This window comes from Psammomys obesus, unplaced genomic scaffold (assembly GCF_907164565.1).
Source record: "Psammomys obesus unplaced genomic scaffold, mPsaObe1.curated_primary_1811, whole genome shotgun sequence".
In the NCBI taxonomy this organism is placed as follows: Eukaryota; Metazoa; Chordata; class Mammalia; order Rodentia; family Muridae; genus Psammomys; species Psammomys obesus.
This window is the reverse complement of record NW_026596120.1, coordinates 7,059,179-7,200,222: the sequence shown is the minus strand read 5'-3', so window position 1 is coordinate 7,200,222 and position 141,044 is coordinate 7,059,179. Positions and strand designations below refer to the sequence as shown.

General features: G+C 46.0%; 2 protein-coding genes across 3 annotated transcripts in view; both read left to right on the top strand.

The window, feature by feature from the left end:
* Window positions 1-23,829, top strand: part of Slc25a36 (solute carrier family 25 member 36) — a 36,502-nt gene extending 12,673 nt beyond the window's left edge. For both annotated transcript variants that reach the window (XM_055629722.1, XM_055629723.1), the window contains exons 2-7: window positions 1,126-1,290; window positions 4,718-4,795; window positions 7,495-7,595; window positions 14,698-14,764; window positions 18,801-19,090; window positions 19,962-23,829. In XM_055629722.1, the coding sequence (XP_055485697.1) occupies window positions 1,126-1,290; window positions 4,718-4,795; window positions 7,495-7,595; window positions 14,698-14,764; window positions 18,801-19,090; window positions 19,962-20,155 (895 nt within the window). In that variant the 3' untranslated portion in view covers window positions 20,156-23,829. The remainder of the gene's footprint in view (window positions 1-1,125; window positions 1,291-4,717; window positions 4,796-7,494; window positions 7,596-14,697; window positions 14,765-18,800; window positions 19,091-19,961) is intronic.
* A 49,183-nt stretch (window positions 23,830-73,012) lies between these two features.
* On the top strand, window positions 73,013-136,322 carry Spsb4 (splA/ryanodine receptor domain and SOCS box containing 4). The gene is made up of 3 exons (XM_055629780.1): window positions 73,013-73,047; window positions 89,298-90,144; window positions 135,061-136,322. The coding sequence occupies exons 2-3, from the start codon at window positions 89,451-89,453 to the stop codon at window positions 135,186-135,188; spliced, it is 822 nt and encodes a 273-aa protein (XP_055485755.1). The 5' UTR covers window positions 73,013-73,047; window positions 89,298-89,450; the 3' UTR covers window positions 135,189-136,322.
* The last annotated feature ends 4,722 nt before the right edge of the window (window positions 136,323-141,044 follow it).

Here is a 141,044-nt window from a genome sequence, read left to right as displayed (position 1 = left end):
TGTGTGTGTGTGTGTGTGTGTGTGTGTGTGTGTGTGTGTGTGTGTGTGTGTTTGTGTTTGGGGGTTATCTCCCACTGTCTGAATCTGTAGGTAAGCTGGCTAGCTGGCAAGCTACCTGTTTCTGTCTCACAGTTACAGGGTTATAGGTATGCACTGTATGGCTGTGTCTGGGTTTGCATGTTGGGTCCTGGGGATCCCAGCTTATGTCCTCAGGTTTGTACAGCAGGTCCTCTTACTCACTGAGTCATCTCCCTAGCCTTCTCTCAGCCTCTTGAGAGTTGGGATTACAGATGTGAAGCACCGTGTCCTTCCTGTTTTTGTATTTTTGTACTATATATATATATAGTAATTAATACATAACACACACATACACACATATACATATATTTGCTAACTGGTTTAACTTAGCAAAATTTTGTTAACAATTTTTATGTTGTTATTCTGATGATCAGCATTTACATAAAAGGGTTTTGTTGTTTATTTTTTCACCAATTCTGCCTATTGTGTATATGTGGACCTAATAGATAGTAGCTGTGAAACTGTATGTTTTGTAGGTAAAGTTCTTCTGAGTGTTAGAGTACTTACAATTAGAAATAAGTATGGTTATTCATAAGCAAATTATCTCTGTCCTGTTGCTCAGAATTATTTCTAAGATCATAAAGGGTTAAAACTTTGAAAGATGGGATATATTTCAAACATTATAGATTTTAACAGAGCTACTGGTCATCCCTGGGTAACAAACACTAACCAACTCTTACAGCCTTTAGTTTGTCAGTCATTTTTAGTAACAGCCAGAATTGGAAATCTTCCTTTACCTAATTATACTTTTTGTGTAAATAACTACACTCAGTTTTTTTAATTTCATATTTTGTTCTGATATGTGGAAGACTGTTAGGGCCACCAGTGACAGCATGAGAGTGCTTTCCATAGTACCTCATTTCTTTTTAGTGACTGAAATGTTCATTTGGAGTCAAGTGAGTAAAAATTTCAGAAAAGTTGGTCTTCACACTTTTAAATTTTAGTAAGGTTGCAAAACCCCTTTGGGTTAGAGCACTGGGTAGGAGCATGTATTCTCATTGGTGGATCAGATGCCTAAATTCTGTTCTTTTGTTGTTGTTGTTGTAGATGTGGTGGTACAGTGGGAGCTATTCTGACATGTCCACTGGAAGTTGTCAAAACGCGGTTGCAGTCATCTTCTGTGACACTGTATATCTCTGAAGTTCAGCTGAACACGATGGCTGGAGCAAGTGTGAACCGAGTAGTGTCCCCTGGACCTCTGCATTGTCTAAAGTGAGAGCAAAGCATTCATGGATTTTGTTGTTGTTGCTGCACATCTTAGTGATTCCCACATGCTTAGGTGTTTTTCTTCCATATTTTAAAAGGTTCTTTAGAAAACTCAGTTATAGAAGTTAGTATGAATTATACTTGTTAGTGGTAATAGGCATAATGGAATAGAACAATTATAAAGATAATATAGTCTTTATATTTGTAATATTTCCAAATTATATTTAGAATGTTTTTTCTACATTTATTCAGTAGGTTTCTTTTCTAAAGCTATTACAGGTATTTTAGTTTGAATTAATTTTTTGTTTGTTTTCAGGCAAGATCTTACTATCTAGCACTAACTGGTCTAGAATTCAGATGTTGAATAGGTTTATCTCTGTGCCATGCTGAAGTGGCTGCTTTATTTATATTTTAAATGTAGCATTGGTACTACCTATTGTGTGTCTGATGTTCACATATCTGCACAAGTACCTGTATCTAGTTGCTTTTATAAAATATATAACATAATCTAAACAGCTTCAGCTTGAAACAGTTATCCTAGTTTTTAAAGTCTCTGTATGTTGATGATTTGGAGGAAAATGCCATGTTTATATTACTAGACTTTCAAGACTGGCCATAGTGACATACACCTTTAATCTCAGCACTTTGGAAGCACAGGTAGAGGTAGGCAGATCGCTGGGTGTGAGGCCAGCCTGGTCTACAGAGCAAGTTCCAGGACAGCCAGGGCTACACAGAGAAACCTGTCTCAAACAAAACAACAACAAAAACTTACTCAGATCAGTCTTTAGGTTTGTTTTAGAACTCAGTGCCTGTGGGTCTTTGTTATCAGCTCACATGGCTTAGGTCTGTTTGAACTTAGCTCAATAGTGTTTGTTTTGTTGGAGCAGATGAGCTCATACAGGGTATTTACATTCTCTACTAAAAGATTGCATCACACCTTTTCAACTTGATTACCCAAGTACATGAAAGGTAGAGTAAAACTGTCAGCAATTTTGAATTAAAATGTCATACTTACAAAAATTACTGATTGATGTGGAAAATGTGTCTTTTTTAATTTATGTATGTATTTGAGTGTTTTGTTTACATATATCCACACCAGAAGAAGACATTGGATCCCCTGGAAAATACAGTTATGAATGGTTGTGAGCCACCAAATGGGTTCTGGGAATTGAACTCAGAAATAAGGATCTCTAACTACTGAGCCATCCCTCCAGTCCCAGGAAATGTATCTTAACATCATAATTTTGACATTACCCTTGATCAGATCTTAAAATTTTTCTCTTCGGCCCCTGAGACATACTGTTCTGATTTTCAGTAATTTCGCTTTTACTTTATTATAAGAACTTTTAATATCTCTGTAGGTTTGGTTGTTAGTTTTGGTTTTTTGAGACAGGGTTTCTCTGTGTAGTCTTGGCTGTCCTGGACTCACTTTGTAGATCAGGCTGGCTTTGAACTCACAGTGACTGTCTTCCTCTGCCTCTCTGAGGGCTGGAATTAAAGGCATGGGCCACCATGTCTGGCTTGTTTGTTTGTTTTAAATTTCAGATTCTCAGGTTTTTGTTGTTTTGTTGTTTTGAGGCAATGTTTCATTAAGTAGCACTGGCTGACCTGGAACTCTGCGTAGACCAGGCTGGCCACAAACTCATAAAAGGTTCACCTGCTTTTGCCTACTCTGTAATGAGATTAAAGACATGTACCACCACCATTTCCTCAAGTTTTCCATGCCCTCCTGTAATCTCTCTATAAGTTAATTTATCTGATCACCTAAGTACCCAATAAGTGAATATTGCTTAGTTTCATAAAATTGGGATGGGTAAAAAATTACTTTTTTCTCAGTTTTCCACCCTTGTACCTCATAGAGAAAAGGTCTTGTCCCTAGCTCATACTGTTAATTAACTATTACCTTAATATCTGCCTTTTAAGAGATCTTAAGTGTGAATGCTTGGAGAAGCACTTCGTCTACCCATCTCTTAGCTCTAAAGTTTTCTTTGCTATTTATTTGTTTGTTTGCTTATTGTCCTAAGTCAGATCTAATTATACTGGCCTGAACTGCTTCAGCCTTGGCCTCCCAGATGTGGAATTGTAGACGTATGCTGCCACATCTGGATTCTGACATTAAAATATCCTTGCTCCTTCTTACCTCTGTAACTTTGTTGAACTACCTAATTTCAGAAAGTCTTATGTTTTAGACTCTCTGCCCCCCCCCCCTTTTTTTTCTGGGGATAAATGTCTTGTTACCTATTAAATTTTTTGCCTTAATATACTTTTTTCACAACTATTCAGCAAATTTTTGAGTATGAAAGGCCGTTTTTCTGTTTTTTTTTTTTTTATCTAGTCATAAGGTCTTTATTATAAAGTTCTCAATGTAGTAAATGCTATGATTGGAGGGGAACTCACCAAGCATCCTAGTAATCTGTAGGGTGTTAGGGTGATAGATTTTGCCAGAGCATCTCTTTGGAACGGATGACTGACATGATACTGCAGAGCTTGTAGGCTTGTATGAATTATACTTGTTAGTGGTAATAGGCCATAATGGAATAGAACAATTATAAAGATAATATAGTCTTTATATTTGTAATATTTCCAAATTATATTTAGAATGTTTGTAAATACATTGTAGGGTCTTTTCCAAGATGAAAAAACTTCAAGGACCAGGCTGTGGCTCAGTAGTGGAGGGTTTGCCTTCTGCGTGCATCTGAGTCTAATCCCCAGCACTAGACAGACCCTGAAAGTAGGAAGAAACTACATTTCTAATTGTAGAATTGAATTTGCTGATCCAGGTCAGGAGAGGGATCCCCACAAGTGAGAGGGCAAGTCAGTGTCACAATCTACATACACAGTCTTCTCTGTTATTTTGAGGTAGGGTCTCACTAAAGCTCATCCTGATTTGAAACTCACTCTAAAGCACAGGTTGGCCTCACGAGTAAGGATGATCCTCTTACCTCAGCCTCCCAGGTGTTGGAATTACAGGTATAAGCCCGCATACCTGGCTAAAACCATAATTTTTAAAAATTTTGTGCACGTACTATGGTACGTAAGTGCCATAGTATGTGTGTAGAAAACAGAGACCAACTGTGTGGAATCAGTTTTCCTTCCAACTTTAGTTGAGTTCCAGGGATCCAGATGAGCTCTTTAGGCTGCATGGCAAGTGCCTTTACCCACTGAGCCACCTTGCCAGCGGGTAAAAGAAATACGTACATAGAAAAGCATATGTACAGAATTGTAGTACCACTCGTAAGTAACTTTGGTTCTTCAGTACTTTCTCCTGTACCACCGCCCCCCTGCAAAAAGTTTTTATGAGTAATGAAGTGGACCAGGAAGACGAATTACAAACAGGAGGTGTGGAGATGTTGGCTGTGCGCTAGGATACTAGTAAAGGACAGGAGAAGAGCATTTCTTTCTAATAGTTTTCCTTTCTCTTTTCTCTTTTCAGGGTTATCCTGGAAAAAGAAGGCCCTCGCTCGTTGTTTAGAGGATTAGGCCCCAATTTGGTGGGGGTGGCCCCCTCCAGGTAAAAAGGGGGGCTGAATAAAATTGTGGTTATCTTTATTTCAAGGTATCTGGATATAATCATAGGGGAGAATATTCAAAACTATAAATAACATCTTTAAATAACATCTTTGAAATAACATCTTTAAATATGAACCAGAAATGCTTTCAAAATAAATCTGAATTACCTCCTATCTAATGACTGGCCTCTTGTGATACCTCCTGAGAGAACATTACATTCTCTTTTGGCCTTAGAAATTAGAGGACTTTTATACTTATGGGAATTGCTGAATATTGCACAAGGCAAAAACTATAAACTAATGTGGGGTGCATTTTTGGTTTATTTGTTTGTTTTGTTTTGTCTGCCTGTTTTGAGACTAGGTTTCACAATAGAGCCCTGGTTGATCTGACTTTGGCTTTCAACTCAAAGAGATTCACCTGCCTCTACCTCCCAGACTGATTAAGGCTGAACTGATTTTTATGATAAATTACTGGAAGTTTTGTTTTTAATTTAATTGTAGTAACTCTTAAAAAAAAAAAAGGTTTTTAGAAAAGTGGTGGGTATTGGGAGGGTTGTTGTTTTGAGAGTCTCACTGGATAGCCTCACTAGCCTCACATTTACTCTTCTCCTGCATAAAATACCCGAGTACTCGGATTACAGATGTTCACCTGATTATACCTAAGCATTTAAAAAAAAAATTTATTATGTGTGAATGTTCTTTCTGCATGAAAGAATGTACACCACGTGGGCCTAGTCAGAGGAGGATCAGATCCCCTGCAACTGGATTCTTTTCATGGTAAAAATGATGTTCAAAGTTCATATTTTTAGATTTATTTTCACAATTTATTCATTATATATCTCGATTGAATCCCCTCCCTCAACTCCTTTCTGTCCTACCCTCCCTCCCTCTTACCCCCCAATCCCCTTCCTCTCGTCCACTGAAAGGGGGAGTTCTCGTCCTTTGCCATCTGCCCATAGCTTGTCAAGTCTCATCAGGACTGCCTGCATCCTCTTTCTCTGTGGCCTGGTAAGGCCGCCTCACCAGGCAAGAGTGATCAAAAAGGAGGCAGTCAAGTTGATGATAGAGGCAGCCCCTGCCCCCCTTACTAGGGAATCCATGTGGAGACTGAGCTGCTAATCAGCTACATCAGAGCAGGCAGTCTAGGTCTTCTCCGTGCATGGTCCTTTGTTGATGCATCAGTCTCCACAGGATCCCCGGGCTCAGGTTTGTTGTTTTTTTTTTAGCTTTGTTGGTCTCCTTGTGGGGCTCCTTGTCCCCTCTTCTTCCACAAGAGTCCCAGTGCTCTGCCCAGAGTTTGGCCCTGAGTCTCAGCATCTGCTTTGATCCCCTGTTGAGCATCTTCAACAAATTGTGCTGTTCTAACTGGATGTGCACATGTAGAAAAATGCAAATAGACCCATGTCTATCACCCTGCACAAAATTAAAGTCTAAGTGGATCAAAGATCTCAACATAAAACCAGACACTACATCTCTTGGAAGAAAAGTGGGGAAGAGCCTTGGACTCATTGGCACAGGAGACAATTTCCTGAACAGAACACCCAACAGCTCAGACTCTTAAGAAATTACAATTAATAAATGGGACCTCATGAAACTAAAAATCTTCTCTAAAGCACAGGACACTGTCAGCAGAACAAAATGACAGCCTAGAGAGTGGTAAAAGATCTTAACCAATCCTACAGCCGATAAAAGGCTAACATCCAGAATATATAAAGAACTCAAGAAATTAGACATCAACAAATCAAATAATCCAATTAAAAATGGGGGACAGAGCTAAGCAGAGAATTCTCAACAGAAGAATATCAAATGGCAGAGAAACACTTAAAGAAATGTTCAACATCCTTGTTTCATTAGGGAAATGCAAATCAAAACAACTCTGAGATTCCATCTTATACCAATCAGAAGAGCTAAGATTAAAGACTCAAATGACAGCACATGCTGGAGAGGATGTGGAGAAAGGAGAACCCTACTCCACTGCTGGTGGAAGTGCAAACTTATACAAACTACTTTGGAAATCAATCTGGCGCTTTCTCAAAAAAATTGGGAATAGAAATTTGTATTTAGAACACCTAGTTCTATATGTAAAACTATACCTCATTCACATCTGGTTGTTTACTGGATTTCACTTCTTTCATTTTAAGAAAGTATTCAGAGTTGAGCTTTGTTGCCTACACCTGTAATTGGGAGGCTGAGCAGCATTAAAGTTGGGTGAGTTAGTTGTGATGGTAGTGAGATGACTCAGTGCTATATTTAAATACGTGTTTGTATATATATATATATTTATGAACCTATTTTGTGTATGTTTATAGTGTAGAACATACCACAGAATCTCAGAACTGTCTGGCACTGGACTGATTAGATCATCTCTACCTGTAAAATTATGTTCACCTAATTCAAGTTAAGTAAACGGACTTCTGAGTCAGCACTCACAGTGCGAATACCACAGCCTCACTGAAACATAGTGTCTCCAGTTATCGGAATATTACACAAATTCCTTTTGCTTGTAATAGCTGTGTGGTTGTCAGTATTGAGCACGGCTTGGAGATATAAAAATGGTTGGTAGGAAATATACATTTGAGTTTGGCTTTTCTAAAGTACAAAATGTGGTTTGTGGAGAAGTGGTTAAATCTGATGTTATGTTGAATATGACTGAAACTATTAAAATTACAGCGATTTATACCATAAATAAATTTATTTTTAGAGCAATATACTTTGCTGCTTATTCAAACTGCAAGGAAAAGTTGAATGGTGTTTTTGATCCTGATTCTACCCAAGTACACATGGTTTCAGCTGCAATGGCAGGTATGAATATTTAATAATAAAAACTCTTCTAGGCCTGGAGACGTTAATACTTTATGATGACTTGATATCAAATTAAAATGGTTAGTGTGCTTTTTAATAATTAAAATCTGCAAAGATATTTTTCATTTGAATAAAACATTTGCTATATGTAAAATCTGTTATCAGTTACATCTTTGTAATTAAGAGTTTAAGATTGACAGACTTCAGATAGTATATTTATTTTGCTGTGTGTTGCTTAATATTTAATGCATTAATGCATTAAGAGTCTAGCCATAACTGCACTGGAATCAGCTGTCACTTGCTCTCTTCGGTTTCCATTGGTGCCTTCCTGCTGCACGTTTCGGCTCCTGTCTGAAACACGCTGCCAGTACTTGTTGATGCATTCAGTGCATCCTGGGCTCAGGTGCTTCAGGCTTTGTGAGGTTTATTATGACCCAGTCATTGTAATGGTGCACAATTAAGAATGTGTTTATCATTCCTCATAGTCTAAACCTGAACTGTAGACACTGGCTTATGTGTGCATGCTTGTGTAAAAATGTTTCCAGGGACTTAGTGCCACAGGTTTCTGCACTAAGGATACATGGTAGAGATTAGTTTGCCGTTCTGGTTCTGGAATCATTTGCTGCCATGCATGTTAGACAAAGCCTTGACTTTCAGTTCTTAATAGAAATGCCTCTCAATTTTCTGAGAATTATTATTTAATCTACCTCATATTTCCAAATTGTCCTGTAACTTCTTAAAGAAAACTGTAGCTGCTTTTATCAGCTGATGATCAATAAATTGACTTCCTATTGAATACTTAACGAGTGCCTTAAACTGCTAATTTTCTACTTAGAATAGTTTAATTTGAACCACATATTTAACCAACTAAATGTAAGTTTGAAATACTGATTTGTGAAGTATTGATAGCCTTTGCCACCCCAATAAATCTACCATATACTTTATAAATTATTCTCAAGGCTCTTTATATTTTGCAATTGTTGGCTGATTGATTGACATTTTAAAGCTGGACTTTATAGTATATATTTTGATTTGCCAGTATGAGATCTTGAAAAAGTTAGCTAATTCCTGGGAGTTTTTGTTACTTTATCCATGGAATAACTGGATTGCTCAGGATAGATTGGGTAATTGTTTCTTAGTGTATTTACCTCATTACAAACTAGAATGTTTTTAAATTGTACTATTTATAGATGTTGATTATGGATGTTTTCCTCTTACAGATTTGACTGGGTATAGGTGAAAGTTGGGCCAATTAGTTATAAACTCAGTAACCATTACATTAGGTTAATAATATGTTTCTAGATTTCAGCATTTGTGGTTTTGGGGTGGTGGGGTTATTTGTCTTTAACTCCAGAAAATTAAAAAGAAATATTAATGTTACTTTTAAAAAGTGAAATCAAACTAGATAAACAGGCATTGTAAAGTTGACAGTGTTTATTATGGACTCAATATTGTAATTTTAGAGATTCAGTGTATCTAAATTCTTACTGGAAATCTTATTAAGATATCTCACCAAAATTTAGTAATATTTTTTAATCACATTGCAAAGTAACTTTAAATTTTTTTCTCAAATGTATAACATCATCTTTAATACTGTTTCCCAACTTGAATTCCCTGAATTTTGGTAAATCGATAAGCATGTATATTCAGACATTATTAAACTTACTATGTTGTAATGTGCACTTACTATGAAATTTGAAAATTTTTTTTTCACTTGTTTGCAGTTACATTGTCCTGAAAAACATGCCTTCAGATTTCCTTGCACTGTTGGTTAGCGTTAACATTTAGCTTTGTAGTTTCTTCTGTGTAGCTACATGGCTGGTGAAACAGAATGGTCCAGTACAGATTGATTAAGGTAGCTTTTGCCCCATTTATTCTTTAAAAAAAAAAACTGTACCAGATTTCTCTGGGTTTTCTTCGGGGTAACATTTTTAGACATCGAAGAATGATTTAGAGGTACAAAGTACTTAAAGATAAGTCATGTGGAAAAGATTTTAACTGGCTGAAAAAAAAAAATGCTAACCTTGTCACTTCAGTAGGAAAAATGCATTAAATGAGGCAGTTAGTCATGTTGCCTTGGGGATGTGCCACACCAGTCAATACAGACAGCCTCTTTCTTCTGTCTCATTTTGTCTCATGTTATCCAAATCAACGAAAGCGTGTGATTTAAACATTAAAACTTAGCTAAAAATGCAGGTAAAGAGAGTCTTCGTATTTTGCAGTGTTATGAGTGACCATACCTAAAATGTACTATATGTTTTTGTTTTACTGAAACATTTCCAATAACAAAGACATTTAATCCAAGCAATGCTGGTTGTGCCTATGTTTTACCCATCCTTTTCCTCTTACATACGACTTTTGACACTCTGTGTCTATGGTGTTGAAATAGTCTTGAGTAGCCTTCTGAGTACGCTATGGCACCAATTGGTATGCCAAAACTTATATTAAGTTTCTTTTTTCTTTGCAGTAATTCCCAATTTTTAGAAGTTTATCTGACAAACACATACAGTTTATATATAACATGAGTATAAAGGAAATGGGTTTCTATTTTCATTATTGTGTTTATTCATATAGTTTGAAATTTCAAATTCATCAATAAATATAATAATTTAGTGCTGTCAGTATATCTAGTGAGTAATATTTGCTTACAGAATACATTATTACTTTTTTGTTTGTTTTCAGGAACACATTTTTTTAAGGTATATTTTTCTGCGATTTTAACTTCATTATTTAAATGTAAAGTTAGGTGTTTTTTACTCCTTAAATAAATATAAAGTTTACCTTACAGTATTCAGCCAAATGCATGGTTGGGCAGCTGCTTTGTATGCTTATTTGTGAATATTTTTCCTGTTTTCTGTTTTGTAGAACACAAGAATTAATACAAAATAATCCAAAATATTCCTTAAGTATGGCTGTGCAGTGTTACTGCTAGAGTCAAGGTGACAGGTACTACTGTAGCAGTGTGTGCTTCACTAGATGCAACCTTCCAGGCTTTTATCCTGTTGGGGCACTGTTTGTTTCTGTTTGTTTAAACACTAGATAATCTGATATTAAAGAACAGAAAAAAGTGTTTGCAGCTTTTTCATTGTAGATAATAGTGGTAGGAAATAGGACGTAGAATCCCTTCTAATTTTTTTTTTAGATCTTCCCTTGACAAGGTTAGCATTTTTTCTTTAAGACAAAATTGATCATCTCTTAGGTAAGTATTTGGACTTGAATCTGCTGAAGATGTCGGGATTGTCAGTACTCTATGCACTTTTATAATAAAACACAAGGCACATTCTGATAAAAAAATTTTTAAAGGATCTCACAGTAAATATTTCTTAAATCCTTCGAGTGGGATTCAGTTTGTACACATGTGTCTGATGAGGTCGCTGCTTGTTGTTATGATACAGAAAAGCCTGTGTCTATTTTAGGCATTTACTGTACATTTCTCCCGAGAAAAGAGTGAGATCGTGTCATCTCATGCTCCCCATCCGCAGGTCACTTCCTGTAGAAATATGGACTAACTTAAACCTCGTGAGTACTGATCTGAGCATCTCTTGCAGCCTCTAGTATAAGAACCACACCCTGGGATTTTATAGTAGCTGTGGATGAGTAGGAGGCGGGACATGAATTTGTGTGCATTGTTGATTATTTCATAAAGATTTTACTCTGGTCCCTTTGTTATCCTTCTAGAAGGAAGAATGGTTTACTTTTCAGTTACCATTTAAACCTGAGGTCTTCAGCTTGGCTTTTATCAGCCTTGACCTCCACAGAATAACAATGGTATATTTTAATACATTAAAGAAGTTGTAGTTTTAATATGCTGTCCTACAGCTGTTAAATAATAGTTGCTGTCTTTTGTCTTTGCTTAGCTAATGTTTAGAAGTCTAACACAGTGCTTTCCACTCTAGTCCACTGATACTTGATTACTGCCTTTTTGAAAAGACTTTCTAAGACATACAGGCTATAGTGAATGAGGTCTTAGCTCTTTTAGTGTAGTTTTAAATTTTAAAATAGTTTCAATACTTTTTGGAAGTTGTATATGTTTTGTACTTTCAGAATTTAATTGAAATAAGTATTGAAATGCAAGACCGCAGGTATCACTCACTTAAACATTTTCAGTGAGTTTCTATAGGTGGGATTTGTTTTTAATTGACTTATATTTTCTAGTGGAGTTTTATTTGATTCACAACTTAAATTTGCATTTAAAGTTTTCTAAAGTTTTTCAGTAAACATTGACACTGCTGATTTAATGCCTGTATTGGCATTTTGCTTTAATTGATTCTGGAACAATACAGATTCTTAATTTACAAGTGGATTCATTATACTTTCCATTTTGTTTTAATGTTTTATTGGGTATTCTGAATACATTATGTAATGTAACAAAACTAAAGTGCAAAGTAAAATGATAGGCAGTTTCTAAACATCAGTATCACTATGCCCAGGATCTATGCTGTCATAAATGTAGAAAAAAAATATGTGTTTAGCTGTGGCTAACCACAAACTGCCTTGCCACATAATTTTGTTAATAGTAAAAATTTGTTTTATTCCATTTTTTTTATAACTTGGGTTAATAGGTTATATTTTTTCCAGATTTAATTAGCCCAATAATATTTGTTTGCTACTTAAACTATTTTTTGGCTAAGAAAAAGTAATACTATAAAACTTAAGAACCAGTTAGCATTTTATTTTTTCACTTTAAAGGACCAACAGCTAGTTGCTAAGTAATTTGCTGATTAGCCAGGCTTCTATAATCAGCTGGTGCCAATTACTAGACGAGGTAAGCCAGAACAGCCACAGTGAGCAGGGCTTACAGCAATGGTGTCACAAGGTACCGTTCTCTCACTTCTCCACATTTTCATGTTGTCTGTTACATACTGCATCTGGATAGAGATTTTAGTTAAGTGAGGAATACCTGTTGTTTGCTTTCTGATATTATTTATGGAGGAGTATCAAAGTTACCATTTTAGTGTTAAAAAATTTGTATCCTGAGTAATATTTTAAAATATTTTTTATATGTGGTGTTTCTAGCAAAGTTCTTACCCTAAAGTGAGGGATTTTGTGATGCGGAAAGTAATTAAAGGCAGAAACTTGAACTAAAAGTTTTATTTTAAGGTTGAAAGTGATGGTAATCATTTCAAAAAAGTAAACTGAATGAAAAATTTTAATTGGATAGCTTTATTTTTAGTTTAAGATAGAGATTTCCACTTTATGCTTCTTGAATTGAAGGTTTTCCTAGAAACAATTAAAATCATTGTAAATAATGAATAATAATGTTGTGGATTTATGCTGCTTCCCACATTTTTTCTTAGAAACTCTTCATCTTCCTGTTTAGACACGCAGCTAATATAAATATCTAGGAGTTGCAATTCTTGTTTAACAAATAAGAATTGGGGTTAGAGGGATGTGGCTTTGTAGTTAGACCACTTACCTAGCAGCTGTGAGGCCCTGGTTTCAGCCCCCAGCAACAAGAAGTCATTTAGTTGGTGGTTTGACCTGTATTGACACCTAATAATAGATAAAATATGTTGATTTTAACATTCTCATTTAAAAAAAATAAGGTTCAAAAGAAGAAAATAACAGTGTATGTTTAATCTCAGACTAATTTAAGACAACTATTTAAACTAGTCTGATAATCATGTTTTTTCTTTGAGCAAGAATTCATGTGAACCTCTTATTAAAACAAAAAGGATGTTCTTTAACAGTCTGCTCCATTTTTTAAATTGGTTATGTTCTTGCCAGCGAATGCTGCCAAAGTTATTGATCTCATTCCTTTTTATGTAGTATTAAAAGCACTTAAGAAAAGCAGAAACTAGTCACAGAATTACTTAAAAGTTAATAAACCAAACTTAAATCTTGCTAAATAGGTTAATTGGGACAACCCTTTGTGTGACTTGTGGTTATTTCTACAGTGTTACAACAGGGCATAAAAGAAGTAAAATTTGAGTAAATTAATTATCTGATATTACAAAAGGGGAAAGAGAATTATGGGGCTTTGTAAACAGTTGAGTAAAATCATTTCACTTATGTAGCAACTTTAAAAGCCACAGAAAGTTTATGATTGACTCAAATAACTTAAATGTAGTATTAAATACATTACAGCATTTTTGTTCATATTAAATGTGCTGAGTATAGTATGTCTTCCTAAAAATAACCTGTTTGACTCAGTAGTGTTTGATAGAAGGTATTAAAATAACTAAGTTCCTTATTTCTCTATGTGAGTTTTCAATGAATTTAAAGGCCAGTATGAATAAATGTAATTCTGTGTAGTTTGTATTACTGATCTTAAATGTAAAAGCAAAATAAATACCGTTTGTATAGAAGAAGCATCTTTATAAATTGCTCTCATTAAGATTTCATTTTCTATGCTGTTTTTCTAAAAGATGGTCCCAGAAACCATCTAGAAAGATGGTAGAAAGATGGTCCCAGAAACCCACTGCTCCATAAACCCTAGTTTACTGTCTGAAGCTGAGCCACCGCACCATGAGGTCTGCTGGTCTGCAGCAGCAGTGACTAGAGGACACTTGAACACTAGTGAAGGAGAGTTGCCTTCTCTCCTACTGAGTTTCTTCACTATCTGTAAAAGGGAGAGGGAAATTCTCATTTGTAACTTTTTGGACCTTAAGAGTTTGTTTAATTTGATGACAAATAAATCTCACCTGTTAACCCCAACAGAAACTCTGTGCTAATACTTGTTTAAAAACAAAAACCTTCTGGGCCACAGACCAAATTACCAGTATGTGGCACCATTTGTGTAGGAGATTCCTTTGACTGTGGTGTGACGGGTGACGTGACTCAGCACCAGACAGCTGTTTTAAAGTGCATGTTTTTTTAGCTCTTGAATGCACATCACAGAGTAGAGAGCACTCTCTTTTCATGCAGGTTAGGAGAATGCTTGAGGTGAGGGGAGACTCTGCCCCTGAAAGAATACCATCTAGGAAGGCCAGGCCAGGTGTTCATGGTCACCTGGACATAATTGAAAAGTGTAAAGCTTACTTCAGCTAGTAGTTTCAACATTTGTACATATTTCTGTACTGTCGATTTATGATGTAAAGATCCTTACTGTGAATGCTGTGGTTCCTGTCTACTGACATTCATTTTAAATATATTCGTTTAGGTTTTACTGCAATCACTGCAACAAACCCCATTTGGCTTATAAAGACTCGGTTACAGCTTGATGCAAGGTATGTTTTTATTTGGTTGGTTTGATTCTGAGACAGGGTCTTACTGTAGCCTGGGAGAAGCACAGGCTGCCCTCAAATGTGTGGTATGATCTTGCCTCAGCCTCCCAAGTATTGTTTTTACAGGTGAGTCACCATAGCCGGCTTAAGATCTATTTATCATCATCATCATTTTTAATGTGTGAATGCTTTGTCTCCATGTATACTTGCATGACAAGAGAGGACATCAGATCCCTTTATAGATGGTTTAAACTTAGGTCCTCTGGAACAGCAGCCAGTGCTCTGAACTGCTGAGCTACCTCACTAGCCTGGTATATTTATTTTTAAATTAGATAAGCTAACATGGATTTAGCTAACTTTTTAATGTAAATTTGTATCCATAATGCTTCAGTGTCAGGTTGTCTTGCCTTGTTTATCTTTCTTTGGCTGATAATTTTCTACACAAAAATGGGAATGCATTATGACATTTCCACACACAGACAGGATGTATTTCTTCCATATTCACACATTCACACACACACATTCTCAGTGATAGTAGCTCCATTTCTGCTTTTGTCTTTTGTGTGTGTGCAACTGTGAGTTTCTTCAGTTATTTTCAGGAGCAATAGGTAAGAGTTTATAATACCTTTTAAAATAGCTGCTGCCTATCACTGCACCTAAATCCTCAGGGGAAAGTGGCATCTTATGAAACCCCTTCCCCTCCCCTCACAATGTTGACCAGCCAATCTTGTGGAGATTCTGTAGAGGTCATCACAGCTGCCGTAAATTAGGCCACAGTCATGGGATGACTGGAAGTCTGTATTCCATGCCTTACTCTTGCTCTTAAATTCTTTCCACCCCTTCTTCCAACAGCCCCTTGGAGGGGCTTATGCAGATGTCCTATTTATAGCTAGCATTCAACATTTATTTATTCCTTGTACTTTGACCAACCAGGGTTTTTTGCAGTCACTGCTGCAAAAAGAAGCTGGCAGCAGCATTCTTCTATGGGCGTGAACATAGATATTTAGATGGCAGTTTGACAGGCATATCATATCCATTTAGCAGAACAGCAACAATAGCTTCCCAGCGTAGCCATGGGGTTTTGACTAGTTTTTAGAACCAAATGGGAATGCTTTCCTATGGAGCAAGCCTCACATCCAACCAGAAAGCAGATGGGTACCCCGAGTAGACTTGCCAGCACTGCATCAGGAGGTTCATCTTGCCTCGCCAGTCAGTGTTGTTGCACACAGGGTCCACAGCTGAGTAAATCTGTGGTTGTACTTCTTCCCCCAGCATTCTGTGTAACACTCTGTCACTGAGAGCTAGCTGTTGACTATTTGTTGCTTTTGTTTCATCTCCCACCAGAAGCAAAAAGTTACATAACAGTTGCTAATGAGACAGTCTAATAAGAAAACTACGTGTACGCTGGAGGAGTTTGATGTGTTTTTATTGGGAGATGATAGGTTAACCAAGCCAAAGAAGTGTCCACTACCCGTATGGGTACTTGTAAGGGCCTCCCAACAGCTAACTAAGTTACCTGGTAGCTAGCTAACATTGCTTAATCCAGTGACCTATGTACAAAAAGCCCTGAGCTGGAAGGTAACATTCCTGTGACAGTAGACTTCATTAGTTACCGCTGACCTCAGTTTTACCAAAACAGATTGATTCATTCAACAAAGCTATGCTGAGCAAATACTGTTTCATGTTAGAAGAGTCATCAGGAGTCGTTGAGGTCAACTTAAAATGGACAAACAATGAATGATTTATTTTTAAGCCAGTTTTAATCAGGGACCAGTGAGGGTAAATCTCAGGGAATCTAAAGTACAGGACTTGGACATGTCCTGGGAACTGAGAACAGACCAGAGGAAGCAATGTACCTGGAGTCTTGCCATCTTAGCTCAGCATAAAGAATGGAGAAAGGTCATACTTCCTTTTTTTTAAATAATTTATTTAATTTTATGTACATTGGTGTGAGGGTGTCAGAGCACCCAGAACTAGAGTTAAAGACAGTTGTGAGCTGCCATGTGGGTGTTGGGAGTTGAACTCGGGTCCTTTGGATGAGCAGACAGTGCCCCTAACTACTGAGCCATCTCTCCAGCCCCATGGTCATGCTTCTTAAATAGAAAGATGTAAAGTGAATAAAGACCCCTGAAACTGGGGCCTTTTTTTTTTAAGATTTATTTATTTATGTTTATGAGTACTCTGATTACATGTATACCTGCATGCCAGAAGTAGACCTGAGACCCCAGTATAGATAGTTGTGAGCCCCAATATGGTTGCTGGGAATTGAACCTCGGAAGAGCAGACAGTGCTCTTAACCACTGAGCCATCTCTCCAGCCCTCAAAATGGGGTCTTGCTTTCATTTTGAAGAGGGTTAGTCCATGATCATCGTGGCAGGAGGCAAACAGGCATGGCACTGTAAGTGAGAGCTTTACATACTATGACTGACAGTCAGACGGGACCTGGCATGGTCTTTTGAAGTCCCAAAACTTCCTCCTACATACCTCCTCTAACAAGGCCATAATAGTTCCATGAACTCAGGACCAAGCATTCAAACACCATGAGCCTGGCGGGGGAGAGGGGGCATTGTCATTCAGACTACCACAGAAGTCTGCTGCAGTGATAATAGAGCTAAGGTTCTCTGTACATTTTCCCACCGGTTTTGTATTTTAAAAAATACTGTTGTATCCTGTAGGCTGTTACCAGATCCTTAATAGCTAATTATGCCTGTTTAATTTTCTGCTGTTTTCCATATACATTCATGTTGAATTACATGCTATTTGTAAATTTTGAAAAGGAATGGCTTAGTTGTTTGAATTTTTGACTTGTTCTTTAAATGAAATCTTGAATGTTGTAGCTTTACAAAGTTTCTGAGAGCCAAAGAGCTGAAAGTAATGTAGGTAAGACTTAGCCAGTGGTTTTTAAAGTGTGACATTGTATTGTTGTAAAACTACCACAGTTAGACATTATAGTAGTATTTTTACAAAAAGTTATACATGTATGAAAGAGTAGATTTTAGATATATATTTATATGAAAGAGTAGTTTTTTGGTTTTTTTTTGTATCCTTTTGAAATAACTGCAGTACAGGTAAGATGGCATTAAAGGAGACTGTGTTAGGAAAGATACTGTAGGGACAAGTCATTATTTATCAGGCTACCTGAAGACTACTACATAGGGAGTCTGGCTTACATTTACCTGGTAACTTTTTGGGTGGACGTGTGTGAAATTGAAAGAAACCCAGTTAAATTCCTTGTTTTAAGGCGCAGTATCATAATTAACACTTTCTTGGGGGGGGGGGCATCGCTTAGTTTGTTTTTTTGTTTTGTATTTTGAGACAGAATCTCTATTATGTAGCTCTGACTGGCCTGGAACTTGCTATGTGGACCAGGCTGACCCCAAACTCACAAAGATCCACTGCCATCTGCTTCCCAGAGTGTTGGTATTAAAGATAATGCACCACCATGTTGGCTCTGTTTTCACATATGTGTATGTATATATAGTTATATATGTAGTTACATAGTTATAAATGCAAATGAAATTTAGCCTAGTTAGAACTGGAATGATTACAGTATAAAAGTTTGGGGTTTTGATACGTTTTGAGTCTTTCTTGGGTCAACACTTGGGCATGGCATGGAGTTCCCTATAAGAGTTAGCTGAGGATTTCCTCCCCCTGAATCCCTTAGAGGAGCGCAAGAAGCAGAAGAGTCAGTGTAGTATGATGTGTGTTTGGTAAGATGATAACATGCTACCCATCTAATAGGACAAATTTAAGAGAAAAGACAAGAATTTTCTTTTTCCGGGACAGGGTTTCTCAGTGTAGCCTTGGCTGTCCTGGAACTCGCTCTGTAGACTAGCCTGGCCTCAAACTCAGCGAGATTCTACTGCCTCTGCCTCCTGAGTGCTGGGATTAAAAGCGTGCACCATCACCACCTGGCTGTACTATGAAATTTTTAGTGAGTTGACAAAAGAGCATTGTTTTAAAAAAAGTGTTTCATTAACTTTGATAAAAATATTTCAGTACTTAATGTCAGTAATATTTTTCTCTTTTTACCTCACAGGAATCGTGGGGAAAAGCGAATGGGTGCTTTTGAATGTGTTCGTAAAGTATATCAGACAGATGGACTGAAAGGATTTTACAGAGGCATGTCTGCCTCATATGCCGGCATTTCAGAGACAGTTATCCACTTTGTTATTTATGAAAGCATTAAGCAAAAACTATTAGAATATAAGACTGCCTCTGTGATGGAAAGTGATGAAGAGTCTGTGAAGGAAGCATCAGATTTTGTGAGAATGATGCTAGCTGCTGCCACCTCCAAAACCTGTGCTACCACCATAGCGTATCCACATGGTAAGAGACTAGCTGGTGTGACAGGAGTGCATGTTCTTTGGGGACGTACAAAATTTGATTCAATTGCCGTATAGCAAGATGCAGGCTTCTTTGTTTTGTTTTGTTTAAGCAAAGTTTCTCTGTGTGTAGCCTTGACTGTCCAGGACTTGCTTTGTAGACCAGGCTGGCCTCGAACTCAGAGAGCAGCATGTCTCTGCCACTTGGAGTGCTGAGATTACAGGTGTGCACCACCACACCCAGCTTAGATGCTGTTCTTAATACTGTAAGTCTAGGTACGCTGTTGTTTTTAAATGGGAAACAAGAAGAAATATTAAAAATTGTAATTTGCAGCTGGACACAGTGGCACACACCTTTAATGCCAGCACTCGGGGCAGCAGAGGAAAGTAGATCTCTGAGTTCAAGGCCAACCCAATCTATAAATCGAGTCCAGGACACCCAACACTACACAGAGAAACCCTGTCTTCTAAAAACAAACAAACAAAAAATGGAATTTGCCCAAGGATCACAAATGGATCCCAAATTTAAAGTTCTTGAATTGCAAGGATCTAAGCAATTTTATGTATCATGTTGGCACATTAAGCATGCCCACCAAAAATTTATTTCTGATATATTGTTACCGTTTTATGAATATTATTTGTTCATCGTGCTGTGTTTATTTTATACCCTTAAATCTGTGCAATAGATTCTTTAGTATATATGACTTGGACTGTATTAGTTTAGTGTTTTTGTAATTTGGCTTCAGTAAACTATACATTGAATCAGTATCATGAGTTTATAGAGTGACAGATCAAGTATGTGCTCAGTATGAGGAGACTGGAAAAACAGCAGTAATGTTTCAGTAAAATGATTCTTCTATTTTTTTCCTGAACAGAAGTTGTAAGAACAAGACTACGTGAAGAAGGAACAAAATACAGATCTTTTTTTCAGACACTATCTTTGATTGTTCAAGAAGAAGGTTATGGGTCCCTTTACCGCGGTCTAACAACTCATCTGGTGAGACAGATTCCAAACACAGCCATTCTAATGGCCACTTATGAATTGGTTGTCTACCTCCTTAATGGATAGCAGCAGGGGCTGCCATGCTACAGAGCAGGGAGACCAAAAGATGCCAGTGGACCAGGGGATCTTGAAGCCAGCAAGGTGGACAGAAGACAGTAGATTGGAAACATGTTTTAACTACTATGGCTGAGTGGAAGTTTGGTTATAAAACATAAGATACCACACTACACTGGTCTTTCAGTAAAAAAAGCCTGTGCCGCCTCTTAAGAGAATGCTTTGAAAAGCATTCCATGCTCAAAATTGCCGTTTTCTCTGCCATTGATCAACAGCTATGGTTTCGTTGTATTGATTGACAACATTCAGAATATAGTGTTAATTCCATGAGCTTTTTTTTTTTTTTTTTTTTTTTTTTTGGCCTTTTAAACAAAGTCATCCCTAGGTATATACTGTGCTGTAGTTTTCCAAAGAGAGTAGTGACAATTACAGATGTCTAACTAGATTTCCCCTGGAATACTCTAAACAGTAGGTAGATCCTTAATACCATTTCCCCAAAAGATCTTACCTGCTACAATATTTTATTTGACATCAGTGATCACTGCACTTTAACATATTTTATGTATTTTCAGCATTAAAAATGTTTTGGTTATAGCTAAAAGATATCTATCATAATGTGGACTTTAAGTTTACATATCAAATGCACATGGTTAATCAAATGCACATGGTTTTTGGTTTGGGCTATAAAGAAAGCGAGTGGATGGGCTGGAGAGATAGCTCAGCCATTAAAGGCTAGGCTCACAACCAAAAATATAAGAGTTCGGTTCCCAGCACCCATGGTTGTCTCTCTAGCCCCCCCCCCAAAAAAAAAAGAAAAAGAAAAAGCAAGTGGATACTGACTCAGTGACTTAGAGAACATCCTCAAATTTTCTCCAATTATGAAATGCATGAATGGATGCAATTTTGATTCCATAATCTGTGAGCTGTAATGTGATTATCACAGTCTCAACCCTACTTTAAAAGTAGAAAAGCTAACACTTGAACTTTTTCTACTTACTTTCACATTAAGAATTTTAACCTTTGAGTTATTTCCACATCTGTATTGGTTGGTAGAGAAAATGGTATTTTTCAGTTTTGTCCTTTATAGGTTCCTTGAAGTATTTAGGACAATATAACTATTACAAAAAGAAGCCTTCAGCTATCAGATAGAGCAAATCTTAGTTGGCAAAGAGTCTGTAAATGAGTGTGCTGCATTGGACAATGTTATTCTGTCCTAGTTTCTGGAATGCTCTGTCATAGAGCTGGGCTAATTTTAGTTCAATGTGTTAACAAGATGTAGTTTTAAAATTTTGCTATTGAGTCAGCAACACCTTCTAATACTTTAATGTATGATATATGGCCATTATGAAGGTGTTTGCTGCAGTACTATAGATTTTCCTATGGGTGTTGCTATACTAGTATATTAAGCTTCTACAGTTAAACTCCACTGCGGTACTTAACTCATCAGTGTACCTTAACTTCACATTTTGCGCAATGGCTTTCTCTTCAGAGTGACTTTGTGAATGCGCTTTGTGGCCTTTTGAGGGGTTAAGAATTAGGAGAGAATTCATGTTAGTTTTTTTAACGTTGTTATGTATTGGGCAGAAGCAGTGTTCATAATATTTTTCTGGATTTTACATATGTTTTGGAGATCTTAACAGTGTTTTAAGTGTGCAGTGTACTGTGTAATGCCACAATATTATGGAAAAACCACATGCCATTGAAAGCTTTTTCTGCTCTCACCAATGAAGTGTAATTCCTTCTTAAATTTCTCACCTTGACTTCCTTGTAACAGTAACTGGATGTTTTTGAGGTGCTCAATTGGAATTACAAATATTCCAGTCAATGTATTTGGAGACCAAAGGAAGTTTAGATTGTTACCTTTGGAATTATTACAGCTTTGACATTTATTACATGGAACATACCAAAAAATAAATACCTGCTTGTGGGTTTAACTTAAATCTGTAGAGGAGGTCTCAGGCTATAGTGTTTCCTCTTCAGGTGCCATTGATACTGCCTAATACAGCACCATTTGCTCGTGGGAAGATCCATAACACTTAGTTGTGTTGAATGTAGGGCATGTTCTCCTGTGTTACACAAATCGCAAGGGATGAAGAATGACACACAAACCAGCAGCCAAGGAACACCTTATGTAGTCGTAGCAAATCCATAATAAGTGTCCTTCAAGAAAGAACATGTGATATTCTGTATTTTGCAAGGAAGACTTATTAACCTCTAGTACATTGTACTCAGCTTTTAAAGTATTAGTGTGTGTTCTGCAGAAAGGGGTTTTAGAGTCTCAGTATTTCCTTGTAAAGCAGCTGTTGGAAAGGAGCAATGAGGTCTTTTGTTTTCCCCTGAGCACTATCTGCCACAGTTTACTTTATGACAGAGATAATCCAAAAGAAAACTCATACGTGTGTTATATATAGTTTGTCTCTAAAGTATTTCTTTGAAAATTTTCTTAAATCAGTTGTAATGTTTAAAAAGATGTGCATACTCTATGCATTGGCCTTTTTACAACCTGTTTTCAGTCGGATAACCTTTTAAAACTTCTTAGAGACCTAGTGTGGACCTTGTTGTATACTTTTGTTGTAGTCTTCTCAGAATATTGAACTTAGGCTGGAACAGTAACTACTGGAAGCAAACCTCACACAGCAGCAGCTAGAACTCTGCTACTGTTGCTCAAAGGCTTGAAACTTGCATATTCCAGTTGGTGAATTGCCAAGCTGTAGTAGGATACCATACAGTGCTTTAAATTTCCAGGGACCTGCTACCAGACTTGTCTTTGGTTTGGTTTGATTTCTTCCTTCCTTTTATTTTATTTTTTTTTAATGATTTGCCTCTTACTGCCCAAGATGACCTTAAACTTCTGCCTTTGCTGTCATAAGAGACCCGCCCCTCCATACTCACTAAATCTGTCCAGTTCCCATTATGTAACTGTGTGGAACCAACCTGACTGACTAGAGGGGGCTCAAGCTAGATTGTAATTCTGAATTCTGTAATTCTGACAGCATTGTTAGGTCACATAGCCCAGCCTTTTGTCTCCTAAACCTGGATGTTTGCCCCATTAGGATGAGCACAGTTTGGGGTGTTTAAAAGAATAAATGTTCATTTACTAAAGTCTAAATATTTGGCTTTTTAAAATCAGAAAATAGTGATTTCAATTTGAAGACTGTAAGTGGAAGAAATCCCTGTTTTCTTCATGCCTTTTGGTTCACATGCTCTTCTGTCTGAACTGTTTTAGTGTGCTGGGGACCCCTGTGGGGTGTATACACAGCTCATTTATCATCGTTAATCACAACTTTCAACATTCCTTAGAAGATCGGTATGTCTGATTAAATAGGACAGAATGTAAAAGAAAGTGTGCTTTTCTGCCTCCTCACATACCTTCTCCACCATAACTTTATGTTTCTCAAGTGTACCTTGACTTTTATGCTATCCATTTTAGAAACTAAAAACTCTAGTTCTGATCAGTTTTGTTAAACTTTTTGAATGTACCCCAGTGGATGTGAATTAAATTATACCAATCATTCATAGTTTAGTCAGCTTTAAAAGAGCTGATGAGTTTTGCCCATTCATGTGAGTGTTACTGTTGTTGCATTTTTGTACATGGCTGCAAATTATGTGCATTTATTTTGTATTTATGTTAACTAGCTGACTTGTACTTGAATTAAAATTCAAAAATTAAAATACGCTTTTGAAAATGTGGGTTTTTTTTTAATATATCTTAATATTGTGTCATGGTGAAGATAAAATTGTACTGGCATTATACTGTGTGTGGAACAGACTGCATTCCTTGTCTCAGTGTTGGGCTCATTTACTCATGCCTCAGACTTTCTGCCCTTTAGACCTGATAGTGTCTGTGGGAATCAAAAAGTCAGGTAGTGTAATTCCTTCATAGCTTGGTAAGAAGTATCTGTTGTTGTGTGGCCTTACAAGTCCATTGATCTTTGCTTTTCATACATCAAACAAATCCAAATTATAGGTTTCAAGAAAGTTAAGGATATTTTTTAAAACAAAAGCTTGTAGAATGACCTGGTGAATCCATACCCAGTGCATGATGTGGATAAAATGATGCTAGTGGGCAGGCAAGATGGCTGCGCTGGAGGAGAAGGGGCACTTGCGGCCAAGCCTGGCCACCTGAGTGGGTCTTTGGGGTTCACATGATAGGAGCCAAAAACCACTTCCTGAAAGTTGTCCTCTGACTTAAGCATAAATCCAAAACTTTCTCCTTGTCATAGCTCTTGACATTCAGTAACACACACACACACACTCGCCCTGGCTTCCTAAGCCTGTAAGAATGTGTGTAATACTAACTCCCCTTCTTTCATGTGATTCCCTGCACTCTGCCGAAGGCTTGGCACCCTAGCTTGCTTGCTCTCTCCCTCTCCCCCTCCACACACACAGAACAGTTTTTAGTGGGATTGTGCTCCTAGTGTCTACCTTCTTTACAGTTGTCATATTTTAAGTCTCCATGAGTCGCCATCAGCAACAAACATAACACATTCATTTTTTTTAACATCCTTATTTTACTGGAGTTTATTTCCAAATAATTTTCTCATCAGGGCTGAAGGCAAAATAATCTCCTTGACTTCATAAATATGATATTTATTTACATTGTATTTCTATTTTGTTTTCTACTATCATTTAGGTAGTAATGAAGATGTTTTATTTTTTGTTCAGCTCAACAAATTGGAAACATTTATTTTTTTATTTTTATTAATTAGTTACATTTTATTAACGCTGTATCCCCCTTCCTCATTCCCTCCCAATCCTACCCTCCCTCCCTCATCTCCTCCCTGCCCCTTTCCAAGTCCACTGATAGGGAGGACCTCCTCCCCTTTCATCTGACCCTGTTTTATCAGGTATCTTCAGGACTGGCTGCAAAGTCGTCCTCTGACCCACATGGTATATACTCACTTATATAGACCTATAAGATATGATAAACATAATGAAATCTATACACCTAAAGAAGATAAGAAAGAAGACCCGGGGTAAGATGATCAACCTTCACTTAGAAAGACAAATGGGATGGACATTGAACGTAGGAGAAAACAAGTAACAGGCCAGGAGCCTACCACAGAGGGCCTCTGGGAGACTCTACCCTGCAGGGTATCAAAGCAGATGCTGAGACTCAACCAAACCTTCGGCAGAGTGCAGGGAATCATATGAAAGAATCGGGAGTTAGTATTACACACATTCTTACAGGCTTAGGAAGCCAGGTCAAGTGTGTGTGTGTGTGTGTGTGTGTGTGTGTGTGTGTGTGTGTGTGTGTTACTAAATATCAAGAGCTATGACAAGAAAGTTTTGGATTTATGCGTTCTCAGCCTTAGTGTCACATTTGTACAACTTGTAAAACTTAATGCGTTTTCATTTTGCAGACTTTCCTGACCACTCTTAGATTGTTTTCCAAGTTATTTTTTAGGCTATTTATGAATGGGTTTGTTTACTTTATTTCTTCAAGTATATATTTCTTATTGGTATATAGAAAGGCTGCTGAGTTTTATGTTAATTTTGTATCCCACCATTTTGCTGAAAGTGTTCATCAGTTCTAAGAGTTCTCTGGTAGAGTATTTATCTATCTATTTATTTATTTTATTAGTTACAGTTAGTCACTTTGTATCCCAGCCGTAGCCTCCTTGGTAGAATCTTGTAGAGTGTCCTGTCTGGAATTACACTATCTACAAGTAGAGGTGCTTGGAGTTTTTCCTGTTTTTCTTTTATTTACTCGTGTGTGTCTTGTGGCTTTAGTTTAAGAGTTCTAGTATGATTGAATGAGAATAGAAATTTTTATTTAAATTATTATATTAACAAAATACAGGTTTGTCACAGCGTTTGTCACACAGATGTGTTCCTCCTTAGTGTCTTTAAGACAACATGAAGGACATAACATTTATCTATTGCTATATGTATATTAAACCATCTCTATTTCTGGACTAAAACCAGCTTGATAATTGTGAATGACCATTTTTTCCATTAATTTATTTACTTTACATTCCAATCTCAGCTTCCCCTCCCTCATCTCCTCCTAGTACCTTCCTTCCCCTCCCCAATTCCTTTCTCCTCAGAAAAGGGGAGGCCTTCCATGGACATCAGTCTGCCTTGGCATCTCAAGTGGTAGAAGGACTAGGCACATACTCTCCTTTTGAGGTGAGACAAGGTAGCCCAGTTAGGGGAAAGGGATTCAAAGGCAAGCAGTAGAATCAGAGACCGCCCCTACTCCAGTTGTTGACGAGAACCAAGCTGCACATCTAGGATATACATACGTGTAGAGGTGAATAATCTTTTTTTTATTGTATTTTTGAACTCTAAGTAGTTTTTTGAGAGTCTTTATGTTCATAAGGGAAATTGATGTGGAATTTTCATGCATCTTTGTCTGGGTTTGGTATCAAGCTAATAGTAGCATCATAAAAGAGTTTTGTAATATTTCTACCTGCTTTATCTTCTTGAATATTTAAAGGAACAGTGGTTTTAGTTCTTGGAAGGTCTTCTAAAATTCACCACTAAATCCATCTGGACCTGGAATTTTTTTGTTTGAGATTTTTAAAGTACTACTGCAATCATAATTGCTGATCTTCATGTTATTTTTGTAGGCCACCCACATTATAAATTCATCCATTGCTTATAGTATTTCCAATTGAATGGAATGTTAGGGGGTTTTGTTTGTTGTTTTTTGTTGTTGTTTGGTTGGTTGTTTAGTTGGTTTTGTTTGTTCAAGACAAAGTTTCTCTGTAGACCAGGCTGGCCTTGAGATCCACCTGCCTCTGCCTCCTGAGTGCCAGGATTAAAGGTACCACGCCCAACCCAACTTTTTGTTTCATTGAATCCTAGTACTTTCTTGTTTCTATTTCAGTAATTTCTTCCCTGATCTCACTATTTTTATCCATGTACTGATTTGGGGGTTAGCTTTTTATTTGTCCAAGGCCCTAAGTTGTATCATTAAGTAATTCATTTGAGATGTCTCTTACTACTTATTTACTATAGGCACCAACAGCTGTAAACTGCCCTCTTAGGACCACCTGCATTATTTTCCAGGGGTTTTGGAATGCTATGTTTTCATACTCATTTTTCACTAGAAATGTTTTAAATTTTCCCTTCTTGATTTCAGTTACTCATCATCCATTGTGGTGGTGTTTAGTCGGCATAAGTTTGTACATGCCCTATCGCTTCTCTCTAAAAAAAAAAAAAATGCATTTATTTGCTTGGGTACACACAACAACCAAGGAGAAGAATAGAGTATAAATAAAAAATAATGGGAAAATAATCCCATTCTTGCCTGCATTCATTTGTTTGCTTTTGTAATGGTTAATATGATGTTTTTCAGAGTGGCACCTGCGTAAACTTCTGCACTACTGGTGATTAATGCTGGTTTGCAGGCCAAAGTAGAGTTCGTCCTGTGGATACCAAACTCCCCTTATGACCATGTGTGTTGTGCTGTGGGGGCATAGAACTCTGTCTAGGTCATTAAGGTGGATTAAGGTGGGACCTGATCTTCTGGATGTCAAGACAGCTCTATAAATATCATCAATAAAAATGTCTGCCTAGAGAGATGGCTCAGCAGTTAAGAGCACTGGCTGCCCTTATAGAGAACTGGGGTTTAATTCCCACCACCTACATGGTGTCTTAAAATAGTCTATGACTCCAGTTGCAGGGTTTCCAACATCCCCTTCTGGCCTCAACAGGTAGCAGACATAATGTATACATACATACATACATGCAAGCTAATATGCATGCGCATAAACAGCTTACCTAAGAAGAATAAAACCATCAGAAATTTAAAAGGTGGAATATATCAACACCATCTTCATTGATACAGCAACAAAAGATCACCAAGTGTATAGTTGTTACAGCACTCAACCAACTTGATCTAGTTGGCATTTATAAAACACTCTAGACAACAAATATCTTTTAAATGAATATGCTGTATACACCAAGGTAGACCCTGTGTTGGGTTACAGGGAGTCTGAACAAATTTTTAAAAAGGAATAAAGATGCCTGGAATAGCCTCCCCAATACTCTGAAGTTCAACAGCCTACTTCTAAGTAACACACTCATCAAAGAAGAAATCATGAGAGACAATTTGGAGGCAAACAACAGTTTTAGAAAGTATGAAAACTTTCAGAAAAGACTGCCTTCAAAGGGTAGAGAACAACTTAAGCCCTTACACTAAAGGAGAAACAAAAATCAATGATGTAAGCTGCTACCTTAAACTAGAGAAGGGCCAAATTCCTAAATAGAATGTTGTAGTAAATTAAAAATGAGCTGTTGGGGTATAGGTTTATTATTAGCCATATGATTATCACAGCGGTATTATTTATTATCACAAACAATAAGACACCTGTTAGATTTATAATTGCCTTATTTTCCTTGGGCTCACCTACACTGGCTGAATAACCTCACCATCCATCTCCCAGCCCCCATCCAATGCCATCCACTTTAATCCTCCTCATCTGATCTACCTTCCATACATAATCCTGAGGGACCACCTGGGAATGAGAAACAACAAGCTGTAAACTATCTACAACCAGCTGTAAACTATAGAGCAAACGTGACCTGATTTTCAGGTATAAAAACCCTGTGCTTTGCATGTTCGGGGTCATCTCCTGCTTTTGGAGGGGCGACCCTATCGAGATAGCAATAAAACCTCTTGCTTTTGCATGGAGCTGGGGTCTGTGAGAGTTCCTGGGAAGGGCACAATCCTGAGCAGTGAGACTCCAGGTCTTACAATCCCATGGTACTTGTTTGTATTGTTCATCTGGGCCCTTTCATGCCTTTATTGGAGTCTTTCCTCCCAGCCCACATAGTTTCTTATCCACACAAACCGGTCCTAGCATCCTCCTTCCTCTGTTCCTATCTATCGACAGTGGATTCTCTTAAACCCTTTCCACACCCGGAAACTGTAGCCACGCCTGCCCCATTCTGCCCTGCCCTGGTATAGGCCGCTTAATCAATGTCTTAGGCAGGTTTACAAAACAAGGATAGGTGTAAACAGATCTTGAGGGCCAGTAACATGGATCAGTCCAACCTCCAACAATAGAAGAAAACAAAAGTGGTAATAAAGAAAGCTGTCAGTCAAAAAGGAAATGAAAAACATCTGTAACATCAACAGCTACATTGAAGTAGATAAAAGATAAACAGAGAGTCCAATCAGTGTGACCAGAAGCAGAGACGGGCATCCGATAAATAGTACAGATGCTGAAGGGCAGTAAGCAACAGCTATAGCTCTTTGAAATGAGTCAATACAGTGTATCTCAGTGCCCATCAAAGGCTATCTTCATATCTGCTTCTGAGTATTTCAGAGGCAACACCAGACTACAGTGTGTGGCTTTTCTGCAGAGAAATTAGGACAGCTGGGATGAGTCCAGCCCCCAGTACTATGAATGGTCTCAGCTGTTTCACTTTCTCATTCTAGATAAGCCTCACTCTCAGCTCTTAGGTAAGTCTCAGTGATTTAACGATGAGTGAAACCCCAAACATCCATTTTTGAAAGGACTGGTATCCGGTCATCCATTATACCCCTTTTAGAACATGGGTCTTCTGTATCTGCCCAGTTACCATCAAAACTGGGCAAAAGAACTGTTGTTGAAATGGTCATTAGATTCTAGTGGGCTCCTATACCCCAGCTAGTTACCAAATAACTGAGACAGATCTCCTGGATTTATAAAAGCTTTAACACACTAACTGGGCAGACATCAGCCCTCTAAACTACTTTGCTATTTCCCAGCTACACACTTGGCTTAGTCGTTCCTTTCTGGGCTGCTTCTGTTCTATCAGGCTAGTCCTCTTGGCCACCAACTGGTCCTTCTCTTAGCTTTGTTTCCTCCTGCTATATCTTCTGCTTCCTCTCTCCCCTCTTCCCAGCCCTGGTGGTCCCCATCTAACCCCAACCCTCTAACCTAAACTCTGCCTACCTCTCCTGCCCAGTCACAGGCTTCAGCAACCCTATTAACCAATCAACTTTAAATTAGGTAGAGCAACGTTTACACAACAAAGACAGGTGTATGTGAGAATGTGCACATCTGGGTGGCAACCAGATCTTGGGAGCCAGTAATTAGCATTAGAATACATAACACCAGACCAAACCCCAACAGAGAACCACAACTGGGTCTTTTCGACACCATCATATCCTGCCTGTTCTTAGAAAACAAACACTCCCATCTTTCCTCTGGATGGTGACAATCAACTCCATTGACTAAAACAGTGACTCTTCTTGCCTCCAATGTGCCAAATGCATCTTATAATTTAAATGAGTTTTTTTTTTCTTTTTATTTTTATTTTTAGTTACATTTTGTTAACTCTGTGTCCCAGCTGTATCCCGCTCCCTCATTCCCTCCCCAACCCCACACTCCCTCCCTGGTCTCCTCCCTGCCCCTTTCCAAGTCCCCTGATAGGGGAGGACCTCCTCCCCTTTCATCTGACCCTGTTTTATCAGGTATCTTCAGGGCTGGCTGCAAAGTCCTCCTCTGTGGCCTAACAGTCTGCTCCTCCCCTGGGGGGGGTGTCAAACAGCCTGCCCTTGAGATCCTGTTAGAAATAGTCCGTGTTCCCCTTACTTTGGAAAACTACTTGGTTACTGAGCTACCACAGGCCACATCCGAGCAGAAGTACTAGGTTATATCCATAGATGGTCCTTGGTTGAGTGTCAGTCTCAGAAAAGACCCTGTGCCCAGATATATTTAAATGAGTTCTTAATGTGTGCTTGCAGAAGTGCTTCAATCTTTGGAGACCTGTGCCTCTAAATCTGCAGAGCCCAAAAGTTGCAAGTCCCTGAGAGTCATCGACTCAGCCACTTAGACTATGTGTCGCTGTAACCAGGCATGCAGAACCACATAATCTTTCAATATTAGTGTATATATGCTACTCTGGTGCCTGGTAGGTGAGTGACTCGTGGCCTGAAGCTTCAGATGTACCTTCATTAGACCACTGCAGTGACCTTTAAGGCCAGAAGCTTAAGTGTGATACATTGCATGATACAAGAGGCCTGTGGTCACAGGCCCAATCCCCACACTTCCTCGCCTGTAAAGTGGCCCCTGGTTTGACATGCAGACCACATTCTTAGTTCTCAAATGGTGCTGCTGGTGAGGCAAGCAGAAAAAAAAATCAAAGACTTGAAGATCAAGCCTAGTTCTGTTAGCACACATTCCTGAACCTTCTCAAAATGCAAGACCTTTTATATAGCCAACTTCTCAATGGTTTCCTGGTCTCAAGGAATGGTTCCATACTTGTCACTTAGCTTCAGCCGCCGTTAAAGGAAGACAGCCACTAGGTGGCAGCAATAGCTAGATCAGACCAGACAAGACAAATCCATGCCGTTGGACCCAGGAAAGGAAAGCCTCCATCTCCGGGAGTAGATTACTTTGCTACTGTACCTGTTTTGAACAGTAGGGTAGGAATTTAAGTTTTCCAGAGGCATTGCCCCCAGATGACCCCATCTAGGGTCCTGTTCTTTCCCAATCTGGCCTGAACATACCGACCTACCTTGGTTAGGTGCTATAGTCTTCGAAGCAGATTCTTTTCATGTTGCTGCTCATCTCTCTGGATTTCACTCTTGGTTTTCAGCTGTCTGTTAATCGTTGCAACCTTGGCTAGAATAGTCAGAGATGCATTTGCACTTTTCAAATGGGCACTTGTCTCTGCAGTTTTGGCAATGGACAAAGACCAGTGTATCTGTCTCAAAACTGTCCATGCCTTCTTCCCTTCCATATCTCATGTTGCCTGGAATGAGAACACCATGCCTGAAGTCAGCCAGCTGGTGGCAAGGCAGCCAGAAGCACACATGATGGGACTGAATGGAAGTACAAAGGGATCTGGGTGCCAGGTGGCACAGTGGAGCCTCCACAGCACTCTGGACAACCTACCTCTGATGGACAAGAAAAAAAAAAAAAAAAAAAAAACCTGCTTAAGTCACTAGATTTTGGATTTCTGTTACAAAGGAAAAAAAAAAAAAGAAATGAGCAAATTGCCCCCTCATCTTAATTGTATGATCATGGAAATGTTAATAAAAATTCAAATTATAAGGATCACCAAAAACTATCAATACCCATACCTACAAGTATCCTTGAAGGTTTTAATCATCTGTTTTTATTATCTGTTTTATCAGATCACTCCAAACTCACACGTTTTCCGCAGGCTAGGAATCAGGCCATCCAACACACACCCACTTTTTGGGTTAGTTATGCCTTGATATCAACGTGATAAAAAAAGCTGCAGGCTGATCCCGCTCATGGAGCAAACTGAAGTTATTTTGGGTTTTTTAAAGGCATTTTTGGTTTCTTTGGAGACAGGATTCCCTGTGCAACTCAGTTTGGACTGGAACTATTTATGTTACGTAGAGCCGCCTGCTTCTGTCTCCCGAATACTAGTACTACAAGTCTATCATGCTCCAGATTCCTGACATTAAAAAAAGTATCTGTTATTTTTGTACCTGTGTGTGCAGAGACCTGCAAAATTCAGAATCGGGTGTCAGATCCGCTAGGAGCTGGAGTTACTCTTTGACCTGGGTGCTGGGAACCAAATTTTGGACCTCTGCAAGAGCAGCAGCATTCCTAAGCACTGAGCCACCCCACCAGCTCTATTCGTGGCATTTTGTAAAAAGGCAGTAAGTCATGACACAACTGGATTAATCCCAAGAATTCCAGGTTCATTTATCATTGGTATTAGTGTAAATTTAGCACATCAAAAGTTTAATGAAGAAAAAAAAAACATAGGATTCTCATGGAAAGGAATTCAGCAAAACCTGGTGTTTGTTCATAATTACTTAGCAAACTAGAGACAGAAAGAGGAAATATTCTTTGATTTAAAGATATTTTCCCAGCCCTAGGGAGACAGATCTCTGAGCCTCACTAGCTAGCCAGTCTAGCCTAATCACCAGGTCCCAGTGAGAGACTGTCTCAAAAAGGTGTAAGTCTTTTGAAGAATATCTAAGGTTGACCTCTGACCTCTGTATGCACGCAGGCATATGAGTGTACATATACACCCATGCACACACATAGAAATCCAAAATATACAGTAGAACAAAAGGCCTGAGGAGCTTGGATGCTTCTCAAGAGGTGAGGAGAGGGGGACATTGGAGCTACAAAGTTTGGGATAATTAAAGACTATATGGCTTGAATACAGGGATACAGAGAAAACAATGGGGCTGAAGGCAGAGCCAAGAACAGACACATGCTTAAAGCAGAATCGTGGCTGGAAGATGGGTGTGGTGGTGAATGCCTGCAGCCCCAGCTCTTGGAAGGCTTGGACAGGAGATTGAGAGGCTGAAGGCAGCCTGGACTACAACAACAGAACCCTTGACAAAGCAAAAGAGCAGAAAAGAAAAACAAACAAACAAAAAAAAAAAACTTGATTGGGTCTGAAATAGCATGACAAAACTGGACAGACTATCCAAATGGTACTGGCTCTGTGGTTAGCCATATGGAAATATATGAGGCTGGATATTCATCTCCAGTTGGTGAATACCTCATGCCCTAGAATCCTTCCTTTTCAGGTAGATCAGACTTAAATGTGACAGGCCAACCTTTCATAATTGTAAGAAATCATAGGGGGAAAGTCCCTGTAAACTAGTTAAGGGGAAAGATTTTTTTCTGTGCTCAGTATTAAAATGCACACCAGACAGGAAATGACTGGTAAATTAGTCTACATTAAACTTTAGAGCTTCTTTTCCTCAAAATACTTCACAAAAAGGAAAATCTAATCCAAAGCCTGGAAATGTTTGTAATACATACAACTGTCAAGGGATAGAATCGGAATACAGAAAAACTTGTATGAATCAGTCAGTTAAAAGGCAACCCAATAAAAATCTGGACAAAGGTCATAAGTGGGCATTTTACAGGAGAATAAAACCGAATATACCATAATAAACATGGGGGGAAGTTCATCTTAGTAGCAATTAGGAAACAGCAAGTTAAGATTGCAATGAAATGTGATTTTAAATCTTTCAAAAATGCAAAAACTAGAAGTCAGACCTTTGGATGTGGGACAAAGAAATTCTTAGGCGCTGCAGTTGCCTAAAGTGAGACTGAATCAACACTGGAAAAAATATACGTTGTACAGTTGATGCTAATAGCATATAAGCTGGCCGGTTCGCTCCTAGACACAGACCCCAGAGAAAACATAGCTCAGATGTTCCAGGAGTCACACAAGAATGTTCATAGCGGCCTGGTTGCCATAGCAAAACACTGAAAACAGTCTCTGTGTCCAAGAATAGAAGAATGGAGAAATTCACATGAGGGAAAAATGAATGAACTCCAAGACTAGCCCGACTCGGTCCAGGAACCTGATTTTGAATAAGAAAAGTAAATCCTAAGGGTAAGAAAAGTAAGCCGCCACTGAAAGATCAAACCTGCAAAATGCAGCAGTGTATTTAGGCAAGCAGTTTCCCTGTCAGTACGGTAAAGTAAGCCAAGAGAAGGATAAACAGAAAATTCCTGAGGATAGCCATCTTGGGCAGGAGAAAATATTTTTCTTCGTTTCTGTTGCCGTATAACAAACCACCCCCAAACTTCACTCAGATACTAGATGATAAGATATGCACTTATTATCACTTAGTTTCTGGGGACCAGGAACCTCCATCTCAAAGACTCTCCCAAGAGGGGTGGCATCAATTGGGCTAGAGGCAGTTGAGGAAGGATCTGCTTCCACACCCTCCCATAAGAATTGTCAGGCCTCATCTGGCCATGGCTGAGCTGAGGGTTCTGGGTCCCCTGTAGTTTGTCCTTAATTTTTTTTTTTTATTTCTTTATTTTTTGAGCCCAGGAAAGCTCTAAACCCCTAAACACTTTACTGTGATGCCCATAAGAGCAGCCAGGTGTGTGGCACTTTGGAGGAGCCCTTCTCTCCAGCTCCTCATCTTTCCCCACCCACCAGTCACACCCTGCCTGTCTTCTGGGCAGGTTGGCTCAGCAAGGTCCTGGTGGACAGCGCTTTCTCCCTGTTGACATCTGAGCACCTGGCCCAGGATCCAACATCTGAGCAGGTGAAGCCATGTGGAGCCAGTGAAAGGACGCAGCTGACTGTGGTGAAATGTGGTTACCGTGACAGAAGAGTGAAGGACTGTAAAGTCTGCGATGGGACGGGGTTATAAAGAATGGTGGGGAGAGGGGAATTACTTTGAAGAGCTTTTGAATTTTAGATAATGGATTGTATATTCGTGGTTGCTTAATATATAGCCATCGTTACTGGGAGATGTTTCCTTTTTCCAAATGAGACTTTTCATCGTAAAAAAAGAATCAAACCTCAGAAGTTGCTTAATCAATGCCCTTCATTTATTAACTCACTTGTTAACATCTTGATACATTTACCCTCTGTGTGTGTACATGCACACAGCACACACTTGTGTTTTAGGCAGTAGAGTCCTTGAAGATGCCCACATCCTAACATTAGGGCATATTGTATACATGGCAAGGAGGGAGGGATTAAGGCTCCTAATCAGCAGCTAAGAGGCTATATTTTGGGTTGTTAAGGCAAACCCAGTTCAGTCACAAGTGTCTTTGTAATTGAGAAGAAAGAGGAAGAAGAGTCAGGACCAGAAAGATATTGTGAGACAGATTCAGCCAGTTCTCACTGGCTTTTAAGGTGAAGGAGGCTAGGAGCCAGAGAATTCAGGCAAATTCTAGAAGCTGAAAAAGGCAAAAGAAAAAAAAAAAAAAGCAGATTTTCTGCTAGAGTTTCAGAAAGGAATGCAGCCTAGAGCGGCCCATCTCAGACCTCTGGCTTTCATGACTGCAAGACAGTAAGTCTGGGTTCCAGAAAGCCAATAGGGTGGTGGTAGTTTATTCTGTTAGTTGGCTTCGTATTACAGTGACACAGTACCTGAGAAAAATCACTTCATATAGGGCCAGGTTTATTTTGGCTCATGGTTTCGGAGGCCTCAGTGAATGGTCGGTTGGTTCCATGGCTTTTGGGCCAATGGCAAGAGAGAACATCTGGGCAAGTGCACGTGGGTAAAAATAGGAAGCCGCATTTCATAGCAGCTAGAATCATGGGGGAAAGGGGGGCAGGATCCCAGCATCCCCCTACGAGGACACACCCTATGATAGCTAATCTTGATTGACAACTTGGCATACATTTGAAAAAAAAAAAAAAAGAACCTTTATTGAGGAATTGTTTCCATTATATTGGCCTGTGGGCATGTCTTTAGGGGCATCTTCTTGATTGCTAATTCACAGAGGGGGACTCAGGCCACTGGGCAGTCCCATCCTTAACCGCTAGTCCAGAATTCTGTAAGCCAGCTAGGTGAGCAAGCCCAGGGAAGTGAGGCATTACAGTGTCCCGCCATGCTCTCTGCTTCAGTTCCTGCTCTGACTTCCCCCGATGATGGGCTGTTCGCTGTAAACTAAATAAGCCCTTTCTGCCCCAAGGTGCCCCGAGCCAGAGTGCTGTATTACAGCCACAGACAAGCAACTAGGACAGACATTCCCCAATGACCTAACTTCCAGGGGCCTCAACCCTTAAAGCCTCACCACTCCCCCACCCCCTACTAGCATGAAGACTGGGAAAACAAATCCTTAACACATGGAAATTGGGCGTCACTCACGATCCAAACAATAGTAACTACACAGAGGGCAGGTCACTTATATATTTTTACTAAGGTTTTCCCTTCTAAGTTCCTTTCAATTTCACTGTTGAGCATTTAACAGGCATCGACATATTCTTTCATTCAATCACAATGCTGGGACCACACAGTACAGCTATCATGTTCTGTATATACTCAGCTGTGCCTGCTGCAAAAGGCCCAGTCCATAATCACAGTTCAGCTCACAGTTCCATATGGCTATCACATCTTTTCACCCTTCTCTAAGATTGCCTTGAGTCTTTCATTTTGAGACGTTGATAGTCTCTAGAGCACAGGCTAATTCTTGTACAGAATGACCCACACTTAACAGTCTATCTTATGTTGTTCTTATGCTTACACTGATGTTGTGCCAGAGGGAAGAGATACCATGTTATTGGAGGATATGCTAATGTTAAATTTTATTTATTACCATCATGTGTATGTCTGCACGCCTATGATGTGAGCCGCAGCACGCTTGTGTGAAGGTCAGACAAGTTTCATTTCTCTCTTTCCGGAATCAGGTTGTCAGGTTTTCATGGAAAGGGCTTTTGTCCTCTAAGCCATCTTGGTGGCCCTATTGTAAGGTACTCAAAGAGTCGGGAACTCCTGAAGGAATTAGAAAATGATTACCAGGGTATCTCCGTTTTCAAATTGGGTGAAAAATGATTTAGAGAAAGCCATCCAAGCCCAGTGCCTCACCATGTTCCTAGCTGAAAAGGCTTTAGGACCTGACCCAAGGAAGATACTATTTACTCTCAAAGTCTCTAGGGGCCACTCTCTGGTCTTCTGGTAGATTCTTCCTGCCCTCAGGATCAGACACCAGGATTCTGCAGAACCTGGGGACAGCAGCCCGCACATCAGAGTATCCCTAAAAAAATGCTGCAGATGCCCGGAGTCTGAAAGGTTAATAGCCACAAAGGAAATAAGGCATGATTTTATAGTCTTCTGCAGTAAAGGCCAATTAAGTACAGTTTGAATAACTACAGTTACCATTAGCCATTTACACCATAGTAGCATTCTGGGTAGGCCAGGTCAGGTGTGGTGGCTCATGCCTGTCACCCCAGCACTTGTGAAGGATTGCCACAAGTTTGAGGGGGGGGGGTACATAGTGAGTTTCAGGCCAACCCACACTGCAGTGTGAGATCCCCAAGTCACAAAACAAACCAATGAGCAAAAACCCCCACACGATTAGTACTGTTAAATGTATCCAAATATGTGTGGCATATTAATTAGTTTATGATTGAATGTTGTAATTTAGCTAGAATGAGATTATAGTGTTAGAAATAGCAGCCAAGTGTTCCTAGATTTCCCATCTCCCAGAAAAGGGGTTTACAAAACATGGACTTTGTATCCTTAAAAGCAATTTAATTCTTATCTAATTGCAGCTCAGACAAGTACCCTCGTCATCTCCCTTCCAATCCCTCTCTCTTTCCTAGGATGGCATTTTACACTGAGCTGGGTGGCGTTAGCACAATACTTTGCCATGTCACTCAGGAAACTAAGGATATAAAGTAATATCGTGTTTATTGGTGCAATCTCCTTTTCATACCCTGGGGTTTCAGCTTAAAGCAGGTTGGGATGGAGGAGAAGAGCCCAGGCCTTCATCCTAGTCCCCACCTCCCTATCCATCACTCGTTGAGACTGGATTCACAGCCTGGGGAAGAGTGGAAGGCAGTCACCTGCTTTCTTGTTTATTCCTTTATTGTCAGCAATCAGAGCCCTCTGATAAGAGGCAGCTAAGAGCCTTCGGGCAGAGCCGGATGGCATTTGGAACTTCGCTTCTCACCTCTGCAGGACATATGGTGAAAGACCACCAAACTATGCTCACACTGAACCCAGGAGAGAGCCTGCTCTAGCCAGTGAGCCATTCTGGAAAGGTCTTGAGGAAGAGTCCGGATTTCCCATGTGCTCCTGGAGTTCCATACCTGGGAAATGAGATAGATGCCACAGACAGGAAGTCTGGCCCATGGCACCCCACCAACTACTACTATACTCAACAAGGCAGTGCGCTCTGCGGCCCATGTGAAATGTGCAGGGAGACAAAGTCATTCAAGCAAGCAACAGGCCATTAATGTCTTGGACCATGTGATTTCCCAGTTCCAACAGGTCTCCTTCAAACAGTCTGTCACTCACTCTGGAAACTTGAGGAGGCTCTTTTCTGTCTTCCCGACTATAAAACTAGATGATGGGCTGTTCAGAGCGTAAAATTTGATACGCACTTGTGCAAAGGCCTGATGCCCAGAGGAAAGGCCTCAAGTACAGCATCCTGCACCGTCCGGGTGGAGCACAGCAAGGGATGTGGCTTCCTTCAAGCCCCAAATCATGTTTGGAGCTCGGAGAACCTTCTTCATTGGTCATTCTTGTTTCAAGAAACAAAACAAAACTGGCTTTGGAAAGGAAAGAACTGGGTAAAGAAGGCATTTTCCTTTACTCGCCGCTACAAGGGTAAACTGCTCTGCAGAGCGCCGGAGAAGATGAAGTCCTTTACACTAGGTGTGTTAAATGCATTTCCCACTTGCAGAATTTTCTGGGCATGATGGGTTTATCAGGATGTAACCCCATTTTAAGTTGAGGAGCATCTGCATGCAGATTTGGGTATACTGTGTGTGATTTTATTCCAACACGTTAAAGAGGACTCCACAATTTTTTTCCCCCACAAAAGGGAAGCTTTTATCCGGAAGGCCCAAAGCCTTCAAGGTTCTGGAGTCTCTCCCACTCCTGCTTTTTTTCTTTTCTCCTTCCCCAGCCCCAGACAAGACTTCGTGTGTCCCCAGGCTGGCATCAAACTCTCTATGTAGCTTAGGATGACCTTGAACTTCTGAGCTTCCTCTCTCCACGTCAAAAGCTCTGGGATTATAGGCAAGCATCATCACGCCTGCTTTACCAGGTGCTGGGGATCCAACCAGAGCTTCAGGCAAGCTAGCGAGCATGCTGAGGTCTGACGAGAAACATCGCCAGCCTGCTGCTTCTGCTCCTGATGTTTATCTCCCTGCAGCGAAGTGCCCTAATAAATGGTTTAAACGAGACAGAGGTCTGTTTCTCTTTCTCATAAATGAAATCCAAAGCAAAGCGATTGCAGCTGGCATGGCAATTCGGCCAGTCACCAGGGACCCGGCCTCCTTCTACGCCTCTGTTCCCTTATCTTTAATGTCAGGCTTTCATTTTCAAGGCTTGGGTCCAAGATGACACTGGAGAGCGGGTCGTCACAATCACCCACCGGCGGAGCAGGAAGCTAGGAATGGCAGGAAGGCTATGGGTACCTTGCAGCTGTCTGTCCCCTGCTTACCCAGAAGCCCCATCCAACAGCTGCTGTCCATCCCTTTGCCCCACCTACTGTAAGGGAGGCTGCGAAAAGCCAGCTCTCAGCCGAAGGGTATTGTTCTGTGGGATGCAATCGGGAGCGATCAAGACAGGAAGAAAGGACACTGGTGTGGCACCCGGTGACCTCGGTGACTTGGTCAGAATGTTCATCATGGAGAACATTCCAGACACGGAGAGCAGAACACCTTCCAAAGAGCAAAGCCCGTGCCGTTCAAGAGAGATCCCGTTCTGGCCCCTCCACCGACTGCCTGCAGACTCGAGCCAAGAGACGGCCTCTGAGCGTCCCCTCTCCTCGTCTGCACACGACGGACAGAAATAGAACCTACCTTCTGGGGTCGCCATGAACTTTAACGCAGAAGTCGCTCACAAAGGCACTGCCAAATCCCGGGTAGCCATTCTCCTCCTCCTGCCCGGTTACACGCTGACAGTAAGCCGTGGTAGGCCCTCCGTAAGGAGGAAACCGGGCCCACCCTTCCGCACAGTGCGGTGAGCGGAGGAAGCCGGTCTCTAGGAAAACCCCCGCCTCACACCTGTCAGCCCTTGGCCCCCGACTCTGCGGGAAGGATGCGGAGACAGCTGGGTTTGGTTTTTCTGGGCTCTTCTCCACGATCCTTTCCGGCAGGGCCAGCCAGAGGCCAAACCCTTGAGCATAGTCTCGTCCCTTGCAGCATCTGCCTCTCGTACACAAGAACAGCTCTGACTGGGGACTGTGTGAGCGTCTCGCCCCCTTCCTGTCCCCATTGCATGCTTTTAAGCTCCCCTCCCTTAAGTACCTTTTACCTCCAGAAGAGCCGGGGCTCCTGGGAAACACGGCTGATTCCAGCCAGGGCTAGTTCATATCCAGAGAGCATAGAAGCTACCAGAAAACCCAGGCCCTATGGAGATAGGACATACAGACCAACTGAAGGCCAACACTTGTGATACCCAAAGACAAGATTAACTTGTGCATAAAAAAACAACAACGATCAAAAACTACAGAAACACAGGTTTTTGTTCGGTTGGTTTTGGTTTTTTGAGACAGGGTTTCTCTGTTTAGCCTTGGCTGTCCCGGACTTGCTTCGTAAACCAGGTTAGCTTTGAACTTAACAGAGGTCCGCCTGCCTCTGCCTCCCGAGCGCTGGGATTACAGCCTTGCAACAACATGCCTGCCTGAAACAGATGGTTTTAATACAGTTTCTTTTCAGCCTGCCTTGTGTGCGGTGTGTGTGTGTATGAATGCATGTATGTATACATGTATGTGTACATACATGTATGCATACATGTGTGTACAGAGGTGTCTTCCTCCATTGCTTCCCACCTTAGTTTTTGAGGTAGGATCTTTCGCTAAAACCCGGAGCTCACCGATCCAGCCAGATTGGCTGGGTATGAGCTGAGAGATCCCCTTCTCTGCCACCTGGACACTGAGCAGTGACTTTTTAACACGGGGGCTGAAGATTTGAACTTGAGTCCTCATCCTTGCTCAGCAGGCCTCCAGTTTTACTACGCTGTACAAAGGCAGTGAACACTTACTCTGGTTTTCTTGTTTAATATTGAGAGGACAATGTTCGAAGGAAAGGTCAATGAAAGAAAGAATCAACTAGAAATATTTATTCTGACTTTATTGGGTAGGCTCTATTTCAAAGTCATCAAATAGTCATTATCTTATCTTTATAGAATAATAACAGCTAAGAGTTGGTTGAGTCAGAACTCCCTGACTCCCCACGTTTTGCAAGCCCTATTGGTGCCATGGACCTAAGCCACAGCCAATCATGTTAGGAGGCAATGATGTGAAAGGACATCCAATGATGGATAAACCCAGGTGGTCAAAGTTTGCATCTTTGATCAGTCTTAACGCTGACAAAAGTAACGTCCTGGTGTCACACGCTTCTAGGTAAGAGGCCATAGGAAGCACCCAGAGCCCTTGGGAAACAGTCCTCCAAAGAAAGTATTTTAACCTGATGGAAATGGAGTCTCCCAACCATCCCTCCACTTTCCAGGGATGAAAGAGCATGGCAGGGAACAGTGTGGAGACACAGTCCTTCGTGCCCTGGGGGCCAGAGCATCTGCAGGTGAAATGCCTGTTCCTTCAGTTTACAGTTGCTGTGGGGTGAGAGGCAGAAGAGGATGTTGACGGAGATGAAGATAATCGTGACAGGCATTTGAGACACATAAGCCATATGCAAGAGAAGGAGAGTAATTAGATTCTGATTCAGAAAAGCCAACAGCAGAAAGACACCCAAGACAGAGGGGGACATGAACTGGCGTAGACAGTAGATGGCCTTAATAGATTGCCATAATTTGGCTTACAGTAATGATATTTCCCCTTCATTTTTAAATGTAGATTTATCCAAGTTCTGTTATTTTATTGAGACCTTCACCTACGTGATGTAGCTACAGTATCCTCAGGCACTCCCCCCCCCCAATCCTTTGTGCGCCCCTCCCTTCAAGTTCCAAATTCATGTTCTCTTCCTTATTACTGTCATATGAATATACAGCCTACTGCGTCCATTGCGTGTTGCTCGTATGGACATGTGTCCAGGGCTGGAAACTTGGGATTGGACAACACCTGTGTGTGAGCTGCCCCCTGGAGGAACTTGATTCTCTCTCTCTCTCTCTCTCTCTCTCTCTCTCTCTCTCAGCAGGCACCGACCACCTGCAGCTCTTCATCTGGAGGTGAGACCATGTAGACTCTTCCCCTCTCACACTGGCATATCAACTGGTGTTATTAAGCCAATCTCGATAATTTTTTTTTTAAGTTTTTGTTGGAGGCGCAATGATGTGATATCTGGGTTCACTTTAAAATGCTCTAGCAGAAACAAAACTTGAGTGGAAAACAGAGGGAAGATGAAAGAGCATCCGGAAGTCAGGGGCACACCCTCTTGCCAGAGAGGTGGGAAGCAGCCTCTGCACCTGTGCCCACCGGCTCCCAGGCCTTTCTGGGCCTAACGATCAAGGAATACGATTAGCCCTCCCACCTGACTTGAGGTATTAAAAAAAAACAAAAACAAAAACAGAAAGTGGCTCTGGGAAATAAAGGAGAAATAGTGGAAAAAGAAAGCTTGCCCCGAATTAGGTTGCTGAAAAGCCCCTACTGGGCACACTCACTTCTCACCCCTACCCTCTGAGGTTATTTATCAGGAAGCCCCCACCTCTGGAGACTCACCACCCCTCTGTCATTTTTCCATTCCAGCCAAGACAGGGTTCCTCTTTCCCAATATGCAAGCATCAGTCCTAGAAACTCCTTTTCCTTGGCTGATTTAGGTCAAACCATACCTCTGAGCCTAGCCCTGTGATCCAGAGATTGAATACTGTGAGGGGGTAGGTAGCTTGGGCAGTCATACATTCCAGGGTAGGTAGCTTCCCCTGAACCACAGCAGGCTGAGTGGGGTAGGTGACCACTCCATATTACTACCTAAGAAGGCGGGGGCAACTTGATCCTTGACAAAGAAGGCACTCAATGCCCTCTATCGCCGTGACCTTCTACTTCCTTCTCTGTACATGAATATGCTTTGACTTACCTGAGGTCCCAGTGGGATCAAGCTCCCATCACTCAAGCCTCGGATGAAGGGAGCTGTTCTCCTCCATTCTCTCTGGTCGGCTTATGTCCATTTCTTTTTTGGGGGAACAGACCTTAGACTTCAGTGTCCCCTGAAGCCTGCACACAGGTACATTATAGCAGCCATGCTTTGTCACTGTCTTCTCCCCAAACTGGTGTCAGAGAGCCCTGGAATCGGCAGTAATAGTTACAACAATAAAATTAGGAAGCTGATATATTCTGTTACATGGAAATTGAGTAGGCCACCATAAGGCGTTTATAGAATTCACCCTGTGGGCCTGACATTAGCTGTGCTTCAGTTTAAGCTTAGTCAAAACTCTCAAAACAAACAATTTTGAGCATCTAAAAACATATTTCTATTACGATGTGACTGGGTTTAGTTAAGTAGTTGGCAGCTGGCTTCATTTGTCCCCACTTTTGATATAACAAGGTAAAGGCTTGGCATTTTGCCTTTCTTTATATTTAAATTGTAATCAAGAAGCCACGAGCTGAGCACTCACCATCTAGAACTAATCTGCCGAAGTAGATCGAGCATGTAGGGTTTGGGAAACAGACATCCTGGCTTAAATCCTGAGTGTGCCAAGCATTTCTGAGACCCAGTTTCCATAGCTATAAAAAGGGGAGAGAGTGGGGGTAGAATCTGGCTGTGGCATTTAAATGAAGAAATTAGATTTTTCCACACATGGCCGTTTCCCCTCCCTTCTGTGTGCCATTGCTTCCAGGGTACAGTGTGCCTCTGAGGACAGCAGGGCAGGGCTCCCTGTGGGGACTGAACTATGTGACTTGCCTCTTTTGTGTGTACCTTTTGTTCACCATCTGTCCAGCCAGCCAAGGCCAGCTGCCACATGGGTTTAGCCTGTTCCACCTCTGCCAGCCTGGGGGCTGTGCAGTACCTCCTTCCAAACCATGTGCAGGATGCTTGGGCTTTGTATGTGCCTGCGGGCCCCTTTCCCCCAGTGCCAAGCCCCAGATGGACCCCGCATGGAAAGGGATGTGGGAGACAGAAGGACAGGGTTTGCCACAGCGGCCTGAACTCTCCCTCCCTGGCTGCTGAGCTCAGGTCTTGGCAATGTTTGCTTCCAGGGTGGTTCTGACCACGTGTGGGAACTGGCCAGACAGACTCGTGTGTGAGTCTAGAGCCGCGCTTCACACACAGTTGGTTCTGTCTCCTTCCAGCTAGTGTGTGTCCTCCTTGCCAGGCATCAACTATACATCGGGATTAGGGCCACTCATGAAGGAAGTTACTTGACTCTTGCAGTAATAGGATCAGGATCTCTATACAGGGAGAACTCGCGGAATGGGCTATGTGACTACGTCTAGGGGCCAAGGAGGATGGGGGGGGGGGGGGAGGAAAGAAGGTAGAAACAATGAGGAAAAAGAATCAAAAATACTGCAAGTGGTAGTCTTCCATGCGTATTTACATGCACATATAAGACTTTGAACACACATGTTTTAATGCTTCAAGTCCAAATGAGTGAGGAAAGACACAAAAATCATTAAGCAAATTTGCCTCCACCGAGAAAGAAATCAGATGAGCTTTTTGTAGAAGATTGTTGCAGACTTTGTACATTTGATTGTCATTGACAGCCCTTTGAGACAGACAGCTTCATCCACAGCAAAACACAGGAAATAGAAACTCAGAGAAGGCGAGTGAATCGCCCACAATCACACAGGTGGTAGATGGGCCGACGCTGACTCAGGCTCAGGTTTGTCTGGCTCCGGAGCGTCTGCTCACCTCAGCAGGCACCAGTCCCCTGCCAGACATGACCATGATGGGGTGCAGGCGCTGTCATTGCTTTCGGCTAGATGGGCTGTGTGACTCAGCGCGGCAGGCACACTGGGCTTCAGTCTTCTCTCCTGGAAAGTGGGGTCACCACTCATTCTGTTGGTCAAGATGATTTTAAGCCTTAAGTGAGGTGTTTGGATGTTAACTATAGCCTGGTAGTTTGTTTTGTTTTGTTTTTGACACAGAGTTCCTCTATGTAGCCTTGACTGTTTTGGATTCACTTTTGTAGATGAGGCTCTACAATTCACCAGAATTCACAGAGATCTACCTGTCTCTGCCTTTAATCTGCTGGGATTACAAGCAGGCACGCCACCATGACCAGCTTAGTCTGGTATTCTTGTTTTGGTTTGGTTTTTTTTGTTGTTGTTGTTGTTGTTGGTTTTTTTTTTTTTTTTTCCATTCTGTGCTAAAGTGGCTCAGGGATCTCCTTGCTGGAAAAGGGAAGTATGGGACAGTCCAAGAAGAGGAAAATAAGCCACAGTAAAGAGGAGGAAATGAAGAGGAAGAGATGGTCACAGGCAAGAGAGAGGAATGACCTGAACCTTGGAGACAGAAAGAAGACAGAAAGAAAGAAGAAAGAAACACACACATATATATACACACACACACACACACACAATATACACAACATATACATATGTATATATATTTATACACACACATGTACATACATACAAACATACACACATATATACACATACACACAATCTGATTGCACTGAAAAGTATCTCTAGTGTGGTAATGAGTAGATATGCTCTTTTCATTATCTGGAAAGAGCCTTAGTTTCTCTTCAATGTTGTGAGCATATTTTTAATTTCTTACTAGGTGTCATTTATCAGGTAGGGAATTTTGCTTTTATTTACCTTTTGGTTTTCTGAGAGGTTTTTTAAAAATCATAAGTGGGAAATGAATTTTATTAAATATTTTTCCTTCATATTCAAGAAATATTTTTTAGTGTGTTGGAATTCTTAATTACACTAGTTGATTTCTGGATGTTGATGTTGACCCAATTTTGGATTTCTGGCATAATTTTTTTTGTTTGTTTTGTCTTGTTTTGTTTTCCAAGACACTGTCTCACTATGTAGCTCTGGTTGACCTTGAACTCAGAGATTCACCTGCTCCTGCCTTTAGAGTGCTGGGATTAAAGGCGTGCACCACTATACCCAGCACTTTGGCATAAATCTTACTTGATCATATTGTATTACTGTTTCTTTAAAATACACTGTAAAATTAAATTTGTTAATTAAAAATTATTTCCATTTTACATATATGAATGCTTTGCCTGCATGTATGTCTGTACACCATGTGCCTACAGAGGCCAGAAGAGGGTGTCAGATCCCCTGGAACTGTGAGGCATGTGTGGGTTCTGAAAAAAAAAACCCAGATCCTCTACAAGAGCAACACGTTCTCTTAACTGCTGGGCCATCCCCCTAGCCCCTAATTCGCTGGTTTTTAAAAGAGTATTTGTGTCTGTGTTGACAACAGTTTGTGTTTGTCTTTTCTTATCTCATCTCCAGCTTTCAGAGTGAATTGGGAGGTCTTCCTTTTCTATTCTCTGGGAGGGTCTATGCAGAGCTGCCGTTATTTCCTCCTTAAAGGTTTAGTAGACATTACAACTGCAAACATATGGGACTGGAGATTTTTGTGAAAACATTTTAAACTCAGAATTCAATTTTTTTTTTCCCCAGACATAGCATTTCTCGGGATGTATATTTCCTATAGGTGGAGTTGGGTTCACTGGTGTCTTTCAAGGCATTTTCCCATTTTTTTGACTTATCAAAATGCACTAAGCTGTTCATAAGGCTGTTTATAGGGTCATGTAGTTTAAAGGTTGGAAGACTTATTTTGGCTCACAGTTTCAAAGCTTTCAGCCCTAGATTTCTGTCTCCATTGTTTCGGGCCTGTGGGACTTGTGGGACATTTATTTTTTTATTTTCTTAATTTTTATTATTAGTTACATTTTATTAACTCTGTATCCTAGCTGTATCCCACTCCCTCATTCCCTCCCAATCCCAACTTCCCTCCCTCCCTCCCTCCCTCCCTCCCTCCCTCCCTCCCTCCCTCATCTCCTTCCTGCCCCTTTCCAAGTCCACTGATTGGGGAGGACCTCCTCCACTTTCATCTGACCCTGTTTTATCAGGTATTTTCAGGACTGGCTGCAAAGTCCTCCGCTGTGGCCTAGCAGGGCTGCTCCTCCCTTGTGGGGTGGGGAGGTCAAAGAGCCTGCCATTAAGTTCCTGTCAGAAATAGTCCCTGTTCCCCTTACTATGGGAAACCAATTGGTTACCGAGTTACCATGGGCTACATCCAAGCAGAGGTTCTGCAGGATCTTCATCTCGGTAGAAGGCTATGGTGGACTAGAGCCTCATGGCAGCTAAGCACAGACAGACAGGCAAGATATGGCCCCCAAGGAAGTATCTCCAAAGCTGTTTCCTCCAGCTAGGTTCTGTCCACCTCCCAAAATTTCCAGCAAGGTCCTTAATAACTCCACAAGTGGGGACTCCACTTTCAACATATGAGTCTGAAGGAGTGTTGTGTAACTGTTTCCCCAAAATTAAACATTCTCCCTCAGAGGGAGACTCAGGAGGTTCAGGAAGGTAACAAAACTTACAAGCTGCAGGAAGCTAGGAAGTTACAAGCTTCACAAGTTATGGACATTGTAATCCATTGCAGCAGAGAGAAGCTGGGTTCAGCTGTTCAGGGAACTCCAGGATGAGTCATCTGTGAGTCATCACCCACGCTGGGTGGGCTTTTCAGTGATGCCACTACTGTTGACCTCATGTCCTGTGAACAACCCCTCTCTATAGTCCTGTAAGGACAAGCTCACTGGGTCACGATGCAAGACTGGCGCTATTTCATGCGTCTGTTGTTGGTGCGTTACCTGGGGTCAATAGTCCTCCGTTCATGCAGGAAGCACACACACATTTAAAATTTAAAACGTAACAGTGGTATAAAAAGTTTTACATTATTATACTTATAATGCTTATAGGTCTTATTAATTAACATCTATTCTTTCACTTCTAAGAGTGATCATTTTTCTTGATTAATTTGGCTAGAATTTTATCAATTTTATTCTCTTATTTTATAAAAAAGAAACCCTAGTGTTTCATTGATTCACGTATTTATTTTTGGTTCCATGTTCCTTTATTTGTATTATTCTCTTATGTTTATTTCTCCCATGCACTTCAGTTTCCCTGTTATCTTAACCGCTGAGCAATCTCTCCACCCGTTATTTTTATTATTATTCAATTTTAATTTTTTAAGACACCGTCTCTTCAATCTGTGAGTTAGTAAGAGGTTTGTTGCTTCATTTCCAGGTGATACATGTCCTTCAGTTCATGGTTTCTGGCTTAATTTTGTCACCTCGCTCTCACGTGGTTTGACTTTGCATCATGCAGCTTCTGTTAGACATGACTGGGCTAGTCTCCTGACTCAGTGGACGGCCTACTTCCTTTTCTCATGTCCACTTAGGAAGAGTGTATCCCCCTGCTCTTTGGAGGTAGAATTAAATGTCAGTTGATCTGTGTGGTTTCAATATATTTAAAATTCACTGTAGCCTCAATGTATACTCTGTCTTGGGGAACATATTCTCGAGACCTGAAAGCAAAGCAATGCCCTGGCTGGTGACATAGCTCTGTGGGTACAGGCACCTGCTGCCAAGCCCTATGACCTAAATCCAATCCCTAGGGCACACGTGCACGCACGCACACACAATAAATAGGCATAAAACACTGTTTAAGGAAGAAAACATGCATTCCGTGGGCATTCTATAGCTATTACTAGATCAATATTGCTAACAGTGTCGATCCCATCTTGCTTTTTTTTTTCCCTCATAAGTTAAATTCCAGACTCTATAAAGTCATTTTTATAAGCTTCCTGGTTCTGATCCAGATCACCACTCCCCCTGGTCTTGCTCCACCAGGACCATGTACCTACATCAGGAATTCTTTCACAAAATGCACTGTGGTAAAAATAAGAAGAGCTGGGTGTTAACACCTTGGATTGTGGCCTTAAAACTAATGGTGGTTTGTTTTTTTTTTTTTTTCTTCATTTATACTTTTGCCCCATAAATTTTAAAATCATGATATTAAGCACATGCATATTTCTTATTGATATGTCTAACGGATTAATGCCCTCCTTATAATTACAAATGACCCCTTTAATCGCTTCTATCTTGAAGTTTTTGTTTTTTGTTTTTTGTTTTTTTTTTTTTACTGTCACTAATATGGACACTATGGTTTTATAATAGTTGTTATTTGCTTGCTACATTTTTAAAGTTTGCTTTTATTTTTATTTAGGTGTATGTGAAGGACTTGCCCTTGGAGGCCAGGAGAGGTCGTCAGATCCCCCGGAGCTGAAGTCATAAGTCAGCTGATGTGGGGCTGGGACCCAACCTTGGCTGTGCAAACACAGCAAGTGCTTTTAGCCACTGAGCCATCTCCTCTAGCCTCCTCCACTAGTTCACCTTTATTTGCCTCCTGGTTCTCAGTTAAATTATTGTGAGACTAACATAGATTTACCTCAGTGTGAATTAACTACTCAGCCTCTCCTCCCTGGTCCCCGTTTCACCTCACAGAGACAACTGCTATTGAGGTTTCTTGTGTCTAACTGTGGAACTACTTCACAAACACAAGCACATGAAAAAAAAAAAAAAAAAAAAAAAAAGCATGTAGGTGCTTCTTAAAATAAAACTGCCCTGTGTGGGAAAAGAGTTTGGAATTCTACACTCAGTGTTTGGCTTCATTTCTCTCCTTTGGTAATATGCACAGTGACCTCTGCACCACTATGGACAGACACCACCTTTCCCAAGTGACACACAGCACTCCAATACAGGGACGTGCCAGGATTGCCTTCCCCAATTTCCTATTGACGGGTTTATTTTTTGTTGTTACAAACCACGCTAGGATGACGAACTCTCTTGTAAAGACATGTTTGCACACACGTGTGGGAAATTCATTTCAGTGGAATTTCCTTGGGGGAAAAAAATGTGAGCATTTGCAACTTTGATAACATTGGCAAGTTGTCCTCCAAGACAAGCTTATGCGTGGCTTTTCACCACTAAATCCACACGTGCAGTTTGTTAGCAGGGGGCTGCGAGTCACTGAAACAGTCTTAGCTCTCTACTCAAAGAGAAACCAAGCATTTGAGATCAATAAATATTTAATTAAGTGTCTGTACAACGTATTATTTCTAAAGTTATTATCCATAGAACATTTCTTATATTAGAAAACAATTTGTACCTTATATTTTGTTCATTGTATAAGAATTTGCAAGTACATTTGACTGCTCAGCAATAGCCCATCATAAATCAAGTCGTCTATTATAAATTAAATAGCTTATAATAAATTAAATAGCCGATCATGAGAATCACCGATAGTCATTTCTAAAAGTGAAACTGGAAAAAACTCTTTCAATATTTCAGCATCAGCGAAAATTGTATGTAGTATGAACGGATATATATTTTATATCATAAAGGAGCTAATTTCTAAAAGTAAAGGAGGCTGGGACCCACGAGGGTCTTAGGATAGACTTGATTGTACCAACCTCACAGGAAATTGCTGGAATCTTTAGATCCTCATCATGGTGCATATTCTTGAACATTAACTTGTGGCCATATGGTGGGCAAATGTCTTGATTGTTTTTTTCAGTTTCATATTTTAATTATGAGGGGGGAATGAGCACTTCTATGTTACTTATGGAATTTGTTACTGGATGTTGACTGTTTTATTGACTTATAAGGTCTTTTTATATGCTGAAGAGAACAGTCCTCAATCATGTGGAGTCACAAAGATCTCCCTCCAATTTATTCGTTTTTCAGCCTTACAGAATTTTGCACACTTTTCCCAAATTTAATTTAAGGTTTCCTTCACGGCATTCCAAAAGAAGTCTAAGAGCAAAGCGGAGGTTTTGATGGCTCCAGCGTGGATCTGATTTAAGCTTCAAATGTGGAGCCCAGATCTCAGGAAGGAAGACGTGACTGAGAGAACCACCTTGCCTGTTCCTCTTGGATAAACTTGTGTGGCTCTAAAACCAGGATGCTAACAAAGTGTTGGTTTAATGACACCAGGCCCTTATTAGCTGGTGTTCTACGGTAAGAAAACATGGCCTCCGTGTATGTGTGCAGCAGATACAATTTCTTTTTAAAGATTTATTACTTTTTAAATTATAACATACGGACTGGGCGGGGCACGTGCACTTGACTGCCGTGCTTGCAGAGGCCAGAAATGTTGGATCGCCTGGAGCAAAAGTTACAGGCGGTTGTAGGCTAACCAATACGGTGCAGGGAATCAACTTTCCTCCTCCTTGAGAGCATCACACTCCCTTACCCACTAAGCCACGTATGTCTCCACGGCCTAGATCTGAATTCTTAATGAGCTCAGTTGGCTTCTATCCATCGTTTCGTATATTTGGGGGCTCAGTGCCTTCAGCGGGCCCCCTCTGGCATATGGCATTCATGTTGCTAATGCTTCATCACAACATGATGCTCAGGGCTTATCTTGTGTCTGCCTCGTCCCCACCCTTGCATCAGCCATTTCTTCTGAAATCCCTGGTTTCTTCAGAGCAGGGAAGAATGGCTTTTAGAAACCAGGACTGCGGTGCTAAGAGTGCTCATGGCCACCAGGGCATCGCCTGTCCTGGGTCCTTCCGCTAGATAAATCCAGAAACAGTGGTACCCATACTTCCGTGCTGCACTGCTGGGTTTGCTTGCCTTGTTCATTCACAGTTGTAGCTCTTTTTATCCGCAATGACAACTGCTTACCAACCACGGAAGATCCTTTAAGGTGTGTGAACGGCCAATAAAATGGATAGAAAACTCAGAGATTGCAATGAGCTACTCAGGGATCTTCTAGGAGCCTCCCTTTAAAACCCCTTCACTTTTTGTTCAGAGAGAGGTTCACAATGGAAACTGGAATCAGGTTAACTGACCAGATGAGCAGCAGAAGTGAATATATGGGTACAAAGCATTTGATGCCCAGAGACAGCAAACCTGACAGTCACTGGGAATCTCTGTAACAAGCTGTTCCTTGTTGACTTTGGTTTGGCCAAAGAGTGCACAGACAACAAGACGAGAAAGAATGTGCATGGTACAGAGAAGATAAATAGCTCACAGTCCCTGCTAGATAGGCTAGCATCTGTGCACAGCCTGGTCCTGAGCAGAGTGGCGGAGCTGACCTGGAATCAATAGGGTGTGCTTTTCTAGACCCAGCCTGCCTTGGTAAGGACGTGGTAAGGATGCCACGAAAGAAACAGACGGAGGAAAGAGCAGTGGAAAGATTTCTCGCCTGTTACTGTTTTGCATAGGGGTTTCCTACAGTGGGTTCCCTGTCATGTGCGTAACTGGTACTTACGATGGGCTGTGGCTCAAGGCAGCCTGGTCACACATATGTGAGGCAGCTCTCCCACATGCCTTGCAGGATCCTGCGCCTGAGCCACTGATACCATCACACGTTTGGTTAGACGGGGTAAAAGCAGAAAGCACTGGCAGGCTGCGTCTTCCGGTGCACAGGGTCAGCAGGTGCAGATGCCCGCAGGCAAGCAAAGCGACAGAACTAAGAGGAACGCCAGCCTTTGCAAGTACGAAAAGAGGAAGCTGAGAAGCGGAGCGGAGGATCTGAGCGGCATTTGTGCCTGCCCAAATGTAGAGATTTTTAGTTCCTATGTCCACGTGCCAAGTGGGTGCCGACAGCATTTAGCTGGTGCGTGGAACTTTTTTTTTTTTTTAGTCTCCACCCCTCCGGGCAGCACTGACAATGCCGCTGGGGTGTAGCTGTTAATTGTGAATGCTGGAGGGAGTGAAATACATCAGGTTTTCTACTGTTCGTTGGTAAGTAGAAAAGTTAACTAGACACACACACACACACACACACACACACACCGGTGGGGAAAGCGTACCTGCCATAGTTTTTAGTTAAAATGGTTCATACTGACTTGAGATCTCACCTCAGAAGCTCGGAATGACCAGTCCTCAGGGACGGACTCGAGCGCACACTGGTGTGCCTTCTTAGTTTCTTTTCTTCCCTGAAGTTTTCAGATTGTTCTCGTAAAACATTCCTTAAATGTTTGGGTTCTTGTATGAAAGCCAGCAGAGATGCAGACAGCCAAAGGTTCCAGTAGTGGAGTGTACGCCGGCTCCGCCCACTTTGCTACAAGTGAACCTGTCAAGAGGAGGCCTAAGAAATCCTGAGCAGCATTTAGACAGTCTGAGGATCCTGTGTGAACCCTCTAGAACGTTCCCGGTATCTTTGTTGTAGGGCACCTCTGTAATACCAGCACTTGGGAGGCTAGAGCAAAAGGCTCGCTAACAAGTTTGAGGCTAGTGAGTTCCAGACCATTTATGGCTTTAGATCCTACATCAATACAATATGGGTATTTGTCACAGAATGTTATTTAATATTTTATAACTGAACATGCATGTATGTATGTATGTTACATACTATAAACTATAAACACATAGACTGGGAAAATTGTTTTTGTTTTGAAATATATTTTTTCCTCCAAGATAGGGTTTCTCTGTGTGGCCTTGGCTGTCCTGGACTCACTTTGTAGACCTGGCTGGCCTTGAACTCACAGAGATCCATCTGCCTCTGCCTCTGCCTCCCAGAATGCTGGAATTACAGGCGTGTGCCACAACACCTGGCTATCGAAATATTTTTTTAAAGATTTGTTTATACAATATTCTGCCTGCATATGTGCCTTCACACCAGAAGAGGGCACCAGATCTCATTATAGATGGTTGTGAGCCACCCTGTGGGTGCTGGAAATTGAAGATGGGAACCTTTGGAGGTGCTCCTAACCTCTGAGCCATCTCTCCTGCCCAAGTTTTTTGTATTCGGCAATGGCTGGGAACCTTTTGGCAGAAAGCAGCAGAGCAGAGCCCTGTTAATGACTGAGGCAGAAGCGGCGGCGGAATCACTTCTTGTGTTAAAAGAACTCACAGTAACAAAAATACCAACTGCGTTAGCATCACAGTTGTTCTTCTGCCTTGCTGAACGGTTCAGCCTTCCAGTGGGAGGGCCAGCGAACACACCCACCGGTACTCCCAAAGCAGGGCTTTCCCCTAGCCCCCCCCACCCCACCCGGAACCCCATCCCATGCTCCAGCTGCCCAGCGGCTCACTCACTGACCTCATTTAGGATTTTGCTTCAGTGTTGCCTTCTCCAAGGTGCTGCAGTATTTGCAATCTCCCTCATTTTCCCCTATCCTTAAATTGTTTGTCACCCTCTTCATGTTTTCCCCTTGTATTATGCTGCTTGTCTAACTCTTCCTTCCAGTGTCTAAACTCTATAAAGTTGAAAGTCATTGATATCCCTTGACGTGTCCATAGTGCCACGAGGAGTTCTGGGCATGTATGGAGGCAACATGGCCACAGGTGACCGGCTCAACACAATTAGGGTACTGAATTGGCATCTCTGAGTTCCCCAGCCTTGTCTTCATAGCTGAAAAAGGTCTAGGACTTCAGTCATATCATCGCAAGGAAAAGTCTCATATTGGAAGGAAAGGGCATGAATAAATGGAGCTTTATACTCTCCCTTCTATCCTGAGAGAAAAATCTTCCTTGGGAGGCCTCAGGAGAATTCTTCTTCAATTTCAGTGACCAGTTTCCCTGGCCATTTGTCTGCTTTTAGATCAATCACTCGTGAAGGGAAATGTGATCAGGGATGGCTTCAGACCCATCAGGAAGTGTCTCCCGAGACTTGGCAGATTGCTATTGGACTAAATGTAAAGCTATTGTTCTATTAATATAAGAGATGGGGGGGGGTTCTGCAACCAGGAGTACTGCCATGTTGGATGGGATAGGATTTGGAGAACAGTGGAGGAAGGAGGGAGAAGAGAGGGAAAAAGAACCTTGTAAGATGCAGGGGAAATACCTGGTCCAAGAGAGGCAACTGGAAACACGGAACCAGCCAAGTCCTTTCTGACTCTTGCAAATGCACCCATTCTACCTTCACAGATAGCACATTTCATATGTGCATCTTTGAGTACTTAGAGAGTACTAGATGTGTGGCTTCGGATCAATGGCTTACCTCTTTGAGCCTCACACGAGCCACTACGGCTCCGGGAGAGAGCATATGAACCTGTCTATTCTGTTGCTCGAATGGTTATTCCAAACTTAGCTCTAATCTGTGGTTCTGGCCAATGTAGCAGGCTTTTCTTTAATTATACACTCACAGACCCTGTTAATAGGTTGCACTGTAACTACAGTTAGCACCTTAGACCACTTTGTTCTTTTACTGAGAATGAACGATCGTGTCAAGGACATAAAAGATAATTCAATGAAACAGACAGAACATTTGACTGCCTTACAGGTAATAGCGGGCAAAAAAAGGTCATGGATGGCAATCAACCCGATGGTGTAGCGTGGATGACTTTCAGTGTGTGGGTGGAACCCATTCCCTGTTACTTCCTTGTGTTTTCAATGCGAAGCTTCCTCAGTGATGACACGGCCTAATTTCTTCTCATCAAGGCAGTGCTATCCAGAATGTATTGGCTGTAGTCAGGATTTTGAGAGTCAGCTATATCTGAACTGAAATCCAAACTCCATTCCTTATTCCGTGTGATTCTGTTAAATGTGAGTAAGACGCTCTGACTCCCAAAGATAACACATGACTTTGAGAGGATGGTGGATGATGAAAGCCAAGCTCTCAGGCACCATTAGTATGGCTCCTTTCTTCCCTTGTGACTTCATGGATTTCCCAACCAAACCCTGTCAGCCCATGTATTTCTTCACCCCAAAGTGACCTCAGTCTAATATCCCATCAGCCAACTGAGGATTAGATCAGCAGAAATCAGGAGCCAAGAAGAACTATCCTTTTTTCCCAACCTCATGCTCAGCATATTTTTCAGGACCCAAGGAACATTGAGCCACCTGCTTTTCTCTTCATAAAGAAAAATTACTAAGTGTTTTTTAGATACACACCCAGTTCCCCAGTCTCCTTATTGGATTCTGTGAGTGATATTAAAAAGGGATAAGACTTTTTGGTCCTTGCTTTCCAAGAACTAAAAACGCCCTCAATCGCAATGCCAAGCCAACAGAACTGTGTTAAATTCCAGCTCCGCCGTTTACTATCCTGTGGCCTTAAACAACCACCTAGCTTTTCTCTCTGAGCCCATGCAGAAACAGAGCCGCTGGTACCCCTGCCATCGTGAGCTTTAAATTGCTACTCATGTTAGTGACCTGGTACAGAGGAAACGCTTGGAAAATCTGAGTCTCTTCATCATCAAGCCACACAGCAGTTAAATAATATAACAGGGGACTTATTCCAAGACAGCCTATAATTCACCGCCAAGGGAAACGCCATCCAAAACAAGGTTCTTAGAGTGTGGTGTAGGGCAGAGCCATCCACGCTGGAGGGGGTGGAGGGATTACTGCATGATGGAGAAAGGCCATTCTCCTGGGATGGGCCGATTTTCTCAGGTGCAACACAGGAGCCTTGGCCCAAAGCCCTTTCCCTACACCTGTGTTAAGGAACAAAGGCTCAAGCACTCAGGATCAAAGAGTCACAGTGAAATAGCAGAGCTCTGTCTTCTCACCATGCTCAGACCACAGATCTGTCTTCTTCAAGCGGCATTCCTACCACCCGTCTGGGTGGCCTTTCATTTCAGCCCATTACAGGAGAATCATCTTTTCACTGCAGTATAGGCCCACAGAGGCCCGCGGACAACAACAGACCAGGTACAAGGCTGACACATGCCTGGGGTTAAAGGAAAGCCCAACGAACAAAGATGTGTTTGTTTAATACTCAGAATGAAGAACTGCTATTTTCAAGACTGCAATTCGGGAAATTTGCTTGTAGAAGCGTCTGGTAATAGCTCTGGTAAAAGCGTCTCATCAGCTCTGGTAGTATTCCTCCCCGTTCTCATCTCCTTTGTATGCACACCCTTCTCCTGCCAGGACTCTCTCTGGGTGGGAGACAGCAGATTCTCACAGACTTTCATGACTACATGTAACCTACTTTGGGCAGTGACATGCAAAAGGATGCAACAAATACCACATCAGAGCAAAAACATTAAGTGCATTTTCACAGCTTATTTGGCTTCATGCCCTGTCTCCTACCAAAGGGACAGCGTTATCTTGGATGATGCTACTGTTAGCTTGAGTCCCAAAAGGAGAAATTCTGGCACTCGGGGCATACAACGTAGTGTTTTACAGAGTTCCGCAGACCGGTAGGCTGGCAGATGCAGCAACAAGGAATGCTTGTTATGTAAGCACTGAGATGTGGAGGCCGTCTGTTACCACAGCAAAAGCTGACTAATACATCACCAACATTCATCAAACATTTGTTTGATGCTGGGACCGTCCCAAGCATTCTACGTATGTTCCGTCATTTATTCTTCACATTAGTCACGTAATCTGTGTTTTTAGCCAGGCTTCTCCACGGAAATCATCAGGAAGTTACTCTGGCTCTGGTTGCAAAAGGAAGTCCAAAAGGAAGGTTTCTGCCTCCGACCAAAATGGAATAGGAGAGTTTGGATGTGCCTCCCTGTGTGAAAAAAAACAGAGAGCCAGTAAAATACATGAAGCCACGGTTCTCGAGCTATTAGACGGCAGGCAGTCAGACAGATCTGAGATGCAAAACAACCCTGATGACTCCTACACTGACACAACCTGCTGTGCAGAGAGCATCTTCAGGTCACAAGAGAAGCCTGGTGGAGCTCAGCTACGTCCCTGACTTGGTAAGTCGGAGCAGAGAGCAAGGAGGCCAAAGTGACTTGAATTGAAAAGGAGAATACCAGGAAGGAGACAAAAAAAAAAAAAAAAAAAGCTACTCAGAGGACTGTGGAGATTTACAACCTTCAGGAGGCTGAGTACCTTTCAGTAGCATCAAAGACCTGCAGAGCTGTGACCGAAAGGCTCAGAGGACCAATCGCAAACAGGAGTAAAAACGGAAACATTCTCACCAATGAGACTGGATCTCCGAGGGAAAAGAAACCTCCTCAGTGGGAAACGATTACTGAATATGCAAAGAAGCCCCAAATGAAGGAGAAATACGATCACTTGAACTGATTCCCAAATGACACGGAGAGTTAGAATTAGCAGACAATGAAATAAAGAACATTACAGTGACTATACACCAGGCATTCAAGAAACTAGAGGGAAAACTGAGTGAAGACATAATAGATGTAATAAAGACCAAAGCTGAACTGAGCCAAGACCATGAGATGAAAAATACACTGGACAGGATTAATAACAGACTGGACTTGCAGAAGGAAGAAGTGAACTTGAAGACGCAAACATAGACACAATGCAAAATGAAGTACACGTAGAAAAGGATGAAAAGGTACCAGTTAACAGCTGTGGGCAACCTCAGGCAGCCTATGAGGATAATCAGAGTTCTCTGAAGGCAATAGACTAGGCAGAAATCTTCAGAATAAAAAAAATGATGTCCTCCACCAGAATTTCCACGGAAGCCAGGCATGGTGGCACACACTTTTAATCATGGTAGAGGCAAAGGCAGGCAGATTTCTGTGAGTTTGAGGCCAGTCTGGTCTACATAGTAAGTTCCAGGACAGCCAGAGATACAGCAGGACCCTGTCTAAAAAAGAAGGAGGGGGAGGAGGAAGAAAAAAATTCTCACCGAAATGAAAACTGTTTTCCCAGAGAGCCAAAATGCTCAATGAAACCCAAGAATAAGAAACACATACAACTTCATGAGACACACACAAATCACTGTGAGTAGAGCCAGTGATGAAGAAAATATTAAAGGCAGCTGGGGTTGGGGCCAGGGGAGATGGTTCTGCAGTTAAGAGCGTTTGTTGCTCTGGAAGAGAATCAGGGTTTGTTTCCCAGCATTCACATGGCCGCTCACAACTGTCTTTAACTCTAGTCCAGGGGATCCAGGGCCCTCTTCTGAACTCAGATGCCAGGCACAAATGTGGTTCAAAGACATACATTCAGGCAAAAACACTCATAAAGATATATATAATATTTTTTAAAAAAATCAAATGCCAGGCATGGTGATGTATGCCCATAATTTCAACATTTAGAAAGAGATAGGAACAGACTATTCTTAGCTAACTGGCACGTTCAAGGCCATCCTGGACTGCATGAAACTGTCTCCAAAAAACAATGAAGGATGTCAGGAAAGAGGGAAAATGACGCGGCACTAACACATAAACACTAAACAAATAGCAAGATGGGACACCTAATCCCAGTAATTGATAATCTCATTAAATGTAATCATCTAAACACCCTGGACAAAACAGATACTGTGCAACTGTGAAAAAAAAAAAAAGTCACATCTATAGGCTATTAAATTTACTTTAAATAGAAGGACCCATTTAAACCCACAGTCGACATATTGGAAAAGCTACACCCCTGTTATTCTAATTTCAAAACTAACCTGAAATGGATATATTAATGTTAAACAGGGCAGATTTCAGGGAGTGGCACTATTAGGTGTGGCCTTGTTGGAGACGGGACTTTCTCAGACCTGCCGGCGGGTTAAACAACGAAGCTGAGATTTCTAATACAGTTTAAAGCGTAGGCCTTTTGCTGGGGCAGCCTCCCAGCTACTGTCCAAACTTAACTCAACTGGTCCATCACTACAATCCCGCCGTAGTCCACCCCCTCCCCGACGGCGTCCTCTTCAATCTACTGACTTCACCTTGCGTCTCCCTGTGTCACGCTCTCTCCCGGAAGTTCCGCCCTCGTACTTTTTGCCCCAGATATTTGTCGTCAGCTCTTTACCACAGCCAATCAGCAGCGTGACAACACCCGCTGCAGCTCTTAGTTTGCCTTCAGGCCTAGAGGGTTGTCTGATCTTCGTGTTTTTAGCAGGTGTGGAAGGATATGCGTTTGCAAACAAGCCACCGATGGGCTATAGAAGTGACTAGACCAAGATTCCGCCAGCACTTAACTTTCTGCCGGTGCAGTGTTCACAACAGAAGGAAAGTCACCCCTATGGCATGTGGCCTTGTTGGGAGGAATTTTGTCACGGGGTGGAGGTGTGGCATCCTGGTGGTGGTGAGGGGGTGGGGTCTCAGAAGCTCAAGCCAGGCTTGGGAGCTCTCTGTCTCTTCCTGCTGCCTGCAGGTCCAGAGATAGAACTCTCAGTTCCTTCTCCAGCACCATGCCTACCTGCATGCAGACGCTTCCCGCCATGAGGATAATGGACTAAATCTCTGAAGCCAACCACAATTAAATGCTTTCCTTTATAAGAGTCGCCATGGTCATGGTGTCCCTTCACAGCAATAAAACCCTAACGAAGACAGAACATAACAAACCAAAAGTGTAGGCAGCTAAGATGAAAGCTTCTCCTGACGAGCTGCCAGGAGACAGGGATATACACTCGCAGACATTAACATCCCTCAGTAATGGAAGAGTAGCTTGACAGCAGGGCTCTGAAGGACTAGGCAACAAACCCATTGCCATTTCCAAAGCAAACAACAGAGGACCCCATCTTTTCAGGTGTACCTGAACACTGACAATGATCAGCTATGTTCTGAGCAAAAAAAAGTAAGCTCGTAACAATTCTGATCACACAAACAATGTCCTCTGGGGCTGGAGAGATGGCTCAGTGGTTAAGAGCACTGGCAGCTGGAAACCTAGGTTTCCAGAAAACCTAGGTTCAATCCCCAGTACCCATATGGCAGCTCACAATTGTCTGTAATTCCAGGGCCAGGGGATCTGACACTTTCACACTGACATATATGCAAAAAAACCCACCAATGCACATAAAAATAAATAAATCATTTTAAAAAGAATGTCCTCTGAGTACAACAAAGTTAAATTAGAAAAAAAATGTGGGACTGACATCTAAAAAAAAATCGAAATGTTATTAAATAAAATACAACTCTAAGTAACTAGGAACCAAAGACTACATTTTTTAAAAATCAGAATATTTTCAATGTGAAGAAAATAAAAACTAACATAAAATTCATGGGATGTAGCTAACATCACACTTAAAGGGAAATTTGTCTAACTAAGTGCCTATATTAGACAAGAAAAAGCTTCAAATCAGTGATCTCTGCTTCAAAGTTAATGAAATAGAAACCAGGAAAACAGAAAACACATTATAGCAAAAACTGATTCTTTGAGAAGGTCAATAAAACTGATGAGCTTTTAATGAGACTGGAGTGGGGAGAGGAGAGGAAGGGCTGGTAGGGAGGAGGAGGAGGGCTAACGATGAAGAGGAGGAGGACACAGGAGCAATCACAAAAGAGGGGACCTAGTTATCATAATAAAAAATGATAGACATTGCTACCAATTCTACATGTATTTAAAAGATAATAAGAAAATCATAAGCCTGGCTTGATGTTAATAATTTTTATGCCACACACACCTTTGATCCCAGCACTTGAGAGGTAGAGACAGGAAGATCTCAGAGTTCGAGGCCAGCCTGGTCTACAGTGTGTGTTTCAGGACAGCCAAGGCTACCCAGAGAAATCATGTCTTGAAAATTCCCCCTAAAAATATTTTTCATAATGACATGAAATAAATAAAACAATTTCTTGAAAAGTATAAACTATTATAGTTTGCTCCCAAACAAATAGCTATATATCTTTTAAAAATAATTACCTTCTGTTTTAAAAGAAAGAAAATCCCAAAGTCAAATTATTTTACTAGTAGATTCTATGAAACTTTCTCTTTTTTTGGACAAGGTCTCTCTCTGCAGCCATAATAGCCTAGAACTGTTATCTATATAGACCTGGCTGCCCTCTGGAACTCATAGAGATCTGCAGGCTTCTGCCTCCTGAGTGCTGGAGTTCAAGGTGTGTGCCACCACACCCAGCCTATGCAATATTTAAGAAGCAAACAACATCAACACTGAAACAAACTTTTCCAGAAAATAGAAGAAAAAAGAAACACTGATTATTCAAAATCAGATTCTGTTGGTGCTGTCTCTGGACAAGATGTTACCAGAAAAAGCACAGTTTCAACCAACAAATAAAACCTCATGAGCATGAAAACACAATCCGACACAGTAAATGGACTCCTTTAAGTTGGATATATAAACATACACATGTAACAATATAACACAGAAGGAGAGGCCATGACTTTGAAAGGGAGTTGGGGCGGGGGTGGAGGCTGAGGAGGAGCTGAAGCAGGGCTGAGAGGGAAAGATGAAAGCGATGTAAATACAGTACTCCTTCATGAAAATTCTCAAAAAAAAAAAAAGTTTCAGGTTAAAAAAAAAAAGGATGAATTCATCATGACTAAGTGGGATTTACAGCAGGAATTGAAAACTGCTTCCTCATTCAAAACCCAATCAGCATCATTCACTCTGCAAGCACATTCAGAAAGAAAGGAAATTGGGGGAAATCATGGGCTGTTTGAGAAGGCTGGGGAGATACGTGTGGGAGGTGGCAGGCAGGAGCAGTAATTCAGAGCACCACTAACATCAGACCAACCCGTTATAGTCAGCCCTGGCCTCTGCTCATTGGAGGCAGACATCACTCCTAATGGAAGGTGGCCATTGCCAACCCTGCCAACCTATCAGAAGAGATTCATTCCTATCCTGAGTTTTTAAAATAGCCAGTTCCAGCTTGAAACACCCAACAGGGAAGTTCTAGCTGGCCAAACTGCCAGAAAGGCTAAACAGTATGGCGGCATCAGAGAGTCCTACAAATCTAGGAAGGTAGTTGTCTTTAGTCAGGGTTTCATAGCTATGAAGAGACACCATGACCAAGGCAACTCTTTGCAAGGAAAACATTTAATGGGGGCTGCCTTACAGTTTAAAGGTTTCATCCATTATTACCATCATGGTGAGAAACATGTTGGCATGCAGGCAGACATAGTGCTGGAGAAGGAGCTGAGAGGTCCATATCTTGATCTACAGTAGAAGGAGACTGTGTGCTACACTGGGCATAGCTTGAGCAGATGAGACCACAAAGCCCGCCCCCACAGTGACACACTTCCTCCAACAAGGCTATTTTTATTCCAACAAGGCTCAGCTCCTAAGAGTCCCACTCCCTATGTGCCAAGCATTCAAACAGAGTTCATGAGGGCCATTCCTATTTAAACCGCCGCAGTAGTTTAGAAGCTCTATGTGCCAAGGTGACAAATGTCACCAAGAAGGAACATCCACTTTGTGGATTTGGAATTTGAACTTCCTGGACATTTGATAAGATGCTAGGTCACTGCTTGAAGAAGAAGAAACACCAGGCAAGCCATTATATACAACACCTTCTAACTCCATGTAATGGGCATCATCACTTCCATATTATTTAAGAGAAAAATGAAGGGTAATATAAATTCAAAGCTAAATATCCAATGTCACCCTCCCTGACCTCTCATACCACATCCCAGTATCCCCAGGCCTCTACATATATGAGTACTCTAGTGCCTATGTAGATTCAGGCGTACATCCTGCACCGAGTTCATTGTTCACTGATGGACTCCAGTACCTCTGCCACTGAACCTCACCTGTCCTTCTTACAATAGACAACTCAGGTGTTTCCAAAGCCCTTCTGAGATGCTGAGACCTCTGGGACCTCATGAACTCTCTGTGGCGTCTCAAGGCATTCTCTTCTTAACTGTGAGATTCTGTAATGCAATGGATCAGAATCAACATTTCCATTCCAGCCTGGAGGAAATGGGGGCATAGAGAGGGAAGACTCAACAATAAAACTGAAACCAAGCAGGGAAAACACCACCCCTCTTAGCTTTATGTCTAGTGTCTAGGATCTAGGATGCAATCTTATGGGCTCCAATAAGCTTGGCTATCTCCACATTTGCAGCTCATCTGTCTGCAGTACACATAGCATCTCACTTTGGTGGGTTTCTTGGAGGGCATCTTGAGGTATTTACTGCAATCTAGGCTTTACCTTACCAGCTTCACACATGGCCTCTTAGGGCCTTATCACAAGGACTGCCACCCTGCCACACATTGACTGGCTTGACCAGCTTCAAGGGACTTTCATGCAAGCCTCTATGACCCATTTGCCCCTGCATCTTTCACGCCTGTAAAACCAACACTACCAAGTGCCTCAGCCAGCTTGAGGTTTGGACCACAGGTGCAGCAGCCTGAGGTCTTCCCCAGGGCTTTGCTTTCTAGCGATGAATCCTTCAAAGCCATTCTCACTTTCTGCTTTCCCTTTTCAAATGATTTTGCATCTTCACAAGTCTGAGCCTTCAGTGGGTACCTGTCCTCATTGTGCCTAGAACAGCAGGTTCACAATTTTCAACTTTCTGCTCTTTCTCACCGCAAACCTAAATGAGAGCAGCGAGTCCTTGCCCACCTGAAAGCCTGCCATCCTCCCTTGAAATTTCCTCTGCCAAACACAGCAGTCCTTCACTTTTAGACCCACTCTCAGTGACATCTCAAAACACTGGCAAGAATGAAACCAGAGCCTTTGCCGAATATAACTTGAATGGCTTCTAGACCAGTTCTGGATAGAGACCTTGTTCTCCCCAGAAACCTCATGGGATAAGCCTCACTGTTCAAATTTTTCTCATCATTCTTGGTCTTCCCGCTAGAATGACCTGGTGAGCCTTGTTAACGGCTGTGTTGTGCAACAGTTTCCTGGGAGATTGAAACATTCCATCCTGCAGGAACGTTCCTTAAACGTAAAGGTAAACAACTCAAAATATCTTCAGGAAATCCCTGAAACTTACCAGATTCACTAAGCCCCTCCCTGCCAGAGTAAACTATAAAATCTGAGAGTCCCCCTCAAATGAATGAAGCCAGACTGCAAAGAAGAATCTCAGAAGAGCGTAAGCGGCAAAGAAGACTCTGAGACTCCAGACCAGCTGCCTGGAAGAAACAGAAACCAGCCAAGTGACTGAGTCACTTGGAAAGGACACTCCCCAACCTGTTGCGCTGCCTGCAAGCTGTGCAGTGTGCTCCAGGGTTTATAGCTTTTCTGAGCGGTCACCCGTGGCTGGGGTGGGCTGTGATGATACGGCTGTCTTTGTTTCACTTATGCTCCTGTAAGTAACTCTTCACCCACATACTTGTAAGTATATAAAACTCATTGGTTCACCAATTTGGACTTTGGTGGGATCTTTACTGTACTTCAGTGTGTTGTGGGACCCCTGTCTGGGGTGAGTAGAGATGCATGCTGCACCTCTCCAGAAAAAAAAAAAAAAATTGACACATAACAAGCATTCTTTGTTTTTGTAACCCCAAAGTTTCAAACTCACATTCCTCCTGAAGCAAGTTCCCAAGGCCCAAGAATCATGTGATCACTTTTATCAGAACCCCACTTCATAGCTCCGGGTTTCTGCCTGAGTTGCTGTTCCTGATTAGGTGTAACATGCCAGACAAGAGTGACTGGAGGAAGGAAGGGCTTGCTTTGGCTTGGCTCACAGTTTAAGGGTCTGTCCATCACCATGGAGCATAAGGCCCCTGTGGTCAGGAAGCAGAGAAGAATAAACGCTGGTGTCCAGCTTGATTTCTCCTTTTTATTCAGTTCAAGACCCACAGTCAATGTCAGGGAAGATGGGAGCCGGTCAGTTCTTAAGTAGGTAGATAGCTAGGGAAAGAGGCCCTAAATTAGATCTTAGGTGTCTGGGTTCTTTTCCAAAAGAAACCCTCTTTTGGAAGGCTTATTCTCTCCCTCACCCCAGGGCTAACTCCCTCTAGTGGGCTTTTTTTCCATGGGAAATCCAAAAGTCCCCTCCCTTGTCTCATCTAGTCTGGTTTCTGCTGTTACTTAAAGTGGCTCAACCCAAAGGTGCATCCTGCTCTGCTGACCCAGTTCCAAAGGAACAAAAGGGACCCAGTTCCGATCTATACGCTATGAAACATATTAACGCCCAGACATGGAAGGGAGACAAACAAATGGTGCTTTGGCTCTGGACTCCTCTCCTGTCGTGTGTGTGTGTGTGTTGTTGTTGTTGTTGTTTTCTTTGCAATGAATTTTGGCTGTGTACTGTAGACTGCAACCTTCTCGTCTTACAATTCTTCACCTGATAGAGAATGGACCCAAGAGAGGAGACCTAACAGGCAACACGTGAAACAGCCCTTCCCATGTTGACGGTGGGTCTCTCCACCTCAATCTTGAAACCTTCACAGGCCTGCCTACAGATTTATTTTCTCGGTGAATTTAGAGCCCCCTTTAATTGACAATCTGTAGTAACCATCAAAATCGCAAAAAAGAGAAAATGAAAAAAAAAATGAGCATGTCATGACGGAAATACTCCAGATCTTATGCTATGTGTTCATGAACGTTTACTAAGCTAGAAATAATAACTAAGTAAGGGCTGTGGTGATCTAAATGAGAAGAGCCCTCATGGCCTTGTATACTGGAATGCCTGGTTTCTAGTTGGTGGAACTATTTGGAAAGGATTAGGAGGTATGACCTTGTTGGAAAAGTTGTGTCACTGGGTGTGGGGGTTGAGGTTTTAAAAGCCCACAGCATTCCTAGCTGCCCCCCCCCGCCATGCTTATAGATTAGATAAAAGCCCTCCAATGCTGTGACTGACTGACTGCTGCCTTGTTCCCAACCATGATGATTACGGACTCATCTCTGAAACTTTAAGCAAGTCCTCATAAATTCTTTTTTTCTATAAGTTGCCTTAGATGTTGTAGAGGAAAAGGTCTGAGCCTACTTCTGGGATTGAAGACTTAAAACCCACACTTGAAATCTCACCAATCCCCACCCTTGAAAACTCCTTCCCCAGGGGCTGGAGAGATGGCTCAGAGGTTAAGAGCACTGGCTGCTCTTCTAGAGGTCCTGAGTTCAATTCCCAGCAACTATGTGGTGGCTCACAACCATCTATAATGAGATCTGATGCCCTCTTCTGGCATGCAGGTGTACATGCAAACAGAACATTGAAAACATAATAAATAAATAAATAAATCTTAAAAAAAAAAGAAAAGAAAAAGAAAACTCCTTCCCCAAGAAACACTATATAAGCCTGTCTCCTCCTCAGTTCCCTGCTAATTCTCACTGAGCAGAGGCAGCCACCCTCTTGTGTCTGTCCCAGTAGATCTCGTGTGTGAGGTTTGTTGTGTGGTATGACCTTGTAGTGTTTCTTGGCTCCCGGCGGACAGGTTACCTTTCTCTTGAGAACTGTAACACTTCCAGAGGAGAAATCTTCCCCCTCAGAGCTGCAACACCTCCCCTGGGGAAGACTTTCCCCCGAGAACTGTAACACTTACAGACACAGCATTTTGTCATAGCAGTGGAAAAGCACCTAACATGTAGAAGCTGATGATGGCAGTGTGTCATGAACTAAGGACAGATGACTAATCAAATTCTGATCATCCAGTAATGTAAATGTAAAAGAAAAAAAGGAAAGAATGAAGCTGGGAAAGGCAGTTTGCCTTCTTTCTTCCATCCACTATCTTTAGTTCCCTTTGCTTTGTCTTTAATCACCCATCCCTAAAACCATCTTGGCTACCTACTTTGTACCATGTACTAGGGCTTAAGCGGAGTACCTGAAGCACTGGGATGAATCAGACAGTCCTAAAGATCCACTGTCCTAACTATGCAACATAAATATTTAAAAATGTCATTTCAGTTGATTTGTTTTTGTTTTGTTTTGTTTTGAAGAAGGGAGCCACTGCCAGGTGCAAGAATGTGATCTGAAAAATCCCAGATGGTTTACAAGATGGCAGAACCAAGTGCTGTGAGATAAAAAAAATAAAAATAAAAAGCCCTTTACCCAGCCAGGGCTACTAAGAGAAAACAAAAACATAGAGCGTTGTACTTTGATAAATTAACTTAAAAAAATGTAGGCTTGTTACAAAAGCTATAAAGATGAAAAAGACGACTTTGCCCTTGAAGTGCTTCTGTCTTGGACAGGAAAAGCAGAAGCAGCAGCGAGGGTAGGAAAGACGGAAGACATACACTGGGGAACATATGTCAAGTCTGGGGTGCAGAAAGCTTCCTGGAGGAGATGAGTTGCATGCAGGCTAAAAGAGGAACCTGGGGTCGGTCAGCACCAGGGAAAAGAGTCTGCAGGTGATGAGGCCAGTGTTGGGGAGACTGAGCTGGACACACTTCAGGGATTCTGTGGTTGATTATGTCCTCTCTGAGGGCCAGATGAAAGGAGGTAAACTTAGGTAAATGGGCACACCCAGACCCCACTAAGAAGTGTAAACCATCCAATGGGTCATAGAAGGAGCCCTGAAGGATGTGTCAGTATATCTGAAGGCCACCCAGACATCTGGTAGCAATGATGGCACCCGAGCTGAGGAAAGCAGGATCTGAATGCTGAGCCCCAACTGCTCTGAATCATACTATAGGTCAAGCTGAAGACAAGCAGACCTACACTCCCCTTCTCCTGGCCTGCCACAGACCTCCTTCCAGGAAGCTCTGCACTCCAAAAGGTCACAGGACTCACAGATTTTCCTCAGCTGCCATAAAACCATGGTGAGTGCTTCTGCAAGACTGAGAAAGAGTCCAAGGTTTGACAGCTGACATCTGGGTGGTAGACGGCAAACCAAGACCTGGAAAAGCAGAGGCAGAAGACGGCTGGTTCGTGGCTTTCGTGTGTTCACTTATTACATTGTGCTGCATAAATCTGTATGACTGAAAAGCCTAAAAGAGAGGATTTAGACACAATCTCACAGATCTTCTACCCGAGGCACGACTCTCCCTAATTCCAAAATTCTACAAATGTTACAGATTTTGATAAGAAGCATAAGGAAAAGGACTAACTGAATACCTACTTTGTAATAGGCTACAACATAAACCACACTCCGAAGAAACTCTTCTTTCCCATTGTGGTGGTTTGAATGAAAACGACCCCCATAGGCTTAGAGGGAGTGGCACTATTTGGACATGTGGCCTTGCTGGAGTAGGTGTGGCTTTGTTGGAGGAAGTGTGTCAGACGCTGCCTGCCAATCCTGATACCTCTCAGCTGCTTCTCCAGCACCATGTCTGCCTACCTGCTGCCATGCTTCCCGCTATATCAATAATGGACTAAACTTCTGAACTGTAAGCCAGCCCCAGTTAAATATTTTTCTTAATAAGAGTTGCTGTGGTCATGGTGTCTCTTCACAGTAACAGAAACCCAAACCAAGATACCCTGTTTTTCCAACGAGAAGGCTAGAAGTAAACGTGTCTCGACTGAGATTTAAGCCCACGACTGCTTAGCTATATGTCCATGAAACATTCTGCGTTCTTTGGAAAAAGAGACTATGCTGAGTTCATCAAGGATTTATTGTAGATCGATTCCTTGGCAGTTAAGAATGTATTATATTACTTATCTGATGCCAATTGACAAACAATGCCAAAATTCAGAAGCTTAAAATCACAAACATTTTCTTAGCATTTCCACAGTCAAGGATCAGTGTGGCTCAGTTTATGCCTCTGGTTTGGGTGTTTGGGGATATGTAAAGACATCAAAAGGACTGCAGCCTGATGGGAAGGCTCAGCTGAGGAGGAATGTGCTACCCCGGTGCCAGGCCTCTGTCCCTCACCAGGTTTCCTCACAACACAGCACCTGGCTTCCTTCAGGGGTTGGTGCCAAAAGAACAAGAGAGACAGTGAGTGCCCAGAGCAGCTGGTCTTTTCATTAACCCAATCCTAGGACGAACATCCTGTCTGTCCTACTGTGTTCTATTGGAGAAAAGCAAGACAGCGATTCCAGCCTACACTTCAGAGGAAGGGGACAGCAGTTCCGGGTCAGGGATTACCCAAGGCCAGTTTGTAGGCTGCAGACGACAGTTTAAAGAACAGTGGATCAGGCTGTCCAGGCTGTTCCTGAAATGGCAAATTGTTTTCTCTCCCTATGGGATTGTTTCATCTCAATTGAAATATTCTCTCTGAGAGGGGGGAGAAAGATTCAGTATGACTCCTGAAACTAAGAAAACTTAGAAGGCTCAGAAATCTCATGAAAGTTACAGGATTCACAAGGCCCCTTCTCAAGCTTGTAAAAGCTGGGGTGTGGGGACTCTTCTGATTGCAAGCTATGCAGGAAGACCCAGAGATGCAACTTCCCCGAGTTGTCCTCCATACTGGGATAGGCGTTTTAGTGATAGCTTTGTGTCTCTTATGCTTCTATAAGCTTCTGTAACTCCAATAAATTTCCTGGTTCACCAAACTAGGCTTGGGTGGAATTATGTCTCTGGTCTTCCATGGATATTCTACCTGGAATGAATAGATATTTGTGCACATTTCAAACCTGGGGACACACCATGTCTATGGTATTCAAGGGGGTGGAGTAATTGGGAAATTTCAGTGACACCTGGGGGTGCTGAGGCAAGTCACATTTGTAAAGCCTGTGGAGTGAACCTATCTGGCACACAGGTTTGTGTTTGGGGGAGTAGTTTCTCAACTTGTGGCTGCTGACCCCTCCCCACCTTGTTCTTAAGCTGTTGTGAAATCTCCCAGCAAGGAGGAAGAAATGAGTGTTGGTCCAGGTAGAGAAACCATCAGCTGGAGAGTCTTAGGCATTTTGTTGTTCTTTTCAGGCTTATTTAAAGCGTAGGAGTGTTTTGCCTGCACGAATGTATGCACATCATGTACGTGCCTGGTGCTCATGGAAATCAGCAGAAGGCATCTGACTTGGAACTGAGGTTGTGAACCACCATGTGGGTGCTGGGAATTGAACCCTGGTCTTCTGCGAGAACATCGGAGTCATGTCTCCAGTCCTTGGAAAGTCTTGCTTAAGTTCCCCTTTACTCCGAGTTTTCCGCATTTCTCACCTCATGCTGTCCAGCTCTATCAGCACCACAACAGCTGGCAGAGCAGATGCTCTAGAAACGTCCTGAGGAGGGAAGAGATTCGAGGAGGAACAAGCAAGTGTGTGCATGGGTCGCATTCCTTCAGCAACTCTTCTGTGCAGTCCCAAGGGTATGCGGAGACGCACGGGTACAGAGGGACAGACATGCAGACATGCAGAAATAAAATCATAAGCACCATAAACACTTTGCCACACCACTGAGCTGTCCTGATTGGCAAAGCCCTGTTTATTGCTTGGACCTTTGCAGAAGCCTCCGAGTTGGCCTGTGCTATTCATACATCTATCTATCCATTCCGCAACTGGTTATCATTCTGGACAGCCAGTCTGTGAAGGTCAAGAGGCCTGCCTAAGTTATCTTGGGGGAAAGCCAAGCCCTTTGGATGGTCTCCAAGACCCTGAGTACCCACTCCTGTTTCATCTTACCTTCCGTTCTGGCTCCAACACAGGCTGTTGGAGGCACCTACTATGAGACCATGATGCCTTCCGCATCTAGCAGCTAATTCACGCAGCCACGTCTGAAAGGAAACATCCTCAAATTGCCCCCCTCCGTCTGGAGGATGAACTCCAGAGTCTGGGTCAACACATTTTCCTCTTGGGATCTGATCTCAGGTGCTTGTCTTTTGTGTCCATGGGGGGAAAAAAAAAAAAGACACTTCCTGATGTAGAATCTTTGCTCGAAGCCCATCAGAGAGGAGTTAGGTCAGTGAAGACTGGAACGGACCTGACGTCAACTCTGGGATCGCAAGAAGGACGCGCTGGCCAGGAGCCTTCGCTTTACCCAAGGAAACAAACCTGAGAGGAGTCCAGAGGGTCCCCTACTCTGGCCACGCCCTCTTCCTTATCTGTGAGCTCAGGCTAGTTTGGGAGCCGCCCACCATCAGCGCTTGTCAATGATTCCTCTCTTAGGTGGGCGGGGAAAGGCACCGTAGAGCAGGTGCCTGCCGCATGAAATTGGACTTTGAAAGATGAGTTAGAGTCCGGCCTCAGAAATAAAGTGTGGGCATGTGTGTGCCTGAAGCATGGGGTCTTATTAAAGCATTCTCTTGCCCGGTCGCCGTTTCCCACACGCCTTGAGCGCAGGCACCAGAGCAATCCGGTGACTGTGCAATCTCCTCTCCTCATCCCCGCCCCCATGGGGCCAACACCGAGGCTCTCCGAGGCACGCTTGAATGAATGGGGGAGGACCCGCGCGCATGAATGAACGCGTGTGTGAGCGAATGTCCAGGCCGGCAGAGGAGTGAATGGCGTCCGCGCCACTCCGGCTCAGGGCCGGGGGCGCGGGTTTCACTACCCTCTCCCGCCAGCTGGTGGCCTCCAGAAGGTGGCAGAGCCGGCAACGGCTCGAACTGGGACGGCCGGGGCGCGGGATGGTGGGGGAAGGGGCGTTCCCGGCGGCCGCGCCTTCCGCGGCTATTGGATTAGTGGCCTTCAGGGATGAGCTCAGCCGGATCGGCTTTCAGCTGCAGCCTCCAGGCCGGCCGGGAAGGCGGGGAGCGGGCGACCGTGGAGGAGAAGGAGGAGGAGGAGGAGGAGGAGGGGGAGGCGGCGGCTGCAGCATCCAGAGCTGGCCCCGGCGCTCGGCGCGCCCCGCGCACAAAGGCGCCCGGCCCCTGGGGAAGGCGATGAGCGCACCGCAGCCCGGGCCCTGGCCACCGCTGCAGCCCTCGCGGCGTGCGCCCGGGGCGCTGGGGAAGAAACCGGGCGCTCCGGGGAGCGGCGGCCGGGGGGCGGCCCGTGCGCCCTGAGCGCGGAACTCGCCGCCCTCCGGGGTCAGGAGCCGAGCTTCGGGGCGGCCGGGGTGAGGGAGCTTCCGAGCCCTCGCTGAGCTCGGCGGCGGGTCGGGCGCTTCACTACCCCGGGACCGGACCTCCGGCGCCCTCTCTCGCTGCTCCCGAGCGCCAACTTCGCCAAGAACGTCCCTAACTCCAGGGCACCCTGCGGGGATCGAGAGGGCGCTGCCGCCGGGCACCAGCCGAGGGGACGCGCCGCTGGCGAAGGAGCAGCAGCCAGCACCCGCGGGGTCGCTCGGGCGCCCCTGAGTGGGCGGCGGCGGCAGCAGAACCCTCTCCCGGGAGTCCGGGACCTGCCAGCGCTGGGGATTCCTCCCGGGCGGGCGGGCAGGCAGGCGCTGGCCCTCTCGTTTATGGTAAGTGCTCTCTCTCCAGCTCCGGTTAAGGGGTGATCGCCGGCCAGTACCGGTCACACCCGGTGCTCTTGGGGGGGGGGGTGTCTCTCTGGTCCCGGTCCGCGGGAATGTCTCCGCGATTTGTGCCAATCCAAGCTGCTGGGTTTGCGCTGAGCCCCGGACCCTGCGAGGAGGCCAGCGTCTGGGACTGTGGGTTTGAAACCCTCCGCTCTCGGTGTGGTGGAAACAACACACACACACAAAATTGACCCCACAGTCACCTGGCTGTATTTCGGTCGTACATCCGTCACTCTCAGGGGTGACCTTGGTTGGGCCAGGCACCGCAGCCTCGGTCTCCCCGTCCGTAGGATGGGGATGGTAATTGTGCCCCTTTTTACTAGTGTGCTGGAGGGGACTGCGGGGTGGTGCGGGGACCTGCGCCTGGCCCTCGGGAGGCGCTCGGTCTAGCGCTGGTGATCAGCCTCGTGACCCCGAGCACATCATGCAGTTTCCCAGGGCTGTAGTAGCTGCCTCAGCTGTGTGGCCAGAACAGTAATTTCTGGGGGTCGGCTCGCCTGTGGCTTTCGGGGCTGCGGAAGTAAGCGCCTAGGCGCTGGGGGTAATTGTTACGGTTGTCTCCGACGCTGGGGCAGTGTAGACTGCCCGGTCCCCAGCCTGGCTGTGAGACAAACTTGGAGAGGATCGGGGCTCGGGGAAACAGAGAGGAAGCCAAAGCCCAGAGTACAGCAGATGAGTGCAGCAAATGTGCCCACTCGGGTTGAGTCAGGAAAAACGAGGGACCCCACACCCCTGGCTGGAGAGTTCCAGGAAGTGTGACTCCCACCGCCCCGTGGCCAAGGGCGGACTGCTGAGCCGAGAAGAGAAGAGGGCACATCTGTGTGTCTGTCTCAAGCCCTGCAGTTCCGGGCTTGAATTCGAATTCTGCTTCCCATCCCAAGGTGTGACCTTCAGCGATTTCTCTTAAGGCCCGCAGCTCTTCTGTGCCTCCCCTCCCCCGTTTTCCTCCCTCTTCCCTCCTCCTCTCTCTCTCCCTACTCCAGGATTTGGGTGTGAACAGCCCTCTTCTTATCCTCCCACTCATCTGCCCCAAACAGTTGTTGAGCCTCTTTGGATCTAGAAGAGATGAAGGGGATGAGGAAAAGTTCACTCTTCCCACCCTGCCCTGTGGGACGCCATCGGTGCATTAACCGCCGAGGTCTCTGTTTCCTTGCTTTGGCACTTCCGTCTTTTCAACTAAACCGCGCAGTTTCTGTTCCACGGGCCGATGGAGGCTCCTTCAAACTCTCCCCTCCAGACATTCCCTCTCCCAAACCACGCAATGTTGGTTTAGGGTAGAGCGACAGAACGTGTCCTACTTCACAGGAGGCCGCAGCTACTGAGACGCACACCCTGACTGCATGTTCTAAACTTCCATACAGCAAGGGTGGTGAAGAGAATTTAAGCCACTCTTGGCAAGCTGCAGACAAAATGAACCCACCCGGCCGTGGCATCCAAGTATCTCTTCAGTTTGTATTTCTCTTTGATTTGGAAGGATGATACGTTCAGTGACACAGAAATAAAGTCTTCAAGGAAAAGGCATTGCCGGAAGCTGCCAAAAGGCATGGCAAATCCAGGAAAGAACTGCTACTTAGTGCTGAGGCCTCCTGTCTTCCGATTTGGAACAGATCTGTGGTGTGTGCTGGGAATGGACCCCAGTGCTTTGCGTATGCTAGCTAGACAAGGGCTCCACCCCTGAGCTCTAGCCTCTGTCCAAAATGTGTAAAGAATCTTCAAGACAAGCAAGAGCCCCAAAGGACAAAGACTACAGACAGTTCACACACAGAAAGCCAAACAGAAATAACACGGAAACCCGTGTGCCCTACCTCACTCAGTAAGGAAAAGTCTGGGGTTTTTTTTGTTTTGTTTTGTTTTGTTTTGTTTTGTTTTGTTTTGTTTTCAGAATCAGATAGCGAATGGTAATAACCATTCTTTAGTAAGAAGAGTTTATCCTCAAAAATGTAAATAGACCAAATTCCTCTCTAGCTAGAACTTCCCCCAAGCTGCCAGGAGTAAAGGCTGGGTATGCCCTCTGGGTCTGGCCACACGGACCCCACCTTGTTTTTCATCATTTGTCTCTCCCCCACTCCTGAGACCCTGGCCTAAGATCTTGGTTTCGCTCCAACACTCCCAGGGCGTATTCCTTTCCCGAGTCCCACTCCCACCCCGAGTTGGTCACAGGATGGGAACCCTGTCATCCTTCATGGAAGCCTGTCCTGCAGACTTCATTCTCGTCCCAGGATGTGGCTCAGGCCCGAGGCAAGGTCTTTGCCCTTTGAGAAAAAGGCGTAGTGCTACTCATCATGCTCCAGTTTGTTAATTTTTTTTTTCTAAGCTGTCTGGCTCATTGCCACACATCGGTGCTCCTGAAAGGGCCCTCCACGGTTGGCACGGTAACAAAAGATCTCCAGGAGCTCCCTAGATAGAACAAGGAACTGGATGTGGAAAATCAGGACAGTAGAGGGACCTAGGTCCAAGTCATTAGAAGTCTTTTCTGGTAATCATTAAAAAAAAAAAAAAAGTACTTAATATATGCACTTAACTTGTGTGGACATGATCACTCATACTTGGCAAAAAGATCAATAATAAAAAATTAAGAACCTAGAAGCACATTTAGATAAAACATGGTCCCTACATGACTGGCTTTCCTTCCTGCCGCTGCTCAGATACAAGCATGTGTTCTGAGGTTGCAGGAAGCAGCCGCTTGGCCCATCCTTCGGGAAATACTCCAGATGAGCAGTCATAAACTTTGTGGAGTGTTGATTGCATAGGATTCTTGATTCACACATTGAATCGGAACTTAATCCACATTTCAAATGTATACTTAAGTTGCGAAAAGGAAAAAAAAAAGGTGCTTGTTGATAAAAACACAAATTATTCCGTCTGAAAAGCATTTCTCATTTTAGGGTTGTTTTGTTTTGTTTTGAGATGGCTTTCCCCCTGCAGCCCATGCTGGACTAGAACTCAGTGTAGCCCAGGCTGCCCCCAAACTCTCAATCTTCCAGACCCTGCCTTCTCAGTGCTAGAATTGAAGGTGTGTGCCATCCTACCTGGCTCACGCAAGTACTTCTTCATACACGTGGGCAGTGTGCACAGGACTGGTTTAGAAGATGGGTGGCAATTAGCCGGGCACTGGCTTCTAGAAATAGCGTGTGATGCAGGAGACCTCAGTGGGACTAGACTGTTAGTGGGGAAGAGAGATGGAGGGAGTATGTCACGGAGGCGCCACAGAGGCGTGAGAGAATGTCAATAGGAAATGAAGATGAGCAGGTCCCAAAAGCTTCGGGTAGGAAGGGTGTGAACTTACTTGAGAGCCTGGCATCACTGGTTGGAGAAAGGCTAAAAGGACAGACCGTGAGGCCCTTGGGTTGTCAGTCAGCATGTTTGAGTGTGCAGGTGATAGGCAGTTTGGTTGGGTTTGGCCTTTTGGCTACGAGGTGGGTGGGTTAAAGAATGAAGACAAGATCACAGGCCCTCCCTAGGAGACTGCTTCAGTAATCCCCGTAAGGCAGTGGTTCTCAGCCCTCCCAACGCTGTGACCCTTTAATACAGCCCCCCCCATTGTGGTGACCCCCGACTGTACAGTTATTGTCATTGCTACTTCATAACTGTAATTTTGCTACCGTTATGAATCATGATGTGAATATGTGATTTTATTTGATTTTGGTTTTTTGTTTGTTTGGTTTGGTTTTTCAAGATAAGGTTTCTTTTTGTAGCCTTGGCTGTCCTGGACTCACCTTGTAGACCAGGCTGGCCTAGAACTCAGAGATCCACCTGCCTCTACCTTCCTGAATGCTGGGATTACAGGCATGAGCCACCGCTGCTGACTAATGTAAATATCTGACGTGAAGGATTTCTGATATGAGACCCCTGTGAAAGCGTCCTTTACCGTCAAAAGGGGTCTCAGCCCACAGGTTGAGAACCATTGCCCTAAGGCCTAACACCACCTAGGGGAAGTAAAAGGCATTGAGTGGGAGTGACAGAGAGGGTAATGAGAGATGGAAGAGCCTGAGCTCAGCCCAGGACTTATGATTCTCAAGTTCCAGTGGACCCCAGATGTGCCACAGTTTTGAGAAGGTGGCCGTGTGCTCAGGGGGAAGCTTAAGATGGAAAGAAAGCACTACAAAGCCACTCAACGTTGCATCTAGAGAAGCCAGAGGCTGAGTCAGGGAGGGTAGGCAGGGCTGGAGACATCTGCAGAGGGCTAGAAGGGCAGGTTTTGAGAAAGGATGCACAGAAGGAGGAGGCGGAGTTTAAGACTTTGCTGTGAGTTGTTACACTTAGGGGGGTTGGCAGGAAAGTTGGTGTGGACATTCTACTTCTGCAAGTGGGGCTAGTATCGCCTCTCTGGGTTGTGACCCTGTGAATTGTGTTTACAGTGAATCACACCCCTGTCTTTTCCAGCAATGAGTGAATGGTCCGGCTTTTCTTTCGGGAAACCCATTTTCAGACAAGCCATTATGTCCAGTGAGGTAGGAGATAAACGAGACTACTAGGTCCTTTTAATAGATGTTTCCCTAGAGGGCCTCACTGGCAGCACCCTCCTCAATCCTGTTTGCCATGCTCTGCCTCAGCTTGAACCAAGGCTGGGTCTCCCAGCTGTACTATGAAGCAAACCACAGGTATCTGGGGAAGCTACACCACTGAGCAGGACTGTTCATGGTCCCACTGGATCTGTTCTGCGTGTCTTTCAAATGACCTTGTAGAGTAGGCAGGCCTGCTCACACCCACACCCACCCCCCAGCAATCCTCCTGCCTCCTAGCTCCTGCTCTTCTTGCTGGCTGACAGCTGAGCTTTTATCCCAGGAGCCTCGGACTCTGTGTGGGAGGAGGATTCCCATGGAAACCCCAGGAGGAGGCGAAGCTGAGGAAACCTCATTGATTGAGCACTAGGACGGGCAGAAGTCGGGAGTCGGCCCACCTGGGCTGGACAGATGGCTGCTTTTATGGGGGGGGGGGGGAGGCTGGCCTAGCCAGTTGTCTTGTGAGCTCCCTGTGTGTATTATGGGAAAATCTAATGGACATCTGTGGCTAAAGCCCCAGGGGTTCCATAGTTTATTCACTGTTGGTAGGCTAATTCTGGGTGGTCATGTTTTCATAAAATACCCATGCAATTTAGTGTTTGTAGCAAGAGAAGTTTGCAAACAGTCCATCGGCCAGACCAGCCAGGTCTTCTTTGCCCTGAGTAGCTGTCTGGAAGAGCCGGAGGTCGGTAGCATGGTACTTTATTTGTTTATTCATGCTGCAGTTCACCCACCATTTTCTCTATACCAGACCCTTGGGGATGAACATGTCCTGGGAGCTCAACCATAGAAACCTCTCGTTCTGGAAGTCTCCCAGTCTGGCTCCTCAGGATAAGGTGGGGACAAGTACAGGCCCTCAGGGGCAGGAGGTGTTCATCCCAGCATTGTTGATGGTCAAGCTGAATGGAATTACACAAGACAGGACGTGAGGGAGGCGTGCAGGGACGGGGTGGGGGAGACAGTGGCAGCCAGCCAGGGAGCTAGAGAAGGCAGTCATGGAGCGTTGTGGGCACTGCTGATCCTCCTGGGAGGCTTAGAATTTGGCTTAGAAGTTAACCTGGCGCACGACTTTAATCCCAGCATTCAGGAGGCGGAGGCAGGTGGATCTCTGAGTTTGAGCCCAGCCTAGTCTACAGAGTGAGTTCCAGGACAGCCGGGGCTACACAGAGAAGTCTGTCTCAAACAAAACAAAACAAAACAAAATAATCCTTAGGAGGGTCTAAGCAGAGAATGTGTTCTGGTCAGGTTTGTGTTCTCCCAAAAGCACCTTACCATCTTCTTAAGGAAGTTTAGTGGTGTCAAGCCCCTTGCTTCTGCAGTCCTTGTCATTATTCACAGCTGTCGCAGGGTCTGACCCCTCAGCGGTGCCCTTCCCTGGAGGGGAGTAATTGGATTTCATACTTTCCTGTAGCTGTGAATCACCCCCTTGGGGGGGGGGGTAGTCATCATTACCGCTGGTTTAAAAAAAGGTATGAAACTTGCCCTGGCTCCTGACCCCAGCAAGGCTAAACCCTGAAGGGTTATACTGAACAGAAGGCCACACTGAAGAGAAGGCATGTCACTCAGCATCACCAAATGCCTTCCATCATCAGGCCCCTTGACGGCAGCCCCCTCCCCTGTTGAGCCTAGCCAGCCAGGCCCCTAAGACTGACTTGTCTGTGGAAAGTGCAGTGTATTATAATATGCAAATCACCGAGACTTTTAGAACAGTGTGGCAAGGCTGCTTCCTACAGCCTCTTTGCCCTGCTGAGTAATAAAACTCACTAGGGATCTGGGAAGGGCCATGGAGAGTTTGAGTTTCTGTTTTCCTGTTCAGTCATGACTGAAGCCTCAGAATGAAGCGGATGCTTCGGGATAATGTCATTAAGCATCGCCATTGGAGCATGGCATAAACATTCAGTTTGGTTTGGGAAGTGGACCCGGGGCTCTTTGGTGTGCTTCAGTGTGCCTGCTGCTCATTGGGTTGATTCCCATCAGGAAGTTGGATTTTATTGTACGTCCAGTGTGCCTGGCCGTGGGCCCCATGCTGCAATAGAAATGAGAGGAGAAATGTGGCTGGCTAGAGCGAACGGGCAGGGACCAAGTCTGGTAGAGTCATTACTGTGTCCCCAGCTCTCAGCTACATGGTGCTTGGCACACTCTAGGCACTGCCTAAGTGTTTGTTGAATGAATACACAGAGCGGAGGAGGTGCACTGCAGTCTCCGTGGACGAGACCAGCAGGTTACAGCCGAGAGCCAGCGGCTCAGAGAGCATGGCGTGTGTAGTGCTCAGTGTCCTCGCCACCTCACTGAAGCCCTCCTTGCTCTGTTCTCTGAAAGAGCCCCCCAAGGGCCTCCCTGAGCTAGGTGCCTCCTTTCAACAACCTACCTGTGTGTTGGCCTTGTGTGCAGAGCTTTTGTTTGGGGAAGGTGGCCTCAGCAAGAAGCAGATGACCGTGTCCAGAAGGATGTCCCTCCTGACCAGACCGGGGTGTACAGAACAGAAGTAGGCCTCTAGAAGCTTGGGGGAGCAGGGATGGTTTCCTGAAAGAGGCAGAAGTCACCAACTAGGGGCCCTGACTCCAAACACCTCCACATTGAATTCTGGGCATTTGGTACAGACTTTCACGCCACAGCACAATGCTACAGCAATGGCAGAAGACTAACACAACTTAAGGGGAATCTTGTCCTTCCCCGGATGCCTGATGAGGATGCTATTGGTAACCGCTCCCACCGTTGTGAAGGCTGAAGAGGCAAGGGGGGAGCTGACAGTGCCTTAGTGCCGAGTCTCAGAAGTCCTCATCCAGGGCCCAGCGGACAGGCGGAATCCAGGCAGCATAGGTCCCTGGCTTGTGTTATGTATCGCTGCTGCTGGTTTTCTATAGTGGCTTGACATGAGTGCCCATGGAGGCCCTGCATTGGGGAGCAGCAAAGGGACAGTCTGTTTACACGCCCACTTTGTCATACCCTGAACGTTGGGAGCCTGCGGTTAACAGAGATAAAGACTTGGAGGGAGACTCTGCCAGGGTGGCCCAGCGTGGGACAGTCAAAAACTGATCAGGGGCTGTCCCCAAAATGCCCCCAACGACAGCACCTGAAAAGTTGTCAGGCTATGTAAATGGCTAAAGCAGGTAGCATGTGGGGGAGAACAGTCACGCAAAGTGGTGACAATGCCCCGGAGGGAACTTGTCTAAGCAGTGTGGAGGAAGATGCGAGAGCCCAGGCCAGCCCAGGTCTGCTGTTCAACCAGTGATGTGGCCTCCATCACATTACGCAATTCCTCTGAATGAAGGAGCATGCCGTCTGCCTCGCAGTGTCTGTGGGAAAGCTGGCGGGCTCACTGGCGTCTCTGACATCCTGGGCTTTGCACTGCATCCAGTAGGCTTTACCTTGATACCTTCATTCCATGGCCTCTCAGGGCCTCTTCGTGGGAACTGTGATCCTTCTACACGTTGCCTGGTTTCAATGGCTCTTCTATGACCCACTTAATCTTCTCTCTCTCCGGCTGAAATTGAGTACCTCATGGGCAGGGCTGTGAGCCTGAGATGTAGGCTGGAGGCCGTGGCCACAGCTGCGGCGGCCTCTGTATGCCGCGGTGCCTGGCTGGATCTGGAATCGCTTTCCTAGCGCTGATAGTTGAGGTGAGTGATGGAGAAGCAAGAGCGATCAGAAGCAAAGGAGGCTTTGAGCTTAGCACAGGGCCAGCTCTGCATCTTCTAGCTTTAAGTGGGCAGTGTTCCTCACCGCTTCCGTTTCCTAGACTATTATTATAGGAGCTTAAGGTACAATTCTTCTAATGAAGAATTAAAAAGCCAGGTTGCAGCTCTCTTGCCTCCCAGCTTATGCCCTTGGGCAGTCACTATAGACTCTCAGGTGTTTCCTTGGGCTCATGTTAGGTTCAGCAATTGCATCCCCTTATTCATGCCACACACACACACACACACACACACACACACACACACACACACACAAAACCTGTGTATCTTTTACAACGTGGTTGAGGCTCACGGGCTGAGTAAGATCAATAGGAAGAGCGAGAGGGCAGAAGCAAGTTGTCTTCTAAAACCGTACTGGGACATCCACTTCCGCTACTTTGGGGGCCTCTTTTTTATCCCATTCTCTCCCCCTCCCCCCAAACTCTTCTCTCCACCCTAAAGGCATTTTCTTGCCTCTCAAGTCTTCCATTATCAGAACGTTCTCTTTCTCAAAGTGTTCTGTAAGATATGTCTTAGTTACTTTTTTTTTCTCAGTGCTGTGACAGAATAGTTGACCAGAAGAAACTTGAAGAGCTTATTTGAAGTTGTAGTACAAGTGCACCATGGTGGGGAGGAGAACTGGTTACTCTGCATCAGCAGGCGGGAAGTGGAGACAACAGGGAGAAATGGGAAAATATCAGAAAAAGAGCAGGGAACACAACAAATCCCATAGCTCCCTGTCTAGCACCTGGAACTCTAGATGAAATCATCTGGTCCCCAAAGAGCTTAGGTAGCTCAGCCCTCCAGATATTTCACCCTCAACACATATAGCCTCTCTCTTAGGCCAGATCTATTATACCTGAGCTTTCCTCAGTGGATTTCCCATAGTTTTGACACCTATAACAGCCTTTCTGTTGCTGGCTGGTTCAACTCAGCTGTTCTGGCTCAGATGCCTCTTCCAAGCTGACTGGTTCAAACTGGAGTCTCTCAGCTTCTGCTCTGCTTGGCCTCAAACTAACATTAGCAATCTGTTTTGATTTTTAAAAAAAAAATTATTATTATTATTATTATTATTATTATTATTATTATTATTAGTCTGTTCTAATCTTCTTGCTCCTTCTCATTCTCTGGCTCGTTCTGTCTTCACCTGTATTTAGCTTGTTCTCTCGTTAGCCTGTCCCTGTACAACTGTTTTGATAAAATGGTCTCTTCACTCTCCCTCTGTGCTGCTCTTTCTTAAGTTGCCTCTCTTTTCCCCTGCTGTTCTCATGAGAGTTGGACATAGCCTATTCTGTCAAATCTTTCTCTCATTTGTTACTTTGTCTGCTCCTCAATAGACTTTCAAAATGGCTGTTTCCTTCTACAAACTAACTTTACCTTCATTGTATGTGATTAAAGGTGTGAAAAGACATGTCTGAATTCCAGCTGGATCACACAGACCTAGAAGGTCTTTGGATATGATCAGAGCAGCCCTGTTGCTGGATTAAAATTCCTCTACAGTTATCCTCTGATCTCTACAGGCTCACCTTGGCCTGCATGCCCCTCACCCCAAAATAAATGAACAAATGTAAAAAAAATAAATAAATGTTAGTATAAGTACACAGCAGCTATGGTTTCCTCTCGGCAAGAGACTACCACAGATTTAGTAGATGGTTTTGTGTGTGTGTGTGTGTGTGTGTGTGTGTGCGTGCATGTGTGTGTGTGTGTGCGTGTGTAACTCTCCAGATAGTATGCATTTATATATGAAAATTTAAATCTGAGTTTCTTAAAGAAAATCTTAAAAAATACCCAGTGATTGGATTTTGTGATGTCTACTTTATCTCCTCTCTCTCTCTCTCTCTCTCTCTCTCTCTCTCTCTCTCCCCCCTCTTTCTCTCCCTTTCTCTCATATGCAGGAAAGGTTCTCGATGGCTCCATGGACACCTGAAAGAACATGCATTTTTGCTTTCGAGACAAAGAACACAATACACACATCTAGTAAGATCTAGCATATTAATTACGCAGGTTTTGCCTTTTCATTGTCTCTGTCTCGTTTAGTCAACTGGTCCCTCATGAGCTGGAAGACAAGAATTAAAATCACCTGTCCCGTAGTCCCTCTAGCTTTTGCTCTGAATTATGGGCTCCATCTGAGGCGTTTGATCCTTCAGCTGTGGATCATATTTTTTATTATTGCGAAGTAGTATCCTTTGCTTCATTTAAAACTTCTGTTTTGAAATCTGCTTTACTTGCCTCCTGCCAAGGTTGTCAGGTGGAACTTACACACAGCTTTGGCCGTGTGTCTGTCCTTCCGTTGTTTTTGGCTCTGACTCACTTTGCTTGGGGATGGCTCTCATGTGTTGTATGGGGTTGGGGATTTTGTCTTGCTCCTAGTTTTTAGTCTTTACTTTTGAGTACACTGTTATGGCTACTACTTCGGTCTTAGTTTTACTGTCATGTCTTGGGTCTTTATGTCTTCTTGCTTCAATCGCTTCTTAAAACAAAGCCCTCCGGGATACGGTCTGTTTTACTTTGTGCCGCCTTCCTTCTGACAGTTTAGAAGGTTTGTGTTTTATTGTTAGTGGTGGAAGTTATCTTTAGAATAGCTATGTAGAATGAATTTAATCTTTTGTTTAGACTGTCTGCCTCCTAAAATGAGTAACTGCAGAGACTGTTTACCGATTCCATCACAGTTTCTATCTGCTTTACAGCAGCTGTTTTAAATGACAGCTTTTCTTGATTTGCTTTTTTCCCCCTTCTTTTTCTCCTTTGTTTCTCTGATAGCATCTTAAAATTTTTAAGTGACATTTACTTGTTTTGTGTTCCTGGCATGGGGGAAGGGTGTGACTATGTCAAGGGGTGCTTGCTGAGGTCAGAGAAAGCTTGGGACTTGGTCCTCTCCTTTCGCCACGTGGGTCTTGGGATCAAACTCCGGTGTTCAGACTTGGCAACGAGCACCTTACTGGCTGAGCTGCCCCAGCCCCCCCCCCCCAGCACCTTAACTACGTCCAGTTATGCTGCCTCGCTGATAGAGGTGCACAGTCTTGGATCAGGATTCTGCCGACAGATGCAGAAGGAATGCTGCAGATTTTGCAATGAGTGTGGCTCACAGAACGAAGTTTCCCAGCACTGGGGTGGTGATTTCTTTTAGTAGTTGCTACTTTTCAGTCAGCAGAGAACTGTAGCTGTGGGCTTCTCTGAGCTCCATGTCCTCCTCCTGCCCTCCCTCCCCGACACTCAGCTGCCTGTGAAGGAGGCATGCCTATGCTTCCCTCCGTTAGTTCCCTGAGAGGCCAAACACAGCTCCCAGCGCTCCCAACATCAGAAAACACATCCTGTGCCTGATGCTCCTGATTAGCCCAAAGAAGTCTTCCTTCAGGAATCCCAGCTGCCGGCCTGCTCTGCAGGCTTTCCCTCAGCCCTGACCCCGCAAGGTGCCTTCTGGAGGTGTTTTTTGGACTAGCTTTGATCTTCGCTGCTCTGGGAGGCCTCTGGCTGTGTTTGGCAGCCTTCCCCTATAAGCTGTGGTTTGGGTTACAAATGTGTCCAGTTTTGCTCAAGAGGGCGTTTGCATTCCTATTTTCTCTTTTTCCTTGAATTTGAGTGATTTCGGATAAGAAGACAAGTAACTTTATTCTGCCACCTCTAAACTCTCTAGTGCTGGGGATTTTTGTGATCTAGTATTCTCTCAGATCACACGTCACCGAGAACTTTCCAAGCCGAGTTGATACCAGCCGATGCAGGTCTTGACAACAGGGAGGAACATGGGAGTTGAGAATAAAACCGGAGGGTTAAAAAAAAAACTTCAAAATGTGTGTCTGTGCAGGGGTCCTTCCTTCCCTTCTTGACTTTGGTTGGGGTCTGCTACTGTCCGAGTGGTGTATTGTTAGACTTTCTCCATCTGTGACAAAACACCTGAGGAAACAACCTAAGGGGAGAAGGATCGGTTTTGGCTCACTGTCTCAGAGTTTCAGTTCACTGTGGCAGAGAGGATATGCCGGAAGAGGGCGGATGTGATCTCGGAGGCCAGATGCACGCAGGGAATGCCTGCAGTAGTACTGGAGGTTCGCCTGACTCTTCTCCCAGGCACTTCTCAGTCCAGCTAAGTTGACACTCAAGATATCATGGGGCTGGGGAGATGGCTCAGCTGGTGAAGTGTTTGCTGTACAAACACAAGGGCCTGAGCTTGATCTGCAGAAGCTGACAGAGCCGGGCATGATGGTTTGTGTGTACTTCTAGTTCCATCCCTGGGGAAGTGGAAACAGATGATGGATCTCTGGGACTTGCTGCTCAGCCATTTTAGCCTAATCAGGAAGTTCCAGGCCAATGAGAGACCCTTATTCTAAAAGTAAGGCAGATGGCATCTGAGGAATGCATTCAGGTTTGACCTCTGGCTTACTTACACACTATACGCACATTCACCTGACCTTACACACACACAAGTGTGCACACATTAAAAAAAAAAAAGAACCATCCCAAGTTCACCTCATGTCAAATAATAACACAAGCTATGACATTTCAGCTCTGTCTTCCAAAAGGCTCAATTCTCTCTCATAATGTCTTAAAATGCATTTAGTCTTTCTCAAAGTCTCAACAGTTGCAACGATGTTCAAATCCAAATTATCCTCTAAACCTACACCCACGCATTAAGCCACGAGCCCCTGCAAGAGCAAAAATAAGTCACATGTTTTGAAGATATGATGACACAGACTAAACATCCCTGTTTCAGTAGACAGCGTGAAGGAATGGAAAGGATGGAACCAAAACAAGACTAAAACTTCTCGGGGAAAACATGGGCACCAGGCGTCATGATGTCAGCTCTGAAAGGCCCAGCATCCTTGGTCCTGTGACGTTGTCATTTGCGATCACCTTGCCCCTTTGTTTCGGGTCTCTGCTCCCTGCCTGCTGCCTTCTTCAGCAGACATCCTGTCTTCCTGCCATCTTTGGCTTCACCTTCACAGTTTCAACTATTACCCTCTTGGAGGAATCACTTGGCTTCTCCTGGGAATCCCTTGCCTTCAGAGAAACCACATCTGTCACAGGCTGTCTAGCCACCTGAGCTCTCCTTTGTAATCTAGGTTTAATCCCCCATGATCCAATAGCCCTTGCATTCTGCATGCCTGGAAAAAAAAAAAAAAACAGAATAGTGGATAATGCTAGCATTTGCCGCCTCCTGAAGCAATAGCTAGGGCATCTTGGACCATGGCTGAAGAGGCCTCTAAGTGCCTTGATGGTTGAAAGCAGGAAATATTTCCTAAAAACCTGATGTAGTCAGGGTATCACGGAGTTATCTTCTTGGGGCAGAGTCTTCCAAATAAATGATACTCTTCACACTTTTGAGTCAATTCCTAAGATGCTCTCAAGGCATCTTGATTGTCCTGATGTCCTTTTGTGATTTCTCTAATCCAGTGGTTCTTAATTTGTTGGTCACGACCCCCATTGTGGTCAAATGACCTTTCACCGGGGTGGAATATCAGATATCCTGCATTTCAGATACTTACACTACAGGTCGTAACAGTAGCAAACTTACAGTTACAGGGTAGCAACGAGAATAATCTTGTGGTTGGGGGTCACCACAACATGAGGAAGTGTATCAAAGGGTCGCAGCCTTAGGAAGGTTGAGAACCGCTGCTCTAATTTCTTTTGAGGTCACATTTTTATGGTGTCAGTATTTGTTATTTTTCTCATTGCCGTGGCAACCCTGACAAGAGCACCTTCAGGAAGGAAGAGGTATCTTTCAGCTTGCTACAGTTCAGCTCTGTGGAGAGAGCCCAATGGCAGGACCGTGAGGCAGGTGGCCACAGTGCAGCCATGGTGAGATGAACGAGAGATGAATGCTGGCTCAGCTCACCTTCTTTTCGTTCAGTCCAGGGCCCCAGCTCATAAGATGGGGCTGCCTACATTACTGTGGGACTCCCTCCCCAAGCCAGCTCCAAAGCTCCCCTCCCCCCTTCCAGCAAAACCAGAGGTCAGTCTCCTAGGTGATTCTACATCTTGCCAAGTTGACAATCAGTGTTAACCGTTGCGGGGTTTTTTTTTTTTTTTTTTTTTTTTTTCCCCTGTGGACAAACTTGAAGTGTTTGCATCTTCCCAGAACTCACTGTAAATACGGCTGAAAGATACAAACTTCACCACAGCCTGGACACTGGGCTGTCTGAGACTCTCTCTCTCTCCCAAATTAATTCATTATTCACCTTTAAATTCAGCCTGTGTGAAGTCTCAGGACAAGGACAAAATGCACGCAGCTTCTTTGCCAGAGAGTAACACAAATGGCCTTGGTTCAGTTCCCATGAGGCATTGCTTCTACCTGGAACTGGATGAGATGTCTGGGCTGTTGGTTGGCATTCCTGTCAGTATCCTGGTCTCCTGTGGTCTCCTGAGAATCACCCATTAAGCTCTGCCTAACAGCCTTGTAGGATGTCTCTAGCTGGCTTCTCCAAACTTTTCTGAATTCTTCCTACAAAGAATTCTCTACCACGTGGTCAGGCATAGTCACAGCACAAGCTGGGTCCCAGGATCAGTTTTCTGTGTTTGTCAGTCTTGTGTGCTATGACAGAATGCCTGAGACAATGACCTGAGGTAGAAAGTATTTCTCCTCCTTGCGACTGCAGAGGTTTCCGATCATCATGGGAAAGACGGCACGCCTCAGCCCAGCAACTTACATTGTGACGGTGGTGGCCGGGAAGGGGGTGGGGAAGAGAGTATTCCACAGTGGGCAGCTTTCTCTTTTCCTCCATTTATTCTGTCTGGATTGCCAGCCCGTGGAACTGCGCTGCCCACATTTAGAGTGAGCATTCCCACCTTTGACTCTGGAAATGTCCTGGAAGATACACCTAGAGGCGAGTTGCATTGATCTCATAGGTGCTTCTTAAGTTGACGATGAAGACTAGCCATCACCAGTAGGAAGTCACAGATAGGCAGGACAGAGCTTGACGGCATCCTGTCTCCTTGTTTGTATCGGGGGAAGTTGTCCTGAGCCGAACAACTCTCAGGCTAGGGAAGAGGAAGGCACACACCTGTCCTCTGCCAGCTTCGGGAGTTAAGTGGGTAAAACTCAGCCTTTCTTTTCCCCTTACTTCGGGCCATCTAAGCACCCCAAGCTCTATGGAGTCTGGCTGACCTTCCTTTGGCCAGTTCCTCCCCCTCCTGAAAAATTGCCATCTTGCATTAAGGGATGCTCACTGGGATAAATGTTATCAATGATGTTTATATACCTTGGGAAAACACTGGTGTATCCAAGGGAAGTAATTCCCCGTGGGGTGCCCGGAGAACAAAGCCAAGAGGACACCTGCCTCCAGAGCCCTAGAGCTGAGCTTTTATTGTATCATCTTCACATACTGCCTGGAGGGAGGTGCTTTACCCAAACTTACAGAGGAGGAAAGTGGAGTCCAAGAGAGGCTCAAAACAAGGAGGCATTTGTAACAGTGCTTTCTGGCTCCACAGTTTGAAATGCCCAGTTCTCTCTTCCTCTTGCTTTGCCATTTTCCCCAAGGCGACAATACGGGAAAAGATGTTAGCATCCTTGTCCCTGAGTGACCCTGCTGGACACTTGCTCTGTATCTTGCTTCTCAAACCTGGTTGCATTTTTAAGATTTTTTTTTTTAAGCTCAAGACAACTGGAGCTCCAAACCATGAGCCACACCCTAAGTGTGTATGGGCCGGTGTCTCAACGCTCCCATTTCTTGGGGGTTCATTTTCTTATTGCAACAGTGATTACCAGTGGTTGCTCTGGGGACAAGAATAGACTCTTGAGAGCAGAGGACCTTGGTTTGACTGTTGCTTCAGTCATTTATTACCCGAGAGACTGGTTAATCACTGGCCTCCGTAAGATTTAGCTGAACGGGGAAACCTTAATCATGGAGGACAGTGTCTGCCATATCTCATCTACTTGGAAGGCACAAGATATGAAGTATCATTAATTATTATGCACATTAATTAGCATATTCGCCACAGGGCGTACCCAGGCCTGGGCATAAATGAAGGGATGAGTAGCTGGCTGTTGATGCTTCTATCACAACCTGTGTTCTTTGCTTCTTTCCAGGAGCTTGGGCCCCTGTCACAGCCCAGCAGAGGCTGTGGAGGCCAGCCATCCGGAAGCCTGGTTCTCAGCCCCGGGATCCATCCCTGGCTACCGGGAGCGGAGGCTCCCGCAAGGTAGCCGTGGCCAGCAGCGGTCCCCTCCCCACAGTGAGCCATGGGTCAGAAGCTCTCTGGGAGCCTCAAGTCTGTGGAGGTGCGGGAGCCAGCACTTCGGCCGGCCAAGCGGGAGCTCCGAGGCTCAGAGCTTGGGCGGCCGGCGAGGCTAGACCAGCTGCTGGACATGCCTGCTGCGGGCCTGGCAGTGCAGCTGCGACACGCGTGGAACCCTGAGGACCGTTCACTCAATGTCTTCGTCAAGGATGACGACCGCCTCACCTTCCACCGGCATCCGGTGGCCCAGAGCACAGATGGCATCCGCGGCAAGGTGGGCCACGCCCGGGGTCTGCACGCATGGCAAATCCACTGGCCCGCTAGGCAGCGGGGTACCCACGCTGTGGTGGGCGTGGCCACGGCCCGTGCCCCTTTACACTCGGTGGGTTACACCGCGCTGGTGGGCAGTGACTCCGAGTCGTGGGGCTGGGACCTGGGTCGCAGTCGCCTTTACCACGACGGCAAGAACCGGCCTGGGGTGGCGTATCCTGCCTTCCTGGGACCAGATGAGGCCTTTGCGCTGCCGGATTCCTTATTGGTCGTGCTGGACATGGACGAAGGCACGCTCAGCTTCATCGTGGACGGCCAGTACCTAGGTGTGGCCTTCCGTGGCCTCAAGGGCAAGAAACTGTACCCGGTGGTGAGTGCCGTGTGGGGCCACTGCGAAGTCACCATGCGCTACATCAATGGCCTTGACCGTAAGTGTGCTAGACTAGGTGGTGAGGGGTGCAGAGGCGTCCTGGCCCGGGAGAGGTGGGGATAGGGGAATCCTAGCAGAGGTCAGGGTTTTGCATTCTGACTTCTGTGAGGGCTTGGCAGTTTGGGAGTTGGGCCTCAGTTCTCCCATCTGGGAATGGCATGGTGGTCATAATCCAGCTAGGGTGCTCAGAAGGTTCACACAGGGTAAGAACAGGAACTGCACTTGATAATGGCTGTGAGTGCTGAAGAGTCTCATGAAATGACCCCACCTGGTCACAGCCGGAGATTGTCACCATTGCCTAGTCCCTGGTTTAGGGTCCAGCTATCAAACAAGAAGTAGTGTTAACAACTGTCATTTATGGCCACCTGCTGTATGCGGGTCTGAACAGCCAAATCCCCGCTCCTTCTGGCAGCTGCCAAAGGAGGCAAACTGCTTCTCACCTCCAGCTGGCTGTAGGCCCCGGGCTGTGGAATTCTGCCATTTCCCCCAGACAACCAGAACTCTAGATGGTGTGAACTGTCCCAGCAGCTGCAAAAGACTGTGTGGTTGAGGTCAAGCCCCTGGGCGGGCTGCTGGTTTCACCCCAGCGACATAAGGTCCTTTGTTATTCAAGATGCACAACCTATGAGACAGCTTAAAAGTAACAGCGGAGGAACAGCAGCCGCCGGGAAAGGCTCACCTGGCTACATGGCTCACTCACACATACGGGAGGCTGTAGAACCTCCAGGAAGTGGAGCCTTGTAGGAGGAAGAGGATGGCTGGCAGGATGGATCTCAAGTGTTTATAGCCTGGCTTCACTCCCTCTCTCTGCTTCCTGACCTCAGTGGCCAGCTGCCTCCCACTCCTGCTGTTTGTTATGCTTTCCTTGTCATGGGGACAATATCCCTTCTTTTACCTAGCTCCGAGATGAGCCCACCCTCAGGTTTTTGGTCGCAGTAGTGAGAAACATCCAGTCTGATGTACCAGTTTAGCAGCACCTAACTGCACAGTTTCTCCCACAGGCCTACCAAAATTCACAAGGCGAGCACTTGCAACCCCAATGCCAGGCTTCATTTTAAATGAGAGATATAATTGCCAGGCAGGGTAGCTGATTCCAGACCTCTAGAGAGAGGGAGAGACAGACAGACAGAAAACAACCAAGCAAATAAACAAAAAAACCCTGAAGCACAGAGCTCCAGAGCCATAAGGAGGGACCCCTAGGTCTGCTGGCCTCTCAGACCCAACCATTTTTCCCATGTTCCCTTCTTCAGTTGGGAGCCCAAGAGTAGCACTCCAGAAAAGGAGCCACAGGCGAGGTTTTGACTCATGTAAAATTTGTGTTTGTTTGAGCAAAAGGTGAGCGGAAGGTTTTCAAGGGTGGCTGGAGCTCCCAACACTGGTATAATTGGCAGCATCTTTAGTGGTATTTGTTTCTGTGGTTGCTGGGCTAAGATAAATGGTGGGATGGTGCTCCATTTTCTGTGTAACTGCAAAACCCTGGAGCAGATGAGCCTGCCCTGAGCAGGGCGATTCTGTCACTCCAGTGCCTTGTGGGAAATGCCTGGCATCCTCTTAGACAGACATGGTGAGACAGACCCTAGGGGCAGGGAAGCAATGGCATCCATGAACGCTCTTCTCCAGCTGGGAAGTTTACTGCTGGAATTAATTTGGGCTTGCACCAAAGCTCTGGAGGGAGTGCCTTGCACAGTAGCGCTGTGTCTCTGGAGAGTCACTCTGATTCCCTGAGCTCCACTTTACTCATCTGTAAAATGGAACATCAGATCCCTTTCTTGGTTTGAAGTTTGGCATCGGTGTGGTAGCCAGAATTAAATGGGTGACACTGGCAGCCTGAAAGAAAAAAGAAAAGGAAAAAAAAAAAAAAAAAGAACCCTTCCTTTTGTTTATTGACCCACTTCAATCTATTGCTTGGTCTTCAACAACAAACGCAGACACTACCATTCTGTCCCTCTGGTTCCCTTGTGGCTGTTAGAGTCAGAATTCTTCTGCACTGTTGAAGGAGGCTGAGTGGGAAGGGTAGTTCTGTTTTATGCGCTTTGACCTCACTTTGACCTCACTTTGACCATCCTTTGGAGGATTTCATCTTCCTTCCAGTGGCTAGGGTCTTTGTTGGCTTGGCAGGATCTGGAACGGGATTCAGGAGGAGAGTAGGGCCAGGGACTGTGATGGTGGACCAATGTCACGATGCAAACCTGTGGCATCTCCCATTTTATGACGGGGTCAGTTTGTGTGAGATGGTGCTAGCCAATTCTCCAGACAAGAGTGGCATTCCCTACCATGGGCAGAGGTATGACAGCAGAGATGGGAAGCTCATGACTATGAGCCCTGACTAGGTGATAGGACATAGCTCCATATGGTGGAGCCCCAAGGCTGGATGGTGATTGGAAAAGGGCTATGTGGTGTATGTAAAGGATGACCTGGGACAAATTCTACCGTGGCTCTCAGGGAGGGAAATAGTTAAACCCCAAGAGGCCCAGGGTAGGATAGGTGGCCCAAGGTGAAGACCTGTGGGTTGAAAGAATTTGTTGATTGTGGACATGGTCACGTGGCTGGGATTGGGGAACTGGAATGAAAGCCTAATTGGAAATAAAAGAGTTGCCCCTTGGGGTTATTTCCCTGAAAGGTCTCCTTCCCCAAAGCCTCAATGTCTCCCCTTCAGCGTGGAGTAATCCGGCACCCTGGTGTAAGCAGACAGCCAATAGTTTGAGCCCTTCGCTGCAGTTAAGCAGCTGATCTGAGGGAGGCTCTGGGGGTCATGAATGGAATACAAAGAGTGGCCTTTGTCAAGCATTTTCCTCTAATGCAATGGAAGTTGTTAATGGATAACTCTTCTTCAAGTCATGATTTTTTATGACTGTAAAAGCAAGCCTTAAAAGGTCTTACCACACTGAACTTTGAAGCACGTGTTTGAGAGGACAAGAGCTCCTGGCATTGCAATTTTTCTCTTGCAAATGCATGATGCCCTGAAACCTCTTATGGGTAGAATTGTTCTTTCGCTGCACTGTGAAGTGATATGATTTAGCATCTGGGAGTTTACTGAAAAGACCCGCAGGATGCCCAAGGGTCTGCCACTGAGAAGTGTGTAGCTGGGATGTACGTAGCCAAAGCCAAGCACGTGATCGGGCTGTCTCCGTTGTCTAGAGCCAGCCCAGTAATAGCAATGATAATACTAGCTAGAAGTAGCTCACCCTGCTGGACTCATCCTCTAGGCCCCTTATAAAATTAATCATCAAAATTCTCTTTAAGCTCATATATGGCTCATCATCTTTTATTCACCCTCAGGAAATTGAGGTGCAGAGAGCTTAAACATGTTGCTCAAAATCATACAGCTCATAGCTGAGGGACCTGGATGCGGGCTGAGGCATCGTGGGAGATGCTTGCGCAGACCCCAGCAGACAAGGCAGGGGGAGACAGTTCAGGAGCATCAGCTCCACCCGACTGCATATCCCTGTGAGGTGAACTTAGCTGAGACCCCTGCCACTGTCTCTGTTGCTTTTTCTCCTTCCATGGCTTCCTCCCCGGCCCTCCGGTGAACTCTGCGGAGTGCACTGAAAAGCTAGAATGGATGCAGAATGTGGCTGCGTTGTCATGGAAGACGCTCATCTCTGGGGTAGCCTGGCCTTGTGGTGTGCTCCAGCTACTGCCTGGAATTGCTTCCTGGCCTGAAGCCCCCTCTTTCCACATGCTGGCGGCTGAGTGCTAACAGAAGAGCATCATCTTTGAGTTCCTTGTGAATGGCATGCGAGTGACACAGATGGAGGAGAGGAGTCTGGGATAGAGGCCAACAGCCTTGGGACCTCATCAGCTTTGATATAGGGGCACTAATGGTTCTATTAGTCAGAGGGACCCACAGTCTGTGCCTTAGGCTAAACATTTTACTTGGGTGTTTGGTTTGTGCTGGCTTGGGGGTGTTCTGCACAGAGGGCTCTTTGGTGCCCAGGACAGACTTTTGGGTGGAGAGTGGAAATACAGGTATGGTGTCTTGGGACTCACTGGCTGTGACAGCCAGTCCACCTCCACCAAGAAGAAAAAGCTGCATTTCCAGATGTCATTCCTAGATGGTTTAATCGACTTGCCAACAAGTATTTATTGGTGCAACCCATGTAGCAGAGGAGGCCAGCAGCCAGCCAGAGCTTCTGGTATTGATGGGGGCCGGTTTCCCACAGGATTACTGCAAGGACAGCCTCCCCTGGTCAGCTTGTGGTCCTGCTCCGTGCTGAGCCCACCGCCTTCCTGCTCAGCACTCCAAGTCTTATGTGGGCAGTGAGGTCCTCCCAGCTTCCCCGAGGACCGGATGTGGCTCCTCCACCAAGGTCCGTGTCTGACCTCCCTATCCTCCATCAGTATGTGACCCCATCTCACTGCCAATCAGAGACCCTGCCTCTGCAGTTAGACCCTAGGCTGCACTCAGTGGGTTTGCTCTCTTTGCTCGCTCGAGTGACAGAGAAGTATGACCAGGGAGACATTTGTGGCAAGTGGGGAAAGTCAGGAATTAATGCACGGATGTTTCCTTTCGATAGGCAAAGGCAGGGGTTGGGTCATAGCTGTCGACAGTACGCACAGTTGTACACTGGAGCGCCCTCGCCGCGTTCTCCAGTCCCTGGCCCCCTCTCATTCTTGCCACGAGCCACCATCAGCAGTTTCTTGTGCGTCCTTCCAGAAATATTTACGACAGGGAATTTTTAGATCACACCGTAAGCAGAGCTCTGTGTCATGTCTCCCTCGCCCGCCTTAATGGATCTTGGTAATTGTTTAAGGATCGGTTATGGCCTCATTTCTTATTAACAGTTGCATGTATTTTCATAGTATGGTTGTCTCATAATGTAATTATTCAGGTCTCTGTTTCTGCACAGGCAGGCAATTTCCTGTAAGAATCAACTTTTAATCTTCATTTGAGTTGCATTGATTCCCTCTTCCCTCGCCTTAACACCCTCAGAGCCTCAGTTTCCCCTTCTGTGCAGTGGGGTTGTTAGAAGAGCATGCCACGTGCTGTAGAAGCGATGCAAAAGTGAAGTCTTGCCCGGCACATGGGTGGCCCACGGCAGATGTCCCCATGGGAAGTGTCATCACACTTTGGCATTTCCCAGCATTCCACTGAGCTCATCTCCGGCACCCAGTGAACACAGTGGATGATTTGGTTTCTAATCGGCTGTACAGCAGAGTCACGTGACTTTGATGCTAAGAAGGCTATAGACACCCTATCGCACTGAGATTTTCACAGCTGTCCAGTCCAACCAATCTGAATGCAGGATATACATCGACACCGTAAGAACCTGGTGCCCGCCCCCCATGGAACAGACCGTAATCTGTATGTTTTGGGGTGGTGCTGTTGCTGTAGGGAGATGGCTCTGAAATGGAAACTGCATCTCTTCCAGCCTTCTTGTCTACTCCTCCTCATAGCACCCCATGGAATTGCGCACAGTAGGTGCTCCGTAGTGGGAACTACATCTTGATCTTCAGAGCTCCCTCTCTCACAGCTCTCGGGCAACAGACCGCATAGCAGGTGCACAGGAAACGCCCATGAATGCGTTGGCCTCTCACTACCTGAGTAGCTTGTCTTTTTTCCTTCACAGCAAGGACTGAGCCACAAGTTGGCCTGAGTGGAAGGAGCTGCCTGCAAGCACCGCCCCCCCTCTTACAATCTGACCCATGCGTGACCCATCCCCAATTCCCATTGTGTGTGTTCCATAGCACATCTGGCCCCCACATACAGACCAGCTGGGGGCTGTGTGATAGGCCAGGCTGAGCCATTCAGGACCCTGGCATTCAGAAACTGGGCCCCTACCTTTTATTCTCCACAAAAGGAGCAGATTTTCAGCTAAGAAAGAGCCTTACTCAGTGGCCACAGCCCTGCTTTGAGGGAATCTCTACATTTAACAGTCATGAACCGTCCCACACAGCCCTTCCTTCACCAAGAGCTTTGGCATGTAGATGCCAGTATCTGAAATCAGATATGGGCAGGACTGATGTCATTCTAAATGTCACTCTGGGCTAATATGGTCTGGAGGTAGGGCTGGCCTCAGGATCCTCTGGAACTGTGGGGTCTGAGTCCCTCTACCTAGCTGTCACCTGAAAAAGTCATTTTAAGTCTGAACTCAGTTTGTTCATCTGAGAGAGAGAAATTTGTTCTGCTGTAGGGTGTCAGAATCACGGATGATGTATCAAAAGTGAACCTGTCTAGTTCCAGGCACATAGTAAGGACTCACAAAATACTAGACGCAAAACTGCTAATTCTGCTTATTAGTGTTCCGTGGATCGGGAAAGTCACTGTGGACAATAGCTGTCAGTAAACTTTGTTTATTCTGAAATCAGAAGGATTTCATACAAGGGACCATGCTGGCATTGGAAGGTTTTGGAATAGATGGTGGAAATTGCACCAGAAGTTCAGAGGCCATTTGTGATTTTTGTCACCGATGAGTTGGGTATGTTCAGCCTTCTCCAGGAGCCGTCTCAAAGGTTTCCCTGTGAGTGTCCCATTCAAGTGTTTCTCTGACAGGCATAGCTAGTGGTATGACTTGCCTGGTAAGCATGTGCTTAACAAGGACTTGCACACAAGTGGCACCACGCCTGCCGTGGCCTGTGTGTGTGCCAGTCAGGAGGACGTGGTGGGTGGACAGCCCAGCTACTGTTGGACGTCTGTGGTGGAAAACAGAGGAGGCGAAGCATTAGGGTGGGAAGCCATGAGTTCCCGCAGCCAATTGGTAACCACATTGCACAGGCAGTTGTAGAATGGTCCGGAGAACTGGCAGGACTTGCCAAGGTCACCTACCAATGAGCAGCAGAGCCAGAATCAAAACCCAGGCTCCAAAGCCTTTGAAGATGTTCCTGGCGAGAAATGAGATTGTGACTCACCAGTGTGGTTCATGGCTGTCCTGGAAAGCTGCTGGTATTCGATGCAGGATACGGGAGGTTGGGATGCCAAGGTCAGAGAGGAGAGGAAGGGCCGAGAGGTCTTTTGGGGGAGGCCTTTGGCACAGAGGAAGGGATAAGACCCGCATCTCTCCTTTCCTGCTCTTTAACACACACACACACACACACACACACACACACACACATACACAGAGAGAGAGAGAGAGAGAGAGAGAGAGAGAGAGAGAGCCTTGCTGTAGGTCTGTGGAGGCCCAAGATTCTGTATTTCTTACAAACTCTGGGCTCATGCCAGTGACGCCGAATGTTGAAGGTATGGAAAAGAGGAGGAGTTCTCACCACCACATTGTTCCCCAGAAAGCCCTACCACCCACCTACCCCTTCCTTGCCAGGTGATCCTACACCAGGCTAGTGTACAATTCCTCCATAATTGGAAATCACATTCTTGCCCATGACAGCAAAGCCTGGTACTTCCCATTCTGCCTGTACCCATTGTCTCTCCTTCCAGGGCAGGTCCTGGGCCTTGTTCCAGTGGGGCCTCAGCATCTTCCCTCCGCCTTGTGCTCCCTTCCCCATCTGCCACACGGAAAATCCACGTGGTTAAGACAGAGTTGCTGTGAGATGATTGGGAGAGGATTACAAATCAAACTGCTTAGCTCCCCCAGCACATCCAGGGCTGCTCGGGGCCCTCTGCTTGGCGTCTCACCGAACCTCCATAAATGCCTCCTTCTTATCCATGGACCTGTTTTGCACATGGGACGTTGGAGGCTTGGATATGAAAAGCCAACTCGTGGAGGCTGTCTAGTACTTAACCTCTAATTCACAGACTAGAACACCGAGGGTCATCTCCAGTTTTCTGTGGTGACAGCTAGGCCATGGCTGTAATGAAGATGCTGAAGTTGGCGTTAGCAGCTTGCACTGCCACCAGACCTGTGGACTTTTAAACCTAGTCAGTCCCACTGCACCATTTCTCAGCTCATCCCACGGCCCTGGTAACCATTCTGGATGTGTGGGGGGGAGCGTATACCAGGAAAGCAATGAATGAGCAAGCATATTTACAGGGGCTGCTTCAGTAAGTAGAGAGAGCTCTAGCCTGTAAGGCTGGTGGCAGCATTTCTTTGCCTTCCATCAGGGAGCCAGCTGATTTGCCCTGTCTTGTCCTTTGGTTAAGACAAGGGGGTGGTTAGGGTGAGTTACAGTCTGGCCCAGACACTAATAAGGCTGCTGTCGGAGGCCTTCCATAATTCAAGGGAAGGCTGTGCCGTGTAATGGCCTTCTTCTTCAGATCTTCCGGGACTCGGAGCCTCCTTAATGATTTATTTGCCTAGGATGAAATTAAGCCAAGACAGCGTGAGCTTGGAAAATACTGCCTCGCTGGCTCTCCCAGTTCATCCTATTTGGAGACCACCTTCTATAAATAGAGCTGTGAGAACCCTGCTTCGTGACCTGCCTGCTGGGAGCCCTGACAGGCAAGGGCTGCCCCACCATGGGCCCCTGAGACCACACCTGGCCAGCATGTGGTCCCCCATCTCCCGCTTACCAAGCCTAGCACCCCACTGGGTTTCGCTGGGAAAAGAGATACTAACAAAAAAGACTTATCTCTGTCCCAGCTTCAGTGTCCTTTCAGGACGTGCTTTAAAATATTTTATTTTTATATGTGTGTTTCACCTGCATGTATGCCTATGGACCCTTTGCATGTCTAGTGCTTACGGAGTTCAGAAGACCACATCTGATCCCCTGGAACTGGAGTTACAGAGGATTGTGAGGTGATAGGTCCCCGGCAAAAGCAACAAATGCTAACCAGTGTGCCGTCTCTCCTGAACCCAGGACATGCTTTTAAGTCGCTCCATTTGGATCCAGACCGAGTTTCAGAACTTGTTGAAGCCTACCACCACCACCAAACAAACAAACAAAAAAATCATTTCACCGGGCTGCCCCAGGGCAGAAGCCGATTTGCTTCCGGTGCTTGGTGAGGTAGGTGACAGTCCTCTGCCTGAGGCTTGGGCCTTGCTAGCCAGGCTACGTGGGTGGCTGCCCGCAGAGTCAAAGGCTAGATAACTTAGGCCATGTGCTAAGAGTCAGATGGGATGTTTATGTCAAGGCTTCTTTGGAAATCTAGAATCCAGAAGAGCCCTGTTCTAAATTTACACCGGTCGTGCCCCGCACACGGCTGCTAACTTGATATGTGTGCAAAGACAGGGCCTGGGCAGTCATTGCTGCCCAGTGGCTTAGCACCTGATCTGTGTGCTGGTGGCTCTACTGACACCAGCCAGAGCAGGGCTGGCCCAGTGAGCAGGGTAGGCCTGGTTTCTACTGCTGTCCAGCCTGCACTCAAGAGTAGGGGCAGTTTTGTTATTGTTTTTAGCTCTGTGTGACTTTTTTCTCTATTACCCGCTACACGGCCAGCTTTGGGAACACTGTGATGACAGTTTGTGCAAGAAACGGACTGAACCGCACTTAATGCATAAGTAAAGTGCGTGTTTATGACCAATCTGGATGTTGATACGTATGATTAAGAGAAGAGAGTGGGACTGGGACAGCTGACAACTGTGAGCAAGGAGCTCCTTGGGGAGAGGGACTAAGAGGAACCCAGACGATGAGGTCGGGGAGGCGAGGTGGGAGTAGCTCACCGGAGATGAGCCTGTTGCCAGCATCACCGGACACTCTGGGAAGTGGGTGCCATGAGGCTCAGGGCTCAACACTTCTAGTGCACTGTTTGAATAGAAGGTATTCTGAACCTCATTGGAGAACAGAACCTTCCTTCTCCCTTCCGCTGACGCTTGCCTCCTGTGGTGAGGCTGTTGAAGAGGCACCTTGGTCAAAGTGCTTAGGATCCGTTTTACCCACAGGTTGGTTGAGGCATCAATGGCTGAGAGCCTGCTCAGGGTTATAGTGAATCTCAGAGCAGATCTGAGATGCCGCTGATTGTCCTTTCACTTTGCTACTGCTCCGAGCAAAATTCAGGCTTTTTGTTTTAGCAGAGCTCATTAGGTTTGCTCAGAACCATCTGGAAGTCCAGCCCACAGAAGCCTCTGTAGAATGAGGATCCCCAGTGTGAGTGTAAGCCAGGACTTGTCTCTGGCTAGGTGTGTGCGTTTTAGTTTTTCCTGTGGGGCATGGTGGGCGGGTGATGCAGGGCATCGAGCCTAGCCCATTGCCTAGGCATAAGCCAGCGCTGTCTCCCATGCTTCTAATTCTTTGCATTCATGGAGAGGCCCCAGGAAGGGTGCCAATTCAAGGTTCTGTTAAGCACGCTCTTCCTATACTTTATGTCTCCCAAGATGAGAGAGCCCCAACGATAGCCTGAATGTCTTTCATCTCAAACTACCCTGGGTGAAATTGGTGGATTGAGGACTTCTATTTCCTTTTTGGCTGACACAGGCAACCTTGCTTGACTGCTGAAGATACTGAGCCAAAATGAATTTTTCAGATGTATGAAAATTCAAATGTGTTCTTGAGTTGAACTAACTTGACATCGTGAGTCTGTGCTGGATATGGAAGAAGAAGAAGTGGAGTAGGTCCCCAGAAAACATCCAGGATTGGGAGCCAGGAAACTGGACAGCCGGTTCCAGCTAGGGCACAGACAGTTTCTCTGTCTGTGCCTTGGTTTCCCCATCAAAGGAAAGAAGTTTGGACAGGATAACCTCAAGGGTCTCAGCCATTCTGTTATTTCTGATGTTCATGGTCTGCATCATCTGTCTTGTTTGATAAATCCTTTTCGTGCTTGTGCTCTTGGATAAGGTGACCACAGGTGGCTTCTACTGTTAAACAAAGTAGGCCTTCAGTACCTTGACTGAGCTGCCCACATTCAGATGTCCTCCAACATGCATAGATAATATTAGACAGTGGAGATGTGGGCCATTCCTACCACCCAGGAAATGAGGCTCAAGACTCTGGGGACAGTTGGAGACTCACCGGCAGAGCAAGAGTATGGTTTCCGTCGGGACTACTAGGCACAGGGTGGACTTTAGGCATATTCACATGAGTTCTTTCAGGGCTCAGGAGCCAGCCAAGGAGGGTTGGGACTAAGGATCTTGTTCATTTGGGACAGGGAATATACTAGGTGGGGAGGAGGATGACAAGAATGCCAGGAATTCCAAGGCACCCTGGGGGAGTGAGCTCCCTCACCCCCCTGCAATGTAGCCAAGTTGGGCTTGTCATCAGCTCACCTAGCTCTGTAATTTCCTCAACTCCATTAAGCCCACCGAGCATCTTGTCTTTGTAGGTGGGATGTGAACAGTAAGCATGATGGGTTCTGGGGCTAAAGTAAATGAGACTGCAAGAGTCCTGTGTACATGGGTAGGTCACCACACAGCACGATACTTCATTCTGTGATCACACACACACACACACACACACACACACACGCCTCTCTGCAACTATAGGGTTCTATGGTTTCCGTCTTGATTTTTCACTAGGGCTAAATTTGGAAAAGGGATCAAGTACATTCCTCCTTTGTCCCCACAGCCCTGAACACCCAGCAGCCTCCTAAAGCCCATGCTGTCCCACCGTAACAGATGGCGCTGCTGGCTGCCACTCAGGGAGGCATGTTACCTTTCTTCTTCCCCTCTGACCCCGTGGCCTTTCAGCCTCCCATTCATGCTTGAAAGTTGCTGAACGCTTTCCTTGTCTGCGACACATTTGAGCATCTGGCTGGGTCTGGTTGTCATTTTCTAAACCCATGGCTCATCTCAGCTCTGATCACCCAACCCGGCCATGTATAAACAAATCCAGGGCAGAGGGCAGAGGTCAGAGCTGGGCCTTGCCAGCATTTCCCCCAGGGAGGTCTTGGCGGAACGCAGCCTGGACTCAGGTTTCACTGCAGCCCTCCCCAGGCTGAGGTAGACCTTTGCATCTGCTTTTCTTAGGTGGGAGGTGGCATTTCTTCTTGATTTGTTGAAGCACTGGCTATTCTACGGCCGTGGACTGAGTTTATTGCTCAGGTCTAGAGCTGGTTTTCCTCAAGTCCCTGCCATAGAGAGAAAGTCTTAACTCTTGCCAAGGATACTGGAGGTATAGGTAAGTCAGAGGGACCAGCCAGTGACCACTGTGTCCTGTTAACTCCGGGTTCAGCATGTTAACCTGCCATTTCATGGACAAGAACACAGGCCATGAGGTGCTAGCTCCTCTCCAATCAGAGCCGACATTTGGGTTCTGGCCTGTCTGACCCTGTGCTTTGGGCTATGAGTCTTCCTTACCCAGTATCCTCCACAGCAGCCATCTCTGCTTTGACCTCAGTAATCAGAGCTTCTCCGGATTTAGCTTTAAGGCTGGGTTTAGATGACCTGTGTGTCCAGAGCTAGGCTTGGGACACTGGATCTCTCTGGACAACGGATTTCCTGAATTATTTTTGCACATCCAGGGAGCTCAAGAGGTGCATGGCCTCCCAAGGCTGGCCTTAGAGGCCCATGAGGACTTCTGTTTTTCTCCATGCATCCTACTCTCCCATCCCAGAACACCCTGAGAGTGGTCCTCATGGTTCCTGGACATGTCCAGCAGGGTACAGCCTTTAGCAACTCCTGCCCTGAAAAGGCTATAGCTAGGGGTGGAGGCCATTTCCTAAGCTCTGCCTCTTCCTCCAAGAAGACCCTGGGAGATGGGTGTTGTAAGTGGTCTCTCTCACCAGGGCACTTCCCTAACTCTTCTGTAACAAGAGTGGGGCCTCCCAGACCCCCTCCTACCTGGCCTCAACTCTTGCTGTTTCTCCACTCCTTGCCTGTATGTCACCCCATTTCTCCATCTGTTCAAAACTGTCCTCCCTCGAGGCTCTTAAATGATAGCATAATGTTGAAAACCCTCTTTCATGACCCAGTCCATAGTATCTGGCTGCTGGAACACATTTGCAGTTGATACAGGGGGTCTGACACTCCTCGTGGGACTGGGCCATAGCTCATATCCCTCTGCAATGAGTCTTTTGAGGCCCTGCAGGGCATAGGAAAGTTCTGCAGCCGGGCAGGAAGCCTGGGCCGGGCATCCAGCTCTGCTAGCACAAGCTGTAGAACTCAGCCATTGGGTAACATCTGTCAAATCCAGCAGTCTCGGCCGAGAGGCTGAGCCATTCTGAGGGAGAGACCAAGTGCTGCCACCTAGAACCCATGTGGCTTGCTCCTCCCCAGTGGCAGCACCAGAGCCGACTCAGGTAGCCCCACAGTGAAATTCTTGTTGGCTTTTCCAATCCCATGTTTTGTTTGCTTGCTTGCCCTGTTCTGTACTGAAAAGAGCTAGAAACTGGGCTCAAAAGCAGGTGGTTGCTCAGCTCAGAGCTTATGTCTCCCCCACCCCACCCCACCCCCTACTCCACAGTACCTTCTTTTCCCCTCCCCCTTCCCTTTTAAAGCTCTCTCCACATGCCCCTCATGTCACCTAGGTGGCTGCCCCGGCCTATAAATCAAAACGGTCCCTGGAGACCTTTGACCCAAACCAGATGGCAATCCTTTAAGCTGAGTTCAGCAGCCCACAGTGCTGGCCAACCGCCCCCCCCCCCCCTTGCCCTGGGCTTGGGGCTCCTGTAGGCAGCTGCCCTGTCAATCACCGCTGGCAGCTGGGGGCTGTGACCACTCTTTTAGGTTCTCCGGGGCATTGTGGATATGCTTCATTAAGTCATACAAAGATCTCCCGAGGGTCTGCAATGTGTGCTTTCTGTGCCGTAGTCAGTGGCCTGGCTCATTGCCCAAACCGGCATGGCCCGTGTTCAGCCCACCCTCCTCTTCCTGGAAGCCCTCCTTGACCACACACCCTCCCTGGTCCCTTTGGGTGTGCCTTCACCTGTGCTTCATTCTTTCTATAAACGTTTACTTTCTACTTTCTGCCAGGGCGCTGGAGAGGGCCGGGCAGTGTTCTTGTTTCTAGGACTCCCACAGAAAGCCACACGTCAGATAACCGTAGGAATGGGGCTGGGGTTACCTGGGGACCAGAGCACGTGGGAACTCTGAAGGTGTACCACAGCCTTTGACTCCAGGGCAGCTTTTCTGGGGTCAGCTGGGTCTTGTTTTATTTTGTGATAGGATCCAAACCTATGTCCCAGGCTACCCTAGAACTCACAGCAGCCCTCACACCTCATCTTCCTCAGTGCAGTCGTTACAGGGGTGACCACTGTATCTGAAGGAGGTGGGCTGGGTGGACAGTTGGATCTGCCAAGGAAATGGAGCCTTCTGAGAGCAGGAACAGCAGGTGGGGGTTGGAGGGGGCACAGGTCCAGGGGAGGGAGCTTGGTGGAGCTCAGGATCAGCTAGTTGGGAAACCGCTGGAAGCACGTCATACTCCGGGAGTTTTAAAGGGTGCCGGTGGATATCGAGTCTGGTTGCCTGTGACCCAAACCGCTAATAGGTAGGTTTAAACAAAACTGGATGTTTGTTTTTCTTTCATGTAAGAGAAGTCTGGAGGCAGGCAGTCTCTAGCCACCTGCTTAGACTAACTGGGCGCTGGTTCTGGCCGTGTCTGTGGCTGGGGCGGGGCAGGACACTTTTGTACTTACAACCCTAAATGATAGGCTTTTCTTTAGAAGCAAAAGTTTGGTTCTGCTCAGTGAGCAGGAAAATGGAAGTGACCCCAGAGCTGAGATTTAAAGCTGTGCTGTCTGCTAGGTGAAAAAAATCCAGGCCTACATTGGAGTTGGGGCGGGGGAAGCTGAACCTGCTTTCTGCTGTGGGGCACGCATGGCCCAGTGGTGTCCTGGACCCAAACCCCTCCCCAAGGCCTGTCCTGGAAATGGAGGCAGAGGTCTCTCACACTCACATGGCCTGGCTTGTGAGTAGTGCTGGCTTTCAGGAAAGCTGCCATCAGGCCACTGTGGGACACAGAAGATCACAGAGTGGCGGGTACCACAGGAGCATACAGCATGGGGAATGCTGCCACCAGGCTGTGTAGGAACCCCCTTCTCTATCGGGTGCGCCCCAAAACTCTGGTGGATGCCTTCCTTGGCAGACCACACCAGGCCCTGGGTCCTAACAACACAACCGAGCCAGGTGTGGTGGGACATGCCCGTCATTCCAACACTCAGGAGACTGAGGCAGTAGGGAACAAGATGGGTGGTAACAAGTTCCAGTCTGAAAATGACAACCGCAGCAATAAGTATATGCCAAAATAAGATCAGTGATAATATAGGAAGATATTATTGTAAACGTTATTGAAAAATGTATGAATGTATTCCAAAAATGTATTTTGGAATTTTCCACTGAATATTTTTACACAAAGGGGACACGACTGAAGAACAAAATCTTGAGTAAGGGTCAAACAGTTTAGCCAAGGTTATCTCTGGCAGCAATATGAAAGTTGACTTTTTCCTGCTTTTTTTTTCCATGCCTTTTTCTCCTTTTGTGTGTGTATGCCTGTGTCCGTGTATTTACATGTAAGGGGAAGCTTAATGGCTGAGCCTTCTTCCCAGGCCCTCTAAATGCTCTTAATGCTTTCCAAATCCATGTGTACGAAAGAATGTAAAGACAAGGAGTCTTTACATGTCTCCAGCATGCTGTGTGCCCACAGCACAGCCCTCCCTCTTTTGGATGCAGCCCTTCTGTGCCCTCCATCTTCTGCAGACAGTGCCCAGCCATCCAGGTGAAGCCTGGATTTGTAGAAGTTAACTCTGTGTTCCCCCAGCCCAGGACACAAGGGACCTTGTACGGCCGCTCCGAGAAGCATTCTGCATCAGAGCTAGAAAGCCTGCTGCCCACTGTGGGCCAGCTCATTCATCAACCCCACACCCCTACCTTTCTTGCCCCTCCCTTCTTCCTCCTCTCAACAGCTCAGTTTTATTTCCAAAGGTCCCTTCCCAAAATTGACTTTCCCCACATCTTTGTTGAGGTGATCCGGACTAAGGTTGGCCTCATGGAACAGTTTCCCATGGAGCTGCAGCGGCAGTCCCCATATACGTGCTTGGTATTCAGGGCACATACAGGGCTGAACTCACCCATTGGCAGCTTGCTTCTTGGTGGCTGAGACTCTGTGGAAGGGGTTTGGGAGGCTGGTGCTCAGGCCTTTCTGACAACATCAGCCTCCCATGGTTGAGACCAGCCCAGCTAGAGGGTGCCCTTCAAGGGAGGGAAGTGTGAGGAACCCCTGTCCCTTCTGACAGGTCAGTATCTCTGGCCCCAGCACTGATCACGTTTCTCCCACTTTATGAAGGCTGGACTTTTATGAAGTCCCCCAGTTCGCAGATCTGGTCCAACCCACATATGCCCAGCAAAACAGTTCAGAAGGACACCAGGTGCCATAGACCTCAGAAAGGGGATACCCAAAGGATAGAAGGCCTGGAGGGAGCAGAGGTGGTGACATCCTATCCATCCTGTCAAGTGGGACAGAGTTGAGGGGAGCCTGGGCCGGCTGGAGGATGAGGTAACCCCAGAAAGCAGAGTCTAGGGTAGGACCCAGGTGACTCTGAGCAGATCTGGAGGCTCCTTTTCCTGTCATTTCCTGGATCACAGTGACATCACCTTCCTTTTCCCAGTGCTGGAAATGGAGGGATGGAACTCACACCCTAGGCAGGAGATCTGCCACCAAGCCAGGCCACAACCTCCCCGACACCCCAGCCCTGTAGTGAAGTCTCAGCAGATATCTTGGCTGCGCACCCGTGGCTGTCAGCAGCCACAGGGTCAGGAGCCAGATGAGGGATAGAGGCGTTTGGGCCAGGCTTTACCTTATTTTCTGGGGGGAATTTGTCAAAAGCTTGTTATCTTTGAAAAACCAATTTTCAGGGATTTCACAGGAATCAGTCCAGAATCTGTGGGTGTTGACAGCTCTGCTGTTAATCTGCTCTGTGACCTTGGGAGAGTCCCTTCAGGGCCTGTGGTGGGATCAGTCTTGCTGCTTACAGAGCCACAGGCTGGTCAGAGCAGGCCCCGTGTGGATGTGCGTGGTACTGACCATTGTACCTGCCTCCCTGCTGAGCGCTTCTGATTGAAGAAGCTGAGCAGGAATCCCTCCCAAATCCCCACCACCCAGTTCCATTGAGCGACTGGGCTTTACCCATTTGTTTGTTTGCCATTTTGATTTTATAAACTTTTTTATATATTAAAAAAAATGCAAATAAAATAAACAGCACATACCAAAATTAACCAGACCCATGTCTTTACATCTCAGTGAACCTCTATACAGTTAGAGTAGGCATTCTGAAGCCTTGGAGCGTCTTCACGATTTCACTATCGATTATGTTCTTACACACTTAATTCATCATGCAAACAAAAAATCCATGACAGAATAAGAACTACCTGTCCAATACCTACACTTGCTGTTTGCTCATCCCTTCATATTTAGCCTTCCTTGTTCTCCTTTATACGTGTTATGATGTACTGACACCACATTTGCTTACATTCCTACATGTAACTTTCATTGCATGTAGAAATGTAATATAATTTTCATTATCCATCCATCAATTGCTGGACAACTAAGGTGATCTCAGTTCTTTGCTTTAGTGAATAAATCAACAATAAACATGGAAGTTCAAATACCTGTATGGTAGGGTAGAACGTTCCCGGGGTATACGCCCAGGAGTGAATTAGCTGGGACGGATGATAGTTCTATTTCAATTTTTCAAAAGTCTCCAAACTGATTTCCACAACGGCTGTATTACTTTTTAACCCCCACCCGCAGAGAACTCCTTTCTCTCCACATAGTCTCCAGCGTTTGTTGTCAGATTTGCTGATGATAGCCATCTGACTGGGGCATCTCAAAGTAGTTGTAGTTTGCATGTCCCTGATGGCTATGGATACTGAGTACTTGTAAAAACAGTTATTGGCCATTTGGGTTTCTGTTTGTTTGTTTGATTTTTGTTTTTGAAAACTGTCTATTCAGCTCACTTGCCCATTTGTTGATTGGCAGTTTTATTTCCTTTGTGTTTAGTGTCTGCAGTTCTTTGTGATTTGTCAATATCAACCCCTCATCTGATGTGAAGCTGGTAGAGATTTTCTCTCATCCTGTGGGCTGTCTGTTATGCACTGCTGATAGTTTCCTAAGCTTTGCAGGAACTTTATTTTCATGTGCTCTCTCTGTTTATTACTCAGAGCTAGTTGCTAGGCTGTTGGTGTTCTTGCCCACCCCTGTATCTTAAAGGGTACCCCCTATGTTTTCTAAGTTTCAGTGTTTGCAGGTTTAAATTAAGATCTTTTCTGTTCTGAATTTATTTTTGCACAGGGTAAAGATGTAGATCTAATTTCACTCTTGTGCAGGTAGAAATGCAGTTTTTCCAGAATCATCGTTGAATAGGGTATCTTTTCTCCAGAGTACGTGTTTGCCTTCTTTGTCAAAAGTTAAGTGAGCATAGCTTTGTTTGCTATTGTATTCTATTCTTGCATAATGTATTCTGTTCCATTGGTCTACTTTTATGTCAGTACCAAGGTATCTTTATCACTAAAGCTCTATAATATAATCTGATGTTGGGCCTTGTAACACCTCCAGCAATGTTCCTACTCCTTAGGCTTGCTTTGGCTATTCCCAGTCTTTTGTGTGTGTGCATTTTTTTTTCACAAATTCCTGTATTGTTTTATCTAAATTGGTAAAATATGACATTGTAATTTTGATAGGTATTGCATTCATTCTGTAAGTTAAGATGGTGTTAATGCCTGCTTGTTCTGCAGAAGTTATCTGGGCACTTTCTGTGTGCCAAGGACTAGGACAGGCACAGAGGATACAGACCAGCAGGAACAACACAGCTACAACTGCCTGTCCTCACAGAGCTTCCATGGTGCTGGTGGAGATAGGCAGCCAGTAAACACACAACAAAACTTTAGCTGATGATGAGCATCATAGACAGAAGGTAGGGAAAGGAATAGAGTGTCGGGGGCTGTTGGAGCTGACAATTTTAAGTACGTGGGTAAGGAAGGGCCCTGACTGAGAAAGTATCACCTGAGCAAAGAACCCACATTGAAGAGAGGAAACAAATCATATGATTGTCTCAGGAAGAGGCCATCATGGCAGAAGGAGCTACAAGTGCAAAGTATCTAAGGCCTGTGAGCTAGGTGGGGAAGAGATAATGGATGGAGCCAGAGAAGACCCAGACACAGAGATGGGTAGGTCAAGTGTAGTGTCCAAATGGGGTGAAAGGTCTCCACAAACTCTTGGGAGGAGAAATGACATATATTTCCAGGTGTGTGTATGTATGTGTGTGTATCGCTTTAACTGTCTTATAAATATATGGTACAGGATCATTGTGGAAGCAGGGAGGCCAGCTCAGAGGCTGCCGTCACACAGTGAGAGCCGTGGGCCGGTGGGTGGTGGTGCGCACCTTTAAATCCCAGCACTCAGGAGGCAGACACAAGTGGATGGCTAGCCTGGTCTACAGAGTGAGTTCTAGAACAGCCAAGGCTACACAGAGAAACCCTGGCTCAAAAAACAAAACAGAAGAATTACGGTGGTTGGTCAAGAGACTGAGGGAAATGACCCGATACTGGATTTGATATGACAGTGGGGCCACAGGATTGGCAGCGGTGAGAGAATCAAGGTTGACCACAAGACTTGGTCCAAGCAAGCCACGCTGTAGAGTTGCACTGGGGAACTGCACGCTGGGGCGGGCGTTGGAGCATGCACATGTAAGGGTCAAGAGGCAATCAGGCATCCCAAAGGCAGCTGTGTACATACAGGGCCCGTCTAAGAGGCTTCATAGCTCTACTGACATTCCCAGTAGGTAAGAGGGAAGCTGCTGAAGAGATCAGGCCCCAGGACTGAGCCACTGGGCATGGTGATGCTTAAAACTCAAACCTCAGTTTCTTCTGCAGAACAGACACAGGCCCCAGCCTCAGCTCCTCAGTGTCACTGTGACTCTGCAACTGTGCATGTTGAAGGTTTCCATGATGCTTGGAGCTGAGTGCCGTGAACGAACTTCCCTGCTCACGAGAAGAATTTCTATCTTAAAAGCACGATGCCTCTTACGTCAGCTTTGCGGCTTTGAAAACCCCACTTAGTAAGATGTAACAGTGTCAGTGAGGTGCCTAGGGTCAGAGCGACAGAGGGAGGAGGTACAGGGTGTCCACTCTGGTAGTAGCAGCCGGAACTCCCGCCCCTCTGGTCCCTGCACTGCCTGTTGGCACTGACCTATGGCTCTAGTGAAGGATAACAGGTGCCACTTAGCAGCAAAAAGTAGATTTGAACTCTGCCTAGTTATGTCCAATGGTAATACCTAACTGTAGGTGGCACAGGAGCCAGCGTCATTCTCCATGGCTGAGGGATGGCCTGGGACTCCTGGAGAGGATGACAGAGCAGAGTGACTTCCGCATCACTTCCATCTCCCAAAGCAGGCCCCACCCACACTGCTGCTCTTCCAGTCCACGAGCACCAAACATTAAGGACCATGAACCTGGGAATTCTTGGGGGAGCGAGGGCTAGCAGCATGGGGTTAGGTGAAGCCTGGGAATATTCGGGAAGCTGAATATTAGTTTTGAACTAGTTGGAACTCGGTTCAAACCTCAATGGTCCCTTCTCCCCTGGTCAGGGACCCAGTACAAGTTACTGCGTTTCGTTTCTATGTACTTCGGCACCCTCTTATGCTAGTGCCAGGGTGGCACTGGGTTCTTTTGCGTGGCGTGAGAACTGGAAGTGACACCTGTAAAGTGGGTGACAGAACCTGATAAATGGTAGATAGCCCCAGCGCCATCAGTATTAGCATTCGTAGCAAGGGAAAGAGATACTTGCAGGGAGAAATCAGCCTGAGTTCTGCCATAGCCTTTTTTTTCTTCACTCAACCTGTCTGTTATTTTGTACCGGTGTCAGATGACCAGTCAAGGAAAACTGGTCAGAATGTGCTACATGGAAATCTTCATTAGTGACAGAGGCAGTGTCTCTGAGCATCGCTTTATGAGTAGAGGCGCAAACCTGAACCCGGGCTGTCCCGTCAGTTGACATGATGTATATACGCATTACCCCTCCCAACCCAGAGCCCAAGCCTGGGTTGCTGAGCCTGGACCAAATGATTATCTCCTCTTTCTGGTCACAGTGCTGTCCTGTGCCTCAGTTTCCTTTCTGGGCGGTAGAGGTGAACAGGACCACTACTCTGGGGTGGCTGGCAGAGGTGCAAGCAGAATTTAGCAGGCAACTGGCAGGTGGCCTATCTATCCTGGGTCTGCCCAGCTCTTGGCTGGAAGCTGGTTGTGTTCTCTATACGTCCATAGCAGTGCCTGGCACAGCCTTACCACCTGGGAGCAGTGGACACGGTCACCCTTAGAGGCTGGCACCTCTTCCTCCTTGACTGTCATGGGCGGCCCCTGTTCTGTTACTACCCCGCCTTGACTGTGAGCCTTGTTGCGCTGCCCCTGTGATCTCCCGGCACTGGGTAAGCAGAGCAAGCGTGTGGCAAGCTGTTGAATACGAACTTGGCTGAATCCATCTCTGTGCCGGCTCCCGCCATCTCCCAGGGGGAGTCGGTCCTGTTCAGGGGATGGCTGGCCAGCAGAAGACTGCTGCTGGAAGACAGTTCTTGAGAGGGCCTTGATGAAGACAGGTTTTAGCTTGTGTTTCTTACAAGATCTTTTTGACGTTTAATTACCCTCAGAGCCCTGTAAGGAAAGGCTTTTAGGAGAAACCATTTGATTGTACTCCAGGAGGAAGCTAGTTACCTGCCAGGCTGAGATGTTGGCTAATTGTGGCCCTTTCATCCTTGGGGTCCTGATGCTGACTCACAGTCCCCCCCACCCCCCGCCCAGTGGCCAGACTCCAGCACATACTTCTAGGCCTAGGGTTTTCAGGGTTTTCTCTTATCGCTGATTATCCCTGAGAGCAGACATTGCTCACTGTCAGGGTTAACCCAGGAACGCCCCAGCTCCCACCCCCTGGGGCATCACTCTGAGTGGTTTTTGGCCCAGTCCTTGCACTCATTGCCTGAGCCAGCTTAAGATCTATCTTAGTGTCCTTGCTTAGGCTTGTCTTTCTGCCTTCATATGAGGCCCTGTTGTTCTACAGAAAATATGGGACTTTTGAAGGGTTTCACCAGGGCTTGGGAAGACGAGGAAGTGTGTAGTCACAGGGGAGGGGTAGTATGGAGCCGAGGCCTAGCCTGCTAGCATAGGATTCTATCCCCTTGGGAGGCTGCGCTACATGTCTGATTTTTGAGGCAGGGGAAGAGGCTAGGGCAGATAGGAGGCAGGGTGAGGAACTAGGCCGATTGGGCCAGGGCCAGGATGGAGGTCTGAGAGAGCCAGGATGAGGAACAAGGCCTGTTGAAGGATGGAGCAGAGACCCTCCCTGGGCCACCTTGGGGCACATGTGTGATGTGAGTCATGAGGATGCCACCAGACCTGCACTGCACCCTGGGAGGGAGTCTTCACGCTGGCATGTTCGGGAAGGGATTTCCGGGCTGCTCTGAGGGGGAAAATGTGAGACTGTAAGCTCCTCAGCAGCTGTGTCCTCTGTATTGTTTGGGCCACTGCCTGGAATGCCATGGCTACGGTGAACACAAACGTACGATGTATGAGCCTGGCCCTGAGCGCCCACCTGCTGCCTGCCCCCAACTCCAGGAGGCTGTGTTGGCTCCTGTCGGTTCTGTTGCCAGGCGGAACAGACCCCGGGAGGGTAGCTGCTTGTCTCTGCATGTGGTGGTGGATGAACAGCTCTGGGGCCTCCCCAAGTTTCCTGAGAGCAGCTAGGACCTGGAAAGCAAGGGAGAGTCTTAGGAAGTCACCGGAGCAGGGAGGCCGAAACTGGCCCCGAGGACAGAGAGCCACTCTTCCACACTGAGGGAGAAAGCAGGATATGCATGTGACCTTAGTGTAAATCTGAGGTCCACTTGGTTGAAAGCCAGACTGCTTTCAGACTGCTCTCACACTGCTGAGAGCCAGCCTGGCCTGCAGTCTGCACTGGAAACCCCTAACGGAGTTTTAACTAGGACCAGGTTCAGACTTCCTAGAAGTTGGAGACCACTCGGTTTCTGATTCTATGTCCCTTGTCATCCGTGTCTATTCTAGTTCGTGCTGGATTCATATGTTGAAGCCCTAATAATCCAGCATCTCAAAAAGTGACCTTACTTAAAAGTGAAGTCATTGCAGTTGAATGCTGAGTTAAGATGAGGTCACTTGGGTGGACCTTAATCTCTGTGACTGATGTCATTAGGGGATGGGGAAACTTGGACAAACATGTGGATTACATGTGAACGTGAGGGCAGGGGCCAGACAGAGACCAGCGCTTGATCACACCTCACACATTTCGTGACAGCATAATGACTGTGTTAGGATACAGAAAGCTGCTCACAGTGGGTGTGAGCTCCACGTATCCAGTCACGTGGAGTCGTGCTGAACTGCCCGACGTAAGCTCTTTGGGGGTAGATAATTACATTAAATGTATATTCGTTTCAGCTTCGCAGCGTTCCCTCTGTAGCTGGGAACCCATCAATTCTCCCCGGGTCTCACTGCGTTTTAAGGTCCTGGGAAAGTGTGTCGCTTAGGGCTCGCGTCTATATGAAGTGGCTCATGGCTAACGTGGGCAGCTGAATGTACCCACCCCACCGATCTTCCCATGTCTGCTTCTCCCACGCTTACTTAGCCTTTTGTCTTCTGTAAATGGCTTCTCAACTCACGACCCTGAAGTTCCATGTCTCTTTGTTGCAGCTTCCCTTAATGTCCGTGATGGTGACACAGGCTACCTGCAGGGGTCTTTCTATCAAAGCTCTGGGCTCCTGTGTGAGCCAGTGTCCTTCTCTCCTCAGCCTTGGCCTCTGCTGACTCTGGGACCCAACACGCAAAGGTCTCCACTTTCACTGCTGTTCTACTCTTAACTAGCCTGGGGACAGAAGGGACTGAACTATAGACAAGACTAGACTAGCACCCTAGACTCTAGTCCCAAAACCTCAGGAATGATGCTCCTCTGGCTGACACGGTTTTTTCACCAAAAGCTCAGGCACCCCAGGTTCTTGTCCTTTCTTCCCTCTGACTTTTTTCCCCGCTTGCGTACTGAAAACAGATTGACTTCACCTGTCACATGACAGACAGTGGGGTTCTGCTGCTTGTCCATAGGTGACATGATTGACTTCCCTCTGTCACATGAGGGGATGGTAGGTTCAGGTGCCTCCACCTGGGAGGAAGGCCCAGACAAGGTGCTGGCACATGGCTAGCTCCACAGAGCAGGTCAGTAAGCTTCCGATGAAGTAACAAAAACGATCACATTCAATAATTAAAATAACACTATGAGAAAAAAAAAAAACAACCCACAGTACCTAAGTGTATAATGCAAAATTCAAGAAATAAGCTATTTGTAAGTTCTGAATTGCAACCCATTCTAAACAGTGTGATGAAGTCTCACACTGTCCGCTCTGGTTCACCCAGGACTGGAGTTAGCCCTTTGTCTGGTGTCTCCATGCTGTATACGTCCCTACTGCTAGTCTCTCAGAAGCTCTCAAGTCATCAGATCAACTGTTACGGCACCGTAGGAACACTCACTCTGGAATAGTGGCTCCAAAGGGGTCGAGGAGCGATGGTAGCAATTCCGATTCGCTGAAGAGAACATGTTAAGTGCTTCATTTGAGCGAACGTGCTCAACTTACTAAGGAAAGAGAAACAAATGACAAACTGGGGCTGCTAAGACTCTCGAATGAAATCTGTAGAATTTTGAACGAGGAAAAAGCAGTTCCTGCTGGTTTGAGGACTTCGCCTCCGACTACGAAAGCCAGACCCACAGTGCACTGGACAGGAGCAGATTTACTGGGTTCTGTGACAGCTGATCTTAGTTGCCAACTCGGTGAGACTTAGCATCACCTAAGAACAAAACCCTGGTCTGATCTAGAGGAAGAGGGTTCCCAGAGAGGTTTAACTGAGGAAGTGACGTGGGTGATACCATCCCATTGGCTGTTACCCGAATGAAAGGGAAAAGGCAAACTGAACATTGTTCTCTCTCTCTCTGCCTCTCTGTCTCTTTCCGTGTGTGTGTGTGTGTGTGTGTGTGTGTGTGTGTGTGTCATCTCTCTCTCTTCCTCCCCTTCCCTCCATGTCTTCCCCTCTATCTCTCTCTCTGACTACAAGTGCAGCATGACCAGCTGCCTCACCTACCATCCACCATAGCTGGAGCCCCCAGGCCTTCTCACCATGATGTGCTGTACCCTTAAAATGCAGCAAACCTCCCTTTCTCGGCTGCAACAAGAAAAGTGACTCATACAGGTTCCATTCTGTTTGTGGCTTGAGGCATTCACTGAGGGTCTCAGCGATGATGCCGATGATGACAGTGACAGTCAGTGAATGCCCACTCCTGAGCATTTCACGTACGTGACCCTTGTGCAATCTTCATAATACATAAAACGAGACAGGCTCGCGGCAGATAACCAGAGATGTCCCAGGTCATGGGAGCTGGGTCTCAAGTCCACCGTGCCGTTTCTTCCTCATCAGGCCACTTTCTTACCAGCTGTCTTGGGACTACGAAGAGACACCATGACCCAGGCAACTTATAAAAAGAAGCATTCAATGGAAGACGTGCTTATAGTTTCAGAGGGTTAATCTACGGTCATCATGGCGGGAAGAATGACAGCGGACAGGCATGGCACTAGAGCAGTAACAGAGACTTTACATCTGATCCACAAGCAGCGGGCAGAGAGAGGGGGAGAGGAGACTGGAAACCTCAAAGCCCTCCCCCAGTGACACAGCTCCTCCAACAAGGCCGACATCCTCACCCTTCCTTAACAGTCCAACTGGGAACCAAACGCTCAAATATATGAACCTATGGGGGCTTTTTTCACTCAAACTACCACACCAGATACTTACCAGTTCCTGTAGAAAGGCCGAGTTTCATTAGCTGGTCTGTCCAGTCCTGTCCAGTGCTCAGTAGCAAATGGCTTTAATTACTGCAGTGTCGTGATTATAAGTTTCAATAGCTGCTAGGACCACACCCACCTCATTTCTCAGAGCATTTGCTTTTGTGTTTACTCTTCCAGATAAACTTTAATCAGTTATGGTTAAGGTCGCCAATAGTCCTGTTGGTATTTTGAAATCACAGTGTGTTTATACATTATCCTGGGGGAGGGAGGAGGGAGGTTGATGTATCCAGTCATTGAGCATGTCCATCCAAGCATAAAATATACCTTCCTCCTTCAAGCTTTCAGTTATGGTCTTCAGTGTGTTTACATTTTTTTTACTCTCATGAGTCTTAGGTAATTCTTGTCATGTTTATCTCTAGGTTGTTCATCTTTGTGTTTTTATTACGAAATGAATCCTACTTTCTGTTATATTTCCTAAAGCGTTGTTTACGTTGGAGGGAAGCAGATCTTACCAGTCTGTAATGAACTGCCTCACTGAATTCTCACTGCCTCAGGAAAGCTCGCTTAGGGCTCTCCAGGGTGGTCCAGGCATATTGTTCTATTGTCTGTAGATAAAGATGTTTTTGTCTGCCTCTTACCTAATTGCTTGGATAGTCCAGAACAATGCCATAGGTATTGGTGGTGTTTGTGGAGATCGTATTGGTCTTTCTGGTGACTAAATAATAGGTCACCATTTGATTATACTGTAACTTAAGCGTCCCATATTCTGCACACTGAGGTTGTTCCAAGGTTTCCTTTTTATAAATAACATCGCACGGAATGCTTCTCTAGCACTGGTTCCGCCTACTGAATTCGTATCGGCATGGCAAGTTGTTAGAAGTAAGGATAGTGAGCCAAAGGCCGTGAACTGCTTTGAGATCGTACCTGATTTTCCAGAAAAGATTTGTCTGTAACCTAACACAAAGCATGCCCTTCGGAGCCTCAGATGATAGGTAGTCTCCTGCAGAACTGCAGGACTAGGGAACATTTTCTTGGAGGAGAATTTATTACTCACAAGGTTTACTTGCTAGTATTGTTAGAACAGGGTTTTATTGTGAACTTAGATATAGTTAAGGATAAGACATGGCATGGGGGGGGGTGCTGGAGAGATGGCTCAGAGGTTAAGAGCTCTGGCTTCCAGAGGACCTGAGTTCAATTCCCAGTACCCACATGGCAGCTCACATCTGTCTGTAACCCAGCTCCAAGTGGTCTGACACCCTTACACAGACATGCGTGCAGGCAAAACACCAATGCACATAAAAGCGATAAAGAAATCATTTTTAAAAGACATGGCAACGGAATTGGCTGATGCTGCAGCCAAGTCTCACTCCCTGCTTTTGCTTGAGCTGAGGTCCAAAACACAGCCTCAGTCAACCTCCTTCCAAGAGTTCTGTCAGGGACAGGTGTGACCTGCACAGCAGTTAGACATGTGCCCAGCAATGTCTTAGGTAGTTCAGGCTCAAGGAGCCACCATCTGTGGCAGCGGCTGTGCTGACCACATTCAGTGGCTCCTGTGGCCACCTCTGAGTTGTAGACATGTTTCCTTCTTTCCTTCATGATCCTAGCCACATGCCTTCAGGATGACTTCTTCCTCATAACCCTCATATGCTCTTGCTTCACATAGGCAGAGGTATTGTTAGTTTAATTGAAGCCCTTCCTGAATTCACATGTTGAAGCCCTAACATCCAGTATCTTTAAAAAATGACCTTACTTAGAAATGAAGTCATTGTCGTTGTAGTGAATTAAGATGAGGTCACTCGGGAGGGCTTCAATTTCCGTGACTGGTGATCTTAGGAGACAAGGAAGCTCAGCAGACATGGGTAATGCACATGAAGACAGAAGCCAGAGACCAGCAGGTTACATTCACCAAATACGCTAAATGTGGTTGGTAAACCATTAGAAGCCAGGGAAGCAGGCAGAGTCTTCCTCACAGTCCCAGAAGAGCCTCCGTCACTCTTGGCCTCAACTGTGACATGGGAAGAGGACTCCATCTCAGCCTGTATATCAGATGTGGCCATGTATGAAGAAAAAACAAAAACAAAAAAACCCAGAAATGTCCCCAAGTGGTCATGCCTGTCTATGTGCTACTTAAATCTCTGTCTTCCCATGATCAGAGATTACAGCCACTCTTTGTGGCAAGACTTTAGTGTCCCTACAGGTGTCAGAGGACATCTTCCGAAGTCAGCAGTTGGCAGATGGAGCCAGGGCATGCACGCCTTGATCCCATCCGGTCTTAGTTCCATGTGCCCTTCCAAAATGCTGTTTATCCCAAGCTGTATGCCACCGTGGAGGACTCGGGAGAAGCAGGTCACTCAGGACAGATTCCTGAGCTACTCAGGTCAGGCATGAGTGGCCAAAGTGAGGGTGGGGGTCAGCTAATTAAGGAAGTGTGGACACAGGGGGGGACAGATTTGCATACTCGGGCCCGCTGGAGTGGCTAGGAGAGTTCCTCGGGGCCTTGGAAAGAGCATGCCTCTGCTCTGCATTCTGCGAAAGGTCCTTGCCAAAGGCTCTCTGAAGTTGACCTGCTCAAATGGATACTTGTAGCCACCTGCCTCCCACCCCACTTAGAGTAGAAGCAGCGAGAATGTGAGCAGGAGAAGCCAGCAGTGGGCCCAGCCGCTGCTGCCCTAACAATCTTGACTGCCTGCCTCCATGAAGGACAGTGATGGACGGCAGAGACCCTTTGAGACTGGTCATGGAAGGCCCTTCTGGAGAAGGAGCACACAGTCCCAACCTCAGAAGACACACAGAGCAAGGCACTGTACCGAAAGTGACCTTTCTCTCTTCTGATTCTGAGCCATCCAAAATGGACTCAGTTATTTAGAGTGATCGGTTTAAGGCGGGGGCATAGGCATTTTAGGAAATTCCCACCCAGAGAGATCAGACTAAAAATACACTGGTCACTTGGCGAGAGCCGATCAGAAAAACTCACTGATGTTGAAAAGGGCTCTTTCTCCCGCAGTTTTAAGTAAGTGAGGTGTCAGTGAAATAAATAATCCTGGCATTAAATAATAAGCCTCACCCAGGAGGGTATGATTAGCTGCTGAATGAGGGGTATGGGCAGTGAGGGCTGTCAGCTTGTGGGTAGATCAGTCTCTGTGGATGCAGAGTTGGGCGGGGGGTGGGGGGCGGCCCTTGGACAGGGCTACTATGGGCAAGAATGGTCTAGAGTAAAAACGTTCCAGGCCAGCCAAGCAGGAGCAATGGTTGGGAGGCCAGACAGCCTTCACTCCTTGGGGGAGGGGAAGGAATACAGGAGTCTGGCAGGAGGGAACTTGTGGGTGGATTCCATGAGGGGAGCCTGCTGGAGCCGGCCACTGACCCGGACACTGCCATCCTGTGGACAGCTCCTGGGTGGTTCCCTCTGACTGGCCACAGAAGCTTCTTTGAGGCCTCCCAGGCTCGGCCCAAGGATCCCTCTGCAATGGTCCTGGTGGCTGTTGCTTTTGGCAGCTGAGGGACTGCAGGTCCGTTAGAGGTGATGGTGTGGGCAAGGCTGAGAGGCTGCCAGGTCCCGTGGCCTGCACACAGGTGGCCGGTGTCAGGCGGGCTGTGCTGTCTGTGGACCTCACTGCCCAGACCCGGGCAGTCCTGTTGAGGCATCTTTGGAGCCTGCTCGGGCTGCGTGGCTGGTCCAGCACAAGTGAGCCTTTGTAGCCCTGGGTTTACGAAACCGGCCACATATTTCCCTGTCACTTTATGAGGTGCTAGCTCTGCCCGTGCAAGCTGGGAAAAATAAAACGTCACATAATTCGTACTGCTACAGTTGAGGGGGTCTGAAGTGAACCAGTGCTCCCTTGCAGAAGTTCTGTGCCCCTGACGAGGCCTTGTGGCTCGGGGGGCGGGGGGGAACAGACTCAGGATTCCACCCCTGGGGAAACACTGCTGTCCGAGCTGAGCCAGCGGGCTGATGGAGAACAGAGGCGGAGGCCATGAGGCTGGAGGGCGATGCCAGGTGCAGAACTAGAGACTTTTGCGTCGTGTTGTCAAGGCTGGCTTCCCCACAGGTGAGGCCCTCTAAGGAGGCCCATGGAGGGCTGAGTTGGAATGTTCCTTGCAAAGTTTTGCCACAAGATAGCAAGCATTCTAGAAGGGCTTTGGCACTAAAATACCTGGCAGGGAGAGCAGGTTTTAACCTGCCGTTGAAAAGGATTAGTCTCCTGAGGTGTCTGTGGGCAGCCACCCATGCGCTGTTCTGGCCTCCCAAGGAGTCCACTCGTTACCTGCAAAGTCCCCTTTCTGCCAGCCTGTGGCCTGTCTTTTCATTTTTAGATCTGCTCCCTTCTTGCCATTTGCTGTCACTCGTTGGACACTTCCTGTATTGTGCCGAGCATTTCACTAGGCACCCAGTTGCCCTCATTCATCTGAGATTTACCGAACATCTCCTGCGTGCTTCATGAGGGCCCTGTGCAAAGCTGCATGGAGCCCACCATGACAGATGTCTACTTTAAGCCCAGAGATAAGTGACGCGCCGAAGACACACAGCTAGTATCTGGCAGAACTTGGCCATTCATTGGCAGGTTAAGAAAGAAAGACATCATGGGGTCGGGACTAAGGTTGCGGGTTGGTGGTAGAGCATTTGCCCAGCATGTGCAAACCTCTGGGTTCCATCCCCAGCACGGAAGAGGAAGAGGAGGATGAGTGAAGAGTCAGTGACAAGACCATGTATAAAATCCCGGTTATCATTCAGTGGCTTGCTACTAAAGCGGCAACCCAATTGGTCATAGTCACATATTCTAATTACCTTTTGAGCTAAAATCAAGTGAAAGCAAATCCGCAAATGACCTCGCCACTCCAGGCAACTCCTCATTGCCACCTGGTGGCATTGCTTTTGCATAACAGGGAATGTAGAGAAGCTCAAAGACAGCTAGACATTGGCCTTCAGCCAACGGAAGAGGCTCCAGTCTGAAAACGGGACCCCAAAGTTGCAGTCAGTGTTGTTCTGTGGCCACAGTTGGCAGAGGCTACCCCATCAGCCTCCTGGGTGGCAGACCTTTTGTTATGCAGCTCTTTGTAGGTCTTTCTGGAATCTTCCTTCAAACTTGGAGTTCCCTTGGCTCTTTGTTTCCTTCCTATGTTGCAGTGAAAATGAAGGAAAATGCTCAGACAGGCTTTGAGGCACAGACGACAAAGGCAGAGGGGGTTTTCATGAGTCCCTAAGCACTTCCTAAAAGTCACACTAAGTCCTCCCGCAGTGCACTTGGGATGGTCCTCTGCTGTCCTCTGACCCCTTAGGTCACTTTGCCTCCCATGCCCATAGTGATGGCTGATACAAATAGACAACCTGACCAGATGGAAAGATGCCTAGAATTCACAAAGCTAACCTCTGGGAGGGCGTTTCTAAACAGGATTAACTTTTGGTAGAGCAACTGAGAAGGGAAGGCTCATCTTAACTGTATCACCATCCCACTGGCCAGAGGCTGGGATGGAATAAAAGTGGAAGAGAAAGATAGTCCTCAGGTGACAGTCCCACCCTTAACTAAGCCTTTGTGTCTGCTGCCCGGGGACCTCAGACCAGTGACACAAAAGCAGTGAGTATGCCTGCCTCTAGAGAGCAGAGCCAAGATCTTATCATCATCAGACTTGCCTGTGACTACAGTTCAAGGTCAGTGTGCAGAGCAACCTGGCACCATGGGAGATGCTTCGTTCTCTTATAAGGAACAGAACACCTGACCCAGAGTGCCACAGTTAAGAAAGGGAATGGGTGTTCTTTTCTCCATGACTAGTTCTAGACTAAACCTTGCTCTGGCCCCTGAGTCCATCTTGAGTATCTCTGCTGGGTTCTGTTTTTCCTTCTGCCTGTCATCGAACAGTTCTGGTCTCCCCTCCCTGCTGGTTCGCTGAGGTGTCTCACTGAGCTTTAAGCTGCCATGCTCTCAACATACAAGAAATGACATTACCCAAGTTTTTTCCATTTGACCTTAGATCTCCTGTCCCAAGAACCTGTTCTGTATGGTTGGGATCAAATCACAAAACAACTTTGAGCCCTAAGGAACCAGAAGTTTACATTGCCCGGTGTTAAGTCCTATAGTGCATATTGAGTGGGTTCCTTCAGTCCCAGGTCCAGCTTGACCCAGTCACTGTGGCGGCTGCATTATTGGACTGTGTGGGCTTGCTCAGCTCAAGAGCTGAGAGGAAGTCTCAGAACCCAAGGCATCTGCAGGTATTATACCGAAAGAGGATGTGAGGCAAAACTCAGAGAAAACCACCAGTAACCGACATAGGGTTAGCAGGATAGAAGTTGAAAAGTGAAAACCCAGGCTGGCCTGGCTGTGCCATTTCATTCACCAAGAAGGTTATCTTCTGTGATAGAGGAGGTTGGATGGAATGCACCTTCCAATCTCCTGTCTGTCAGTGTGAACAGTCTAGCTGAAGACACATCCCACTGGTATCTCTGCTTAGAGACCTAGGAGGGAAGAATTTTCTCAAGCTTTTGGGTTCCCCCAGCATGCCTAACCTCTGAACTCCATCCTGGAGCATGGACAGCCTTATAGCCCCTCCTTTGGTCTCTTGATGGAAAGTGAAGGTTTGTGATGTTCAGAGTGGCTTCTCTCGATGTTCCGCTCCTCTAAGACTAGTGTTTAAGATTCTAAATAGATGGGGTCTGGTGGTGTAAGCCTGGAGGCCTAGCTACTCAGGAGGCTGGGGCAAGAGGGTGAAGACTGCCAGTTTCAGCCTGCATAACTTTGTGAGGCCATATCTCAAAAGCTCAAAAAGAAGGGGATGGAGCTTGGTGATAGAGCTCTTGCCCAGCATGGGAAGAGCCCTGATTCCAATTTCCACTACTGGGGAGGGGAGGGGGAATCCCTGCACAGGGTCCAGGTGATTGATTAGGTTCTTAGAGACTCTGGACCAAGGGCCTTGTATGGAAGATGAGGACTACAGATAGTTTGGGTCTTAGTTAAGTCACATAGCTGGTTAAACTGTAGAAACCAGGAGCCTAGGCCTGGCACCTCTTTCCCATGGGTGCCTAGTTACCACAGGGAGCTCTCAGGGAGGCAGCTGAGGTGAAGACTCACACCATCTTTCCATGAGCATTCTATGGAGTGAACCAGCCCTAGACGTCAGAGCAGTGAGAAACCCCCAGCATGCATTCCCTGGGTTTATTTCCTGCAGAGAGAGGTGGTACCCCTTGTTCCCTGTGCTTTGCTCCAGCTGTTAACACTCAAGCAGCCTGACATGCCAAGCCCAGGAGGTGGGATGAGAGCAGGAAGCCTGAGGTTCGGGAGGATGGTCAACAAGAAAATCAATAGAGCGACTGCCTACCCATGCAGAGGGCTACAGAGAACAGCTTTCTGTTCAGAGGCCACCAGTACTTAGGCAGAGACTCACAGAGGCCCTGCCTCAAAGAGTCTCCAGCTTCCTGGGGCAGCCACCGGTTATGATTGATCAGAAGAGCATTAATAAAGGGGACGAAGTACAGCAGAGAGAGAATAGCCGTTTGTGCTCCCGAGAGAGAGCAGTGGAGGGCACACGGCAGGATCATCGGAGGGAGCGTTGAAGAGACTGTCAGATGGAGAAAGCTGTGAAAGGCGTTTCAGAGGAGGGGTCAGAGTGTACAGAGGCACAGAGGTCTGCAGAGGGAGAGAGGCTTTCAAGAGTCACCTCGGAGTTTGAGAGAAACCGAGCAAGGGCATAGTGGGAGGGAGAGCTCAGCAGGACCCCTCAGGCGTTCGAGGAAGCTGAGTTCGCTTCACACGGCTGACTCTTGTACTCATCAAAACCCGGGAATTTGGAGTCAGTGCGGTTTTTAATTTTCCCTCTTTAAATGCTTCCATAAGATTCAGCATGATGGTGGCAAGCCTGTCCACGCCTGTGTCCAGCTACCCTCCCCAGAGGCCACTGAGGCAGCTGGATTCTTGTGTATCCTTCTCGGGGATTTCCCACAGAGACAGGCAGCAGGGCGCATCACACACCGTGATGTGCACGCCTCGGAGATGACTCAGCAGCACACCCCAATGTGCGGGAGAATCTCCACTTTCGTTTGCCAGAAGCGGCAGTTCAGTGCCAGAGCCCCAGCTCTGCATCAGGAACTCAGAAACCTCACCCGCGCTCTGTTTTGTACGGGGGTGGGGGGGGTTGGGGGTAGTTCTTACACAGTAGGTACAGAGGTGGTGGGGCACAGGCCCAAGGTCACCTGACAATTCAAGGACTGAGCCGGGACTCACCCACAAACCTTTGCCTTGTACATCCCCTCTAGGCTTGGCAGGTCTGTTTCCTGACTCCCAGATCACAGGGTGTCAAACCATGAGCTGGAAAAGGTGACAGGTGAGGCTGCCATTTTTTTGTAAGCATTACAGATTACAGGCATAGACTGTTGTCTTAATAATCTTCAGTGTAAAATTGTGATTTCAGGATTCCAGTTTGTTTGTTTTTTTAATAACAACCTTTTCCTCCTCCTTCTCTTCCTTCTCCTCTTCCTCCTCCTCCTCCTCCTCTCCTTCCTCTTTCTCCTCCTCTTCCCCCTCTTCTGGCCCCTCCTCTCCCCAGCAGCTCTGCACAAAGTGTCAGCCCTTCTTGGTCCCCACAGTTGGTCACTATGACAACAAGGGCCTTCCGTCAGAAAGTGGCCTTCCAGGTATTTTATTTTGAGCCTCAATTAATCAGAGCAGGCTGAAGGCTAGAAGCAGTGCAGGAAAGTGTGTTTTATGGCCTCCGAGACAAGCCAGCTGCTATTTATAGCTCCTTAATCGGTGTTGCTAAATGGAGCCTTAATGCAAGCTCCCATGGCATCACACATTTTCATCACAGAGAGATTCCTTCCCCAACCTCACTCCCTCCATGGGAGGAAAACACCTCCTTCTTCGTTAGAAGCTGTCAGTAGGCCACTCAGCCTTTCTGACCTGACATTCGCTGGCCTTCTGTAGTTCAGCCTTTGGGGAGATTTGTTCTGCCCTGGCGCACATGTTAGGAATCTGAGCTCTCAGGAGGATGTCCATCCAAGGGCAGGCTCCACCAGCCTCTCCAGATGCCCCAAAGAGTGGAATGAGGAACATATATGATTGAAAATATTAAAGAAACATCGGCATTTTTGTGAGTGTTTAAAGTCCTTTCCACTAGCATTCCATAAGTTAACACAGTTCACTCGTTAAAACACTGCAAGTTAAGTGTTTTCCTGTGGCTGGAGAAACTGAGGCTGGGACCAGGAAATCAACAGACATCCTTTGCCGTGCCCTGTTTTTGGAACATTGTATGTGCTATTCAATTCAGTCTTTACACAAGGCCTCTTTAAAGAGAAGAGTAAGAAAAATGCTGTGTCAAAATTTCTGAACACAGTGTCCATTGCACAGCAAATGCTCAAAACATGGTTCTCCTTGGCCTTAGGCTGGGCTGATGGGTCAGGAAAGGGTATGGACCATAAGAGGGTACTTAGGAACTGCAGCCAAAGGGAAACGGCGTGGGAATGTTTCAGTTTGCCAGTATAAAAACAAGTTCAGCAGCTCTTCCAGTTTCCTCCTGTCCCCCAGGTAGAGAGGTTCTTTCAGGCATCGTTATTCCTTGAGTGAGTTTTTGGAATGATTTACTCCTACAGTAAATGGGGCATTTGTAAAGGTCCTTGGACAAGACGGTACTTTGTAAGGATAAGTATTGTAGTGTTCTCACATTAAATCTAAACCGAGAGTGTGCACTTCCCATCTGCAAGCCTTCAGCTCTGTCTTCATTCACTTCTCACATCACGCAGCCGGCAAGACAGATCCAAAGGCCTGTTCCTCCTCAGAAGACCTCAGGGTCCTAACTGACGGCAGGGACCCAGGACTCTTGTCCAAAGCCACTTCTTCCTGAGATGCTGCACTGCGCTGAACTTTGTCAAAATGTCATTGGCAAAAGGCTTTTGCTCCCGTTGGTAGAAGCGACCCACCAGCCTTTCCACTGGTGGAGAACCATGGTCCAGAACATTGCAGGCTGTGGCCACCGGGACCTGGGCTAAGACTTTCTCCCGGGGTGGGGGCGGGGGGAAACATCCCCAGAGACTCCTCCCCAGCTCAGAGGCTCCTTGGGTGTGGAGGCAGGACAGGGCCTTCCTTACCTAAAATTGAAGATGCTAAGTCATGGGAAGAGTAGAGGAGTTAATTTCTGGAGGGTTAAAGCGGCACCTGCTGCAGCAGACATATGCTATTGGAGCCGCTGCTGTTGTCTTCCTCGCAGTGAGTTTGTGATACAGCCGGATTGCCTGCCTCTCACCACAGAATAGTGCCGCTAAATTCACAGAGGCGTCCTCTGCCCACTGCCCTGAGCGTCCTATCAGTGGCCCTGCATGGATTTAGGGGGTGCCAGATTCTGTTCCCCTTCCTCCTCTGAGTGGTTGAGCAGGGCTGTGGAACCCAGCAAGAGGTGGAGTTTGAACGGTGTCAGGCCAGGTGGTATGAGGGCAGCTGCCGCAGGTCCTGGGCAATGACCGACCAAGGTCAGTGGGATTCTCATTCTCAGTCTGTGCCCTTTTGGGAAACTGGTTTTGCCATCACTTAATTAGCACATACGAAAAAGAAAAGTTAATTTTCTCTGTCAATTATTTTTTTTCCTGCCAATACGTTTTGGCTCATAAACCCTTAATGCCTGCCATACCTTGTCTGTAGTAAAATAAGAAATAAGATGTTTGGGTCTGTGGGAAGACAGCTGTTGCAGGCATTTGCTATCCAATATATCAGTTTTCTCATCGTTGAGTGGTGTCTTTGTAGAGTTCAGGTCCTGGAGTCCAGAAGCTCTGTCTGCCCTAAGTCTGGGTAAGCCTGGAAATCACATGCTCTCTTTGCTGGCATTTCCTCAGGAACCTGGTAACTCGGAGCCCACAGTCCTGCTGGGAACCAAATGCTGATCTCCTAGTGTGTGTTCTCTGGTTTGCTGGGCCCTGCTGCCCTTCTCCACACCCGCTCTTCAGGATGCACTGAGGAGATTCCTGGCCCCTTTGGGTTGAAGTTTGCGGCTTCTGGCCTATAATGTTTGTGCCGCCTGATCTTGTCCTCAGTCTTACACTGGGCATTAACATTTTTAAGATTTAGCTAACACGAGGTACTACTTGGCTTTGGAGGCAGAAGTGGAAACAGAGTCAGCGCTTCCGAATTTGCTGATCCTTCTTCTGTATCGCGGCGCTTGTGTGTCGTACATTACTTATCCCCAGACCTCATCACTCACCACTTCTGAACAGACGCCGCTTTCCCTCCGGAGCTCTCTATCCCATAAATACCGGTTCCTCCTGAGCCTAATTGAATCCTTTGGCGGAAGGAGGGAGGGAGGGTGAGAGAACCAGGCGGACCATATCCAAGAATACAATTTACTCATCACTTTTGCAGAACTTAAGAAAAACAAGCTTCCCCATCTCCTCTGGGCCCGTTTCTGAGTTCACACTTGGAAAGGTCAGATAAACACAATAAATCCACAAGAAGGCCTTCATATTAAACTTCCCGGGGCTTATGCTGATTAGTAAGAGGCTAACATGCTGACATTTCCCAAGTGGAAGGAAGTTTGTCTGACCTTGGCTATCTGAAAACAGAAGGCGGCAGTGCTGGTGAACCCAGCAGTTGAGAGCACAACCCTGGCTGCTTCAAGAGGGAGCACTCACGATGGTGGTGCTCCTGGTCCTCGAACCAACACATCAGATGGCATCCAAGTCCCACATGGAACATGGCAAACCGGGCTCATTTGTTAACTGTCTGACACTAACAAGATCCTCTCCTCTGGGCCCAAACTCCCAGCAATCCTGCCAGCCTGTGGCTGGGCTTGCCCAGGTCAGAGTCCATCTTTAGTCCTTTCAAGGGTCTCAGATGCACAGTATATCAGATGACCTCACCACATGGAGCAGTGTTGAAGAGGCAAGGCCAAGAGACCAGATTCCTCAGGGCTGGAAGATGTGTTCACACACACACACACACACACACACACACACACACACACACACGCAGTGCATCCCAAACCAGATGCTGGGTACCAGTCCCATCGTCATCACTCAGCTGTGGCCTTGAGCTAGTTACCAGACCCCTTTCTGCCTCTGCTTCTTCACATCTGTGAATGGGTCACCGCCTCGTTGAGTCGCTGTGAGGATTGAATACAGTGTGGAAAATATGCGCTAGAATGTTCCATGACATGGGAAGTGCTAAGTGAGCCCTGGTACGATTCTTTGTATTGTAACTGTTGCCAGAAATTCAGTTCAAGAGGCCAGCCAATGGGTGTGAGGATGTCAGTGGTCATGGGCTCCTCCATGCTTCTGCATCTGATAGAAAAACTGGAAGGTGGATCCTAAAAGCACAGCAGGCTGAAGGATAGGGCTGGAGAGAGCTGCTGAGCCCTGCTTCCCACACACTCTAGCTACTCTGGCCTGCTTAGAGCAGTGTTTCTCAACCTCTGGGTCATGACTTCTTCGAGGGCAGAGCGACCATTTCGTTGGGGTAGCATATCAGATATATACATTATAATTCATAACATTATCACAATTACAGTTAGGGAATAGCAACAAAAATAATTCTATGGTTGGGGTCACCACAACATAAGGAACTGTATTAAAGGGTCTCAGTATTGGGAAAGTTGAGAACCGCTGGTTTAGAAGACCATGCATGGTAATCAACCCAGGCATACCCTACCAGCGCATGCTTGTAATCCCAGCACTCGGGGAGGGAGAGGCGGTCAGATCGCTGTGAGGTCGAGGCCAGCCTGGTCTACAGAGCGAGTCCAGGAGGCATACCCTACCTTCTAAACCAGTCGCCTCATTTTTCTGCTTTGTTCTCAAGGTCTCTGGCTGCCCTGCACTCATTGATTGAGTGCCACGAAGGCCAGGACCTTCCCTGAGCACCTGGACTCTGTCTCTTACCCTATCCTCCCACTGCTCGTCAGGAAGCAGGAATGACCCTTTTACACAAAATAAAAATAAAGCAACCAGTTTTTTATCAAGCCCGAACTCAGCTTAGGTCTTCAACTCCAGGTCAGGGCTGTTTCTCTATTGTGGGAATGCCTCTCACAGGCAGCGCTGAGCTGAGCTCTGTGCAGGCAGGGGTGACTTCATTGTTACTCATTAGCTAGAATTAGCTGCAATTCATCTTCTGGCCAAGCTCTTGTTTGAGTTAGACTGGGGCTCTAATTCTCTTGTACAATCTCTCCCTCTCCTCGTCTCTATTTTTAACTGAACCTCTGATAGCGACAGAGTGCATCCCATACATACCGAGTCCCAGGGCCGTTTCTGTCACGTACCTGTGACCTCACGCAAGACATACTGCCCTCACCAGTCCCTTGCCCGGTTCTCTTTTGTTCTAACGTGCTTGTTTATTTGTTTGTTTACTTGCCTATTTATTTGTTGGCTCGTTTGAGATTTAACGCAAACGCCTGAATCCGCCACCCACCTGAAAGCTCAGAATATTGGCAATCAAGTGCCTCTATCCCAATTCCTGTCTCTTCTTTTCTATACTCCCTTGCTGCGTGATCGTGGCTCCCTGAGTCTTGTGCATACTGGTCCTTTGCTCCTTCCTCACTGATTTTCAGCATTCATGTGAACACCTGTAAGATTCTTCGTTTAGTTGGCCCGTTTGTCTCTTCCTACCCTGGAATTCATGGATGTAGCATTGACTTAACCTGCCAAGCCTGGCTTCCCCACCCCCAGATGCCTCACTCTTCCTCTATGAGAGAAGATGAGTCTTGGGAGGGGGAACCCCACTCCTGAGCCCTTCACTCCACCCTCAGTACCTGCTGTGTCTGCGAACACAGTCCTGGCCCCTAGCCTCATAGTGGGCTTATTTATCTTAGTATCTGCTGGCCATCAGGTAGCCTCAGGGATGTACTAGAAACCTGGAGGGCAGTTTCCTTCTCCCTGTGTGACTAGGGACGTCCTTGTTCCAGGCCAGCACAACCAGCTACCCTGCAGTTTCCTGGGGCAGGACCCGAGCCTAACTGTTTTGTCTGAGTTAGGATTGTCCCTGTATGGGTTTGTAGAATTGGCACAGCACAGTACAGTTCTGCTTGCCAGAGGGAAGGGCTTTGCCAAAGGGTCTTCAGCCTCCCTCCCCCGCTCCTCCCCTCTCTCTTTGCATCTTCCATCTTGTTTGCAACAGGGTCTCTTAACTAGCTGAGAGCTTCCAGTGATCTTTTTCTCTCTGCTTCCAAGTAACAGTGCTGGGATTGCAGATCAGGCTTTATGTGGGTTCCAGGCATCTGGACCTGGGTCTCAACACTTGTGTGGCAGGCACTTTACCCACCAAGCATCTCCCGGGGAAGGACTGCTTTCTATTATTAGTACTCATTATCTGCCTTTTGTAGACATGAAGGCTCACCCCAGCTGCTTCTGTCTCCCAGAACCTGGGCTTTCCCACTTCATTGACCTTGTAGTTTCCAGTAAGGACTAGGCAGCAGAGATAACACCCGTTCCTGCCTGTGGGGGTCACAGTCCATGGGGGTTGGGGGTTGGAGGGAGGAGATAACAAAAAAATGATTCGGTATCCACTCAAGAGCTCAAAGCTTGCTGGAAGCCTGGGACAGGGAAAACCAATTTCCTCCAACTCCTACGTAGGACAGCAAGGTCTAAGTAGGGCAGAGTACTTCAAATGAGGTTGGTCTCAGAATCCTTGGGCTCCATCACCATGACGATGATGGGCTTGCTGGGGAGTGACATGGGGAGGGCAGAGGTGGGGTTGGAGCTGTTGGAGAGAATGGCAGGGACACCGGGCTTCACGGTGTAGTCAGGAAGAGAACAAGGGGCTCAGAGTGAAGGCAGGAGCTAAGAGAGGACGAAGGTGCTTAGAAAGTGGATGGGGAGGGCTCAGGAGCAGCTCCATTCAAAGATGAAAACATGCAGAGTATGTCTGAAGGTATGGGCCGGGGACCCTGGTATTTGGGCCCAGAGTATATAGCGATCTAACAGTGCTAAGGGGGAGACAGGAACCCAACTCCCTCACAAAGCAGGGTGCTCTCTGCAGGGCACCTGGGCCTGCAGAGCAGTGTACAGAACAGGTCCCACTTAAGAGCTGTCTGGACGCAGTGTGTCTAGGTGAAACTGAAGGTCCTACATCTCAGAGTGCCGTGTCAAGCCCATACATACAGCGCGGCCAGAGAGGGCATGGCAAAGCTAACAAGGGTCCCGGACCAGAGCCAGGGCAGAGGTCCCATGTAACAATGACCCCAGTGTTACCAAAGTAGGAGCCAAGCAAATACTGAGCTGATGAATGTCGGAGAGATTCACCAAAGAGTAATGATGTTGAGTTGGGATGCTCAGGGCATCCTGTGGACGACGAGAGCCATGTAAAGCATGGGCGACGTAAGATCTTTCAGGCCATCATCGTCCCGGCCAACAACGATTAATGGCAATGAGTAACGGTGGCCCGACACGTCTCTGCAGAATTTGGAGCTGGGTAAGGTTGTGGTGGCCTTCGTGTGAGGTAACACTTCTGGCAAGGCCTGTTGTGCCCAGTTCTTGTGGTCAGCCACACACACTTGCACGAGGCGCCCTCCTTTACAAACGCCCCATGTTCTCTATTTATTTTTGTTAGGATTTGGCAAAAGTGACTTAACTTAGACTCTGAAACTTTAACAAACACATCACATCATTCCCCACCCCACCCCCAACAGAAACACCACCATTGATCATTGATCATTGTTTCTTAAGCGCCAGAAACACCACCATTGATCATTCTGATCAGAATCTAGGAATAGGGAAGTAGAAGGAAAAATAAACGTGTTCAGAATTTTTTTTTCATTTCAAAAGCTGTTTTTTTTTTAATCTGTTTGTAAATATATATGATTTTTTGCTGTTGTTGTTGTTGTTAGAGAAATTTCAAGTTGGCTGTGGAAAGAGTTTGGCTTTGTCTGTGACCAAGGCCGGGCTGAACGGAGGTTTCCCTTTAGTACAGGTCTCTATATCCCAGCCCAGCTCTCTGAGGCTACACAAGTAATGAGGCATTCATCCCTACCTCTCCCCATCCCACCCCAAACACACAGGGCTCTCTCCAGCCATTCTGGCTTAGAGATTGTGAAGGCCCATGAGAGCTGAGATCACAGCCAGTGTGATATGGCTGCAGTCCCCAGAGCCCACTAGAGAGAGCCCTTCATTGTTCCTTATAGCTGGCAGAGGCTCAGTAGCTATCCGGCATCCGACTCCAGCATGACCGGGTATGTGGCAAAGCCAGAAGTGGACGAGTACCCAAGAGCCTGGCTAGCAGGCACAGAAGGCCTGTGGGTAGAGGCCTGGGGTGCAGGGTCGGGTCTATGGATAGATAGATCCCTTGCTCCTCTGAGAATGCAACTGTAGGTCAGTGGGGGAAAAAATGGCCTCGATGGTAAAGCTATGTTTCTTTGCCTTTGATGAATGTCACCTAGAATCAGCTTGTCCCTGGGGCCTACTCTGTATATCCCCTGGGTGTCTGCCTCCTCTCTGTTTAGAGGCTTGGCAACCACAACCCTGGTCTCCAAGGCCCACCCTCCCCCCACACACACTGTGAAGTGATTGCTCATCGTCCTTTGAGCTGACCTCCACAGTGATCAGGCCTCTCCCCAAAGCCTGCCTCTCTCTCGAGAGACAGCAGGCTCAGGCTTCTGCTGGGGCAGTGATGGGACTGTCATTAGCCCAGGTGTTGGGCTGGAGCTCTTGTGCATTCTCAAAATGTGTGGTCCTTTTGTGTGGAGCTTGTGGCTTCTCTGAACCTTCATTCACCCCTAGTGGACAGCGCTGTCAGGTTCTCTGCTTCACCTCTCCACCACCCTGTCACACTTGCTTTATGTCTTCCTGGAGTCTGCCCAACTGTCTAGACTGCCACTGCCTTTCTTAGCCTCCCATCTCTGACGAGGTATACTTCATATACACACTGGGAAAATGTGTACATCTTTTCTGTCGTTTTGGCTGGGAAGGGCACCAGCATGGAGCCCAGGCTGCCTCCTAGGGCCCACTGCTATCTACCCAGCATCCTCAACTTTGAATAATTGTAGTAGATGGGGCATGAGAGATGGCTCAGCTATTAAGAGCACTAGCTGCTCTTCCAGAGAACCTGGTACCCATAGGTTCTCTTAGACAGATGCAGTTGATTTTGACACTGGTGAGGCCCTATAACGTGGCTGCTTCCATGCCACCGTGACAGTAATGTGGGGGAGGTGGGCTGCAGTGACTCGGAAAGTGGCCACAGAAGGACAGTGAGAACCTGGGGCTGTGGCACAGTCCGCCAGAAATCTAGAAGAGAAGCAACTCAACCTTCATTTTCCCCTGGAGCCCACCTTTTTAACCGTTGTTTTGGGGAGGGGCAGTATGGCATTCTAAATGCAAGCTTTGCAACTCTAGACAAGCCTCTTCTCCTCGAGCCTCAGGTTCCATGAGTTTGATTCCTGGTTTTGCCACTTACCAGCTGCACATCTTTAGGTAAATGGCCTGTGCACTGTTTCAGCTTCTTCCTCCTTAAAATAGAGATGATAATAATTGTATAGATGCAGTTAAATGAATTGATTCCCCCCCAAAAAAAAAATGGGCTTAGTGTGTGTATGGTCACATAAAAAAGCCTACAGGAAAAATCAGCCACAGTCATCTCTCACACTTCACAATCCCTGCTAAGTGACCATCCAGGTGTTGAAGGCAGAGGGATTAGAGTCGGGGGCTGGGTTGACAGGGCAGGGCAACATGCCAGCTGGAGCTGTGAGGGACAAGAGGCAGAGAAGAATGGAAGTGCTGCTGTAATGGCGATGGAAACCCTCTGAGGGACAGGTTAGGTCGGGATGGATGGATACATGGCTGGCAAGCCCTGGCTTGCCTCATTTTGTTTGAGAATCAAAGAATAAGGAGGAGAATGTGAAGCTGCTAGGCCTGGGGTCTGACCTTACCAAGGACAGCAAGATGTAGCCTTGGACATAGCTTCTAACATTCCTGCCAAGTCCAACTTGGATTCTGACGGTGGCTGATTACCTGCGCCCCGTCCCTCCTGATACCATTCCCACACACCTGACACATTTGTATTTGCTTCTTTTGACTTTCAAGAATGCTTTCAAGAACCGTACCTACTCCATTACCAAAGGAACACTAAGCTAAAGTGCAGACTTTAGGTGCTGTGTCAGCCGCATGAGGTGACATGGGACCATTGTCTTCTTCCATTCTCCACTGGCCTGTTTGAAGTACCAGCTCTGTCACTCTCCGTAGCTTCCCTGCCTTCCTGATATGTGCCTGTTTTCACTGCTTATACCACTGCCCAGCCTTGCGTGCTTAAAAATCCTACTCAGATTTCTATCCTCAAAGCTTTCCGGCAGCTGCCTAGATTCTGTCCCTGTGCACTCATGAGAAAATCCCAGAGTATAAGCTTTACCTCTGGGCCTGCCTCTGGCCCTGGCTTGGTGTTCTCTGTATCCCTAGGATTGCCACAGGCCCTAAAAGAGGTGTTAGTATGAGCTTACGTAACCTAGTAAAGTGTCTTGTATCCAGAGGTGCTGTTGCTATGGTTTGGTTCGGTTTTTACTCTTGGGGTTTGGGTAAGTCCATACAGAGGTCAGGGGGCCACTTTGGGGAGTGGGTTTCCCTCCTTCCACCATGTTGAGTCAGGATCTCTCATCTATTTTCTGTCTTGACATAGGGGTACTGGCCTTATAGATACTTGCCACTAAAACTGGCTTGTTTTTGTTTTTGTTTTTTCGTGTTTGGTTTTTAATTTTTATTTATTTATTTTTTTTGAGACAGGGTTTCTCTGTGTAGCCTTGGCTGTCCTGAGGACCAGGCTGGCCTCGAACTCACAGAGATCCACCTGCCTCTGCCTCCCCAGTCCTGGGATTATAGGTGTATGCCACCACACCCAGCAACTGGCTTTTTCAGTGGCATCTGGGGAATCAATGTCAGGTCACCAGGCTTGTGTGGCAAGGACCTTTACCCCCTGAGCCACCTTCCGAGGCTCCTGGTAGATTTTAACTTATGTTTTCATCCAGAAGTGGAGTGCTATAAGAAAATACGCCCTTCCAGTGCCCTCCATAAACACTGGAAGGGAAGTGTGACAGTTTGAAAGAATTTCAAAAGCCTGACAGAATGCAACCTGTTCGCTTGTTTGTTTTGAGATGGAGTCTGGCTGTGCTGCCCCGGCTGGCCTTGAACTTCTGGGCTCGAATGATCCTCCTGCCTCAGCCTCCTGAGCAGCTGGGACAAATCATCCTGTTTCTAAAAAGACAGCTCTTTCTAACACTCCACCTCAGAACTTATCCTCGCTGTGGATCGCCAGCACCACTGGTTACTAGTTGTTGTTTTAAACCTTCCAGTCTGACCAGCTGTGCCCCACCCTTCCGAATCATTGCTGAGGGCCTCTGACTGCAAGCAGGGGTGGCTCTTCAGGAGCAGGGAGCCCTGAGCCAGCTCAGGGGAGGGGGCGGGCGGCAGGCAGCCTGGGCGGGGGTGAGGAGTTGTGGGCACTCATGGCTTCACTGTCTTTGCAGCCGAGCCCCTGCCGCTGATGGACCTGTGCCGGAGATCTATCCGCTCAGCCCTGGGCAGGCAGCGCCTGCGGGACATCGGCTCCCTGCCTCTGCCTCAGTCTCTCAAAAATTACCTGCAGTACCAGTGAGCGGCGCTAAAGACCTGCCGTCATCCGTGGTCACGGAGCACCTGGCTCCAGAGCGTCAGGACAGGCCAAGGACGCGGAAGAGGACTGCCTGTCAGTTGCCCTTGCTGCCATCAGCAGGGACCAGGAGGCCACCTAGTCAACCAGAGTGTAGAGACCATTTCTTCCTCAAGAGAATGAATAAAACATTTGGCAGGAGACGGCGTCCTGTTCCCCACTGCAGACAGGCCCAGGAAGATTGGCCAGTGGAGAGAAAATAGCTTCTGAATAATGAATGATGGAAGCGAGTCCTTGATGGTCCCATCCGTGTCTGCCCCTGGCCAGGGCAGAGAGATTACCCTTCCATTTTAAGACTTAGTACCACTTTGAGAGAAAAGTCCCCAGGGACCACAGCGGTGCAGAAGCGCCTGGGCTTAGCTCTCTGAGCTGGCTTCCTCACCCCTTCCACCATGGACAGAGCCCTTGGGCTGTCCCCACCCCTCTCTTCAGGGACTTGAGTCTGATGACTTGCCCCAGGGACAGAGCTTATTCTAGGGTATGATGGTTTGTTTTTTTGGTTTTTTTTGTTTTGTTTTGTTTTTTTTTTTTTTTAAGTAGCATTTGCATTTTGAAAGAGGAGTGTGGGGAAGATGGCTTTCTCCCAAAGGTGCTAAGGAGGATGGGGGCCTCATGACGTCAAGTCTGAGATACCCTGAGCGCCCCAGGCTCTGGCAGCTGCCACTCAGGGTAAAGCCTGGCTGTCACAAAGCTTTCTTTGAGCAAATTATTTTTTCACTCTAGGAGACTCCCACAGTTTGTTTGTCGATTCCAATACGTGTGTAACGTGCTGTTTATTTATCAGCCAGAGGCCTGGCGGTGTGGCCTTGGGACTGGCAGGGCGGCTCAGCTGTGACACAGTCTCTGCAGGACCCGAGACCTATCCTCTCACAGAACGTTGCTGCTGCTGTTGCTGCTCCTGCCAGTGCCACCACTCGGCCACCACTCGGCACCGGCATCATCGGTGTGTTCCAGATACTTTCCACCCAGACCCGGTTTTAACTGGAAAACGTCACACTGTGGGCCAGAGCCGGACAGTGCAGCTTCCACTTTAATGTGAATGTGACCTATACGCAAGGAACATTTCTAATAAAGTTTGTCACTCTGTCCTTGAGCTGTGTGTGCCAAGTGTTCTTTCAGGGGCGTGGGGAGGCAGTGCCATCAGCCTGTCTGGTCTGTCCCCAGATCCACAGACATCAAACCTGGGAGTGCCTCTCCACACACATTTTCCCTCTGCTGTCCACAGTCCCCACTGGAACCCCAACCCCAGAGATGTTGCAGAGAACTCACCTGGAAGATCCTCTGTTCTTGGGGTGTGCAAAGACTGCCATAACCTGGGTAAACTGCCAGCCAGGGTTAACCCAAGCCCAGTGTAGCTGGGGCTGAATGTGTGTGGCCACCAGGGGACAGTGCAAACTGCTGCAGGGCGAATGAGGCAGAGCTGGGCTGGGCTCTGCCAGGGCTGGGAGCGGGTTAGCGGTTAGGGACAGGACCAGTACAGGGTTCACTCCACAGTGTCAGCTACCCATATACCACGCCCTGGAGTCTGATGACACTGGACTCCAGCGTCAGACTGATGTCTCTGTCCTGGGTGGGGACATTTAGAGTTTGTTGACCTTGAGATGCTTAGCAGGGAATGGAAGGGGAGGGGGAGGAGGAAGGGACAGTTTCTTGTGCCCGGAAGAGTGGATGTGACACACACATTGTTTGCGCACCCCAAGACTGGAGACATGGGAGTAGGGGACAGAGGAGTCCCCTGACTGCAGGATCTAGGCCCCTGTGGCCGCTGGTGGTCTCAGCCTCCAAAGCTTTCAGTCATTGTGGTTGCTAAAGGCAGCTTCCTGGAGAGGCACCACCTCAAGCATTGGTCAGGAAGCCTGGGTTGGAGTCCAAGCTTCCTCATTTATACACAGTGACCTTGGCTAAGTCACTCCTTCCCCCCGACCAACACTGGAGGCTAGAACCAGTAGCCAGTGACTGAGTAAGGACCCTCCTTATCCCAGCCTTCAGGGTCTTCCAGTTTGGAAGAAGCTCTCTTGTCTCAGCTCCTAAGCCTCATTTGCATGGCTTCTCTCATTCCAGCAATGCTTACTCCACCCTCTTGTCGGGATCTGATGGGATCAGCCTTTTCTCCGGACACCCCACAACTGTCCACCAGTGTCCTCCTGCCCTGACCGATTGGTTCCTTACATCCCTACCTGAGCATACGTCTCCTGGCACCAGGGACCCTATCCTGAGCATTTGGATCCCTCTATCTTGTAGCCTAATGGACCCAGCAGGCTGTGGGTCTCTGGAAGGGGGTCCTGTGCCCGTACCTACCACATCATCCTAGATCAGACACATCAGCTCTGCAAAGGCCCACAGAGGGGCAGGATGGACGGGATGCCCTCTGCAAACTGGGACACTCACAGGAACCTGCTAGGGAAGTGATAAGGTGAGGATGAAGTCGTCCCAGAGCTGAGAACTTACCCCCAAGGCTTCCTGGGCCCTTTACTCTCTCATGCCCATGACTGCAGCACTAACCAGAAATGAGTGAGATCTAGCCCAGCCCTGCCAGACCTCACGGTCTAAAAGGGGGAGGGGGACTACATATGATCGCCAAGCAAAAAAGCACTATGTTGTTCAAAGAGGGAGATGGGGTAAGGTGGGACCTAGCAGTTAGGCTACAGAAAGCCACTTGGATAGTATGGAGTCCTGACAAGGAGCCAAACATGTGAGACGAGGGGGAACATAAACACACATACATTAAAAAAAAAAATTTAATAGTGTTGGATACAGCAGCAATGGCTAGGGGACACAACCACGTCAAGCCAATGCTCCACAGTCCACAATCACTGTCTGCGTGTGAACTACCCTGTTTTCATATCCTGGGGTGCTGCTCCTGCCATGGGGCTCCTGCTCATCTCCCTGTCCATGCTGGAGGCTTGTGTTGTTCCAGAACACAGCCTCAAAGGAGAGCAGAGCTACACTCTAGCCTGCTGTGCTGCAGCCGGAAGCGGCTCCCCGCTCTAACAGGCTGCTGGCCAGCACTGTGGCCTCGCCAGACCCCAAGCTAGATGACAATCTCTACCCTTGGTGCATTTCCTTCTGGGGAAGGAAGAAAGGTGCACCACATACTCCGAGAGGACATCCGTCCACCCTAAGACAACCAGACCCTTCTTTAACTGCACCGTCTCACCCTCCCTGTCTCCTGTAAGGCTCTGAACTTACAAGCAATGTCCTAACAAAATTCATGCTCCAGAATCACACAGTTGTGGTCTTTATAGTAAGAATACAGTGTTTAAGTAAGCTTTCACTTTTGTGTTGGGCCACAGTCGTAGCTGTCCTTAGCCACAATGCAGCCTGGGTGGAAGCCTAAAGCTTCATTAACACAGCATTTGCTTTCTGTTAACTTTTGCCCTAAGGACACTGATGTCACGTGACTCTTGCCGCATTTGCCTTCCAGTGACTCTGGACCGACCCCTTCGCTCTTCTCTCTTTAGTACTTTACAAGCCCAGCCCGCATGCCAAGCTAAAATACTCAGCTCTGTCATGTCCTCTCCTACCTTGTAAAGATTATGTCCTATCACAGAGCTCAGCAAAGTCATTAAAACTCGAAGGCTCATATATTTGAAAACGTGGTTCCCGGTTGGTGGAACTGTTTGGGAAGGTCTAGGAACTATGGCCTTATCAGAGGTATGTCAGTCGGGGGAGGGCTTTGACGTTTCAAAAGCCCGTGCCATTCCCGGTTCTCTCTGCCTAGTGCTCATGGATCAGTTGTAAGCTCTCAACTACTACTGTTCCAGGGCCATGCCTGTCTGTCTCTGCCGCCATGCTCCCTACCATGACAGTAATGGATCCAGCCTCTGAAACTGTAAGCTCTCATTTAAATGCTCTCTTCTATAATTTGTCTTCATCACAGTGTTTTGCCATGACAACAGAAAAATAACCAAGACAAACCCTATACAAGTCCTGTTAAATCCACCTGTCTCTTAACTCTCCTGTGAACATACAGCGACCTCGCCTAGTAAACTGGGCATCATCTTTCATGCTACATCACCTCACAAATGCCTGTCATTCCTTTATTCCCTTCCAGTCCATGACATGCCCAGGGACTGGCGATAACCAAGCATTCTTAATGGCTTACATGAGCCGGTCCAACAGGGACTGATTTGCCTCGTATTGCAGCAGATTACGCTGTCTGGGGGTGGGGTGGGTAGCTTTATTGGTCTCTCTGCTTCCACAGCACTCAGACTGATATCATCTGCCCTCACATCCCACAGCTGCACAAGCCAGGCTGTGAGATGCTCTTTTATTCCTTGTTTAAAAGCTTTCCCTGATTCAAGTAATTCAGATGTGGAGCATTCCTTGATTACCATCGTTTCCGGTGTTTGGCCATGATTAGGGACCCCACCCCACTCTGCATGACTCGTCAAGGTTTTTCTCTTTCTCTGTATTAAAGGCTGGACCTGAGAGATCTTTTCTATCACTTCTACCTTGTGTGCGCTCTCTCTCCCCTCCTCTTTCTTTCTCTCTCTCTCTCCCTCCTTCCCTCTTTCCCTCCACTGTCTGAATCCTCTCACTGGTTCCAGGACCTCAGGAAGAGCTCTTTAATACACATCTAATGTGTCCTCCATCTCATCCTCACAGTTCCCCCTTCTTCTGCCCCATCAGAGGCTAATGGAGAAGAAGATAGCATCTGCACATTGTTTGTCCTGTGCTATAGGCGAGTTCTTTGTGGGCAGACAACCGAGCCACAGCTGCATATCCTTTGACACATAGCAAGATGCCATCCAACCATTGCCGTAGTCTGTTCACGAATCTTTCCCATGTGCACTTTTTTAGAGACTGCATAATAGTATCTACACCACCTACAATATTCCTATTCTACAATAAAGAATAAAGTGTCTCTTTATTCATGAGGAGACCTCAGTCATCAGTGAGGCATACTTACCCATTCGGCAGACAGGAAGGCGCTCACTCCAGACACGGCCCCCGGGGTACTCTACTCTCACATGGCTTAGTCTTTGTAAGATGCTTTATCATCCACTACAACAGCAAGAAGCTCGCCACCCCATAGCACGCGGGGATGCTCCTGCTGTAGTTTGTTTCACTGTTGATCTGATGAAACACAGGCCAAAAGCAACTTCGGAGAGGAAAGGGCCGATGTGCCTTGCACTTGTAGGTCTCACTCCATTATTGGGGGAAGTCAAGGCGGGAACTCAAGCAGGCACTGAAGCAGAAACCACGATGGTGCAATGCTTGCTGGCTCACTCACTGACTGCTGCTCAGCTAGGTTTCTTACACCATCCTGGCCTACCTCCTAGGGAATGATACTGCATGCAGTGGGCTAGGCCCTCCTACATCACTTAGCAATCAAGACAGGGCCCTAGAGGCATGACCACAGGCCAGTATGATGAAGAAAATTCTGCAGTTGAAGTTCCCTCTTCCAAATGACTTCAGGTTGCATCAAGCTGTTGATAAAAACCAACCAAGACACCCTCATAAACGTTCCAGTTTAAACAAATCAACCTTCGTTGCATGTCTCACCCCCCATTGTAGGATTACAAGATGCTCTTCCTCAAGTTATCTTTGGTTCTGCTGGTCTCTGTTCAGGCACCAGTTGTATTGTGTGACTTTCCTAGGGAGACGTGAGCAGATACCTACTCACCCTAGAGGGAGTACTAACAGTAGACCGAAGAAATTATTCCCACGCCAGTCTAGTTTAGTGACCCAATGAGTTTATTGAAATTACTTAGAAGGTCAACATCAGGTATTACTTACAAGAGCATGAGGGACTTAAAGGCAATTTTATCCTTGAAAATCCCACTCTGTCTGGGCAAC

Bases quoted from the DNA above. Each gene is read 5' to 3' on its own strand.
- Spsb4 (XM_055629780.1), top strand. From the start codon at position 89,451: ATGGGTCAGAAGCTCTCTGGGAGCCTCAAGTCTGTGGAGGTGCGGGAG. The intron at 90,145-135,060 runs GTAAGTGTGCTA...CTGTCTTTGCAG, and splicing joins CTACATCAATGGCCTTGACC to CCGAGCCCCTGCCGCTGATG.